General features: G+C 43.0%; 2 protein-coding genes across 4 annotated transcripts; one reads left to right on the top strand and one right to left on the bottom strand.

The window, feature by feature from the left end:
• The first annotated feature begins 58,405 nt into the window (after positions 1-58,405).
• cdc23 (CDC23 (cell division cycle 23, yeast, homolog)) lies at positions 58,406-90,499 on the top strand. 2 transcript variants are annotated; one of them, XM_078550678.1, is made up of 16 exons: positions 58,406-58,535; positions 62,019-62,091; positions 62,609-62,746; positions 64,278-64,320; positions 67,312-67,417; positions 69,082-69,214; positions 70,524-70,701; positions 72,776-72,873; positions 79,771-79,852; positions 80,919-81,072; positions 84,117-84,236; positions 84,335-84,410; positions 84,957-85,018; positions 86,731-86,809; positions 89,128-89,247; positions 90,168-90,499. In XM_078550678.1, exons 1-16 carry the CDS (start codon positions 58,432-58,434, stop codon positions 90,333-90,335), a joined length of 1,734 nt encoding a protein of 577 aa, XP_078406804.1. In that variant the 5' UTR covers positions 58,406-58,431; the 3' UTR covers positions 90,336-90,499. The 2 variants fall into 2 exon arrangements, with proteins under 2 accessions (XP_078406804.1, XP_078406805.1); XM_078550679.1 differs by lacking the exon at positions 58,406-58,535 and adding an exon at positions 58,785-58,892.
• A 609-nt stretch (positions 90,500-91,108) lies between these two features.
• Positions 91,109-143,970, bottom strand: kif20a (kinesin family member 20A). 2 transcript variants are annotated; one of them, XM_078550677.1, is made up of 19 exons: positions 143,860-143,954; positions 141,511-141,545; positions 135,848-136,138; positions 129,175-129,294; positions 121,990-122,128; positions 121,700-121,884; positions 117,690-117,807; positions 116,857-117,054; positions 111,782-111,893; positions 111,054-111,122; positions 107,242-107,385; positions 106,614-106,779; positions 106,024-106,194; positions 104,425-104,564; positions 101,581-101,734; positions 99,920-100,118; positions 97,336-97,427; positions 94,915-95,052; positions 91,109-92,859 (listed from the first exon to the last, which is right to left on the bottom strand). In XM_078550677.1, the coding sequence occupies exons 3-19, from the start codon at positions 136,112-136,114 to the stop codon at positions 92,539-92,541; spliced, it is 2,733 nt and encodes a 910-aa protein (XP_078406803.1). In that variant the 5' UTR covers positions 136,115-136,138; positions 141,511-141,545; positions 143,860-143,954; the 3' UTR covers positions 91,109-92,538. The 2 variants fall into 2 exon arrangements, with proteins under 2 accessions (XP_078406803.1, XP_078406802.1); XM_078550676.1 differs by lacking the exon at positions 141,511-141,545 and having other exon boundaries at positions 143,860-143,970.
• Between the last annotated feature and the right edge of the window lie 209 nt (positions 143,971-144,179).

The raw sequence follows: 144,179 nt of genomic DNA, 5'->3' as shown, positions 1-144,179 counted from the left end.
TCAAAATGTACTTTTCAATCAACTAAAACATACAATTTTACAGAAAATGCTGGAAAAAATTCAGCAGGTCAGGCAGCATCTGTGGAGAGAGAAACAGAGTTAACGTTTAGCGCTCTGAAGAAGAGGCATGCAGGCTCGAAACGTTAAGTCTGTGTAGTAACTGAAAGTATAGCCTCTCGTACTGCTTATCAGGGGTCACGTGATTGTTCTTGGAGGCTCCGACCAATGAACCCTAAGCGTGGGTAATCCAGGGGGCGGGGCTTCTTGTCGAGGACCTATTTCAAGCATGTAGCATAGGAAAAGCTCCCTGTAATAAAGTTATCTGTTTCTGGTTGAAACTTGTCCGGTGCGTCAAGTCATTATATTTGGCGATGAGAGTAAAATAGCTCCGACGCTGCACCTTGCCTTGTGAACGTGATTGCATCAAATCTTAAGAAAATAGAAAAGAATATCACCAGTTACACCACTCTTCAGCAAAATCGACCCTTATGATGTGACAATAAAGACTGGAGCCAGTATGTAGAGCATCTTGGTTTTTATTTTGTAGCAAATGAAATTACTGCGGAGGAGAAGCAGCAAGCAATCCTTTTGAGTGTGCGTGGCAATAAGACATACAATCTCATCTGCAGCCTGAGAGCTCCAAATGTGTTTAATTCTAAGTCCTTTAATGAATTAGTAGACCTCTTGAAAATACCTTTCCAGCCAAAGCCATTCATAAGGGTTCAAGTTTAATTTCAGAGAAAGGGCCCTGGGACTGTCCATCGCATTCTATACAACGAAGTTGATGCAGTTGACTGAGCACTGCGACTTCGGGGACACAATGATATGCTGCAGGACTGATTAGTTTGTGGAGTTCACGATGACGCCATTCAGCACCGTTTACTCACAGAAGTCAACATCTATTTGAAGCGCACCATGGAAATAGCACTAGCCATGGAAAGTGCTGTGAGAGACTCGCAGGCTTTACAACACGTACAACATGGTGCTGTTCTCCATGTGGGGCGGGAACCTACCGCTGGGCATGGTGCGAAAACCAGAGACACAGCAGCAAAGCAAGAGGCAATGTCCACTGTTAGAAAAATGAAAAGGCCTAGTGGAAACATTTCAGCAGCAACTCTGAGGTTAATCTTTTACAGATGTGGGGGTGACCACGTACTGGACACCTGCAGATTCAAGGAGGCAGAATGCCATTACTGCCATAAAAAAGGTCAAGTAATAAAGTAACGCAGGGAAAAATCAAAACAGCGCGTAAAGCAACAAGCCATTATGATTGAAGTGAATAATACAACAGAACCTGAAGCTCCCAATATCGACATCTCTTCCTAGTACAATGTTACTGCTGTAAAAACCGAATCTAGTACTGTCACAATCCAAGTTAATGGGAAGCCACTAATAATGGAGGTAGATACAGAAGCCTCAACCACAGTGGTGGAGAGCACATGGTACCCAGCCACTGAATCCAGAGCAAACAATGACTCAATTGAAGACATACACTGGAGAATCCATACAGGTAAAGGGCATCACCACAGTTCCTTTGTTCTATAGGCAACAGACAACTCAGCTTCAAGTGATCATAGTGAAAGGTGAAAGACCTAGTCGTCTGGGCCAAGACTGGTTACAAAAAATAAAGCTCAACTGGTCTGAAATATTTCACTTGAGAACAGGTTCCTGAACTGCCATGGAAATACGACAGTGTATCTCATGACAAATTAGGGAAATTAAAAGGCTTGCAAGCAAAAATATATGTAGATTTGGAGGTGACACCCCATTTCTTTGAGGCCAGACTTGTGCCTTATGCCCTAAAGGAGAAGGTGTATGCAGAATTATGCTGGTTAGAAAAACTAGGCATCATCCACCAGTCCAATTTTCAGAATGGGCAGCACCCATAGTCCCAGTGGTGAAACCTGACCAAATTATATGCATTTGTGGGGACTATAAATTGACCGTGAACAAGGCAGCTAAAATAAATAAATATCCTATCCCAAGGATAGACAACTTATATGCAAAGCTAGCTGGAGGCAATCCTATACAAAACTGGACATGAGCCATGGATAGCTCAACTACCGAACTGAACCAAGTTAAGATTTCAGCAGAGAGAAATTTGGCCGACTGTGAAATCAAAATGATGGATGAGACAAAACTCTGCAGCAAACAGAAGAGGAAAAGATAGAAATCAGATCAGAAAGGCCAATTGGTGATGTCTCCAGGACCCCCTCCACAGCCGAGAAAGGTTATTCCCAACTAGAAAAGTAAGGTGTATCGGTGATATTCGGAATTAAGAAAGTCCCCCAGTACTTGCATGGATAACATTTCACCATTGTGTCGGACCATAAATCATTGATGAGTTTATTCAGTGAGGATACAGCTGTTCTGCCAATAGCATTAGCAAGAATTCAATGTTGGGCTTTGATATTATCTGCGTATGAGTTTACCTTTAAGCACCGTCCTGGCTTGCATTTTGCAATTGTGGATGCACTCAGCTGTCTCCCATTATCAGGTAGCATTGTACATGCTCCAGTTCCACAAGAAGTTGTGTTTGTATTGAATTTCTTAGATTCTTTACCTGAGTGTGGAAAGCAAACTAGAAATTGGACAAACAGAGATCCAATTTTGCCAGAAGTCCAAGACCTTGTATTGCAAGAGTGGTCAAATTCACTAGTGTCTGAGGAGATGAGGCCATTCCATGCCCAAAAAATAGAGTTAAGTTGTCAAGATGGAATCTTGTTGTCGGGGTCAAGAGTTGTCATCCCTTCACAAGGAAGAGAACAACTCTGGACAGAGCTTCACAGTTCGCATACAGGCATATCGAAGATGAAAATGCTTGCGCGAAGCTATGTCTGGTGGCCAGGCATTGACAGTGACATTGAAAACATGGTCAAGCATTGTCTCCATTGTCAGCAACAACAGAAGTTGCCTGTTTCAGTTCCGCTGCATCCGGAGGAATGGCCTGGTCGACCCTGGGTTAGGCTACATATTGATTATATAGGACCATTCTTAAGTATCATGTTTTTATTGATCGTAGATGTGCATTCCAAATGGATGGATGTGCATGAAGTCAGATCACCAACATCGAGCACAACTATCGAAAAACTGCATCATTGTTTTAGTATACATGGCCTACTGGAAGTCATCATTTCAGATAATGGTACAGTTTTTACCAGTGCAGAGTTTCAGAGATTCATGGAGTTTAAATGAAATCAGATATATTAAAACAGCACCATATCATCCCTCATCAAATGGTTTAGCTGAGAGAGAGAAAACTTTCAAATCAGGAATGAAAAGGTTATCAGAAGGTACTTTAGAAACTTGACTTTCCTGCTTTCTTCTCAATTATTGTATGACACCTCATTCAATTATGGTTCAATGCCACCTGAATTATTGATGAAATGCCGCCTACCTGCAAGGTTAAGTCTGGTGTTTCCAAACTTAGAGGGGAAGGTAGAGGGGAATCAGAGTAATCAAAAATCGAATCACAATATTCATAGCAAAGCTCAAAGATTCACTGCAGGACACATAGTTCTTGTGCGGAATTTTGGAGGTGCTTCTTGTTGGTTTCCTGGAACCATTTCTCAGAAACTGGTCCCTTGTCCTTCCAGGTGGAAGTGGAGAACCAAATTTTTCGAAAGCATGTGGACCATCTTAGGAATAGAGAGGCATTCCAACAACCAGCTACTCCACCTATGATTAACGTCGAACCATTAATCCCTGAGGTAACAGATCAATCTAGAATAGACATGCCCGATGTCTCTGTAGAGTTGCCAAACCCTGAACTGCCACTTTCTAATGATGTTTCTGGTGCTGCAGTTCCTGATCATGTCGATCCAGTGGAAGAACTTAAAGTGGTAGAGTTATGCTGCTCTAACCGGATAAGAAAACCACCTCAGAACCATAATCTTTAATGACCTGAGTTGTATATATGTATATGTTATGGGATATACAAATGTTCCCTGGATATAGAAACTGTAAAAAAAGTAAAGGAGGAGGAAATGTAGTAACTGAAGGTATAGCCACTCCTACTGCCTATCAGGGGTCACATGATTGTTTTGGAGGCTCTGACCAATGACCCCTAAGCATGGGTAATCTGGGGTGGGGGGGGTGGGGGTGGCAGTTGTGGGGGACACTTCTTGTCAATGACCTGGTTCAAGCATGTGGCATCTGAAAAGCTCTCTGTAATAAATTTATCTGTTTCTGGTTGAAACCTGTCCAGTGCGTCAAGTCATTACACTCCATTTCTCTCTCCACAGATGCTGCCAGGCCTGCTGAGTTTTTCCAGCATTTTCTGTTTTTATTTCAGATTTCCAGCATCGATAGCATTTTGCTTTTATATACAATTTTACAGCTCTTGTTTGCATTTCCCACATGCCCATACTTCAAAATGTATCATGCAATATTGAAATGTTTGCCACGTCCGCACCTTCCAATTAAAGTCGTATTACATCAACTCATACTGAAGCACATTCACATAGTGAAGCTCAGGTTGGTACAGGTTAAATATAAGTCATTCACCATACATATGCTCCTTCAGTTTCCAACCTTTCAAGACTAGAAGGTTGGCATGTCAGAACACAATACCAAGCAGGCTGCAATCTACTGTGATGAAAACAAAAAACTACTGCGGATGCTGGAAATCCAAAACAAAAACAGAATTACCTGTAAAAACTCAGCAGGACTGGCAGCATCGGCGGAGAAGAAAAGAGTTGACGTTTCCAGTCCTCATGACCCTTCCGCAGAACTGAGTAAAGTTAGGAGAGGGGTGAAAATATAAGCTGGTTTAAAGTGGTGGGGTGGGGGAAGAGAAGTTGGGGGGGGAGGTTGTAGGGACAAGCAAGCAGTGATAGGAGCAGATAATCAAAAGATGTCACAGACAAAGGAACAAAGACGTGTTAAAGGTGGTGATATTATCTAAGAGAATGTGCTAATTAAGAATGGATGGCAGGACACTCAAAGTACAGCTCTAGTGGGGGTGGGGTGGAAAGCCTAACACGGCATTACAGTTATAGATTTAAAAATAATGGAAATAGGTGGGAAAAGAAAAATCTATATAAATTACTGGAAAAAACAAAAGGGAGGGGGAAGAAACGGAAAGTCTGAACTTGTTCTCACACTGAACAATTTCTCCTGTAACTCCTCTCACTTCCTCCAAATAAAAGGTGTGGCTATGGGTACCCACATGGGCCCCAGCTATTCCCGTCTCTTTATGGGGTATGTAGAACATTCCTTGTTCCAGTCCTACTCCGGCCCCTCCCACAACTCTTTCTCCGGTACATCGATGATTACTTCGGTGCTGCTTCATGCTCTCGTCGGGACCTGGAAAAATTTATTAATTTTGCTTCCAATCTCCACCCCTCCATCATTTTCACATGGTCCATCTCTGACACTTCCCTTCCCTTCCTTGACCTCTCTGTCTCAATTTCTAGTGATAGACTGTCCACCAATATCCATTACAAGCCTACCGACTCCCACAGCTACCTCGATTACAGCTCCTCACACCCCGCTTCCTGTAAGGACTCCATCCCATTCTCTCAGTTCCTTCGCCTCCGTCGCATCTGTTCTGATGATGCTACCTTCAAAAACAGTTCCTCTGACATGTCCTCCTTCTTCCTTAACCGAGGTTTTCCACCCACGGTCGTTGACAGGGCCCTCAACCGTGTCCGGCCCATCTCCCGCGCATCCGCCCTCACGCCTTCTCCTCCCTCCCAGAAACATGATAGGGTCCCCCTTGTCCTCACTTATCACCCCACCAGCCTCCGCATTCAAAGGATCATCCTCCGCCATTTCTGCCAACTCCAGCATGATGCCACCACCAAACACATCTTCCCTTCACCCCCCCTGGCGGCATTCCATAGGGATCGTTCCCTCTGGGACACCCTGGTCCACTCCTCCATCACCCGCTACTCCTCAACCCCCACCTATGGCTGCTCCCCATGCCCACGCAGAAGATGCAACACCTGCCCCTTCACTTCCTCTCTCCTCACCGTCCAAGGGCCCAAACACTCCTTTCAAGTGAAGCAGCATTTCACATGCATTTCCCCTAACTTAGTCTACTGCATTTGTTGCTCCCAATGTGGTCTCCTCTACATTGGAGAGACAAAACGTAAACTGGGCGACCGCTTTACAGAACACTTGCAGTCTGTCCACAAGAAAGACCCAAACCTCCCTGTTGCTTGCCATTTTAACACTCCACCCTGCTCTCCTCCCCACATGTCTGTCCTTGGCTTGCTGCATTGTTCCAGTGAAGCCCAACGCAAACTGGAGGAACAGCACCTCATCTTCTGACTAGGCACTTTACAGCCTTCCGGACTCAATATTGAATTCAACAACTTTAGATCTTGAACTCCCTCCTCCATCCCCACCCCCTTTCCGTTTCTTCCCCCTCCCTTTTGTTTTTTCCAATAATTTATATAGATTTTTCTTTTCCCACCTATTTCCATTATTTTTAAATCTATAACTGTAATGCCCTGTCAGTCTTTCCACCCCACCCTCGCTAGAGCTCTACCTTGAGTGTCCTGCCATCCATTCTTAATTAGCACATTCTTTTAGATAATATCACCACCTTTAACACGTCTTTGTTCCTTTGTCTGTGACATCTTTTGATTATCTGCTCCTATCACTGCTTGCTTGTCCCTACAACCACCCACCCCACCCCCGACTTCTATCCCCCCAACTCCCCACCTTAAACCAGCTTATATTTCACCCCTCTCCTAACTTTACTCAGTTCTGCCGAAGGGTCATGAGGACTCGAAACGTTAACTCTTTTCTTCTCCGCCGATGTTGCCAGACCTGCTGAGTTTTTCCAGTTAATTCTGTTTTTGTTTTGGATTTCCAGAATCCGCTGTAGTTTTTTGTTTATATCTCTGTGTTTAATTGACTGCCACTCCTCTTCAAGAAATGCCTACCTTGAAGAAGTACTGCTCTGCTCTCCGACAGGATTTTCGTATCTCTCTTCTGCCTTGTTCACCTTCATTGCTTTCCATTTCTCTCCTGGTGTTTGACAAGGTATTTACTAAAACTCACTTTCACAGCCATATTTCTTTCTTAGTGACTGTCTCCGTCTCCGACTTACCCCACGTGGATTTCAACTGAAATTCCATCCCTCTTGTTTTGAACCCATCCAGGATTACAGGTATCTCCGGGACATAAAACGTTTCTCAGACTGCTGTTCCCGTTGCATTCTGAGATCCACACTCAGTGCCATGCGCCGCCATATGAACACACTCGACCTCTCCCTCCAGCAGCACCGCCGCACCCTTTTTCAAAGCTGCGCGTGCCCCCAGTTTCATTTTATTCTTCGTCTCATCCGACACCTCAACAAGAAACTTTTCCTCTTTCTCTCAAGTGCTAAGGAACGCAAGCTCCAACATCTCATCGACACCAACACCTATCTAGGACCCTCCACCCCTGCCTGTCCCTCCGTCCCCACCCCATCTTCCAATCCCAGCCCCGGCCGCATATTCACTATACCCCCTGACCTTCCCCTCTCCGATGCTGAACGTTCAGTGCTCAGCAAAGGACTTAGTTTCATACCCTTATGCCCTCATCTCACTGAATTTCGGGCTTGGCACAATGCTGAACTCTTCTTCCGCCGTCTTCGTCTCCGTGCTCACGTCTTTGGGCAGGAGTCCTCTCCCCGTTCAATGGATCCTTTTACCCACCTCAAATATTCTCCCTCCACCTGGACCCCTCCCTCTGGATTCTTACCTTCTCTTGATCTTTTCATTGAGAACTGTCAGCGTGACATTAGTCGTCTCAATTTCTCTGCTCCTCTCACCCATTCTAATCTGTCTCTCTCTGAACTTCCTGCACTCCGTTCTCTCAGGTCCAACCCCAACATTGTCATCAAGCCCGCTGACAAGGGTGGTACTGTTGTTGTCTGGCGCACTGACCTCTACCTCGCGGAGGCTGAGCGTCAACTCGCAGACACTTCCTCCTACCTCTCCCTGGACCATGACCCCACCACTGAACATCAAGCCATTGTTTCCAGGACTGTCACTGACCTCATCTCCTCTGGAGATCTTCCTCCCACAGCTTCCAACCTGATAGCCGCCCAACCTCGGACGGCCCGCTTCTACCTCCTACCCAAAATCCACAAACAGAACTGTCCCGGCAGACCGATCGTGTCAGCCTGTTCCTGCCCCACGGAACACATTTCTCGTTATCTTGATTCCCTTCTCTCTCCCCTTGTCCAGTCCCTTCCCACCTACATCCGTGATTCCTCTGACACCTTACGTCACATCAACAATTTCCAGTTCCCTGGCCCCAACCGCTTCCTCCTCACCATGTACGTCCAATCCCTCTACACCTCCATCCCCCACCAGGATGGTCTGAGGGCCCTTAGCTTCTTCCTTGAACAGAGGCCCAAACAATCCCCATCCACCACTACTCTCCTCCGTCTGGCTGAACTTGTTCTCACACTGAACAATTTCTCCTTTAACTCCACTCACTTCCTCCAAATAAAAGGTGTGGCTATGGGTACCCACATGGGCCCCAGCTATGCCTGTCTCTTTATGGGGTATGTGGAACATTCCTTGTTCCAGTCCTACTCCGGCCCCCTCCCACAACTCTTTCTCCGGTACATCGATGATTACTTCGGTGCTGCTTCATGCTCTCGTCGGGACCTGGAAAAATTTATTAATTTTGCTTCCAATCTCCACCCCTCCATCATTTTCACATAGTCCATCTCTGACACTTCCCTTCCCTTCCCTTCCTTGACTTCTCTGTCTCAATTTCTAGTGATAGACTGTCCACCAATATCCATTACAAGCCTACCGACTCCCACAGCTACCTCGATTACAGCTCCTCACACCCCGCTTCCTGTAAGGACTCCATCCCATTCTCTCAGTTCCTTCGCCTCCGTCGCATCTGTTCTGATGATGCTACCTTCAAAAACAGTTCCTCTGACATGTCCTCCTTCTTCCTTAACCGAGGTTTTCCACCCACGGTCGTTGACAGGGCCCTCAACCGTGTCCGGCCCAACTCCCGCGCATCCGCCCTCACGCCTTCTCCTCCCTCCCAGAAACATGATAGGGTCCCCCTTGTCCTCACTTATCACCCCACCAGCCTCCGCATTCAAAGGATCATCCTCCGCCATTTCTGCCAACTCCAGCATGATGCCACCACCAAACACATCTTCCCTTCACCCCCCCTGGCGGCATTCCATAGGGATCGTTCCCTCTGGGACACCCTGGTCCACTCCTCCATCACCCCCTACTCCTCAACCCCCACCTATGGCACCTCCCCATGCCCACGCAGAAGATGCAACACCTGCCCCTTCACTTCCTCTCTCCTCACCATCCAAGGGCCCAAACACTCCTTTCAAGTGAAGCAGCATTTCACTTGCATTTCCCCTAACTTAGTCTACTGCATTTGTTGCTCCCAATGTGGTCTCCTCTACATTGGAGAGACCAAACGTAAACTGGGCGACCGCTTTGTAGAATACCTGCGGTCTGTCCACAAGAAAGACCCAAACCTCCCTGTCGCTTGCCATTTTAACACTCTACCCTGCTCTCTTCCCCACATGTCTGTCCTTGGCTTGCTGCATTGTTCCAGTGAAGCCCAACGCAAACTGGAGGAACAGTACCTCATCTTCCGACTAGGCACTTTACAGCCTTCCGGACTCAATATTGAATTCAACAACTTTAGATCTTGAACTCCCTCCTCCATCCCCACCCCCTTTCCGTTTCTTCCCCCTCCCTTTTGTTTTTTCCAATAATTTATATAGATTTTTCTTTTCCCACCTATTTCCATTATTTTTAAATCTATACCTGTAATGCCCTGTCAGTCTTTCCGCCCCACCCCCACTAGAGCTGTACCTTGAGTGTCCTGCCATCCATTCTTAATTAGCACATTCTCTTAGATAATATCACCACCTTTAACACGTCTTTGTTCCTTTGTCTGTGACATCTTTTGATTATCTGCTCCTATCACTGCTTGCTTGTCCCTACAACACCCCCCCCCACCCCCCCACTTCTCTCCACCTAACCCACCTCCCCCCCCCATCCTTAAACCAGCTTATATTTCACGCCTCTCCTAACTTTACTCAGTTCTGCTGAAGGGTCATGAGGACTGGAAACGTCAACTCTTTTCTTCTCCGCCGATGCTGCCGGACCTGCTGAGTTTTTCCAGGTAATTCTGTTTTTGTTTTGCATGCTACTGTTACATTTTAAGCTAAGACCCTGCTGCTGTGTTTTTTTTGCTTCAGCACACAGGAGCGAATTTCCACTCTGTTATTTCAGCATAAGCTTTAAAAGGTTTTATCATTATTTGGCAGCCTTTTGCGGAGGGCAGAGGCAGTGAAAAATAGGCAACCCAAAGTGGAAACACAAATCAGCTCCTGTGGGCAAATGACAGAATAGTGCAACATCAATCCCACTTTTTGATAGATGTCAAATGAGCATGAGGTGGTGTGGTCATCTGAGGTGTAATACACCTTTAAGAGAATGTGAGCAGATTGACCACGTGACTGTAAGACCTAATAGCTGTGTAGCACGGGCTACCATGTTAATGTTATTCTAGAGTAGGGTCTGGTTGGAGAAGCACATATCATGTTACTGCTCTGTTGTTTGTGTAGGTAACTAGCAGGTGCTTCATTTCATATTGGTCTCTGCATCTGCAGTATATTGTAATCGACTCACCTGCCGACAAATAAGCGTGCAGCTGGTTCACAAGCAAAGTAGAACATAACAACTGGTGACGAGGCAAAACACGACCAGCCGATGACATCAAGGAAAGCCACGAAAACCTAACGGTAGTTAATAAGCCATGCCTTGCAGGCTAATTGTGAGTACATTACAATTGTAAGCCCTCACCATAGTCGTCGAAGTCGTCTTCCTCCAGTATGCCACAATTTGGCTGCACCGAACTGTTTGATCAGACCACCGGTGACTGGCCAACGACATATTGAAGGAGAAGAGATGGGTGATCCTCTTATCGACATGTGGCAGCAAAACATATGGCCTAATTCTTAATCTCACGGCACCCTTCGCCCCAGATTCCAAGAGCCTTGATGAATTGGTGAATCTAGTGAAAAGCCACTTTCAGTCGAAACCCTCGGTAACAACGCAGCGTTTCAGATTCAATTCGAAGTGTCGCACACTGGAGAGACAGTCGCTTGCTATGTAGCAGCCTTAAAACAATTGACAGAGCGCTGTGAGTTCGGGGTGTCGATTGATGACATGTTAAGAGACCGATTAGTGTGTGGGATTAACAAAGATGCCATTCAAAAATTGTTGTTGTCAGAAACAAATTTAGACTTCAGCAAGGTGCTGGAGTTGGTGCTCACAATGGAGAGCGCAGTCAGGGACTCAGAAGAAATCAAGGGAGCACAAAATGGCGCCGTTCTTCACGTTGGGAGGGAGGCACCAGCTAGAAATGGTGCAGAAGCACAGGGCTCCACAGAAAGGAAGGAAACAGCTGCCATTAACAAACCAGCAAAAAGCAATGGTTTAATGGATAAAAACCACACTAATAATAGCAAAATTAAAACTAAACAGCCTACAAATGAACGACAATTTAAAAGAACCGAGTGTCTCTACTGCCATCGCAACGGGCACATTATGGGATATTGTAAAGAAAGATTGAGGCAAAATTTCAAACAAAAAGGCAGAAGTCGTGAAATTTATATAATGGAGGAACCAAAAGAAACAGAGTCAGGTATTTACTTGCTAAACAACTTACAAATGGGTAAAACAGAGCCAATCTACGTGACAGTAGAAGTCAACAGAAAACCTATTCAAATGGAGGTTGATACAAGCACATCCACGTCAGTCATAGGGGTACACACGTTTAAGTATCTGAATGGAGGAGGCCACTCACTAAAGCTGGAAAACTCAGATGCTAGATTAAAGACGTATACTGGCAAAAACATACGATTAAAAAGTATATGCAAGGTTCCAGTACAATATAGAAGCCAGTCTGCTAACCTATCCCTGATAGTGGTAGCAAGGGAGGGTCCAACTCTACGTGGTTGGAACTGGCTTAAGGAAATAAAGTTGGAGTGGACTGAGACTTTTCAACTCAGAATGAAAGATCTGCAAGAATTATTACAGAAATATGCCTCTGGGTTCAGGGAAGAGCTCGGGAAGATTCGGGGGCTGCAAGCTAAAATCCACGTGGATCCTGGAGCAACCCCCAGATATTTGAAGGCGAGGCCAGTCCCCTATGCATTACAAGAAAAAGTGGATATTGAATTGGACAGGCTGAAAAGGCTGGGAGTCTTACAACCTGTACAATTTTCAGAATGGGCAGCGGCCATAGTTCCAGTAGTAAAGCCTGACCAGAGTGTGCGAATATGGGGGGGCTACAAGTTGACTGTTAACAAAGTGGCCAGATTTGATAGGCACCCGATACCAAAAATTGATGAATTGTACTCCAAGCTGGCAGGGGGAGCCGTATATTCGAAACTCGACATGAGACACACTTACCAGCAAATCAAGCTAGAAAAGACCTCTCGGGATTTTGTGACTATCAAAACACATAGGGGGTTATACCAGTATACCAGGTTACCCTTCGGAGTCTCATCGGCTTGTGCCATTTTCCAACGGACTATGGAAAATTTGCTCCAAGGTCTATTCCATGTGGTGGTTTATCTCGCTGATGTCCTAGTAACATGACTAACTGATGAAAAACACCTGGCTAACTTGGAAGAGGTATTGAAGCGTTTCTCACGAGCCAGAGTACACTTGAAAAGGTAAAAATGTATCCTCCAAGCAAAAGAAGTGGTTTACCTGGGTCATAAGGTCAACTCGCAGGGCCTTCGCCCAGTAGAAGACAAGGTGAGAGCTATTTGTGAGGCACCAGGCCCGAAAATGCCACAGAACTCAAAGTCCTTCTTGGGAATCGTTAACCACTATGGTCGTTTTCTCCCAAATTTGTCAACAGTACGAGCTCCATTATACAGGTTAGTCAAGAAAAACCACAGGTGGACTTGGCAAGCCCCACAACAGGCTTTTATGAGAGTAAAGCAGTTACTACATTCAACGGCCCTGTTGGTACATTTCAACCCAAAGAGAGGATTAATTTTAATCTGCAATGCATTCCCTTATGGAGTAGAGGCAGTACTCTCCCACTGGATGGTGGACGGTTCCTAACGGCCCATTGGCTAGGTCTCAAGAACACTCAGTGAGGCAGAACAAAGATACTCACAAATAGAGAAAGAAGGTTTATCCATTGTATTTGGTGTTAAGAAATTCCACCAATACATCCATGGTCCCCACTTCACTATCGTATCCGATCACAAGCTACTACTAGGCTTGTTTGGAGAAGATAAGGCAATATCCCCCAATCGCCTCGGCACGCATCCAAAGGTGGGCACTGACTCTAGCTGCTTATGAATATACTTTTATTCACCCGCTGGGAAGCCAGTTTGCCAATGCCAGCATGCTGAGCTGATTACCTCTAAAGGACAGCAATGTGAATGTTCCCATCCCTCAAGAACTCGTCATACTATTAAACTTTCTGGATTCATCACCAGTGAATGCCAAAAAGATCAGAGAATGGGCAGACCGCGATCCAGTTTTGTCTCATGTCAAGGAACAAGTCTTGCAGGGTGGTCTAATGAGCCAAAGTTGGACAAAAAGAAGCCCTATTTTAACACGAGATACGAGCTCACCTCCCAGGATGGCATCTTACTGTGGGGAGCGAGAGTCATTGTGCCTCCCAGAGGAAGACAAACATTATTGATAGAATTGCATAGCACTCACCCTGGCATTTCCAGAATGTGATGTGTCAGGACACGTTTGAGCCTCATAAGGCCAAGTTTAGCGGGGAGGGTAGAGAGAAGTCAGGAGGCACAGAAAAATGAACACAATTACCACAATCGTGAAAGAAACTTCACTGTAGGAGAAGCAGTTTTTGCAAAGAACGTTGGAGATGGGCCCAAATGGCTCCAGATCAGGTGAAGTCAGTGCAGTGTCAGGACCCCTGTCCTACCACATATCGGTTGAAGGTCGGATAATCGGGATACATGTAGATCACTTAAGGAAAAGGGAAACAGGTCCACAAGAAATGGTGCGCCAAATATTCCCTTTGGAGTCTACAACGCATGTAGAAGGAACTCCTCTTGCTTTGGAAGAACCCGTAGAAACTGTTGAGCCTGAGAGAGTCAAAGAGGCAAACTTACAGGTTCCTTCTGGGGAGCCTAGTGGACAGTTAACTCCTGAGAGGGAGGCCTCAGATAAACCATCTGAAGTCATAGAACTATGACGGCCGACACGTTTGAAAAAGCCTCCTGAGAGACTGAATTTGTAAATAGTTTATTTTATGTAAATAGCTAATATATTGTAAAATGTACTTTCAAGTAAAGGGGGAGGGACGTGGTAATCTGAGGTGTAATACACCTTTAAGAGAATGTGAGTAGATTAACCACATGCTGTGAGACCCAATAGCTGTGTAGCATGGGCTACCATGCTAATGTTAACCTAGAGTAGGGTTTGATTGGAGAAGCACACATCAAGTTAGTGCCCTGTTGCCTGTACATATAAATAAATAGCATGTGCTTCATTTCATATTGATCTCTGCGTCCGCAATATATTGTAAACGACTCACCAGCCGACAGATAAGCGTGCAACTGGTTCACGAGCAAAGCAACCCCATAGTAGATCGTAACAGGCAAATGACAAGAGGATTGTGTATTAGGCATTTTTCATCACTACCTTCAGAGAATAGCAGTGCATCATTTGTGAGAGACTCACTGCCATCTATACGGCCTGTAAAATGACTAGTAAACTAATAGACACAAAAAACCAGGAACCCATTTCTTCTGGAAGTACAGGTACATAACGAGGAAGTCACATAGTTGGAACAAGTCACAAGGAAGACAACAGAGAGGGTCCACCCTCATTTGCACTTTTTTTTAAGTTCAAACAAAGGCACACACTTTCCAGCAACACAGACCTACCGCTTCCCCCGCAGAATGGATTGACAACCTTTCTGAATCTCCAAGCCCACAAAACTCATGATATGAAATATAAGTGCAAATAAGGTTCGAATCATTTGGACTTTGAGAGATGTATTGCCACATGTCAGAGATGCAAGCAGTTCACAGACTCTGAGGATACCCTGTACGTGTAAGTGAAATGCAAAGGGGTGTGCAGGCCCAGTCTAATGTGTCTTCACCCCTTTTCCTTCAGTTTCTCCCTCCCTGCAACACAAGAAATAAACATACCCTGGGTGCAAACCAGAGAAAAATGAACAGCAATATCTATTTGATTACTATTTTATTTCATCTAAGGCCTACTTTCTTGAATGCAGAGCATGTTAGTTACCCTATTTGTTTTTGTTGGTCTTGTTTTGAACTAATTGAACCATGTACATGTACAGTACTTCATTCCAAGCTGCAGAGATTTGATAGGTTGCATTCAATTTATTTTACACCAGCTTGCCACTCAACCAGCATATGGCTCTTCCTCAATCTTATGACAGTCCCCTGATTTTCCACTAGTCCTATGGGTTTTCTCTGTGGCCTCTTGGCACCCATGGGCTGAATCTTTGGCTTGGCGAGCGGGGGCAGGGCCCACTCGCCGAGGTGTAAAATGATGCGGGGTGACGTTGGGCATACGTCCCGATTTCACCGCACGTCATTTAGATTCAGTTCGGAGGGCGTGCAGCCGAGTCGGCTGCGCGACCGCCAAACAGTCAAAGGCCTGTTAAGGCCATTAATGAAATAATTAACCTATTGAGAAAGCTGCCTGTCCAACCTTAAGGTTGGCGGGCTGGCGAAGAGCCCAGGCGGCCTTCACATTTTCCTTAGAACCTCATCCACGGGTGGGATGAGGTTTCATGAAGGGTTTATAAATCAAATAAATTTTTCATTAAAGTTCACTGACATGTCCCAGCTCATGTGACACTGTCACATGAGGGGACATGTCTTAAATTTTTTTTTCTAAGTTAAAATTTTTGGAACTTAACTTAATCTCCCTGAGGCAGCTCCGTGCCTCAGGAAGATTTCTGCACTCTTTCGCGCGCATGTGACTCAGGGAACCCCCCCCTCCCCAACCCACACAGGGAGCGCTCAACGTTTCCGGGCACATGTCACCGAACTGAAGCTAAATGATGTGTGGTGCAATCGGGGCGTATGCCCGACGTCACCCCGCATCATTTTACACCTCGGCGAGTGGGCCCCGCCCCTGCTCGCCAAGCCAAAGATTCAGCCCATGGGTGCCAAGAGGCCACAGAGAAAACCCATAGGACTAGTTGGAAATCAGGGGACTGTTATAAGCATGTTAGTTACCCTATTTGTTTTTGTTGGTCTGTTGTTTTGAACTAATTGAACCATGTACATGTACAGTACTTCATTCGAAGCTGGAGAGATTTGATAGGTTGCATTAAATTTATTTTACACCAGCTTGCCACTCAACCAGCATATGGAACTTCCTCAAATTCAAAAAAAGCATTCCAGAAATTGCAAGTACTTCAAGTCTAATTAAACACAAATGCAACAGTCCAACAGGAGGTTACTTTCCTAACATTTGCGAAAAGCCTTAATTGGCCCACCCACGTAAAATGGCGGCACAGACCCAATCGGGGGCGCCGATCAGGTCTGCAACAACCCGCACCTGCCCCTGCACAACCCAACGGACGGGGGGAATATTCTACCCCATGTTTTTGTCATCTCCAAGTCTTAAGACATTTTCATATATAAGTGCTGTATTGCTTGATTTATAATGAATTATAAATCTGTTCCTGTCTGTATGAACTTAATCCAAGAAGGAAATCTATTGTTGGAGATGCACTGGCTTCATTAGGAAACAATATCAGCAGCAAATTTAATTTTCCAAAAGTTGGTACGTTACCTTCACATTTTGGGGTATTTCAATGAAACTGTTTGGCAAAGCCTGGAAGAAATAAAAATGGTGCAGATTTTTTTTGAAAACATGCATTGAAATACCTGCTAAATAGCTATTCACATCTTGCCAAATCCTCACATACCTAATTAGGATTCCAGTCATGTTAATCCAAATTAGTCTCAAATCTCCTGCATTTTAGTCACTGCAAATCAAAAAGCCCTGCTTGCATTTTATAGACAGTTTAGCACCACAAAATATGAGAATCTTAGAGCAATAGTTTGTAATGGTTACCTCAGAAATCAAGAGGAATTAACTATTTAAACATACAACTACAGATAGCTAAGTTTTAAATTATATTAGTCTTGTCATTTAAAGTCATTTCAACAAAAAAGCACAACATATTACCATATATGCCATGAAAGAACACTGCTGCAGTCACACAGAGAAGACAACAAGCATAAAGGAAATATGATATGAAGTAAAGTTAAGAAAGCTCAGAACGTTAAACTCTACAGTCTTAGAGTAAAGGTTCAACCAAGTGGAGGTAGGAGAGACCTCATGAAGGCATAAGACATCTTAAATGAGGTTAATAAAGTGAGCTTAGAGTATTATTTCAAGGTTCCATGTACTAGCAAAACTAGAGGAAGCACATTTAAATAATTTAAAAGTAAATTCACAATAGATCTTAGAAAATATAGGGCTGATTCTGCCATTCCCAGTGTAGAAAGATGAATACCTTCCACATCTGTAAACATACAAGGGCCAGGTTTTGAAATCTTCTGCTCAGCAGGCAAACATTGTCCTTTTGCGTGTCCAAAGTTTGTTATACTTGTTGAGTTCTGGGGCACCTGAATTTCCTACCCGGGTTTAGGTAAGTAACCACATTGCCTGCTTTTTCTGAGCACCAGCATTTACACAGCAATAGAAATGGAAGCCGATGTCGAAGTACTCCCTCTCCATAACTTAATTAGTATCATTCCACTTGAAAAGCATTGCCAGCTCCTCATTGCTGGAAATCCAGAGCCTGTTGTCATCCATGGATGGGTGCCCACTCCCTCAAAGAAAAAAAAATCACCTGCCCCCCCATCCCATTGCAGCACCAACACTCAAGCTCCAGGCCATTTGCATCTTTCTGGAGACCAGTTCACCTCATCTCACTAACTGAGGTAAATGGTTTCTACTTTTTAAAAGTAAATCTATTAATATCAAACCTCCTTCTTCTTAGGCAGGCCCTCAGGATCGAGGATGACTTGCTCCCACTCTGGTTCAATGGGTTCTGATGTGGCTGATAAGTCTAGTGCGTAACCTATAAGCTCAGCCACATGTGAGACAGGCAGCGCTTGGAGGGACATGTAGATGCGTTGTTGGGAGGTTTGTGCCCTCTCTCCAATGCCTCAATTTCACATTTGTGTATTCCCAACCAAGTTTCTAGATGTGTTCGGTGCCTCCCTGAATGAACCTTTTCCTCATTGTTCAGTCACAAGGCAGGGATGCCCATGAGTCAGTGGGGGGTGTTTTTCAAATAAACATTGGGTCTGAACTTCCACGGAGTGTCAATCAGAGTCAGATTACCATTCCACTCCTAGTTTCTTACTTCGAACTCCAGCCAATCCTTTCTCGCCTGGCCTTGCAACCATGCCGGGCAAGAACTGTGCAAAGCATTGCGATCCTAAGGCCTTCAGTCCAGGGCTGCAAAGTCAGAGGTAAGGAAGCCTAGCTCCCTTTTTTACAGCATTAACTGCCATAAAGCAGGTAAGTTTAAAGACTCAGCCACTTTCAGAAGCCATGGAGAAGGTTGGTTTGTTAGGTAAGTGAGTAAGTGTGTAAGATTCGGGGGTGGGGGTGGATTGGGTGGCTGGGGGGGCTGGCGGCGGGGAGTCATTCGGTCAGGATGGGGGTCGGGTTGTCAGTGGGGTGATGGGAGCCAGGTGGTCAGTGGCAGGAGGTCGGTCAGGAGTGGGTGTGTCGGGGAGGGTTGGTCGGGGGAGCCGTTTGCGGGGTGTTTGTCTGGGGGGTCAGCTGGTCAGTGGGGGTGATGGGTCGGGATGGGTAGTTTGGGGGGGTATCGGGTGATCAGTGGGGGTGTGAGTTGAGTGGGGTCATTCAAGGGTGTCAGGTGGTTGGGAGAGGGTCAGTCAGGAGGGTCGGTTGATCAATGGGGAGGGCTGTGTAGAGAGCATCAATCAGGGGAGTTAGATGGTTGGGGGTGGGGGTCAGGAGTCGGTTGGGAGGTTAGTTGGGAGGTCAATCAGGGGAGGTTGAGAGATCAGGAGGTGGGTCGGGTGGTTGGGAGGGTGGTGGGGAGGTCAGGTGCCCATGGGGGTGGTCAGTGTAGGGGAGGGGTGGTGTCTAATGTGGGGTTTTGGGCAGTATTGGGGGAGTCCTGTGGGAGATCGGTGGAGTGGGTGGGCGGTCAGTGCTAAACTTACCCAGGAGTTAGAGGTGGTTTTAATTCTTCTAACTTTTCCTGGGTAACTATTAATGTAAGATAGTTGGAAACAATTTTAGATAAAAGCAAAATATTGCGGATGCTGGAAATCTGAAACAAAAACAAAAATTGCTGGAAAAACTCAGCAGGTCTGACAGCATCCGTGGAGAGAAAGACAGAGTTAACGTTTCGAGCCCGTATGACTCTTCATCAGAACAATGAGTTATTTTCATGGAAAAACTCAGCAGGTCTGGCAGCATTGGAGGAGAAGAAAAGAGTTGACATTTCGAGTCCTCATGACCCTTCAACAGAACTGAGTAAAATTAGGAGAGGGGTGAAATATAAGCTGGTTTAAGGTGGTGGGGTGGGGGAAGAGAAGTTGGGGGGGGTGGTGTAGAGACAAGCAAGCAGTGACAGAAGCAGATAATCAAAAGATGTCACAGACAAAGGAACAAAGACGTGTTAAAGGTGGTGATATTATCTAAGAGAATGTGCTAATTAAGAATGGATGGCAGGACACTAAAGGTAGAGCTCTAGTGGGGGTGGGGTGGAAAGACTGACAGGGTATTAAGGTATAGATTTAAAAATAATGGAAATAGGTGGGAAAAGAAAAATCTATATAAATTATTGGAAAAAACAAAAGGGAGGGGGAAGAAACGGAAAGGGGGTGGGGATGGAGGAGGGAGTTCAAGATCTAAAGTTGTTGAATTCAATATTCAGTCCGGAAGGCTGTAAAGTGCCTAGTCGGAAGATGAGGTGCTGTTCCTCCAGTTTGCGTTGGGCTTCACTGGAACAATGCAGCAAGCCAAGGACAGACATGTGGGCAAGAGAGCAGGGTGGAGTGTTAAAATGGCAAGCGACAGGGAGGTTTGGGTCTTTCTTGCAGACAGACCGCAGGTGTTCTGTAAAGCGGTCGCCCAGTTTACGTTTGGACTCTCCAATGTAGAGGAGACCTCTATTTCACACCTCTCCTAATTTTACTCAGTTCTGTTGAAGGGCCATGAGGACTCGAAACGTCAACTCTTTTCTTCTCTGCCGATGCTGCCAGACCTGCTGAGTTTTTCCAGGTAATTCTGTTTTTGTTTTGGATTTCCAGACATCCGCAGTAGTTTTTTGTGAGTTATTTTCATTGTTCTGATGAAGAATCATACGGACTCAAAATGTTAGTTGGTCTTTCTCTCCACAGATGCTGTCAGAGCTGCTGAGTTTTTTCAGCAATTTTTGTTTTTGGAATAAATTTTTGTCTGCAATTTAAATCAGAGTATCGGATGGTTCCAATTAACGAGCAATTACCCAACAGACGTTTGAACTTCCTGGGCCATTGCCATGCAATCCTTACCTGGAAGCTTCGGGGGTGGGGGTGGGGGGGGGTGCGATCCCCCAGTAACACTGCCCTGGAGCTTAGAAGTTACTGGCCAACACTGAGGTACCAGAATAATGATCCCTTACTTCAGTCCAAGAGAAGCTTTTATTAAAACATAATATTTTTTGAATATAAAGTTGTATGAGTCATTTTGTAGCTGATCTCTCCTTTTATTGTTGTGATTGCTTTCAACCTCATCCTGCTTTGCAGTGAAATCAAGCCATACCCTCAGTTCTTCAAATGATAACAGTTTAAATTAATCAAAACATTCCCACTTCGAAAAAGTAGTGGAAATGGCTGGAAATAATAAATGCATGCTTTAGCAAAACCCTTCCAGATCTCTTGTATTCTTTGCAAACTCAACCCTATTTACCCGTAACCTAATCCTTTATGGTTGGCACCCAAAGGGATACAGCTGCTAATTAAATCAAGCAATTAACTAATCAGACACAATATGATCCTTATGGAAAAGTACTTCAAACCTTACCACCTAACATCGACAGTATATCAGTAATGACAGTTGGTAGCCTTACCTGTTGTATGTTGTCACAAGCACGAATTGCTTTAAGAATTTCTAATATGGCAATGTGAACACAAATACCAGAGGCACACCAACTGTGTAAAACTAAGTAGAGAGAAAACATGAAGGTTTTTAGAGTTATTTTCATTGTTCTTAAATGAAGTTCTTCTAGTTGCAATGAACACTGCTCCGGCTCGTTAGAGACTGGATGAACAACTGAGATGCACGGCGGGACCCTGTGGATGTCCTTTATAAACTGCATTCCACAAGAGTTTATGCAGAATGAATCGACCCATATCTCATATGCCTTATCTACATCAATCTTACAAGTCTTGTTTTGGTTATTTTGGCTCTATATCTGTTATGGAATTTTCTCCTTTAACTCTTTGGAGCTACAGCAAAGTTGTTGACTGCCTTCAAATTGTGCCTCTCTTCTTTTCCATAGAGCATCGCCAAAACTAATATCTTCAAATTCACAGCATTCCAAAATAAAACAAGTGAAGAGGACACTCGGGGAGGATATACCTCCATCATACTAACGTTAACTCAACATTATTACAATTACTCAGCTCTTCCTTGAAGCCTTCCCCTGCCTGGTTGATGCTTTTATTTTTATTATTAAGAGCTCCATCTCACTAAGGAGGCTTCAGGCCAAACCACATCTAACAAGCTGCTCTGAAAACTTTGCTCACATTTTGACAGCTGTGACCAATTCCACCACAACAGCTCAGAGAATCCATAACATTCCAAAACAATCAACAACATTCTAAATAAATCAACCCACAACATTCTAATAATGAAAGCCCTATCTCCCAATATGAAGGGATTGTTAAATAGTCCCAGGATCTGGGATCTGTATCATCGCCAAAAACTAATTCGTTCTTGGGCCATGTCCTACCTGTGTACCAGGTTTCATTGAAACCCGTCCATTATTTTCTGTTTGCAGACAAACAAACTAACAAACAGGGGCGAAAACATCGCCTCCACACACACTTTCAGTGACAGAGGTGTTGGGGGATTTCTCAATTACACTTCTTGGGGTCTATTAATTTGCTAGGGGCTTCCTGTGAAATTAGTGTGGCCTAGAGAAAACAAGAGAAAGCCACAAGACCCCGGCTGGAGGTGAAGACACAGTTGATTTTATTATTGTTGCAAGGAGAGATGTAGATGACGCCAGATTCACATTTAATGAATACAAGCATGTATCCAGTTTTTATAGTAAGACAGTTTCATTCATTGCTATGGCTAACAATACAGCAGAGATAGTAAACAATATGTGGAGATTGATTCCCATTTCATATTAACGATTGTACACAGTCAAGCTGATGTTACAATGCAGCCGGAGGTAAATTCTGATAAGTATTGATAACCTGTTAATGATCGGAGGTGAACTCCGATGAATATTAGGAATAAACGGGTCTTTTTCCGAAAGGCAGGCAGTAACTAGTGGGGTACAGCAGGGATCGGTGCTGGGACCCCAGTTATTCACAATATATATTAATGATTTAGATGAGGGAATTAAATGTAATATCTCCAAATTTGCAGATGACAAAAAGCTGGGTGGGAGGGTGAGCTATGAGGAGGATGCAGAGATGCTTCAATGTAATTTGGACAAGCTGAGTGAGTGTGCAAATGCATGGCAAATGCAGTATAATGTGGATAAATGTGAAGTTATCCATTTTGGTAGCAAAAACAGGAAGGCAGATTATTATCTGAATGGCTGTAAATTGAGAGAGGGAAATGTGCAACTAGACCTGGGTGTCCTTGTACACCAGTCGTGGAGGTTAGCATGCAGGTGCTGCACGCTGTAAATAAGGCAAATGGTATGTTGGCCTTCATAGCCAGAGGATTCGAGCAAAGGAACAGGGATGTCTTGCTGCAATTGTACAGGGCCTTGGTGAGACCACATCTGGAATATTGTGTGCAGTTTTGGTCTCCTTATCTGAAGAAGGATGTTCTTGCTATAGAGGGAGTGCAGCGAAGCTTTACCTGGCTGATTCCTGGGATGGTGGGACTGACAAATGAGGAGAGATTGAGTCGATTAGGATTATATTTGCTGGAGTTCAGAAGAATGAGGGGGGATCTCATAGAAACCTATAAAATTCTAACAGGACTAGACAGGGTAGATGCGGGAAGGATGTTCCCGATGGTGGGGGAGTCCAGAACCAGGGGTCACAGTCTGTGGATATGGGGTAGACCACATAGGACTGAGAAGAGGGGAAATTTCTTCACCCAGAGAGTGGTGAGCCTGTGGAATTCATTACCACAGAAAGTAGTTGAGACCAAAACATTGTATGTTTTCAAGAAGTAGTTAGATATAGCTCTTGGGGCGAAAGGGATCAAAGGGTATGGGGAGAAAGCGGGAGCAGGCTGTTGAGTTGGATCATCAGCCATGATCATAATGAATGGCGGAGCAGACTCGAAGGGCCGAATGGCCTACACCTGCTCCTAGTTTCTATGTCTAATATTGATAGATTACTATTGTCTACTTACAGACATCCATCTCTCTTTAACTGCCCTCCCATAACAAGATTATGGGTGTTCACAATGCTCAGATGATTCCAATTATTTTAAACACACAAAATACACATGCAACCCACGTCAACGTCTGTCCCTATCTTACACAGATTTATATTATTAACTAGCTCAGCCTATTACCTTTGTTCTCAACTGACCCAGGTTGGCTCACGAGCAGGAGGGGTCTGAGCACCGGCACCAAGGAGTTGTCCCTACATACATTTTCATCGAGCTAATGTCAGGGGGAACCACCACACAGCCAAAGAATCGTGTTCCCTGACTGAAAATTCCCCACTACAGAGGTAAAAAGTCAATTTGTGCTTTCTCTCAATGTTAATGGATCCTTCAAAAAATCCAGGACCTGGATCTGCATCTTCACCAAAAACTGATCAGTGTACCAAGTTTCACTGAAATCCATTCATTAGTTTTTGTGATATATTGGCCCAAATCTTTCAGGCTCTGGATCTTTAGAGAATGGACGTATGACTGAAATGCACAGGGGGACCCTGTGGATGTCCTTACACGTGACCTACGTAGGAATTTCCCAGGAAATTTCAACTCCTGATGGGAAATTTCCTGCTTCTCGGGGCCCTTGGGAAAGTCTCCGACTCTGAGCTAGAGTAGGAGACTTTGGACAGTTCTGATGTACTTAGCTGAATAGTTACCCAGGAAATTAGACAGAAAAATCCTAGTCTAGTTAGACAGAAAAATCCTAGTCTATCTCCTGGGTAACTACAGAACTGATCCCCCAGTCATCACCCCTGGACGCCCTACCCCGACTGCCATCCTGACCCACAACTACTCCAAACCTGACTCAACTTCCCCACCGACCACTTGACTACCCTGCCAACCACCCAACTAACCCCCAGACCTGAATAACGCCTCACAACCTGCCACCTCACTCACTTACCATCTCACCCACCTGCCACCTCACCCGCCTACCATCTCACCCACCTGCTACCTCACCCGCCTACCATCTCACCCACCTGCTACCTCACCCACCTGCCACCTCACCCACCTGCCATCTCACCCACCTGCCACCTCACCCGCCTACCATCTCACCCACCTGCTACCTCACCCGCCTACCATCTCACCCACCTGCTACCTCACCCACCTGCCACCTCACCCACCTGCCACCTCACCCAACCTGCCACCTCACCCACCTGCCACCTCACCCGTCTACAACCTCAACTACCTGCCACTTCACCCACCTACCACCTCATTCACTTACCCACTCACCTCAACTACCCTACCCACTTACTTTGCACGCCTACCCACCCTCCCTGCCCACTGCATTTCTAGAAAAGCTGGGCTTGGAGCATCCTAGAAGAAATATGGAACCGCAGTGAGTCAGGAGATTGTTCAAGTGGAGCAGCAAACCAATGATGATTGCCACTCCTGGGAAGATCCAGGCCATTATTTACACACAAATAGGATGCAAAGCTTACAACTGCCTGCCTTCAGTGGCAAAGGTAATTAGAGATTCTGGGCTGGGTTTTTGTGGAGTCAGGGACACTCCGCAGAACTTCAAAAATGGCAGACAGGACCCAGTTCCGGGATTCTCACCCCCATTCCTGGCACCCACAATTTCTACTTGGCCTGGAAGAAGGATGTGGGCAGCAAGCCTGAACCCTGCATTCCTGACCTGGCCAGCTTCATTGGAGTGGGGGGTGGAGGGGGGTGGGGAAGCACCTTCTAGCCCCGCGCTCAATTTTCCTGACATTGGGCTAACTTCTCAAGGACTCATGGTTCACAACCTCTCAGAGGAGCCACAGTCTGGATGCTCAAAACTTTGAAAGATAGCTTCATAAGGCTGTACCCATGCCCCTATACCAACCCATGCCCCTCCACCCACCCCGAATGGCCCCCATAACCTCCATGCCAACCTATGCCCCCACCCACCTCCAATGGACTCCCATACCCTCCATGCCAATCCATGCCCTTCCACCCACCCCAATGGCCCCTCACATCCTCCATGCCAATCTATGCCCCCATCCATCCCCAATGGAACCTCATACTCTCCATGTAAAACTATCCGCCCCACCCACACCCAATGGCGCCTTATATCCTCTATGCAAACTCATAGCACTTCCATGCTCATTTACCAGTATACACTCTGTACAGACCTAATGAACCTTGTAGCATCAAAGGCATGTCATGAAAATATAATAATTTTCATAATATTATTGTGCTTTATTGTAAAGTTGGTTAGCAGTGAGGTTTGGATTAGTTTCCTTGTGTGTATGTGTGTGTGAGGGGATTTAATTGAAGCGAAGACAGCTAGTTTGGAGCTTTTGAGTTATCAAAAGGGAATACATAAACATGGTTGAAGTTTTAGAATGTGAGGTGTGAGGAACATTTGTATTTTTAGATAAACCAAGATAGTTTAAATTTCAAAGCGATGATGAGATGTTACACCTAGTGTAAGGAACATAATCTTTTTACTTCTGTTGGACTGTTGTAAAGAACATATCTTTTTATTTTCTGTTGGACTGTGGATTAGGATTGCAATGGCTGCAGGTTGAAGGATATGCCCACTGGGGTAGGATGAGCGATATATACAGTGTGGCAGTCCTGGAACAGAGTGTGCCTTGAAAGACAGGATGGTGCCAGAAAGGAGTCCTGGGCCAAGGGAGCTGCCTTACAACAGTATTTTAATTGGCTCCTGACCAGGTGACCAGGTTATGTGTGAGGGCAGGGCAGCTGAATAGCTCCTAGCCTAAAAGAAGAAAGACCTAAAACCTCTTGTTCCTGTATATGGAAGATTCCAGTAATTCCATACACAAAGCTCCTGGCCTGGAAAGAGAAAACATCTCAAATCTTTTATCCTCATATTTCTGTAACCTACTCTCTCTCTCTGAGGAAACCCCTGTAAAAAGGAAAAGGGGAAAACCACTGTTAGAAACACTGAAAAGCAAGTTATCAACCAGTGAACTAAAAACTGAAAGTGCTGGAAGACCACCTCATGTCATCAACAAGAACTGAAAGGAATTTAGAAGACATCAATCAAAATCAACCCATCGAATCCTGTACTCCAGATTGGTGCTATTGAACTGTTTTATCCAACCCTTAAAATCCATGTTTTGTGTGTCTTATGTTTGTGTGTGTATAGGGATTTAAGAAGGGTGTAGAGTTTAAGTTATAGTGTTAGAAGTTAGCAGTTCATATTTCTTTCTTTTACCATGAGTTAAAGACAATTTGTTCAATAAACAGTTATTTACTTATTAAGTTTATAAACTTGGCGCTCGTATTCTGTTAATCTAAATTAAACAGTTAGGTAGAATTGGGGCAATCCGGTGGTCAACTTTTCACATTTGTCGTGGCTCGGGGAACAGTGGGGCTTGATATTACAGCGCACTACCCCCAGTGGGTTGTGACACTAGCCATAAGAAGCTAAGCCAAACAGTGTGTTTACTTTTCCTGAAGGTGACTGATAATATGAGTACTTTGAAAGATTTATATTATGAGAAAAGTAATGCTGCAAAGACATCTTGGAACAATGGAATTTACATTAAAAAGGGAGAAGCTTATATAAAAGAGATGAGGTTATGTGTAAGGGAGAAGCCATTCTAAGATCTAACACAAGTGTGAAAAGCCTCCAGCCAAGGTGCATCAAGTTGCTGTCTACAGGAACCAAAGCTCAGAGAATTCACTTTGAATATCACTACCCAGGGTATTGTGAGCTTTGCCTGGGTCTGTTTAATCCTATTTGATTTCATTGTTGCCTTAACAGAGGTGTAACTTGGAGTCAGATTAATTAAGGGAGCTAGAATTATCATAGTAGTAATTCGTCAATGTACGTATGTGCTTAAAATCTTTTCTTTTATTAATAAATGTTAAATTTAGTTTTGTTAAAAAAAACTTCTAAGTCTCAGTGGACTCATTACTATTGAATTCAAGGCATGCATCTCAAAATAAAATACAAATTGCAAAACAGTTGTGGCAGTCATTTCAAGCTTCCCTCTGGGATTTGAGCAGCTCGGCATTTACCATCTGCTGTGCCTTAACAGGCATGTGTGGAAATACTTAAAAATTAGCCATTCGTAACTTCCTTAAAAAAACTGCTATTATTACAACCCGATTAAAGTGTCAATTAACTTGGCCTTTAAAGTATCAATAACAGAAACGGCAAGCACTTGATTCCTCTTTTTCTTGTGCAAATGAACACAGAGCCAGTGGGAAAATAGATCACAGAGATAAAAGGTTGTAATCCTATTAACCAAGGAATGTTTTCCCTTTTATGCACCTGTTTCAACAAACTAATGGAAGTCTGGGCTCTCAGTCAAGCCTCATTATGCATGGCCCATTTAAAAACAGTGCAAATAAATTAACTGAAGACAGACCTAAGGAATGTGTCTTCAGTTCATGATGAAAGAGGGTACGGCTTTGCTGCAATTATGCTACACCACAAGGCCTCCTGACTCAGCTCACTGATGGATTCAAGCTGGAACCAGGACAGAAAGGTCCAACGGCTCCAGCTCAAAAAGGTAAGGATGCACTCCACCACTTGCTGGAAGATTTGGCCAGTATGTAATTCTATGTAATTAAAGGATTTCACTTTCATTCATTTTCCAACACAAGATTATACAAACCAATACTGACTTCCCAGGTAACTGTCAATTCACCAACCCCCATTTTACTTCACCCATAAATGCAAGAGGTAGGATGATCCTTGGGTAATTCTGCTACCGTTTATTGCCATAGCTCATGACACCTTTGCAACAAGGAAACCAGCTGAAAACAGTATATTTATGATTATGTTGCCACCAAAATAATCATTGAGCATTGCATTGGCATATTGAGATGATGCTTTAAATGCTTGGATAGGTCAATAGCATCCATCAATACTTCCCAGATAAAGGTATTAAAGTGTGTAAATGCAGAAAAATTTGACCCTGAAAGGTGGTAAGGACATGAATTTTCCTTAGTAAAACCACCTGTGTTTGACCTGTGCAGCAATGGTAATTGAAAAAAATTGGGTGGCAAAGCATTGCACTGAAATGCTGCCCAAAAAGAGCCCAATAAAATGTTCATTTGGTGGACCCCTCCAGTCAGTGAAACTGCTCACCTTGAGACCACCCTGCCATAAGTATATGGAAACAAGTGGGTGGAACTTATTAGACATCACTATTTTCCTTGGTTTCCACCCCACCCTGAACCCAGGAGACAACACCACCATAATAGTAAGGGCAAGTGCAATGTCCCAGACCATAGACGAGCTTTGGTCAATGTTTAAAATCTGTAGGTCTTTTCAAACTAAGAATGATAGTGATTTTTGATGTAATTTTACATGTTAAGTACTTAACAGCACAGAACTTTACAGCAAGTGCTATAATCCTTTCAAATATTTCAAAGAAATTAATGCATTTCCCTATGCACATTGGTTTGTTCTGGTGTCATGAGGAGAAGAATAATAAGGATATGGAGGAAAGGATGGAAGCAAGCAAAGTGAGGCCATACAGAAAATGCCAATATTTAACTCATAAATAGTAACTCTATGGGGTATTGATACCAGGGAGATCATAGCTTGACTTGTCATAGACATAATGTGTTGGGAGGATATGCTTCCCTCAAGTGGCTACTGGAGAATTATGCCAGCTGCTGACCACAAACCTTAACCTTCACCATGTGCTGATCACATCAAAACGGAGTAGAGTTTCTTTTGTGATTGATGAAGTGGCCACAGCTCTGAAACATTACACAACTGGATCTTACTAGGCAGCCTTGGGTGACCTCTGTCATATCAGTCAATCTATATGCAGCAGTATTCAAGCAGGCATCACAACTTACCAACTTCTCGGCGGACACTGCCAAGCAAAAGGAGTGACCACTCAATTTGATAGATTAACAAGATTCCACGAGGTCCAAATTGAATTCCCTTCCCAAACAATTGCACCCAGTTTTGGACTGGCACTCAGGTTGCCATTAATGGCCGGGTGGTTAACAGTGAGGTTGAGTGTCTTGGGCTACAGGACGACATAGACGGGATGGTCAAATGGGCAGATAAGTGGCAGATGGAATTTAACCCTGAAAAGTGTGAGGTGATACACTTTGGAAAGAGTAACTTGACAAGGAAGTATTCAATGAACGGCATGGCACTAGGAAGTTCTGAGGAACAAAGGGACCTTGGCGTGTGTGTCCATAGGTCTCTGAAGGGAGGTGCATGTTAGTGGGGTGGTGAAAAAGGTATATGGGACACTTGCCTTTATCAATTGAGGCATCGATTACAAAAGTAGGGAGGTCATGTTGGAGTTGTGTAGAATCTTGGTGAGGCCACAGCTGGAGTACTGTGTACAGTTCTGGTCACCACATTATAGGAAGGATGTGATTGCACTGGAGGGGATGCAGAGGAGATTCACCAGAATGTTGCCTGGGATGAAACATTTAAGTTATGAAGAGAGGTTGGATAGACTTGGGTTGTTTTCGTTGGAGCAGAGAAGACTGAGGGGCGACCTGATTGAGGTGTAGAAGATCATGAGGGGCATGGACAGGGTGGATAGGGAGCAGCTGTTCCCCTTAGTTGAAGGGTCAGTCACGAGGGGACACAAGTTCAAGGTGACAGGAGATTTAGGGGGGATGTGAAGAAAAACTTTTTTACCCAAAGGGTGGTGACAGTCTGGAATGCACTGCCTGGTTAGTGTGATGGAGGCGGGTTGCCTCACATCCTTTAAAAAGTACCTGGATGAGCACATGGCACGTCATAACATTCAAGGCTATGGATCAAGTGCTGGTAAATGGGATTAGGTAGGTAGGTCAGGTGTTTCTCACGTGTCGGTGCAGACTCGATGGACCGAAGGGCCTCTTCTGCTCTGTGATTCTGTGATTCTGTAATTGGCCACTTAATGGCTTTAATTGGCGCAAGGACAGGCAGGCCTTTCAAGGCCTCGCTTGCCACTTGCTAAATCACAGCCTGGTCAGGGATGGGGCATGTAAGTGGTGGAAAAATCACCCATGAAATTTTATGCCCCCCCCGCCCCCCCCCCCCCCACACCCACCCACAAGGGACCGTAAAAGTCTGCCCATGAAATTATATTTGCCATGATGAATGTACAGTGTTCCCCAGCTGTTAGCTTGTAGCCCACAATGAGCATGCTGACCAATCCCTGTACCATGTTGATATATTGCTTGGAGAATTACTTTGAGATGACAGCATACAAGGTATGAGTGAAGGAAAGTTTTCAGCAATGGCTGATAGTGCTAAGTGTACTCTGGAGCATAATTGCAGCCATAACATTGAAAATGCTTTAAACAATATGAAGGAGAAATATAATGCAATTTAATACACTGGATTAAAGAAAGCCAGTGGTGGATTCTCCTACTTTGTTCAATCTTTTTCTTTATTCTTTCATGGGGTATTGGCTAGGACACCATTTATTGCCCACCCCTAATTGCCCTTAAGAAGATGATGGTAAGCTACCTTCTTGAACCGCTGCAGGCCACGGAATGTAGGTACGCCTGTAGTGCTGTTAGGAGGGGAGTTCCAGGATTTTGACCCAGCAATAGAGAAGGAATGGCAATATAGTTCCAAGTTAGGACGATATGTGGCTTGGAGTGGAACTTGTAGGTGGTGATGTTCCTATGCATCTGCTGCCCTGGTCCTTCTAGGTGGTAGAGGCCGCAGATTTGGAAGCTGTTGTCGAAGGAGTTTTGCTGAGTTACTGCAGTGCATCTTGTAGATGGTATGCATGGTTTTATAGATGCTGCCACTGTACATTGGTGGTGGAGGGAGTGAATGTTTAAAGTGGTGAATGGGGTGCCAATCAAGTGGGCTGCTTTGTCCTAGATGGTGTCAAGCTTCTTGAGTATTGTTGAAGCTGCACTCATCCAGGCAACTGGAGAGTATTCCATCACACTCCTGACTCTTACCTTGTATAGGCGAACAGCTTTGGGGAGTCAGGAGGTGAGTTACTTGCCACAGAATTCCCAGTCTCTGACCTGCTTTTGCAGCCACAGTCTTTACATGGCTGGTCAAGTTCGGTTTCTGGTCAATGATAATCCCCAGGATGTTGAAAGGAGGTTACCATTGATCTGGTAAGCATTAACTTAGTTGTGGCACTGCTAGAATATAATGCAGGTGACTTACATGCCAGTAGCTACCTTCCACCCTTCCTTTTGTGCAGTTCACCTGTGAGTTATATGTTACCTCACCCTGAATGTAGTCTCTCCCTGTTCTTCAAATTTTTGCTGTAAATACACTATGGTCCCATCGAAATGCAGGATGTTCTCTGCACGGCTGAATTCTTTTTCCAGACTTTGTGAGTTATCAATGGAGGTGCTGTCTCGAAAGTGTACATTACAAGGGCTTTCCCCAAATCTAATAAATACTTCTAAATCTTGCAGTAATTGTAAATTTTCCAATCGATATTTGTCAAGTCCCCAGCCACAGGTGTTTTCCATGCTGGGACTTCACCTTCATTTTGTTAAAGATTCTGAACCCAGGTTTAAAATCAGAGTCAACCACTCAAGGTCAGATGGGTGCTTGACTTCCCATCAAGCTTGCACCTGATCAGAATATTTAGGTTAACTCGTAAAGTACCAAGCCATATTTTGCTGGAGCAGGGCCGGCCCATCAATTAGACTTTTTCGTGCATGTTTGCTTCAAAATATTTTGCCCACAAATTTCAAATTTGTTGGAAGTGTATGCTGATAATGACATAGTGAGGGCAACAGAACATCTGTGAACATAGTGAACAATGCATCCCCTTAAAAAAACAGATTAAAGAATTGAGAAATAAACAGCAGAATGATTAAGAAGGAGGATAAATCAGAGTGGCCAAATTGAATGTCAAACGCAGTACAGAAAGAGAAATACAGAGAAGGAAAGAGAGAGAAAAAAAGAGGCAGTGACAAAAAGATAAGAAAAATAATTAAAATTTGACATTTTTGAAATATGCAACACTATCTGAAGAAAAGAGACTCAACAATTCCAATTGTTTACTTTCTGTTCAAGAGAAGTTGGTTGGCAGTCATTAACAGTTATCAAGTTATTGAAAGGGTACTTACACTGATAATTACTATATGTAACTTTCTGTGATGAGTTTAATGGTGAATTAATGTGCAAATGCAGCAACTTCATAAAAATCATGGGGAGCTAAGGGCAAGATGCTATTTTATGAAGTTAATGGTGGAGCAGCATAAATTGAACAGTAACTTGTGAATATTCACAATTCAAGGGGTATCGCTTTCTCACGACAAGTTGCTGGTTGACTTGCACATTAAAACAGTTTGCATCGTTCACATGCATTTGTTCAGGTAAATCTAGCACATTGTGTTCAATGGACCTCAGAATGCTTTGGAATGTTCTTGCAAGCTTTTATCCTTCCATAACTTTATGTCAACTCTGCCCTCTCAAAGAACTTTCTTTGTGCTGTCTGTCAACAGTGAGTTGGCAGCAGTGATATTCTGCTCTGCCAACGTTCAACCTAATAGATGGCAAAACACACAAAAGAAACAAAACACAGAAGTGAGAAGCGATGTGTTTTGTGTCACATTCCAAGTTCACACCATCTGTGTTACTACAAAAACATTAACCTCCACTGGAGAATGAAGGATGTGAGGGTATATTTTCCATCTCATTTCATCAAATTTCAGGTACTCTAGAGCAAATTGATGAAAAATTCGACAGGGTACATTGGTCATTTTTCCTGACATGTCTACTGCCAGACAGTGGTGACAACCATAGAAATGTGGGGAGTATATTTAAATGAATCAGAAATGATGTGGTGATATCAAACATTCTGGTTCATATTTCCTGTCCCATTGTGGGGCCAAAGTGTGTTGGAAGGGTTATAAAAATGGTAGCCAGGGCCCAGATCTGGGATTCCCACCCCCATTTCTGACATTTGCAATTTGCATCAGGACAGGAAAAGGGGTGGGACCTTGACAGTGCCAGCATCATTGCAGAATTGAGCATTTTGGAACTTTTGCAATTCTGAAGGAGGCAGGCAAGTTTTGTAGGTGATGTAAATCATTCCAGCAGAAACGTTTTGTGAACCATGGTTTGGAGATGGGAACCATATGATAGGTCAGTAGAAAAGGTGTTGCCTCCTTCGCATGTCATTATGAAATGCTATAGCCTAAGCTGTATATGTTTTTATTAAAGGGCGTGATGACAGTGCTATGATTGAAAAATTTAAGTGATCATTAAACAACATAGTTGGAAGTTATTACTTCTGACAACAGGTCAGCTGTTAAAGGAAAGAACAGCATTGTCAAAGTGGAAAAGTCTACAGATGAATTAGAGTAGATTGTCAGCTGGATAAACTTCTGTTCTGCATTGTACAATATTGAAAGGCTAGCCCAGTTTGAAATCTTGATCTGATTGTGTGAAATGTCCACATTGCTTTCATGTTTTCCTTGAAGTTCAGCTCAGCCATCTGTTTGGCTGTTTAAACCCTTCAACAGGTGTCTGAGGTTTTGACTATCTTCAAAGGCTCTAATGAATTCTACTCAGCAAGATTTGCATACATAGTTGTTTGGAAGAAGTTCAGTTTAATGGCTTGGCTGCTCTCCAAAGTACGAAAGCAATCTGCCCTGCAGGGTTTGTTCACACAACTGTCCAGGGGGATGTGTGCTTATTTATTTTGACAGATCTAAGAGCCTCTGAAGAGGATAATGGTTCTTTAAAGTTGCTGTTAAAGTGATGTTTGTTTATGTCAACAGATTTATTCACTTTTCAAAGACTTCCATAGGACTTGTGATTTCTGTTCATAGTGGACATGGGTGAGTGTGTTGGGGGTTTGAGGGGGGTAAGGGGGAGATGGTGAGAGGTACGGGTGATGGAGGGATGAAATTCCTACCACGTGGCACTGCCTGGTGAGAGGAGAGGCTCTGTTTGGCTCTGTTTGGCTCTGTTTGGCTCTGCCAGTCACTGTTTGGCTTTGCCAGTCTCTGTTGGGCTCTGTTTGGCTCTGCCAGGCACTTCTTGGCTCTCTTTGGCTCTTTTTGGCTCTCCTTAGCTCTGCTTGGCTCTATTTGGCTCTGTTTGGCTCGGTTTGGCTCTGCCAGTCACTGTTTGGCTCCGCAGTCTCTGTTTGGCTCTGTTTGGCTCTGTTTCGCTCTGTCAGGCTCTGTTTAGCTCTGCCAGCATCTGTTTGGCTCTGTTTGGCTCAGTATGTCTATGCCAGGCTCTGTTTGGCACTGTTTGGCTCTGTTTGGCTATGTTTGGCTCTGTTTGACTCTGCCTGGATCTGCTTGGCTTTGCCAGTCTCCGTTTGGCTATGTTTGGCTCTGTTTGGCTCTGCCTGACTCTGCTTGGCCCTGTTTGGCTTTGTTTGGCTGTGCCAGGTTCTGTTTGGCACTGTTTGACTCTGTTTGGCTCTGCCTGGCTCTGCTTGGCTCTGCCTGGGTATGATTCGATCTGCCATGTTCTGCCAGGCTCTTTTTGGCTCTGCCAGGCTCTACCAGGCTCTGGCAGGCTCTGTTTGGCTCTCTTTGGCTCTGTTTGGCTGTCCTTGGCTCTGCTTGGCTCTATTTGGCTCTATTTGGCTCTGCTTGGCTCGGTTTGGCTCTGCCAGTCACTGTTTGGCTCTGCCAGTCTCTGTTGGGCTCTGTTTGGCTCTGCCAAGCTCTGTTTGGCTCTGTCAGGCTCTGTTTAGCTCTGCCAGCATCTGTTTGGCTCTGTTTGGCTCTGTATGTCTATGCCAGGCTCAGTTTGGCACTGCCAGGCTCTGTTTGGCTCTGTGTGGCTCTCTTTGGATGTGTCCGGCACTGCCAGGCTCTGGTTGGCTCTGTGTGGCTCTCTTTGGATGTGTCCGGCACTGCCAGGCTCTGTTTGGCACTGTTTGGCTCTGTTTGGCTATGTATGGCTCTGCAAGGCTCAGTTTTGCTCTGTTTGACACTGTTTGGCTCTGACAGGCTCTGCCAGGCTCTGTTTGGCTCTGTTTGACTCTGCCTGGATCTGCTTGGCTTTGCCAGTCTCCGTTTGGCTATGTTTGGCTCTGTTTGGCTCTGCCTGACTCTGCTTGGCCTGTTTGGCTTTGTTTGGCTGTGCCAGGTTCTGTTTGGCACTGTTTGACTCTGTTTGGCTCTGCCTGGCTCTGCTTGGCTCTGCCAGGGTATGATTCGATCTGCCATGTTCTGCCAGGCTCTTTTTAGCTCTGCCAGGCTCTACCTGGCTCTACCAGGCTCTGGCAGGTTCTGTTTGGCACTGTTCGACTCTGTTTGGCTCTGCCTGGTTCTGCTTGGCTCTGCCTGGGTATGATTCGATCTGCCATGTTCTGCCAGGCTCTTTTTGGCTCTGCCAGGCTCTGGCAGGCTCTGTTTGGCTCTCTTTGGCTCTGTTTGGCTGTCCTTGGCTCTGCTTGGCTCTATTTGGCTCTGTTTGGCTCTGTTTGGCTCTTCCAGTCACTGTTTGGCTCTGCCACGCTCTGTTTGGCTCTCCCAGGCTCTATTTGGCTCTGTTTGGCTATGTTTGTTTCTGTTTGTCTCTGCCAGGCTCAGTTGGGCTCTGCCAGGCTCTGTTTGGCTCTGTGTGTCTCTCTTTGGTCATGTTTGGCACTGCCAGGCTCTGTTTTACACTGTTTGGCTCTGTTTGATTCTGCCAGGCTCTGCCAGGGTCTGTTTGGCTCTGTTTTGTTCTGCCAGGCTCTGTTTGCCTCTGCCAGGCACTGTTTGGCACTGTTTAGCTCTGTTTGGCTCTGTTTGACTCTGTTTGGCTCTGTTTGGCTCTGCCTGGCTGTGTTTGGGTCTGCTTGGCGCTGTGAGCCTCTGTTTGGCTATGCCAGGCTCTGCTAGGATCAGTTTGGTTCTGCCAGTCTCTGCCAGGCTCTGTTTGCCTCTGTTTGGCTCAGTACGGCTCTATCAAGCTCTGTTTGGCTCAAAGGTCCTGTTTGGCTCTGTTTGGCTCTTCTTGTCTCTCTTTGGCCCTGTCTAGCGCACCCAGGCTCAGTTTGGCTCTGTTTAGCTCTGCCAGGCTCTGTTTGGCTCTGCTAGGCTCAGTTTGGCTCTGCCAGGTGCAGCTTGGCTCTGTTTGGATCTCTTTGGCTCTGTCATGCAATGTTTGGCTTTGTTTCATTCTGTTTGGCTCTGCCTTGCTCTGTTTGGCACTGTTTGGCCCTGTATGGACCTGGGAGGTTGTGTTTGGCTCTGTTTGGCTCTACCAGGTGCTGCTTGGCTCTGTTTGGATCTCTTTGGCTCTGTCATGCAATGTTTGGCTCTGTTTCATTCTGTTTAGCTCTGTTTGTCTCTATTTGGCTCTACCAGGCTCTGTTAGGCTCTACCAGGCTCTGTTTGGCTCTGCCATGCCCAGTTTGGATATGTTTGGCTCTGCCAGGCTCTTTTTGGGTATTTGGCTCTGTTAGGCTCTGCCAAGCTCTGTTCGGCTTTGTTTGGCTCTGCCAGGCTCTGTTTGGCTCTGTTTGGCTCAGCCAGGCTCTGCTTGACTCTGTTTGACACTGTTTGGCTCTGGCAGGCTCAGTTTGGCTCTGTTGGGCACTGTTTTACTCTGTTAGGCTCTGTTTCATACAGTTTGGCTCTTTTTGGCTCTGCCAGGCTCTGTTTCACTCTGTCAGCCTCAGTTTGGCTCTGGTTGACTGCCAGCCTCTGTTGGATCTGGTTGGCTCTGTTTGTCTCTGCCAGTCTCTTTATGGCTCTGTTTGGCTCTATAAGGCTCTATTTGGAACTTTTTGGCCCTTTTCCGCACTCTTTGGCCCTGCTAGGCTCTGTTTGGCTCTGCTTGGCTTTGTTTGACTCTGCTTGCCTCTGCCAGGCTCATTTTAGCTATGTTTGGCTCTGTTTGGCCCTGTCTATCTCTGTTAAGCTCTGTTTGGCTATGTTTGGCTCTGTTCACATCTGTTTTGCTCTGCCAGGCTCTTTTTGGTGCTGATTGGCTCTCTTTGGCTCTGCTTGGGTCAGATTGAATCTGTGTGGCTCTGGCTGTGCCTTGCTCTGTTTGGCTCTTCCAGCCTCTGTTTGGATCTGTTTGGTTCTGCCAGGCTCTGTTTGACTCTGCCAAGATCTGTTTGGCTCTGTTTGCCTCTGTATGGCTCTGTCAGGCACTGTTTGGTTCTGTCAGACTCTGTTTGGCTCTGCTTGGCTCTGTTTGACTCTGCCAGGCTCTGTTTGGCTCTGTTTGGTCTACCAGGCACTGTTTGGCTCTGTTTGGCTCAGTTTGGTTCTGTTTGGCTCGGTTTGGTTCTGTTTGGCTCAGTTTGGCTCTGTTTGGCTCTGTTTGGCGCTGTGTGGCCCTGCCTGGCTCTGTTTGGCTTTGGCAGGCTCTCTTATGCTCTATTTGGCTCTGTTTGGCCCTGCCAGGTTCTGTTTGGCTGTTTGGCTCTGCCTGGCTCTGCAAGGCTCTGTTGGGCTCTGTTTGGCTCTATTTGGCTCTGCCAGGTTCTGTTAGGCTCTGCCAGGCGCTGGTTGGCTGTGCCATACACAGTATGGATCTATTTGGCCCCGCCAGGCTCTGTTTGGTTCTGTTGGGCTCTGTTTGGCCTTGCTAGTATCTGCCAGGCTCTGTTTGGCTCTGCCGTGCCCAGTTTGGATATGTTTGGCTCTGCCAGGCTCTTTTTGGCTATTTGGCTCTGCTTGGCTCTTCCAGGCTCTGTTTGGCTCTGATAGGCTCTGCAAGCCTCTGTTTGGCTCTGTTTGGCCCTTTTTGGCTCTTTTTGGTTCTGCCAGGCTCTGCTTCACTCCGTTTGGCTCTGTTTGGCACGGGTATGCTCTGTTTGGCTCTGTTAGGCTCTGTTTGGCTCTGCCAGGCTCTGTTTGGCTCTGTTGGCTCTGGCTGGCTCTGTTTGGCTGTGCCAGGATCTTTTTGGCTATGTTTTGCGCTGTTTGGCTCTACGAGGCTCTGCTTGGCTCTGTTTGACTCTACTAGACTCTGCCAGGCTCGGATTGGCTCTGCCAGGCTCTGTTTGGATCTGTTTGGCTCTGTTTGGCCCAGTTTGGCTCTGTTAGGCACTCTTCAGCTCTGCCAGGCTCTGTTTGGCTAACTTTGGCTCTGTTTGGCTCTGCTTGGATCTGTTTGGCACTGTTTGGCTCTGTTTGGCTCTGCCAGCCTCTGTTTGCCTCTGACAGGCTCTGTTTGGCTCTATTTGGCTCCGCCAGGCTCTGGTTGGCTCAGTTTGGGTCTGATTGGCTCTCTTTGGCTCTGCCAGGCTCTGTTTGGCTACTTTCAGCTCTTTTTGGCTCTGCTTGGCTCTGTTTGGCACTGTTTGGCTCTGTTTGGCTTTGCCAGACCCTGTTTGGCTATCATAGGCTCTGCCAGGCACTGTCTGGCTCTGTCTGGTTCTATTTGGCTCTGCTAGGCTCTGCCAGGCTCTGTTTGGCTCTGAAAGGATCAGTTTGGTTGTGTTTGGCTCTGCCATGCTCTATTTGGATCTGTTTAGCTCTGTTTGCCTCTGCCAGGCTCTGTTCGGCTCTGTTTGGCTCTGATTGGCCGTTTTTGGTTCTTTTTGGACCTGTCAGGCTCTGCTTGGCTCCGTTTCGCTGTGTTTGGCACAGTTTTGCTCTGTTTGGCTCTGTTAGGCTCTCTTTGGCTCTGCCAGGCTCTGGTTGGCTCAGTTTGGGTCTGATTGGCTCTCTTTGGCTCTGCCAGGCTCTGTTTGGCTACTTTCAGCTCTTTTGGCTCTGCTTGGCTCTGTTTGGCACTGTTTGGCTCTGTTTGGCTTTGCCAGACCCTGTTTGGCTATCATAGGCTCTGCCAGGCACTGTTTGGCTCTGTCTGGCTCTATTTGGCTCTGCTAGGCTCTGCCAGGCTCTGTTTGGCTCTGAAAGGATCAGTTTGGTTGTGTTTGGCTCTGCCATGCTCTGTTTGGATCTGTTTAGCTCTGTTTGCCTCTGCCAGGCTCTGTTCGGCTCTGTTCGGCTCTGTTTTGGCTCTGTTTGGCCTTTTTTGGTTCTTTTTGGCCCTGACAGGCTCTGCTTGGCTCCATTTCGCTCTGTTTGGCTCAGTTTGGCTCTGATTGGCTCTCTTTGGCTCTGCCAGGCTCTGTTTGGCTACTTTCAGCTCTGTTTGGCTCTGTTTGGCACTGTTTAGCTCTGTTTGGCTTTGCCAGGCCCTGTTTGGCTATCATAGGCTCTGCCAGGCACTGTTTGGCTCTGTCTGGCTCTGTTTGGCTCTGATAGGCTCTGCCAGGCTCTGTTTGGCTCTGCAAGGCTCAGTTTGGCTGTGTTTGGCTCTGCCATGCTCTGTTTGGATCTGTTCGGCTCTGTTTGGCTCTGTTTGCCTCTGCCAGGCTCTGTTCAGCTCTGTTTGGCTCTGATTGGCCGTTTTTGGTTCTTTTTGGACCTGCTAGGCTCTGCTTGGCTCCGTTTCGCTGTGTTTGGCACAGTTTCGCTCTGTTTGGCTCTGTTAGGCTCTCTTTGGCTCTGCCAGGCTCTGTTTGGCTATCATAGGCGTGGCCAGGCTCTGTTTGGCTCTGCAAGGCACAGTTTGGCTGTGTTTGGCTCTGCCATGCTCTGTTTGAATCAGTTTGGCTCTGATTGGCCGTTTTTGGTTCTTTTTGGACCTGCCAGGCTCTGCTTGGCTCTATTTGGCTCTGCCAGGCTCTGTGTGGATCTGTTGAGCTCTGTCGGGCTCTATTTGGCTCTGTTTGGCTCTATCTGGCTCTTCCAGACTCTGATTGGCTCTGCCAGGCTCTGTTCTGCTCTGTTTGGCTCTGTCTGGCCGTTTTTGGTTCTTTTTAGCCCTGACAGGCTCTGCTTGGTTCCATTTCACTCGGTTTGGCTCAGTTTGGCTCTGTTAGGCACTCTTCGGCTCTGCCAGGCTCTGTTTGCCTACCTTCGGCTCTGTTTGGCTCTGCTTGGATCTGTCTGGCACTGTTTGGCTCTGCCAGCCTCTGTTTGTCTCTGACAGGCTCTGTTTGGCTCTATTTGGCTCCGCCAGGCTCTATGTGGATCTGTTGAGCTCTGCTGGGCTCTATTTGGCTCTGTTTGGCTCTATCTGACTCTTCCAGGCTCTGTTTGGCTCTGATTGGCTCTGCCAGGCTCTGTTCTGCTCTGTTTGGCTCTGTCTGGCCATTCTTGGTTCTTTTTAGCCCTGACAGGCTCTGCTTGGCTCCATTCACTCTGTTTGGCTCAGTCTGGCTCTGCTTGGCTCTGTTAGGCTCTCTTCGGCAATGCCAGGCTCTGTTTGGCTTCTTTCAGCTCTGTTTGGCTCTGCTTAGCTCTGTTTGGCACTGTTGGGCTCTGTTTGGCTCTGCCAGGCTCTGTTTGGCTATCATAGGTTCTGCCAGGTTCTGTTTGGCTCTGCAAGCCTCAGTTTGGCTGTGTTTGGCTCTACCATGCTCTGTTTGAATCGATTTGGCTCTGTTTGCCTCTGCCAGGCTCTGTTCGGCTCTGTTTGGCTCTGATTGGCCGTTTTTGGTTCTTTTTGGACCTGCCAGGCTCTGCTTGGCTCCGTTTCGCTGTGTTTGGCAGAGTTTCACTCTGTTAGGCTCTCTTCGGCTCTGCCAGGCTCTATTTGGCTCTGTTCGGCTCTGCTTGGCTCTGCTTGGCTCTGTTTGGCACTGTTTGGCTCTGGTTCGCTCTGCCAGGCTCTGTTTTGCTATCATAGGTTTTGCCAGGCTCTGTTTAGCTCTGTTTTCCTGGGCTAGTCTCTGCCAGGCTCTGTTTTGCTCTGCCAGGCTCTGTTTGGCTATCATAGGTTTTGCCAGGCGCTGTTTAGCTCTGTCTAGCTCTGTTTTCCTCTGCTAGTCTCTGCCAGGCTCTGTTTGGCTGTGTTTGGCTCTGCCAGGCTCTGTTTGGATCTGTTTGGCTCGGTTTGACTCTGCCAAGCTCTGTTTGGCTCTGATTGGCTCTATTTGGCTCCGCCAGGCTCTGTTTGGCTCTGTTGAGCTCTGTTGGGCTCTATTTGGCTCTGTTTGGCTCTTCCAGGCTCTGTTTGGCTCTGATTGGCTCTGCTAGGCTCTGTTTGGCTCTGTTGGGCTCTATTTGGCTCTCTTTGGCTCTGTTTGTCTCTGCCAGACTCTGTTCGGCACTGTTTGGCTCTGTTTGGCCATTTTTGGTTCTTCCTGGCCCTGCCAGGCTCTGCTTGGCTCCGTTTCACTGTTTGGCTCAGTTTGGCTCTGTTAGGCACTCTTCGGCTCTGCCAGCCTCCGTTTGTCTCTGACAGGCTCTGTTTGGCTCTATTTGGCTCCTCCAGGCTCTGTTTGGATCTGTTGAGCTCTGTCGGGCTCTATTTGGCTCTGTTTGGCTCTTCCAGGCTCTGTTTGGCTCTGATTGGCTCTGCCAGGCTCTGTTCTGCTCTGTCTGGCCGATTTTGGTTCTTTTAGCCCTGACAGGCTCTGCTTGGCTCCATTTCGTTCTGTTTGGCTCAGTTTGGCTCTGTTAGGCTGTCTTCGGCAATGCCAGGCTCTGTTTGGCTTCTTTCAGCTCTGTTTGGCTCTGCTTAGCTCTGTTTGGCACTGTTGGGCTCTGTTTGGCTCTGCCAGGCTCTGTTTGGCTATCATAGGCTCTGCCAGGCTCTGTTTGGCTCTGCCAGGCTCGGTTTTACTCTGATTGGCTCTGCCAGGCTCTGTTTGGATCTGTTTGGCTGTTTGGCCATTTTTGTTCTTTTTGCCCTGACAGGCTCTGCTTGGCTCCATTTTGCTTTGTTTGGCTCAGTTTGGCTCTATTTGGCTCTCTATGGCTCTGTTTGGCTCTGCCAGGCTCTGTTCGGCTCTGTTTGGCCATTTTTGGTTCTTCCTGGCCCTGCCAGGCTCTGCTGGGCTCCGTTTCACTCTGTTTGGCACAGTTGGGCTCTGTTTGGCTCTGTTAGGCTCTCTTCGGCTCTGCCAGGCTCTGTTTGGCTACCTTCGGCTCTGTTAGGCTCTGCCAGGCTCTGCCAGGTTCGGTTTGGCTTTCAAACGCTCTGCCAGGCACTGTTTGGCTCTGTCTGGCTCTGTGTGGCTATGCTAGGCTCTGTTTAGCTCTGCCAGGCTCAGTTTGGCTGTGTTTGGCTCTGCCAGGCTCTGTTTGGATCCGTTTGGCTCGATACTGACTCTGCCAAGCTCTGTTTAGCTCTGTTTGGCTCGTTTGGCTCTGCCAGGCTCTGTTTGGCTCTGATTGGCTCTGCCAGGCTCTGTTCGGCTCTGTTTGGCTCTGCCAGGCTCTGTTTGGCTCTGATTGGCTCTGCTAGGCTCTTTCGGCTCTGCCCGGCTCTGTTTGGCCGTTTTTGGTTCTTTCTGGCCCTGCCAGGCTCTGCTTGACTCCGTTTCGCTCTGTTTGGCTCAGTTTGGCTCTGTTTGACTCTGTTAGGCTCTCATCGGCTCTCTCAGCTTGTCTCTGACAGGCTCTGTTTGGCTCTCTTGGGCCTATTTGGCTCTGTTTGGCTCTGCCAGGATCTTTTTGGCTACGTTTGGCTCTCTTTGGCTCTGTTTGGCTCTGATTCGCTCTGCCGGGCTCATTTTGGTTTTGATAGGCGCTGTATGGGTCCGCCAGGCTCTGCTTCGCTCTGTTTTGCTCTGTTAGGCTCTGCCAAGCTTTGTTTGGCTCTTTTTGGCCCTGCCAGGCTCTGTTTGGCTCTTTTTGACTCTGCCAGGCTCTGTGTGGCTCTGTTTGTCTCTGCCAGGCTCTGTTTGGCTCTGTTTGGCTCTGCCAGGCCCTGATTGGCTATGCCAGGCTTAGTTTGGTTTTGTTTGGCTCAGCCAGGCTCTGCTTAGCTCTGTTTGACACAATTTGGCTCTGACAGGCTCTGTTTGGCTCTGTTGGGCTCTGTTTGGCTCTATTTGGCTCAGTTTGGCTCTGCCAGTGTCTGTTTGGCTGTGTTTGGCTCTCTTGGGCTCTGTTTGGCGCTGTTTGGCACACTTTGGCTCTGTTTGGCTCTCTGTGGTTCTGTTTGTCCCTGCCAGGCTCTGTTTGGCTTTGCCAGGCTCTGTTTGGCTCTGTTTAGCTCTGTTCAGCTCTGCCAGGCTCTGGTTGGCTCTGCCAGCCTCTGTTTGGATAATTTTGGCTCTGTTTGGCTCTGCCAATCACTGTTTGGCTCTGCCAATCACTGTTTGGCTCTATTAGGCTCTATGTGGCTCTATTTGGCTCTGCCAGGATCTGTTTGGCTCTGTTGAGTTCTGTTTGGTTCTGTTTGGCTCTGCCAGCCTCTGTTTGGCTCTGTTTAGCTCTGCCATGCTCTGTTTAGCTCTGATTGGCTCTGCCAGTCTCTGTTAGGCTCTGCTTGGCCTGTTTGGCTCTGCTCAGCTCTGTTTGACTATGTTTGGCTCTTTCCGGCTCTGTTTGGCTCTGTTTAGCTCTGACAGGCTCTGTTTTGAGCTGATTGGCTCTGCCAGTCTCTGTTTGGCTCTGCTTGGCCTCATTTGGCTCTGCTCCTCTCTGTTTGACTATGTTTGGCTCTGCTTGCTCTGCCAGGCGCTCTTTGGCTCTGTTTGGCTCTGCCAGGTTCTGTTTAGCTCTGTTTCATTCTGTTTGGCTCTGCTAGGCTCTCTTTGGCTCTGTTTGGCCCTTTTTGGCACTTTTTGGCCCTGCCAGGCTCTGTTTGGCTCTGTTCTGCCCTGTTTGGCTCTGTTTGGCTCTGATAGGCTTTGTTTGGCTCTGACCGTCTTGGTTTGGCTCTTCTTGGCTCTGCTTGGCTCCGTTTGGCATTGTTTGGCTCTTTTTGGCTCTGCCAGGCTCTGTTCGGCTCTGTTTGGCCCTTTTTGTCTTTTATTGGTATTGCCAGGCTCTGTTCAGCTCGGTTTCGCTCTGTCCGTCTCTGTTAGAGGAGAGTGCGAAAGGAGGGCTCTGGGACAGGCATTCAGCAGCACCTAGAGGAGAGAGTGAGAGGAGGGCCCTGGGACAGGCAGTCAGCAGCACCTAGAGGAGAGAGCGAGAGGAGAATTCTGGGACAGGCAATCAGCAGCATCTGGAGGAGAGAGCGAGAGGAGGATTCTGGGTCAGGCAGTCAGCAGCACCTAGAAGAGAGAGGGTGAGGAGGATTCTGGGACAGGCAGTCAGCAGCACCTAGAGGAGAGAGGGAGAAGAGGATTCTGGGAGAGGCAGTCAGCAGCACCTAGAGGACAGAGTGAGAGGAGGATTCTGGGACAGGCAGTCAGCAGCACCTAGAGGAGAGAGGGAGAGGAGGACTCTGGGACAGGCAGACAGCAGCACCTAGAGGAGAGAGGGAGAGGAGGACTCTGGGACAGGCAGACAGCAGCAGCTAGAGGAGAGTGCGAGAGGAGGACCCTGGGACAGGCAGTCAGCAGCACCTAGAGGAGAGAGGGAGAGGAGGACTCTGGGACAGGCAGTCAGCAGCAGCTAGAGGAGAGAGCGATAGGAGGACTCTGGGACAGGCAGTCAGCAGCAGCTAGAGGACAGAGGGAGAGGAGGACTCTGGGACAGGCAGACAGCAGCAGCTATAGGAGAGAGCAAGAGGAGGACTCTGGGACAGGCAGACAGCAGCGGCTATAGGAGAGAGCGAGAGGAGGACTCTGAGACAGGCAGTCAGCAGCAGCTAGAGGAGAGTGCGAGTGGAGGACTCTGGGACAGGCAGACAGCAGCAGCTATAGGAGAGAGCAAGAGGAGGACTCTGGGACAGGCAGACAGCAGCGGCTATAGGAGAGAGCGAGAGGAGGACTCTGAGACAGGCAGTCAGCAGCAGCTAGAGGAGAGAGTGAGAGGAGGACTCTGGGATAGGCAGTCAGCCACACCTAGAGGAGAGTGCGAGAGGAGGATTCTGGGACAGGCAGCCAGCAGCGCCTCGAGGTGAGTGCGATAGGAGGTCTCTGGGACAGGCAATCAGCAGCACCTAGAGGAGAATGCGAGAGGAGGATCCTGGGACAGGCAGTCAGCAGCAGCTAGAGGAGAGTGCGAGTGGAGGACTCTGGGACAGGCAGTCAGCAGCACCTAGAGGAGAGTGCAAGAGGAGGATTCTAGGACAGGTAGTCAGCCGCACCTAGAGGAGAGTGCGAGAGGAGGACTCTGGGACAGTCAGCAGCAGCTAGAGGACAGATTGAGCAGAGGACTCTGGGACAGGCAGTCAGCAGCAGCCAGAGGAGAGAGGGAGAGGAGGATTCTGGGACAGGCAATCAGCAGCACCTAGAGAAGAGAGTGAGAGGAGGACTCTGGGATAGGCAGTCAGCAGCAGCTAGAGGAGAGTGCGAGAGGAGGACCCTGGGACAGGCAGTCAGCAGCAGCTAGAGGAGAGTGCGAGAGGAGGACCCTGGGACAGGCAGTCAGCAGCAGCTAGAGGAGAGTGCGAGAGGAGGACCCTGGGACAGGCAGTCAGCAGCACCTAGAGGAGAGAGGGAGAGGAGGACTCTGGGACAGGCAATCAGCAGCACCTAGAGGAGAGTGCGAGAGGAGGATTCTGGGACAGGCAATCAGCAGCACCTAGAGCAGAGTTCGAGAGGAGAACTCTGGGACAGTCAGCAGCAGCTAGAGGACAGATTGTGCGGAGGACTCTGGGACATGCAGTCAGCAGCACCTAGAGGAGAGTGCGAGAGGAGGACCCTGGGACAGGCAATCAGCCGCACCTAGAGGAGAGTGCGAGAGGAGGACCCTGGGACAGGCAGTCAGCAGCAGCTAGAGGAGATAGCAATAGGAGGACTCTGGGACAGGCAGTCAGCAGCAGCTAGAGGAGAGTGTGCGAGGAGGATTCTAGGACAGGTAGTCAGCTGCACCTAGAGGAAAGAGTGAGAGGATGATCCTGGGACAGGCAGTCAGCAGCAGCTAGAGGAGAGAGGGAAAGGAGGATTCTGGGACAGGCAGTCAGCAGCACCTAGAGCAGAGTTCGAGAGGAGGACTCTGGGACAGGCAGTCAGCAGCACCTAGGGTTGAGTGCGAGAGGAGGACTCTGGGACAGGCAATCAGCAGCAGCTTGAGGAGAGTTCGAGAGGAGGACTCTGGGACAGGCAGTCAGCAGCACCTAGAGGAGAGAGCAAGAGGAGGACTCTGGGACAGGCAGTCAGCAGCACCGAGAGGAGAGAGCAAGAAGAGTGTCCTCTGCAGTCACCGTCGCCGATTGAAGAAATCATCACAGGAAAACCGTAAGTTCATTGGTTGGTAAGTAACTGCTAGTTTGAAGTACCTATTCTAAGTTGATTTCAGATTAAGGGTGACTATTGTGGCCCAGGTTTGGAGGCCTAACACTTCAGCTTCAACTCAGCAGAGAGAGCGAGTTAAAATTGATTTTAAAAAGTGCATTTTGAATCTCTATTCTAACTTGCTTTCATATTAAAGGTAAATAGGAGAAATATTTTACATATTGATAAACTAAAGACCAATAGGGAATTTAAAAACAAATTTAAAAACTAATTAAATAAAATAAAGATGCAGGGCTCTGGGCAGGCAGTCAGCAGCACCTAGAGGAGAGTGCGAGAGGAGTGTTCTTGGACAGGAAGTCAGCAGCACATAGATGAGAGGAGACAAATAGAGCCCAACAGAGCAAAACAGAGCCTGGCAGAGACAAACAGAGCCTAGCTGAGCATGGCAGAGCCAAACTGAGACTTGCAGTGCCAAACCGAGCCTGGCAGAGCCAAACAGACCCTGGCAGAGCCAAACAGAGCCTGACAGATTCAAACAGACCCTGGCAGAGCCAAACAGAGCCTGACAGAGTCAAACAGACCCTGGCAGAGCCAAACAGAGCCTGGTAGAGCCAAACAGAGCCAAACAGATCCAAACAGTGCCAAACAGAGCCACATAGAGCTAAACAGAGCCAAACTGATCCAAGCAGAGCCAAACTGAGCCTGGCAGAGCCAAACAGAGACTAACAGAGCCAAACAGAGCCTAACAGAATCATGTAGAGCCAAACAGAGCCTGGCAGGGCCAAACAGGGGCAAACAGAGCAAAACAGAACCTGGCATGTCCAACCAGAGACAAACGGAACCAAACAGAGCCAAACGGAGCCAATGAGCACCAAACAGAGCAAAACAGAGCCTGGCATGGCCAAACAGAGCCAAATGGGGCCAAACAGAGCCTGGCAGAGCCAAAAAGAGCAGTTTTGAGACCTGGGGCTGTGATGTGTCATGTGCTGTGAAGCCCAAGCAGCATCAGGCGGCCTGGCTGAGGGACTCAGCAACACTATTCTATGAATTCCAATGGCAGCTTGAGATGTGTTGACATTGTTGCGTCAAATTGGAGAGCAAACCTATATATATTGATAAGGTGGCTGTATAACTGCACCCTAAAAGGCTTTGTTCCTTGGGCTACTTTGAACAGGTTATGAAAATTTCAAAACTGCAGCTGACACTATCATATCTGCATTTTAGTTATTTCTTCACTGGTTCACTGGTTAATGAACATATTCTGCCACCCAGTGGTGGGACATGGTTTTGCACCCTTGATCTTCCACATCTGCTTCGGGTCCTGATTGTCAGGAGCATCACATGCAATTGCATTGAACCGAGAACACAGAAACAGGTTGAGAAATAATTGCCAGTGAACACTGAGGAACAGGGGTACATGAATCATAAAGTATCACATTTATATCATATTCAATACAGCAATAAGATAAATGGATCTTATGTAGGTTGACCCTGAATAGTGTGAGGAAAGTGGACAGATTATATGACGCCAATGTTGTGTACGAAATTAGAAGTTATAGCATTATCTATATCAGCTGGTTCCCTTTACACATACTAAGAAGCTTAGATGAAAGGCCAAGGCTCAAGACCCATAAGTGTAGACCACTACTAAGTATGAAAAGAGTAGAAGAGATGCAATATGGTAATTTTGGAATTATGTTACTGGACCAGTAAAATAGAGGTTTGTACTAACCATCCAGAGAAATGTAAGCTGAAATGCCACCACGGCAGTTTGAGAACTTGAGTTCAATTCTAAGGGCAGTAAAAAGTGATTATAAAACTGACCTGTTGCATTATCCAGTCTCGAGTCCCAAGTTAATCTGTTTAGAAACATAAAAACATAGAAAATAGCAGGAGTAGGTCATTCGGCCCTTCGAGCTTGCTCCACCATTCAATATGATCATGGCTGATCCTCTATCTCAACACCATATTCCCGCTCTCTCCCCATACCCCTTGACCCCTTTAGAGTCTAGAAATCTATTTCCTTCTTAAGTATATTCAGTGACTTGGCTTCCACAGACTTCTGTGGTAGAGAATTCCACAGGTTCACACCCTCTGAGTGAAGAAATTTCTCCTCATCTCAGTCCTGAATGGCTTCTTAATTTGACTCTTAATTTTCTCGATTGTATCAAGGAAAAAGCCTTCCATCACCTTCTCAGACAAGCTTGGGCTGGACACTAAATTGGCTGCTGATGGTGTTTAAAGTATTTTAATTCTAAAAGGCAGGGGAGGGATTCCATAGTTTTGAGGTGCTAGAAATAATAATTGCATCCACTAATGATTATCTGGATATAATCTGTCACTGTGCTGGTAGAGAATGGAACATTGGCCACGGCAGCAAAGGAGCTTTTCTTCAAATTGTGCTATAGGATCTTTTGCATGAGTGAAAGTGTAGGTGCTGAAGAAATAAACAGAAACTCCACTCATCGTTAGAAAAATAAATGTTCATCTTTGTGTAGCTTTTACTAAGAACGGTGTTTACCCAGAAAAATTCATGATTGAAATTTGCTCCTTGATAGAATGTCACATCATAGTCCCACGAATAATGTTCCACTTGGAGGGAATGCCAGTTTGAAAATTCATATTCTTCCACATTAGGTCTGTGATTACATTTGATGGGCTGTGCCAGTGTACCTACAAAAACCTGTAAGTTCCACTGAAGGGTCATCAACCTGAAAGGTTAACTATTTCTCTCTCCAAAAGGTGCTGCCAGACCAGCTGAGTATTTCCAGCATTTTTTATTTTTATTCCAGTAAATTTGAGCTTTGGTTCAATGTATCGCGTCAGTGAGGAGGCAAGAGAACTTCTAGGGCTAATCTGACATCTATAGCACAAATTATACAGCTCTATTAAATATCAAGAGAAAGCAACAGAAAATGGAACACAAACTGGTGCCTCGTAGTTGTAAAGCGAAAGAAAGAAAAGACATGAGAAGAAAGAGGAAAAAGAAGAATAGGGGAGAAAACACCATGTTCATATTGTGCTGAAGGATGGACTGTGGCTTCTGTTTGCACCAGGCCACATTTTCCAAACTGCCCTGCTCTGTTGTGAATCCCCAAGAGCAATTTTCAATGGTTGAAAATAGCGAACAAGTGAATCACAAGGACACAAGAAATAGGAGCAGCATTAGGCCAATCGGCCCATCAAGCTGGCTCCACCATTCAGTGCGATCATGGCTAATCTTGGGTTTCAACTTCATTGTTCCGCCTGCTCTTAATTCCCTGAGAGACCAAATATCTGTCCATCCCAGCCTTAAATATATTCAATGATGGAGCATTCACAACCCTCTGGGGTAGAGAATTCCAAAGATTCACAACCATTTGAGTGAAGAAATTTCTCCTCATTTCAGTCGTTTTTCTTTATTTATTCATGGGATGAGGGTGTCGCTGGCTAGGCCAGCATTTATTCCCCATCCTTAATTGCCCTTGAGAAATTGGTGGTCAGCTGTCTTCTTGAACCATGTGGAGTAGTCACACTCCCAGTGCCGTTAGGGAGAGAGCTCAGGGTTTTGACCCAGCGACAGCGAAGGAACGGCGATATATTTCCAAGTCAGGATGGTGAGTAGCTTGGGGGGAATTTCCAGATGCTGGTGTTCCCATCTATCTGCTGCCCTTGTCCTTCTAGATGGTATTGGTCGTGGGTTTGGAAGTTGCTGTCCAAGGAGCCTTGGTGAGTTCCTGCAGTGCATCTTGTAGGTGGTACACATTGCTGTCACTGTACGTCGGTGGTGGAGGGAGTGAATGTTTGTGGATGGGGTGCCAATCAAGCAGGCTGCTTTGTCTTGGGTGGCGTTCAGCTTCTTGAGCGTTGTTGGAGCTGCACTCATCCAGGCAAGTGGGGAGTATTCCATCACACTCCTGACTTGTGCCTTGTAGATGGTGGACAGGCTTTGGGGAGTCAGGAAGTGAGTTACTCGCCACAGAATTCCTAGCCTCTGACCTGCTTTTGTAGCCACAGTATTTATATGACTCGTCCAGTTCAGTTTCTGGTCAATGGTAACCCTCAGGATGTCCATGGTGACGGATTCAGTGATGGTAATGTCATTGAATGTCAAGGGACGATGGTTAGATTCTCTCTTGTTGGAGATGGTCATTGCCTGGCACTTGTGTGGCACGAATGTTACTTGCCACTTGTCAGCTCAAGCCTGGATATTGTCCAGGTGGTGCTGCATTTGGACGTGGACTGCTTCAGTATCTGAGGAGTCGTGAATGGTGCTGAACATTGTGCAATCATCAGCGAACATCCCCACTTCTGACCTTATGATGGAAGGAAGGTCATTGATGAAGCACTTGAAGATGATTGGGCCTCGGACACTACCCTGAGGAACTCATGCAGTGATGTTCTGGAAGTGAGATGATTGACCTGCAACAACCATAACCATTTTCCTTTGTGCTAGTGTTGACAATAACCAGTCAAGAGTTTTCCCCCTGATTCCCATTGACTCCAGTTTTGCTAGGGCTCCTTGATGCCACACTCGGTCAAATGCTGCCTTGATATCAAGGGCAGTCACTCTTACCTCATCTCTGGTGTTCAGCTCTTTTGTCCATGTTTGAACCAAGGCTGTAATGAGGTTAGGAGCCGAGTGACCCTGGCAGAACCCAAACTGGGCATCAGTGAGCAGGTTATTTCTAAGCAAGTGCCGCTTGATAGCATTGTTGATGACCCCTTCCATCACTTTACTGATATTTGAGTATAGACTAATGGGGCAGTAATTGGCCAGGTTGGGTTTGTCTTGCTTTTTGTGTACAGGACATACCTAGCCAATTTTCCACATAGCTGAGTAGATGCCTGTGTTGTAGCTGTACTGGAACAGTTTGGCTAGGGACACAGCAAGTTCTGGAGTGCAAATCTTCAGTACTATTGCCGGAATATTGTCAGAGCCCATAGCCTTTTGCAGTATCCAGTGCCTTCAGCCGTTCCTTGATATCACATGAAGTGAACTGAATTGGCCGAAGACTGGAATCTGTGATGCTGGGGCTTCTGGAGGAGGCTGAGATGGATCATCCACTCAGCACATCTGGCTGAAGATTGTTGCGAATGCTTCAGCCTTATCTTGTGCACTGATGTGCTGGGCTCCCCCATCATTGAGGATGGGGATATTTGTGGAGCCTCTTTCTCCAATGAGTTGTTTAATTGTCCACCACCATTCATAACTGGATGTGGCAGGACTGCAGAGCTTGGATCTGATTCGTATGTTGATGCCAGGTAGTCTGTCCGGTTTCATTCCTTATCCAATTTTCTGTAGCAAAATGCAACTGAGTGGCTTTCTAAGACATTTCACAGGGCACTTAGTCAACCACATTGCTGTGGATCTGCAGTCACATGTAGGCTAGACCAGCTAAGGAAGGCAGCTTCCCTTCTCTCAAGGACATCAGTGAACCAGATGGGACAATCAACAATGGTTTCGTGGTCATCGTTAGATTTTTAATTCCCAGATGTTTATTGAGTTTAAATTCCACCACACACACTCACATAGAGACACACGTATACACAAAGGATAAAACAAGTAGGGTCTCTGCTGAGGTTGGCTAATGAGCGAAAAACACCTTTTGGCCAATGGGAAAACCTTATGAAAAAGGCTAAAGTTCAAAGGGTTTTGACACTGTGGATCTGATGTTCCTGCATGCGAAGACAGATCGCTGGTCATGGTAAAAACAAAAAGCTAAAAGCTACTGCGGATGCTGGAAATCCAAAACAAAAACAGAATTACCTGGAAAAACTCAGCAGGTCTGGCAGCATCGGTGGAGAAGAAATCAGTTAACGTTTCGAGTCTTCACGACCCTTCGGCAGAACTGAAGCATAGTTAGGAGAAAGGTGAAATATAAGCTGGTTTAAGGTGGGGGGGCGGGGGGAGAGAGAAGTTGAGGGTGTGGTGATTGTGGAGATAAGCAAGCAGTGATAGGAGCAGATAATCAAAAGATGTCACAGACAAAAGGATCAAAGAGGTGTTGAAGGTGGTGATATTTGTCTAAGAAAAGTGCTAATTAAGAATGGAAGACAGGACACTCAAGGTACAGCTCTAGTGGGGGTGGGGTGGAAAGACTAACAAAGTTTTAGTTTTAGATTTAAAAATAATGGAAATAGGTGGGAAAAGAAGAATCTATATAAATTATTGAAAAAAAAGGGAGGGGGAGAAACGGGGTGGGGATGGGGGGAGGGGGAGTTTAAGATCTAAAGTTGTTGAATTCAATATTCAGCCCGGAAGGCTGTAAAGTGCCTAGTCGGAAGATGAGGTGCTGTTCCTCCAGTTTGCGTTGGGCTTCACTGGAACAATGCAGCAAGCCAAGGACAGACATGTGGGCAAGAGAACAGGGTGGAGTGTTAAAATGGCAAGCGACAGGGAGGTTTGGGTCTTTCTCGCGGACAGACCGCAGGTGTTCTGCAAAGCGGTCGCCCAGTTTGCGTTTGGTCTCTCCAATGTAGAGGAGACCGCATTGGGAGCAACGAATGCAGTAGACTAAGTTAGGGGAAATGCAAGTGAAATGCTGCTTCACTTGAAAGGAGTGTTTGGGCCCTTGGACGGTGAGGAGAGAGGAAGTGAAGGGGCAGGTGTTGCATCTTCTGCGTGGGCATGGGGAGGTGCCATAGGTGGGGGTTGAGGAGTAGGGGGTGATGGAGGAGTGGACCAGGGTGTCCCGGAGGGAACGATCCCTACGGAATGCCGTCAGGGGGGGTGAAGGGAAGATGTGTTTGGTGGTGGCATCATGCTGGAGTTGGCGGAAATGGCGGAGGATGATCCTTTGAATGCGGAGGCTGGTGGGGTGATAAGTGAGGACAAGGGGGACCCTATCATGTTTCTGGGAAGGAGGAGAAGGCGTGAGGGAGGATGCGCGGGATATGGGCCGGACACGGTTGAGGGCCCTGTCAACCACCAATATCCATTACAAGCCTACCGACTCCCACAGCTACCTCGACTACAGCTCCTCACACCCCGCTTCCTGTAAGGACTCCATCCCATTCTCTCAGTTCCTTCGCCTCCGTCGCATCTGTTCTGATGACGCTACCTTCAAAAACAGCTCCTCTGACATATCCTCCTTCTTCCTTAACCGAGGTTTTCCACCCACGGTCGTTGACAGGGCCCTCAACCGTGTCCGGCCCATATCCCGCGCATCCTCCCTCACGCCTTCTCCTCCTTCCCAGAATCATGATAGGGTCCCCCTTGTCCCCACTTATCACCCCACCAGCCTCCGCATTCAAAGGATCATCCTCCGCCATTTCCGCCAACTCCAGCATGATGCCACCACCAAACACATCTTCCCTTCACCCACCCTGACGGCATTCCGTAGGGATCGTTCCCTCCGGGACACCCTGGTCCACTCCTCCATCACCCCCTACTCCTCAACCCCCACCTATGGCACCTCCCCATGCCCACGCAGAAGATGCAACACCTGCCCCTTCACTTCCTCTCTCCTCACCGTCCAAGGGCCCAAACACTCCTTTCAAATGAAGCAGCATTTCACTTGCATTTCCCCTAACTTAGTCTACTGCATTCGTTGCTCCCAATGCGGTCTCCTCTACATTGGAGAGACCAAACGCAAACTGGGCGACCGCTTTGCAGAACACCTGCGGTCTGTCTGCAAGAAAGACCCAAACCTCCCTGTCGCTTGCCATTTTAACACTCCACCCTGTTCTCTTGCCCACATGTCTGTCCTTGGCTTGCTGCATTGTTCCAGTGAAGCCCAACGCAAACTGGAGGAACAGCACCTCATCTTCCGACTAGGCACTTTACAGCCTTCCGGGCTGAATATTAAATTCAACAACTTTAGATCTTAAACTCCCCCTCCCCCCATCCCCACCCCGTTTCTCCCCCTCCCTTTTTTTTCAATAATTTATATAGATTCTTCTTTTCCCACCTATTTCCATTATTTTTAAATCTAAAACTAAAACTTTGTTAGTCTTTCCACCCCACCCCCACTAGAGCTGTACCTTGAGTGTCCTGTCTTCCATTCTTAATTAGCACTTTTCTTAGACAAATATCCACCTTCAACCACCTCTTTGATCCTTTTGTCTGTGACATCTTTTGATTATCTGCTCCTATCACTGCTTGCTTATCTCCACAATCACCACACTCTCAACTTCTCTCTCCCCCCGCCCCCCCACCTTAAACCAGCTTATATTTCACCTTTCTCCTAACTATGCTTCAGTTCTGCCGAAGGGTCATGAAGACTCGAAACGTTAACTGATTTCTTCTCCACCGATGCTGCCAGACCTGCTGAGTTTTTCCAGGTAATTCTGTTTTTGTTCGCTGGTCATGGTAGTTGTCTGGAAGTTCTTTCCAAAGGAGCTTTGGTGTGGAAGAAAACAGAGCGGGATCAATACCCTTGGGATCTCTCTCTCATCTCAGCTTCTTAGGTTCCAAATACAGATGAGTTATACTGAGAGGAAGGTTTATAGCTCAATACTGATACTGATAACTACACTAAATTTCAAACAAGGCAGGGAGAGAGTGAGTTGGGCAACCTTCGCCTTTTCAGTTTATTCCCAAACTGAGTCCAAGAAACAAGTTCAAAAATAAACTCATCTCAGTCAGATTGTTTCCAGAAAATCACTAGGGTCTCACAGCCTCTGAAAGCTGTAGTTTTTATTTTCTCCAGCAATTAAGATTCAAAATAAACCAATAGTCTTATCTCCTCAGGTGCCTTGCTGGTCATTTAGCTGACATCATGTGACTCCTCAGAAAAAGGCAGTTTGCTGACAGTCCAAAGTGAACTTATAACCATTTTTTAAAAACCAGGTCAGTTCCCAAGAAAGTTTCCAAATAATTCAATGTCCTTCCAATTTTTAAAAACATATAGTTCTTGGAGATATGTATTCATAACAGTTGGCTCTGAAAAATGACAGAGAACAACCTAGATTAAGAATAATTAACTGAGGGAAAGCCAACTTCAATGGGGTAAGAACGGATCAGAGCTGAATAAACTGGAGACAAAGGTTGGCAGGAAAGCTGATGGCTAAACAATGAGCTACCGTCAAAATAAAGGCATTTTGGGCACAGTCAAGATATATTTCCTTGAAAGGGGAAGGTAGGACAAACAAAGCCAGATCTCCCTGGTTGACAAAAGAGATAGAGATTAAGATGAAGAAGAAAAAGTACACTTATGACAGATGTCAGGTGGATAATTCAATGGAGAAGCAAGCTGAATATAGAAGATTCAGAGGGGAATTGAAAAAGCAAATAAGAGAAGCAAAGAAAGAGTAAAAAAAACATAAACATAAACAGTGAAAGGATGTTAAAAGGAGTAGGGCCAATTAGGGAACCAAAAGGAGATTTACACATGGAGGCAGAGGGCACGGCTGAGGTATTAAATGAATTCTTTGCATCTGTCTTTACCAAGGAAGAAGATGCTACCCAGGCTATGGTGAAAGAGGAAGTAATTAATACACTAGAAAGATTTAAAATTGATAAGGAGGAGACATTGGATAGGCTGCCTATTCTTAAAGTTGATAACGCACCAGGACTGGAGGAGATGTATCCTAAAATGCTGAGGGAAGTGAGAGTGGAAGTTGTGGAGGCACTGCGGCCTAAGTCTTTCTTAGGCTCAAGGGTGGTGCCAAAGGGTTTTTTTAAAAGTTATTCTTTCATGGGTTGCCCATCCCTAATTGCCCTGGAACTAAATGGCTTATTAGGCCATTTCAGAGAGCAGCTAAGAGACAACCACATTGCTGTTGGTCTAGAGTCACATGTAGGCCAGACCAGATAAGGATGGCAGATTTCCTTCCCTGAAGGGCATTAGTGAACCAAATGAGTTTTTATGACAATCAGCAGTGGACAATGGTTTCATTGTCACCATTACTGAGGCATGTTTGTCAATTCCAGATTATTAATTGAATTTAAACTGCCAGATGCCCTGGTGGGGTTTAAACCTTTATCTACAGAACATTAGCCTGGGCATCTGGATTACTAGCCCAGTGGCATTACCACTACACTGCTGTCTCCCCCTGTTCTCCCACTGTTCCTAGGCTTTAGGGGCATAGAATACAAGAGCAAGGAGATTATGTTGACCATGTATCAGACATTAGTTTGGCCTCTGCTGGAGTATTGCACCCAGTTCTGGGCATCACACTTTAGGAAGGATGTGAAGGCATTGGAGAAAGTGCAGAAAAGATTCACAAGAATGGTTCCAGGGATGAGGAACTTCAGTTATGAAGATGGATTGGAGAAATTGGGACTTAGTTCATTAGAGAAAGTTGAGAGGAGATTTGATAGAGGTATTCAAAATGATGAGGGGTCTGGACAAGGTAGATAGGGAGAAACTGTTCCCACTTCAGAAAGGATCAAGAACGAGAGAGCACAGATTTAAAGTAATTGGCAAAAGAAGCTAAAGTGATATGAGGAAAAATGTATTCACATAGCGAGTGGTTAGGGCTAGGGATGCACTGCCTGAAAGTGTGGTGGAGGCAGGTTCAATTGACTCATTCCAAAGGGAATTATACTTTTACCTGACAAGTAAGAATGTGCAGGGTTATAGATTAAAGGTGGGAGAATGGCATTAAATGAATTGTTCATTCTGTCATGCTGGGCTGAATGGCCTCCTTCTGCACTGTAACAATTCTGTAATTCTGAGTGAAAGTCCCTTGTTCTTTCTCACAGTGAGGAGAACCCAGTTGCTGTAATAGCTGAAGAACCTCAGTGACTTGGAGCAGTCCTTTCAACAGTGATTCAACAGTGGACTTGGATTCAGGTAAAGGCAGGTGCACGGCAGGCACACCTAACATGCTTTCCTTTGTGAAACCCAACTCAAACTGGAGGAACAGCACCTCATCTTTACAGCCTTCCGGATTTAACACTGAGTTCAACAACTTCAGACCATGAACTCTCTCCTCCATCCTCACCCCTTTTTAAATCCCTTTTAAAAAATTTATTTTTATTTTTTATTTTCTTATTTTGATTTTTCGTCATTGTTTTACCATTTTTATCCCTTTTTCTATCCTTTTCCCCCTGCCACTGCTTCGTCTCGTCACCCCACCCCACCGCACCCCCAAAAGGGCCATCTGTCACTTGTTCAATGTTATTCTTTCAGAGTGCCGACCCTTGTTCTGCTATTAACACGTTCTGCTTTCTTACCTTTATGCCACTATTAGCACCTCCTTTAGCCCTTACCGCTGCCATTAACACTCCCTTTGTCTTGTGTCCATGACCTTTGTCAATCTCTCCTTAGTCCCCACCTATCACTCGCCTTCTATCCAGCTTCACCTGCTCCACCCCCTTAAACGGTATAAATTTCATCACATTTCTACTTCTCTTCAGCTCTGAAGAAGAGTCATGTGGACTCAAAACATTAACTCTGTTTCTCTCTCCGCGGATGCTGCCAGACCTGCTGAGCTTTTCCAGCATATTCTGTTTTTATTAAAGGCAGGTTCACGTTGCACAATCATTTAACCCTGATTTAGGCACCAGGCCACATTGGGTAACTAGGAGGTGAACAGTTTATTGTGTGATCCATTATATTCCTCAACCTTTAATATATAAATGTATTAATGCCATACTTGTATTATGAAGAATAACGAGACATTCCTTATTCATAACTTCCCACAATGAAACATCGTTGACATGATAGGCAGCCGTGTCCATGCACCCTGGCCAATCTGGTGAGCGGTTGTTGGCGGGTGACGAGTTGCTAAGCGGCTGTGAAGGACGCGGCACTATTATTGGCTGAAAATGTGATGGCGCTGTGATTGGCTATGAAGAAAGCTATGTTTTGGTTGGCTGTGAATGAAGAGGCTCTATGATTGGCTAGGAATGAAACAACGCGGTGATTGGCTAAGAATGAGGTGGCTCTGTAATTGGCTGAGAATGAGGCAGCGCAGTGACTGACTAGAAGTGAGGGCGGTGCTGCGATTGGCTAGAATTGAGGTGGCCTGTGATTGGCTGCAGGGTGAGCGGGAGCAAGATGGCGGCGCTGAGTGAGTTCCCGGAGCTGAAGGAGGTGAAGCGGGGTCTGATGGCGGTCAGCGGCCTGTGCCGGGAGCGTGGCCTGCTGCAGAGCGCCAAGTGGTGAGTGAGAGAGCCGACCGGAGGGGTCTGGACACTCGGTTCAGGACCAACAGCAACAGGAGGCCAGGCCGGGGAGCAGCCGCCGGTGTCGACACCGGCTGAAACACCATTGCAAATGCAACACAACGTATTTTAATGTATATTCGATCTTTCTCACACTTCAAAGATTATAAAGCTCACTCCCAAGCTCTTCACACGCTCTGTACTTTAGTCTGTTATTCCCTGTTGTTATCTACTCCCCAGTAATGATATAAGGTATAAAACACATCTGTACATCAGCCTTCAACTCAATCTGGATCTGTCAGAGCAGCTTACACAGCCCTCAACTTGGTGCTGATGTATACAAATGGGCTGCAGGTTGGTTAACCATGTAAGCGTATTCTAAACTGTTATGGTACAGCAGATGGCAAATGCTAAGCTGCTCAAATTCCAGAGGGAAACTTGAAGCAACTGCCACAACTATTTGCAATTTGTATTTAGTTTGAGATACGGGTTTTGAATTCAGTAAAAAGAAGGCTTCCGAGGCTTAGAGGGTTTTTTTTACAAAACTAAATTGAACATTTATTGATTTTTTAAAAATGTTAAGTACACACAGGTTCTACAAATTGCCACTATGGTAACTCTTAGCTCCTCTGATTAATCTAACTTTCAGTTGCATCTCAGTTAAGGCAACAGTAAAAACACATACATTTTAAAAGACCCAGACAAATTAACATGATACCCTGAACGGTCGAATTCAAAGTGAGGCTTCTTAACTCCAGTTCTTGCAGACAGCAGTTTGAGCACAGAGGCTAGAGGCTTTTCACACTTGTTAGATCTTAGAATGCCTTTCCTTGCACACAGCCTTCTCTCCTTTATACATATTTTCCCCTTTGAATGCAAATTTCCATTGTTTTGCTATGTCTTTGGACGTTACCTCTCTAATAATAAAAATCTATAAATCTATCACAGTACCAATTTTGCCAGCAGTCTTTGGGAAAAATAAACACACTGTTTCTTAACTGAAACATTTCACCCCCTCTTTTGAATTCAAGCTAGTCTGGTTTGTTTAAAAATGCAAATGTTCCCTTTACACCACACATTCTAAAACTTCACCCATGTTTACCTATTTAGCATTTCAAACCTAGCTTCTCATCTTGCATCAGAGCCTTCAGACCTGCTGTCTCTAAGTCAATTAAGTCCCACACACACAGACACACACACGTACATAGACATGGACCCCACTATTATTCTACTTAACAAAAAATTCCAAATAACATTATGAAAATTATTATATCTTCTTGACAAAGGTATAACTGATTAAATATGGAGGTCGAATTAGAAATATCACAGAATTGTTTGTGTGCAGAAAGAGGCTGTTCGGCCTATCGTGTCTGCACTGGCTCCATGAATTACCAATTCCCTTAGTGCCATTCTCCTGCCTTCTCCCTGTAACCCTGCACATTCTTCCTTTTCAGATAACAATCTAATTTGCTTTTGAATGGTTCGATTGAACCTGCCTCCACCACAATCTCAGGCAATGTATTCCAAACCTTGGCACTCACTGTATAAAAAAAGTTCTTTCTCATAGCACTTTTGGTTATTTTGCAAGTTACTTTAAATCTGTGCCCTTTTGTTCTTGATCCTTTCACAACTGGGAAGTGTTTCTCCCTTTCTACTCTGTCCAGACACCTCATGATTTTGAATACTTCTCCTCTCTGCCTTCTCTTCTCCAAAGAAAAGAGCCATAATTTCTCCAATCTATCCATGTAACTAAAATTCCTCATCCCTGGAGCCATCCTCAGGAATCTTTTCTGCACTCCTTCAATGCCTTCCTAAAGTGCGGTGACCAGAACTGGACATAATACACCAGCTGAGACTAACCTAGCATCTTATACAAGTTCAAAATAATCTCCTTACTCTTGTACTCTATTCCCCTATTAATAATGCCTAGGATACTGTATGCTTTTTTAACCACTCTCTCAATCTTTCCTGCTACCTTCAATGACTTATGACTTCTGCTTCTGTACCCCCTTTAGAGTTGTACCCTTTATATTGTGTCTCCATGTTCTTCCTTACAGAATGAATCACTTCACATTTCTATGCATTGAACTTCATCTGCCACCTTTCCCATTGAAGTTCTGCACTATCCTCCTCAGAGTTTACAATGTTTCGAAGTTTTGTATAATCTGCAAATTTTGATAGTGTCCTGTATGCCACGGTCTATGTCATTAACATATATCAGGAAAAGCAAAGGTCCCAAACTGACCCCTGGGGAACTCCAAACTTTCCTCCAGCCCATTAACCACTCCTGTCACTCAGCCAATTTCAAATCCATGTTGCTATTTTCCCTTTTATTTCATGAGCTATAACTTTGCTCACAAGTCTGTTGCGTGGCACTGTATCAAATGCCTTTTGGAAGTCCATGTACACCACGTCAACTGCATTGCCTTTATCATACCTCTTCAAAAAACTCCAAGTTAGTTAAACACTATTTTCCCTTAAGAGATCCATGCTAGCTTTTCTTAATTAACCCATGTTTGTCCATGTGACTATTAAGTTTGTCCCTAATTATGGTTTGTAGAAGTTTCCCTACTACTGCAGTTAAACTGACTGGCCTGTAGTTGCTGATGTTATGTAGTTTTAGTTACTTGTTTTTATTTACAGATGACTTTTTCAACTCTGGCTAACCTTATAAAGTAATCAATTTATAGAATTTATTGATTACCTTTATAAAGTTGCAGTGATAGTCTTAACCATTATTTCTTAAGTGAGCTGTGCATCACCGTTGTGTTGTGGATTATTTTATTATTTGCTGTCATTGGAAAAAATCTATCTTTGCAAATTTAGCAGAATCCTTTTCGTCAACAAAAGTAATTGCATAAAAATGATTTTGTAGCAGAAAAGTCCTGATTATCTTCTCTCCTATCACTCACGTTCATAGTTATTCAAGGATTCTGGTCAGGTCAAATTGAACCTTTTGTTTTTAATTCCTGGCTGTGACTTTTGGGTTGTGAATCTAGTCAGGTCTTTTATCTGCACTAAACTAAAACTTAATTATCTGGAGCACAGTCCGGTACAGTTAAGTGTTTATTCTTCTGCTATCCAAAGACTGAAAATGGCTGGTGTGAATTTCATGGGCTGATCATGATAATGACCAGGTAGGGCAGCATTACCAGCTATTGTGCCTACAAGGTCATACATTATAGGGAGTTCGGCTCGATGATGGAAGTGGACCTTAGATCTAGACAGGAGAGAACTATCTTTCTAAAATCATAAAATTTAACAAGTTTATGCAACCCTGGATGGTGACAAGGCACATATCTCAAAAGGAATGATGCTCCCTTGTCCTTTTGATTGTGTTGAGTAAACAATTATTCTGATGGGTTTGCCTGTGTTACATGGAATTTGGGCAGGGGTGGTGGAGGAGGGGGGTGGGGGGCGGGGGGACAAGTCTGGATTTCTCATGTCTTGATTAAGGTTGACAGTTTCTTTTATGCACAGGGCTTCAGAGTTGGCCTTCTCTCTGGACCCTCTTCCTAAAGACGAGCTGCCACCTGCCCCTACGCTAACAGAGGTACGACAGTTCTTTTTTTAAACAGTACACAGATTGCACTCATTTTAAACAAGCGATTGTAGAAGCAGCTCATTAATGGAGATGCCACAGTTTTGGAAAGTCTGAAACCATTGGAACTGAAGCTTTTTTCAGTCCTTGGCTAGGTTGAGATTAGAACATGTATTTAAAAGGAATTTTGCATTGTTCCTCTTCTCCATTGTTACTATTAGAAAGGAGACAAACAACTTTAATAGAGCAGGGCATGCCTGGGTAAACCAATAATACATTCCGATATAATTTATACTTGCCTATCCTAATACTTGCTTTGGGTGGAGGTGGGTGGGGAATGAGGCAAAGCATTGAAATCCCTTTTCGTTCTGTTCTATCCATTAAAAAACATCCTGGCAATTGTGTGGCAGAGAAATTCAACTGCATTGCAGTTCAGTATCCTGAATGGGGGCTGCAACTACGTTTCACAAGAGATTTCTTTTTGAGTAACTGATTGATTTATTTTTTGTAAAAACATGTTTCTATTTAGGAAGACCTGGTGGATTTGGATGCCTACACTTTGGCCAAGTCATATTTTGACCTGAAGGAATATGACCGAGCAGCGTATTTTCTCAAAGGCTGTCAGAGTCAGAAGGCTTATTTCCTGTATATGTACTCCAGATATCTGGTAAGGGAGCACTCATTAATGATGAGATTGCTGGTAAACCTGCAGTGACCCATCAGATGTCTTTCTGGGTGACTAGGTGGTGCCCTTTCATCCTGGAGTTTGTTTTAAATCTAGCCTAGGCTAATGGGATGAAATTCATATTCTGGCATCTTTGTTGAACAGAGTCATTCGATACACCATTTCCTAAGACCTAATGGAAACTTCATTATCTGTTGTGAGGAACCCTCCCCCCATCCTATGGGAAAAAAAGAAGTCGGCAATAATCAAGAATCCCCAAATTCCATCTGCCAATTTCACTATTCTGTGCCCTGGGCACTGAGGGAGCGCTGCGCTGTCTGAGGTGCTGTCTTTTGGATTAGCTGTTAAAACAAGGAGCCATCTGCCTGCCCGGGTGATGTAAAAGATCCCATGGCTCTATTTCGAAGAAGAGGAGTTAGCCCAGTGTCTTGGGCCAGTATTTATCCCTCAAACAACATTACAAAGGACAGATTATCTGATCATTATCACATTGCTGTTTGTGAGAACTTTCTTTGTGCAAACTGGCTGATGCGTTTCCTACATTACAACAGTGAATACACTTCAAAAGTACTTCATTGGTTGTAATGCACTTTGAGATGGTTGAGGTGGTTGTGAAAAGCGCTATATAAATGCAAGTCTCTCTTTTTGCTCAGTTTGAACAAATATTTTTAATTTCCTTACCCTGCTCTCAAATTTTAGTCTTCTCAAATTATACCTAAAACAACAGCAATGACTATACTTTACAAGCGTCTATTGGCTGTAATGCCAGTACTTCTGATAATGCAACACTCCCATGCACTTTGAGATAACCTGAGGATGTGAAAAGAATTTTATAAATGCAAGTTTGTTCTTTATATAAGTTGTTAACCAAGATGGCAAGCAGATGAAAATGACCCTTACAAGCATCCTGCAATGACTAGTCCTTTGTTTTTCTCTCCCTTTTTAGCACAGTTTAATGAGTCAGCTGTCTTTTCCTGCATGTCAACTTCACATGGCAGAACTCAGTAACTTTGAAGCATAAATTTGCATTCTGCCACAGAAGCACCATGGCACTGGAAGTAGTTATGTTACTGGCCTAGTAATTTAAAGGCCTGGACTAATAATCCAGAACATGTGAATTCATGTCCCACCATAGCAAATGAACAATGTTTTTTTTTAAATCTGAACCTAAAAAGTTCGGTACTCTAAAAGTATGAAGCTGAAGTTATAAAAACCCAAATGATGTTGTTCAGGACTGAAATCTGCCTGCCCTATATGTGACTCCAGTCCCACATCAAGGTGGCTAACTCTAAATTGCACTCTGGAGTGGCCTAGCATGTAACTCAGTGCATTAAGTCTCTTCCCAGGGGTGGGGGTGGGTGAGGATGGTTAAAAGATTAACAAGGAATATGTATAATGTAAAGATCATCCCAATTACTGACTCTGTTATGTTGTAGCTCTGAATCTATGTGGTAATGCTCTGATTGTAATTGATGAAGTTTTTAATGTTTAGTAACTGATTTTGGTATTCTAGTCTGGGGAGAAGAAGAAGGATGATGAAACAGTGGACAGTTTGGGTAAGTCAGTCTGCTGTTGATAACTGGCCCCTATAGCAATGAGCTGGGATTTTGTCCGTTGCATGAGACTTGATTATCATATTAAAAAGATTTAATATTTTTAAGCTTTTTTTTGCAATGTTTTTCATTCATTAACTGAGGTTTTGGTTCTTGTATGGTCATACGCCTACTGGTCATGCCCCGTTTCCTGCCCATTATTCTTGTATAATCCTGGGTTGTGAGAAACATGATATTTGACTGCTAGGGGAATCATGAATGTCGAGTGCAATCCTGTTCTCATCTTGCATCCACACTTTTGTACTCAGCAAAGTTGATGGGGGGGGAAGTCACTGGTCAACAATCAGACAGAACATACGACTCTGCTTCCACTGCCTTTTGAGGAAGGGAGTTCCAAGGACTCACTATCCTTTAAGAGAAAAAAATTCTTCTCATCTCTTCTTAAATGGGTGACCCCTTAGTTTTAAACGGTGACCCCTTGTTCCAGATTCTCCCACAAGAGGAAACATCTTTCCAAATAGACCCTGTCAAGACCCCTGAGGATCTTTTATGTTTCAATCAAGTTGCCTCTTACTCTTCTAACCTCCAGCGGATACAAGCCTAGCCTGTCCAATGTTTCCTGCCCATTCCTGGTATTAGTCTAGTAAACCTTCTCTGAACTTCTTCTAATGCATTTCTGTCCTTCCTTAAGTAAGGAGACCAATATTGCACACAGTATTCCAAATGTGATATCACCAGTGTCCTGTATAACTGAAGCATAACCTCCCTACTTTTGTATTCAATTCTTTTTTCAATAAACGATAACATTCTATTAGCTTTTCTAATTACTTGCTGTGCCTGCATACTAACCTTTTGCCATTCATGCAGTAGGTCACCCAGATCCCTCTGAATCTCTCGGCATTTGGATAATATGTCTCTTTTTTATTCTTCTTGCCAAAATGGACAATTTCACATTTGCCCACATTATACTCCATTTGCCAGATCTTTGCCCACTCACTTAACCTATCTGTGTCTCTTTATAGCATCCTTATGTCCTCTTCACAACTTACTTATTGTAACTTTGTGCCATCAGCAAATTTATCCACCATTCCTTCGGTCCCTTCTTCCAAGTCATTTATATAAATTGTAAAAAGCTGAGGCCCCAACACTGATCCCTGTGGCACACCACTGGTTACATCCCACCAACCATAAAAGACCCATGTATGCTTACTCTCTGTTTCCTGTTAGCTAGCCAATCTTCTATCCATGCCAATATGTTACCCCCTCCCCGACACCATGAGCTTTTATTTTCTACAATAACCTTATCAAATACCTTCTGGAAATCGAAGTATAGTACATCCACTGGTGTCCCTTTATCCACAGCACCTGTGACTCCTTCAAAGAAGCCCAATAAATTGGTTAGACGTGATTTCCTGGTCACAAAACCATGTTGACTCTGGCTGATTGCCTTGAAATTTTCTAAGTACCCTGCCATTACATCTTTAATAATAGCTTCTAATATTTTCCCTATGACAGATGTTAAGCTAACTGGCCTGTAGGTTCCTGTTTTCTGCCTCCCTCCCTTTTTGAATAAAGGAGTTACATTTGCTATTTTCCAATTTAATGGCACCTTCCCCGAATCCAGGGAATTTTGGAAAATTAAAACCAACATCAACTATCTCTCTAGCCACTTCCTATAGGACCCGGGGATTTGTCAGCCTGCAGTTCCAACAGAATCTGCACACTGCTGCAAACAGTAATACCCCACTGCCAACCTGATTGATACCTGCTAACTCTGTTTAGATCAGTGATCAAACCTAGGCATTTCTGATCTGTGTAGCTGAGGTCCTCATTGGGTCCCCATTGGGTTAATTGGCTAAATCACAAGGGGAGCTGCTGGAGAGATTAATCTGAGTTAAGTACAATGTTGTTGAATATATGGTGTGGTAATTGAAAATAGCCCCCTTTTAACACTGAAGAACCTTGACACCATCCAGGACAAAGCAGCCCGCTTAATTGGAACCTCATCCACAAACATTCACTCCCTCCACCATTGAAGCACAGTGGCAGCAGCGTGTATCATCTCCAAGATGCACTGCAGGAACTCACCAAGGCTCCTTCAACAGCACTTTCCAAACCCTCGACCACTACCATCTAAAAGGACAAGGGCAGCAGATAGATGGGAACACCACCACCTGGAAGTTCCCCTACAAGCCACTCACCATTGAGAAATATATCGCCGTTCCTTCACTGTCGCTGGATCAAAATCCTGGAACTCCCTCCCTAACAGCACTGTGTGTGTGCCTACACCACAAGGACTGCGGCAGTTCAAGAAGACAGATCACCACCGCCTTCTCAAGGGCAATTTGGGAGGAGCATTAAATGCTGGCCTAACTCGCGATGCCCACATCCCATGAATAAATAAAAGAAAAATTATACTGCATTTCTCTGCAACCCGCCTTTAGTATTTGATGCCCTCTTGTTGTTATAGAATACGGATTTAGTCTATTGGAAGGCCGCACAGATTTATCCATCATCTTTTAGTTCTTTTTATCTCTTTAAACCTAAACATATTAAAATAAATATGCATCATTTTATATTTAAAGTTTTAATTCCTTAATGTGCATTTGAAGTAAGAGTTGGTGACTACAATTTTCTTATTGACCTGCATTATTAATAGCATCCATGTTTTATTAACTGTGCTAGAATCTGTTATGGGAGACTAAACTAAACTCCATGGAGATGCTAAACTGTTGAGGAGGAGATACTTTAAGTCTAAATATATTTCATTTGGCTATTATTTAAGTTTATAAAGGCTTATAGCAGCATTTTCTTTCAATATTGAAAGACCATGGTTCTGCACAATTTTTATTGATGTAGCTATACAGGTCCTAGAAAAGGAACAAATAAAATGTTGCATTATTGGTGTGCTAAACTATGATCTGTGATTCCAAGCTACATCTGGGTTCCCCTAGGCTAGTATGTGTGAAGGTTTATTTTCTATCTGCTTGGCAGGACCCTTGGAGAAAGGACAAGTGAAGAATGAGTCTCTGAGGGAATTGCGAGTTGAACTGAGCAAAAAACACAAAGCCAGGGAATTGGATGGATTTGGATTATACTTGTATGTACCAGCTTATTTGATCATTTACCTATTTTCCCAACGTGTGCTGAATAACATAGATGACAATCCTGGAAAAGGTTACTGAATTTCCCCACAATGTATATGGGAAATGGTAGAGGTTGTGGGTGGAGTTGGGGGGCGGTGTGTGGGGTAGGTTGGGTTACCTGTGCAGTGCTCCATATTTCAGTTATTGTTTGTTGCCAGATGTTGTTCCCAGAATTGGTAAAAGGCAGCCTGGAAACCAGTCATTTGGATAGAAGCTGTTCCATTGTGAAGCTGTACTCAGTGACATTGTGACCAAAGATAATGAGTTGTCAGAATATTTCACATCTTTATTGTCTTTGGAATTTCCCAAAGCAATGAGGTGACTCTCTAAAGTGCAGAACTTAGTTTAAATGATAGATTGCTCGCCTGACATAGTGCTGTTTACAACCTGCAGTCCCTTGATCAGGCCACATCTGCAGGAACGTTCAGCAAGGCATGGCAGCATCTATGGAGAGAGAAAAACAGTTAATGTTTCAGGTAGATGAGCTTTCATCAGAACTGGTTCTCATGAACAGTTATCGACCTGAAACTTTAGCTGTGTCTCTCTCCACAGATGCTGATGGCACTGCTGAGTTTATTTCAGATTCTACACACCCACAATATTTTGCTTTAGTCCGTCAGTACTGCTCAGTTCTGCTCACCAAGGCATTCAGGACCTTGGGGGTGATGGACAGCGGAGTCACAAGACAGAAGTGCCAGAGGACTGAGTTAAGAGAAAAGACTGGGGGAACTTGTGATTTTCAGCTTTGAAAGGTGACCTTGTAAAGCTGTTCAAGATAGTAAATGGTATAGAAGAAGTAAATTCAAACACAACTTCAGACTAAATCATAAGGCCGGAGCAAAGGGTCTCAAATATAAAGTGATGAAAGGCAAGCTTAGGGCTGATATTAGGAAGTCCTTCTTCCTGGATCCCTGGGTAGGATGTTGAGTGGAAAGCCTGGAATTATCAAAGAAACAAGAGGAGAGCTGAAGGTCGTTTTTGGATATATGATCTGGTGAGCCAAATGACAATTCCCATTGGAATTGTGGTAATAGAATGAGTGAAAGACATCAAAATATCTCCCTTTGTAACAGTTAGAGGGTGTAACAGTTCAGTAAAATGTATTCTGACACTACCAATGTTATTTGGAAATGCATGTATTTGCTGTTAACATAATAAAATAGATATATTTTCCTTTTTAAGGACTGAATACAACAGATAGTATAGAGTGAGTAATGCCTACTCCATTGTGAGAGCATTAACAGGAAAGTTTTCAGTGATTGGATGGATGCTTGGGCTGGGCGCCAGATGGTTGAGAGTTTGTGTAACGGTACGTAAGCAAGGCAGCATCTTCAGCAAACATTGTTTGGGGGCGGGGGGGAGCGGGAAGTGGCACTTATTTATTTCTTTAAGAGATATCAAAGCTTGAAGTGAGAGCTCAGGAATTAAATGATTTAAACTGCTCACCATCTTCTCTCATGGCACAAGCTATCTCAACCTCAATTATATTTATTACCTTGTAACTAGCTGCCTACTTGTTTTTGTCTTACATTGCGAGTTTAACCCTGAATTATCGAAGTATAGGTCAGTGTAATATAAAACTATGTAAGCTGAAATTCAGTCATGGTTTGTATATTAGGTACGGAGTAGTCCTGCGGAAACTGGACCTGGTTAAAGAAGCTATTGATGTGTTTGTGGAAGCCACGCACAGTCTGCCTTTGCACTGGGGAGCTTGGCTCGAACTCTGCAACCTCATTACCGATAAGGAGATGGTAAGTGACCAATTTATTCCTTTCCTGGGGGATTTCTGTCAAGGCTGTTAACTTGGTGAGAGCATTTGTTTCTCTATAACTAAGTGGCAATTCAGAACAGAATTTTTAATTTCATTGTGAGGACATAATAAAAATCATGAAATGTTATTGGATGTCGGTAATTTAGGGTGCTGCTGATCCAAAAGTGAATGAAAGCTGAATAAAACCCTGACACTGGACACATTGATGGGTGAAATCATCCTCTAGTATAGTTCTGTAATAAGAAAAAAGGAAACCCAAAGGTTCAAATATCAATTTATCTTGAGGTAACTGATCTTCACCAAGGCAGAAGTCCCCCAACAGTTTAATGACCCTGAGCATGTTCACTGTTCTGGGAAAGGGTAGACAGAGAGAGAGATTTTAGTCTTCCATGGAACTGCTTGTTAAATCAGAGGTCCAGTTAACAGAGGTGACACCCAGAGGGCAGTCATAATTTATTGCTGAGGGAGTGCTACATTGCTAGAGGTGTCAACCTATTTGCCCATTCAGAAGGAAGTTAAAGATGAACTGGCAGTATTTGAAGAAGAGTAAGGAGTTCTTTGTGCCCTGGCCAACATTCGTCCACAAACAATAGATTAATTAATTATTGAATCTCATTACTGTTGGTGGGACCTTACTGAGCCACATTTGCCTGCTTTGCAGTGACTGCACTTCAAACCAATCACTGTATGAAGTACTGTGGAATCTTTGAGAGATACAATAAGACATTATAAATCCAAGTCCTTTCTTTTTCTAATTATGGAGCAAACTTTGTACCAAATAAAAACACTTTCTGGAACATTCCCAAAACTGAAGCAGGAGGTACAGTGGTTTAACCCGGACTCCCAACAGATCTCGATGGCTTTTGTTCACCTGCTCCATGATTGTTCAAGTGTAAAAGTTGGGTCTATTCCTGATTTTTAATTTGAGTCTGGTTTTTTGAGCCAGGCATTCGTTAATTCCTGGATCACTCACTTTGGAGCCCATTAACCTGGGTCATGTAAAGCCAGCTTGGAGGTCCTTCATGTAGGATATATTAATGGACCTCACGTTAGAAGAGATCATGATACTTACAGAAGAGGAAGCCCAGTTTAATCATTTATCCAGAATCATCCCATTCTCACTTGTTGCAACATTGAATTGTTTCATAAACGATTCCAGGGTCTCTGCACCCACTACTTTGCCTGGAAGTTCAAGAGTCTCCCCAGGCACTTGGACTCTGATCACAGTGACTTTAACCATGGCTTGTATATACTACTGATACTCGGTGTCCTTTGCTTTTCTCTTCCAGCTCAAGCCCATGGTGCTACCCAGTACATGGATGAAAGAGTTCTTCCTGGCTCACATCTATACAGAACTGCAGCTTATTGAGGAGGCACTGCAAAAATATCAGAACCTAATTGATGCTGGTTTCTCCAAAAGCACTTATATCATCTCTCAAATTGCTGTGGCTTATCACAATGTTCGAGGTCAGTGTTAGGGTCAGGATGAGGTCTCTTCATTTTAGTGTTTTAAAATAAAATTGGGTGGTCCCACATTTTGGGTTTTTTTTTGGAATTCAATTCCTTGGCCTTTGTTCCTGCCAGTCAACCTTTTTTGAAGTTTAGGAATGTTTACAGTAAAAGCCTGGTCTCGGCAGTGACTCCTGATCCTGATCCAACCCAGTTCCCACTAAATCCTTCACTTGTTTGCCTAATATTATTTTGTAGATGACAAAATCAGATGCAAGACTTGGCAATTGTATAGCTGGGGTTGACACCCTACAGTCCAGCACTTAACGCTAGGTATCTGGGTGTTTTCTAAAAATGTAAACGGGATACCAATGTATGTCTCTGTCACCACTTAAGATGGCATCATACCACCTAGTGGTCCTGGCACTGTCTAGGAGATAATGAGTACCTTCTGATCTGTTAACCTTCTACAATGGTGTGACATGTGGCAGCTTTTGGTTGCTGCATATCACTATATCCCCAAAGACCTCTCTGAAGAGAGACTATAGCTTGGAATTTTGCTAGGGATGAGGTCCAATGTGGGTTTCAGCTTGGACTTACCGTTTGCTTAAAAGAAGAGGGCAGAGTTTCAGCTTTGGGTGCAGGGGTATGGGGAAAAGGCAGGGCAATGGCACTAGCTCAAATGCTCATTTGGAGAGCTGGTGCAGACATGATGGGCCAAAAGGCCTCCTTCTGTGCCATTAAAATTCTGTGAATTGACGATTACGGTGCAAATTGACCTGTTTTGAAAAGTTCAAGTTTCTGCTCAAACTCGTGCATATCGCCAAATGTATAATCTGTCATAAACCAGCACAACTGACAAATATTTTTAAACAACTTTTTTTAAAAATGACTTCAGAAAATATTGCTTGATGTATTCACTTGTTGAAAATAACTTTTTAACAAAAATACGAAACTATTTTCTATTTAGATTGGGGTGCAAAAGCCAGTACCTTAGTAAATTGAAAGAATAAGTTACATCCAAAACCTTCCAAAATATACCTATTAATGTTTTTATGTCCAAAAGATCCGACTTAATTGTTAGAGCCTCCTTGAAGGCCTGCAAGCAAGTGCAATTAGCAGAATCTTCTAGTGGTGATCAGTTCACCTTTATGGGCAGCCAGTTTTGTGGGCGGGACCTGCTTCAAGTGCAACTTTTTAAAAACTGGCACAAAACATCATGGAAACTCGACTTGCGTTAAACTCAATTTGCATTAAAATGCTGCAATTTTTTTTTTGCCGGTTCTGCCAAGTTCAGGCGAATTACACTGGAAAATCTGGAGCAATCAAGTGGAAAATCCAGGTCAAAGCCTCCTGACCAATCCCCGTTTTAACAACTTTCTTAAAAAATAGAAAATCGGGCTAACTTTTCCAGGCATAAATGGACTTTGCCAGCCAAGTGTGCAACACTTGAAATGGGATCGATGGTGGTGTTTTTCTTGCTAAAATTTAAGTTCGACATGTTTCTTGATTGACACCGTTTCTGTTGCTGCAGGGCATTTGTTTAATTGCATCTTGGTGTCCCTGTTTTACACTGCAGTTCTTAAGTTTCTTTGAGTTTTTAAAAATTATGAATCTAAATTTGTTCAAATCATTTTGTTTGGTGATCCAAGAAAATTAGAGGAATTCCTATTGTACATTGAAAAATGATCTTGTCTGTGAGGAAAGCTGAGTGCAACATGGCCGCCTCATAAAATATCTTCAGGTTTTTCACTTTTTGTACAAATAAAACCACCTGATTAGGCAAGGAGTGCTTCTATATTAATTTTTGAATGAAAATCTTATTTTTTTATTTCAAACCCTTATTTCTGCAGCACAGTAATGTCTTTTAAAATTAAGATATTATAAATCTTTCCGTGTTTACTTTTATGAGTTGTGAGATTATCTTAAGCATTGAGTGTGTTGTTGCTGAATGATATGTGCTGAATGTGTTATCCCATGTCTAGTAAACAAAGGTTTCTTTTGATTTAATGTGTTTTTTTGTAGTTACCTGATATTGTCATGTATTCAAGAACTGTTGAACTACTTTTCTTTCTTTCTCCCTAATGTTTAGACATTGATAGAGCTTTAACTCTTTTCAATGAGTTACGAAATCAGGACCCATATAGGATAGAGAATATGGACACGTTATCCAATCTGCTGTATGTTCGGGTAAGGTTGGCTATTTTGACTTACGGGCTTGTGCAGGTATAAGGATGCACGGAGCTGATGTCTGTTCCAAATATTAATCTGGTTGTGCTTTCTGTTTTTGATTTGAACAAAACTCTTCAATAAAAATCTTCATTTATTCTATAGTATCTGAATAGTGACACTTTCTGATAGCAGTTTATTGAATAAAGCCAAAGCACCCTTAGTGGCAAGGGCTGAGACCTATTGTGTTTAGTTATTGACATCAGATATGTAAAATTGTACCCTCTAGCTCCCCTGTAATTCTATGGTAAAGACACTAGGTAGTATAGCACTGAGCTATTTAGAAAAGTGGGTCCTGGGTTATATTCCAGGTTTGTCCTGAGATAGTTGGGTTTCAGTCCTGGCAATAGTTGGACTGTATAATTTGTCTCAGTACCTCTGGATTACCTACATACTATTCAGTGGACCCTGCTGGAAAGTGCATATGTGAACGCTGGGCAAGTGGCAGAGTGTGATTGGCTTTGAATCCTTCGCATTAGCCTCTAACATACATTGTTTTGCCAGAAAATGGTATTCTGTACCCATACCGCACTCAGAGTTACTGCCTTCCTGAAAGGTTTAAAAAAACTCATACCTATCATATTTATTTTCATTCTAGAAATCTAGCAAACCCCTGTCATTTGCCAAAATGGTTTCAGGGATGAGGGATTTTAGCTACAAGGTTAGGTTGAAGAAGCTGGGGTTGTTCTCCTTGGGGAAAGGACATTGATGGGAAATCTGATAGAGCTGTGTAGGATTATTACAGGTTCAGATAGGTCGGTTCAAGAAAAGCTGCTCCCATTAGCTGAAGGTACAAGGACATGGGGACACAAATTTAAGGTTTTGAGAAAGCGATATGGGGGCGGGTGTGAGGAAAAGCCTTTTATGCAGTAAGGAGTAATGACCTGGAACTCGCTGCCTTTGAGGGTGGGGGAAGCGGAGATGATCAGGATTTCAAAAAGAAATTGGGTGGGCACTTGATGGAAATAACTTTGCAGGGTTATGAGTATAGAGTGTGGGAATAGAGCTGATTGGATTGCTCTACAAAGAGCCGGCATGGATGCAATGGGGCGAGTGGCCTCCTGTGCCAGAATGACACTATGGGTAGAATAGTCCCAGATTTGCCCTAAGTGCAGTAGCTTGTGGGTAAAATGAGATTTTACCCGCCGGCAACAATGGTGGCTTTTCATGCCGTATTGTCCCAAACCCGCCACATTAATTATGCATTCCTGGGAAACACACTGTTTTCATGGCGGGCAGACTCTCATTCGCCCGCCATGGAAACTGCCCTCAGCCAGACAGGAGTCAGACATTCTCAGAGGCTATGTGAAGATCTATGGAGTGCCCTCACTGCATGTGGTCATCATCCCCCTGCAGTTGAGCGACTATTAGGGCCTCCACTGTGTCTCCATGACAGGAGCATTATCTCACAGGGTATGTGCGCTGCCATAAGCCAGACTGGAGTCAAATGTTCATAGATGCAATGTGAGGATGTATGGTGTCTCCTCACTGCATGTCATCGTCATCCTCAACAAATCTAGCCGCTATGAGGGCCTCCTGAGCGCGCCTGTCTTGTCTGACCAGTGCGAGGACCTCCTCAGCCTCATCCCTGTCGACGCTCCCCTCATCGGAGGAGACCTCCAGCTCCCCCATCTCCTCCTCAGCCAGCTCCTCTCCCCGTTGCAGTGCCAGGGTGTACAGGGTGCATCAGGCGACGACGATGCGTGACACACTCTGCGGACTGTTGGTCCAGGCACAGGAACCTTATTTTCAGCATCCCGATGGTTTGCTCCACCAAGTTGTGAGTTGCAGCAAGAGCCTCATAATACCTTTGATCTGCTGCAGTCTGAGGCTGCCGCACTGGTGTCATCAGCCACGTCCTCTGTGGGAAGCCCTTGTCCCCGAGGAGCCACCCCCGCAGCCCCGTAGACCCTGGAAGATGTCAGGGATCTGTGATCAACTGAGAATGTAGGAGTCACGCACATTCCCTGGAAACTGTGCACAGACCTGCAGGATACGTTTGTGGCGGTCGCACACCAGCTGCACATTCAGTAAATGGAAGCCCTGGCCGTTGACATAGTTGACCGTGTGTTGCAATGGAGATTTGAGCGTCAGGTGAGTGCAGTCAATGGCATCCTGCACCTGTGGGAAACCGGAGGTCTGGGCAAATCCAATCGCTCTTGCATCCTGGCTCTCCTGGTCCCGGGCGAAATGCACAAAGTTGTATGCCCTTGCGAAGATGGCATCTATGACCTCATGGAGATATTTGTGGGTGGCGGATTGTGATATCCTACAGAGGTCACCTGTGGACATAGAAATTGAGTGCCGCTATCATTTTCACGGCCACTGGCAGTGGATGCCCTCCCCCATGTCCATGTGATGCCAAGTCCTGCAGTAGCTGGCAGATGTGTCTGACCAGTCTCCCAGACATGCACAGTCTTCAGCGACACTGGTTCTCAGTCATCTGCAAGAATGAGAGGCGGTGTCCGTCGACCCTGGGTTCAGCTAGTCACCAACGAGTGACGGTTCGCTGTGGCTCTTGGCGGCGTGTGCGGGAGCCCCAGCCGCCCCTTCTTCCTGAGGGTCCTGCTCCTCCGTCTGCGCAGCCAGGTGTCTCAGGCGCTCTCTTCTCCGTCGCCTCTGCTTTCTGTAAGCCATGAAGCATATAGCTAGTTCACCAAGCTCTGTGCTCCTAATGTACTCTCCCTGCAGGATGAGAAGAGGGATGCATGGGTTTGCATTGGTGTACTAAGAACCTCTCTTGGTTAAGTCTGAAGGCCCCTTAATGCATCCCGGAGAGTTGGATGGTCAGAGTTTATTGCGCTGCATGGCTGCCTAAAACCCCATCCACCTCTGCCCCACTCCACCTGACTGATTTTTTTTATTATTCATTCATGGGATGTGGGTGATGCTGGCTAGGCCAGCATTTATTGCCCATCCTTCACTGCCCTTGTTCAGAGGGCATTTAAGAGTCAACCACATTGCTGTGGGTCTGGAGTCACATGTAGGCCAGACCAGGTAGGGATGGCAGATTTCCTTCCCTAAAGGGCATTAGTGAACTAGGTGGATTTTTATGACAATCAGCAATGGTTTCATGGTCATCATCAGACTTCTAATTCCAGATTTTTATTGAATTCAAATTTCAAATTTTTAGGATTCAAACCTGGGTCTGCAGCGCATTACCCTGGGTCTCTGGAATACTAGTCAGTGACAATACCACTATGTCACCGCCTCCCCTGCTGGAGGCAGCTTTGCCCATTGGACTGCATAGCCTAACCTGCATAGCAAGGCTGCAATTCAGCTTGAACCATGGGAGAGATTGGTCCAAACTGGGATGATATTGCGAGGGGCTGTGAGCGCCTCCACCAGTAACTGCTCCACAGCCAGCTTTAGCAAGGAGATTGTACAACGTGCCCAGTCATCCAATTGTTCTGCAATCCTTTAAAACACTCATTAGTTTGCAGTCTGTGCCTGAGGGGTGAAAGGCTCTGGAGCACTTGGTTGGCACTTTGGTGCCTCTGCGTTGCTTGAGTGGGTGGATAAGCTAGAGGCCCAACTCCAATCATAATGTGGCTGCGTCTGAACTGTCTCAGCTGCAAAGGAATGGTCACTTTTTTTTACAAGGTATCTCTAATGCATGGCTGCCTCCTTACCCATTCCCCCCACCCCCCACCCACGTGTGCTTGCGCACTGCCTTCAACCGCAGGGCACCCTTTGTTCTCCCACCCCCCCCACCGTAAAGTCGCATCAACCGCAGGGCAGCGTTTGCCCCCAACCCCCCCACCCCTGCTCCAACCCGCCTCAACCTTCAAGTCCAACAAGCGAACCTTGCAAGTGCTCCACGTTACTGTATACTCGTCCCCGATTTCCCCTCAAAGTGCAGCCCACAAAATACACGTCTTATATGTGCTGTTGTGAAACACGTTGGTATACAATCACATGGGAGGACGATCCAGCAGGCGGGGGGCGTGGTGGGTGGGGTGCTGGCCTTATAATGATATGCTGATGTATTACAATGAGGTTCCCAATGTCCGATGGCAGGGAACACAGCCTGCCATCAACAGGCTGAACGGACAATCGCAAACTGGTTTCATGATGTTGTGAAACCAATTTTTGGCCTTTTCACCATATTGTCCACTCACGCAACCGAACACGCCCGACGCCAGCATGCACGGACGATTCCGCCCTATGAATCAATCACTACACAATTATTATATAAGGTATAATAAATCCTTTCAGAGAAATATTTTATTCGTCCATAGGATGTGGGTGGCTAGGCCAGCATTTATTGCCCATCCATAATTGCTCTTGAGAAGTGGGTGGTGAGCTGTCTTCTTGAAACGCTGCAGTCCATGTGGTATAGGTGCACCCACAGTGCTGTTAGTGTAATATTTTATTTTTGCATGTAATCCACATTTATCAATATGGTTTTCAGCATAACTCTTTCACTGGTTGTCATGTTGGTTATGTTCCACAACCCTTGAACACATTTGTAAAGCCACTGACTGGTCTCCTTGTGTGTATTTTGGTCAAATTGCTATTAAATGGCCTCCCACCAAAGCTATGTTCGTAGCTGTCTAGTTCCCTTTCAAATCTCTGAGCTGTCGTTGAAGATTAATCCATTAGAACTTTATTCATTAAGCAGGGGTTTATACCAGCGATGACTTCCTCATATCATTCAAAGCTATCTAACTTCTGCTGAGGATTGCACCCTCTGTTTGTCAACTTTGATATTTAATTGCAATATATATAGTCTCCAGTGATCTCCCATATTGATCTTCCCCATGTTTCAGTTCTTCATGGTGTTTCTTTTTCATTTAATCTATTGACATACTTGTCAATTGGAGCTCCCATATCTTCATCGGAAAGGCTCACTTAAGAGAGCTCAGTTTCTTTTCTCATGTCAAACACTTTTTGTCTTCCTCTTGGCCACCAGTCCGAACAAGACTGAATACTGCTTCTGAAGCAGTAAAAACACACCTGATACTTGGAATGTGGTGGAGGGGGGTTATCTTACGAAGAAAGGTTGGAGTTTAGAATGCGAAGAGATCTTATTGAAATATATTAGACCCTGAGGTGCCTTAACAGGGTGGATGCTGAAAGGATGTTTCCCCTTGTGGAAGAGACTAGGAGTAGGGGACACAGTTTAAAAATAAGGGTTCTCCCATTTAAGACGGAGATGAGAAGAAATGTTTTTCTCAGAGGGTTGTGAATCTTTGGACCTCTCTTTCCCGGAGACTAGTGGAGGCAGGATCATTGAATATTTTTAAGCAGAGGTAGATAGATTCTTGAGTAACAAAGGAGTTACAGGTTATCAGAGGTAGACAGAATGTGGAGTTGAGGCCACAATCAGATCAGCCATGATCGTAGTGAATAGCAGAGCTGGCTCGAGGGGCCGAATGGCCTTATACGAGTTCATATGTTCATAAAGCAGGAGAGGCTCTCTCAGCACATCTCTTACTTCTGGTCAAGATACTAGAAAAAGCTTGTCATCTGATAACACATCCTTTCTTCATCTCTAGCCTCCAATCTCCATTGCACCCTAACATGTCTTTCTCAAATTTTACAATAATTTATTCCTGGTTAGTTCACAAACACTTGCAAAGTTGAAGTGGTGGCTTTTTCTTTTACAGATGGGAAAAGTTAAAATTTGGTGAGTTAGGCACTGATTTCATGACTATTGTAGAAGTAGCGGTTTATTAATTAGACTACCTGTCAGCTGCACAGAAGGAACAGCCCTTATTACATTGCAGAAAGCATTCCTTCATCTGCTTGCAATGATTGATAATGAAAATGCTCAAGTTTCTGGCCTTGCTGTGCTACTGTAGCGGGGAGGTGCTCAACTTCTGTACAAAAGAGAGAAAATCTGTGAGTTGGTCATCTTTGACTCTGCTGGCTTGCCTAGTAATTGATGAGAGAGATGGAGTAAGTTATTCTTGTACAATGCATGGCACTTGGCATATTAGAAATGGCTAATGAAGAAAATAGAAAACTGGATTTAAGTAGTGAGTGGATCCAACAGCATATGGTACTGATGTCCACATTAAGGTATAGTTCATTGATTTTATTTTGCTTGGAACCTATCCAAGTTAGGAGAATGAAAGATACTGCAGTGATTTGAGGGAGAGATTTTTGGGCATGGGAGGTGAGAAGTTGACAATTCAGAGTTAACACAAGCAGTAAGGCCTTCAGCAAGAAAATCAAGATGTATCTCCTTAGGTTTGGAAGTTGGAGTAGAACTTGTCAGGGAAATTAAAAGAAGGCAGGAGGTTGAGGTAAATAGGATCAGGATCTGACGAGAGTTAATGTTGCACTGGTTAAATTAGAAGAAACTTGTTTGACAGTTGTATGGAGCCTGGACCTGTATGTGGCTCATTTATGAGTAATTTTCAAACTTATTATGTGGGAATCACTCTGAAAATATTAAGTCCTGTCCTAACTTCCAAAATAATGTCGAAGGATAAACCATTGCTAATGTTGCAGAAAGTTTGAGAAGGAAAGAGAAAGTGTTTCTCTCTATGCACTGCCTGGGCTTGATCTATATTTTCAACAGACAAAATTCACTTGAAGAATAAATTATGTGCTTTATCTAAATATTTTAGATATCTTTGGGTACATTCCTTTCACCCATAAAGGTATGAAAGTCAGGACAGTTTTTTCTAACCCTAGTGCATCAGATTGTCCTTTTAAATTCCCCTTGAAGTACAAGTACACCGCCTGCTCATGATGATTTCAATTTGATTTATCAGACTATTTTATTTAAGCAACTTTGAATTAAAAAGAGTATACCGTCATTCCAGTTGAGCAATTTTCTTTACGGTGGTTGTAGAAATTTGTGTTTTTGTTACAAATCCATTCCCATTTTTATTCTTCTGTCAGAACATGAAGCCTGAGCTAAGCTATCTGGCTCATAATCTGTGTGAAATTGACAAGTATCGAGTAGAAACCTGCTGCGTGATTGGTGAGTACAATTTGTCTTTAACAGGGGACTGCCTTTTCAGTTGATCAACTCAAAACTGAAGCACTCGTTCTGGTTTGCAGTCACTATCTGTTGAACCTATTTTTTATTGGTGCACCCAATGAGACTCGTGTGTTATATTTTTAGCTCCTGTTTTCTTCGATTTTCTCAATCATCTGCATTAGCTGTGTTTTCCGTTGCCTCTCTGAAACCAGGTTAATTCTTTGATGTTTAACTGCCTCCCCCTCTTCCCCTCTCTATGGAACGTGCCTGTACTTGATGTCTCCTATACTTGAGATTGAGAATTCTATGTAAAGGATCACAAGTCCACTGCATTGTCTGTCGTCCAGCGGCATAGCACATTAGAGTTCCATTGTGCTCCTTGGCATTCAGTTCTTTAGAAGGGTTTAATTGAAGTCAGTGGAAGGTCCACAATGGAACAGCTCCATTCATCCTCTATCTCCCACCCAAACGCCTCCTTCACTAGACAGCAGAGAAATCAAAGAGAAAAAAATTGCTCCATATAGCACCAAGGAGTTGAATGGAATTGAGATCTGTCACTGTCACAAGATCAACAGGAATCGGACATATCAAGGAGCTTGATGCATTAGGAGTTGCAAGTGCATAGATTCATTCTTCCACCTTGTAATGCTAGACGTTGATTCTCTAATGCATGACATAGCTGAATGGAGTATCGCAAAAGTGTAAACTACTGAGGTCAGTCATCTCTACTGGAGTTGAAAAATTTAATAGTGAGGTCTCCATATCCTATTTGCTTATATTTTATTCCCTCCTATTGTTCAGACATGGCTCCAGAGGTGCTAAAGCTTGACCCAACTGGGCATTTCTTGTGCTAATGAACTATGGAGGACATGCACTTTCTAGTGGAACATTTTTCTGCTTCCCTGGCTCATGATTCTCAAAATAATTGTGGCACCCCAACTACTGCCTTGTTCAGGACACGTGGCTAAGTGCAGATCAGAATTTAATCCTAGGACCTTCAGGCCTGTATGGTTTAGAGCTGTTGTACCCGAATTGTGAATCCAATATTCTTTCTCTTCTCATTAAGGCAATTACTATAGTTTAAGGTCTCAACACGAGAAAGCAGCCCTGTACTTCCAACGAGCATTGAAGTTAAATCCTCGCTACCTTGGTGCTTGGACACTAATGGGTCATGAGTATATGGAGATGAAGAACATATCAGCAGCTATTCAGGCCTACAGGTATACAATCCAATTGACTGTTCACATAGAAAATTTATTTAAACTGATACAGATCTGCACAGAATTTCAGTGCCCTGCAGGTCTTTTCTATTCATTCACAACAGAAAAACTCTCTGAATAATGCATCAGTGCCTGTCCTGTGGTCCTGATTTGGTCCTGAGAGAGAACCAAGCTAATGTAAGATCTAGTATCTGCCGTTGCTTGAAAGTTACCAATGTGTCACTGGCAGCATCTGTTTAGCTTTTCCATTGACCATGTCCTTGGCACCATAGAATCATAGAATGGTGACAGCACAGAATGAGGCCATCCAGCCTGTTGTGGCCCTCACCGGCGCTCTAAGATCAATTCAGTTAGTCCCACTTGCCTGTCTTTTCCCTGTAGCCCTGCAATTTGTTCTCTTTGATTAGTTATCCAATTCCCTTTTGAAAACCAGGTTTAGGTCATTAGTATGTCTCAAGAAAAGCAGTGGTCCTAATGCTGACTCCTGGGAAACCTCAGTACCTACCTTCCTTCCTTCAGTCCAAAAAAAACAAAAGTTCACTACTGCTCTGTTTCCTGTCACTTTGCTGACAAACCTGTTATGTGGCATTTTAACTAACACCTTTTGTCTATGTACAACACATTAACCAATTATTCGCATCAACCCTCTTTTACCTCAAAACATTCAATCAAATTAATTAAACACAATTTGCCTTCCACAAAAACATGCTGGTTTTCCTTAATTAATTTACATTTGTCCAAATGGCTTAATTTTGTCCCGGATTACCATTTCTAAAAGCTTTCCCACCACCAAAGTTAAACTGACTGGCCTGTAGTTGCTGGGTTTATCCCTGCACTCTTTTATTGAACAAGGGTGTAACATTTGCAGTTCTCCAGTCCTCTGCAAAACCCCTGTATCTGAGGAGGATTGGAAGTTTATGACCAGTGCCTCTGCTATTTCCACCCTTAATTCCCTCAGTATCCTCAGATGCATCTGATCTGGTGCTGGTGACTTATCGACTCTACAGTCACCCTATCTAATACCTCCTCTTTTTCCAAATTTTAGTTGGCCCAGTCACTCAACTAACTCCTCTTTCACTATGACTTGCCAGCATCTTTTTCTATGGTAAAGACAGAACCAAAGTACTTCTTTTTATAGCTGAACCATGCCCTCTGGTTCCACGCATAGATCTGCTTTTTGGTCCCGAATTGGCTGTACTCCTTTTATGACCCTTTTACTACTTATATGCCTATGGAGACTTCTGGATTCCCTTTTATGTTAGCTGCCAGTCTCATCTCATACTCCCTGTTTGCTGCTGTTATTTCTTTTCACTTCCCCTTCAAACTTTGCATATTCTGCTTGGTTCTCACTTGTATAATCGACCTGAAATCTGTCATGCGCACCTTTTTCTGCTTCGTCTTACTCTTTCGCTTTCGTCATCCAGGGAGCTCTGACTTTGGTTGCCCGACCTTTCCCTTTTGTGGGAATGTACCTTGACTGTACCCAAACCATATCCTCTTTAGAGACAGCCCATTGTTCAATTACAGTTTTGTCTGACAATCCTTGATTCCAGTTGACCTGGACCAGGTCCATTCTCATCCCACTGAAATTGGCCTTCCCCCAATTAATTATTTTTACTCTGGATTGCTCTTTGTCCTTTGCCATAGCCAACCTAAACCTTGTGACACTATGATCATTGTGCTCTAAATGTTCTCCTACTGACACCTGATCCACTTGACCCATCTCAGTCCCCAGAACTAGATTGAGTAAAATTTCCTTCCTTGTTGGACTGGGAATATACTGATGTAGAAATTCTCCTGAACATAGTTCATAAATCCTTCCCCTCTTTGCCTTTTACACTTTTACTATCCCAATCTATATTAGGATAATTAAAGTCCCTTATTGTAAGTACTTTATATGATTTGAATCATTGTAATTTCCTTGCAAATTTGTTTGTCTTTCTTGTTCCTTCCAGTTGGTGGCATATGGAATGCACCCTGTAATGTACGAAGGAACATAATAAGGCCTAAATTAGGTTCACTGTGCATTTATGTGAATGCATGGAGTGTGGTAAATAAGTAGTGAACTGCAAGCACAATAGCTATGTGAGAATTTGATGTGGCGATAATGGAGATATGGCTCAATAAAGGGCAGGATTGGGTGCTAAATATTCCTGAATGCAAGGTATTCAGGTAAAATAGGGAAGAAAAGAAAGGAGGATGGATGGCAGTATTGATTAAAGACAATGTTAATGCTGGAGACAGAGGATGTCTTAGAGGGGTCAAGGACATAATCTATTTAGTTAGAGCTAAGAAGCAATAGAGGTACTATTACACTGTAGATTGGAGGCAGTCTTATGATTATAAGGGTCATTATTATGCGGGCCCATCAGTTTAGCTGGTACATCAGGTGCTAACTATATGTTAAACTCATCAGAGTGCTGAAGTAAATACTGAATTCTTAAGACCATGGGAACAAGAGTGGCCATTCAGTCCCTTGAATCTGACCTAACGTTCATTTAAATCATGGCTAATTTGCACCTCAACTTATTTTATATCCCTTGATCCCCTAACTGATAATCTACCAATCTGAAGTCATGAAAATTTAAATTGACTCAGCATCCACAGCCTTTTGCGGAATGAATTCCACATTTCCACTGCCCTTTCTGGAAACAAAATGCTTCCTGATTTCACTCCTGAATAGGCTATATTTAATTTGAAGATTTTGTCACCTTATTCTGGACTCCACCACCAGAGAAAATAGTTTCTCTGTATCTACTCTATGAAACCCTTTCATCATTCTACTTAGATCAGTCCCATCAACCTAAACTCAATTGAGAACAAGCCAAGTTTATGCAACCCGTTGTCATAATTTAACCCTTTAGGCACTGGTATAATTCTGGTGAATCTGTACCTGCTCTGAGGCCGATGTACCCTTCCTGGGCTCAAAACTGACATTGTACTCCAGATGGAGTCTGACCTAGGTTCTGGAAAAAAATGTCTTTAATTTATTGTGTTGCTCACCAAGGAGTCGTGTGCGCTAATTATTCTTTGTGTTTCTGCAGACATGCCATTGAGGTGAACAAACGAGATTACAGGGCTTGGTATGGACTGGGACAGACCTACGAGATCCTCAAGATGCCATTTTACTGTTTGTATTATTACAGGCGAGCCCATCAGCTAAGGTAAGCCACTGAAGAGAACAAGGCTGCAGCTGAACTAAAACTTCTATTAGCATGTGCCATTTGAGAAGATTCGGAATCAGTGTAACTTTTCCCCACAGACCCAATGACTCTCGAATGCTCATTGCTTTGGGTGAATGTTATGAAAAGCTGAATCAGCTGTCTGAAGCTAAGAAGGTACTTTCCAGCCTTGTTTTTATTTAGAAGTTTGACTTTGTAAGTGACACTGCAAGCAATGGCACCACATTACAGCTTTACCAGAGAAATGTGAAAAGCAGTTTTAAAATCTGTTACATGATCAAAAGGATGAGATGAAGCCAGAATATAAGGCTCAGGCACTGCAAGTACAATTTTGTTTTCTGATAAAAGTCTCTCTGGTAAAAGTGAATGTTCTGTCATTTTATTTCCAATCACTCATTAGAAATGCCTGTATGATCCCTAACTATTATTTGTCAACATAATATCACTGGTTATTCCCAATTTATTGTAAGAAAGGTTGAAGCTGGGGTGAGCAGGTTTCATATTCCAGACATTTATTCAGTTTAAATCAGTAGACCAAATTGTGACAATCCCTGCGTGTGTTTAACCGCCTAAACACACTCTCACCAGTGTGTTTAAGAGGCCTCCTCCTGGAGTGTAATATGTAGTGCTCTCCAGCCAATTCACCAGAGGCTCCTGAAATTAAAATAATTGCTTGTCTTCCTTTCTGTTTTTCATTGGCAGTGTTACTGGAGAGCATTTTCTGTTGGTGATGTTGAGAAAATGGCTTTGGTGAAACTAGCAAAGTAAGTACTTTGGAGAGTTCTTGTCCCATTGAGAATAATTTGGTAAAATCCTATAAAACACATACATGTTTCAGCCAGACTGTTTTACAATTAAATGTTGTGAGGAAGTTTGTTCTTGTTGTTTTGTCAAAAGGATTGTGATGAGGAAGATATTAGAGCCGTGGAAAAGTTAGTGAACTAGAATGATCCCAGGAATGAGAGGTTATACTATGAAAGGCTTGAAATGTTAGAACTTTATGCAATAGAAGATTAATATGACTGAAGTTTTCAAAATGGAAAAGTTTTGAGAAATTGAATAATGAAAGTTCACCGTCAGTGGTTAGCAGTTGGTAACAAGGGGCATAGCCTCAGAATTTAGAATAATGGCTCACAAGAGGATTGACCACTTGGTAAGATAGATGAGGTGAACTGATCTCTGTAGAAATGTATCTCAGCAAGGAGTCAGCACAGTAGGAGAGGAAAAAATTGGTGTTAAAAATGGGAAGAAATGAAATTGAGTTTTTTTAAAACAAAGCCTCCGTGCACCATTTATGCCCCACTGACCTACCCTCAACTGCCAATTCCATTTTGAACCAGTTGCTGACGGATGGGCTAAAGTGATCAAAACTAATATTGGAACTTGGTGACATGAGAGAAATCTATGTGGCTCTGCACTGTATCAATACACTGCCTTCATGATAGGATCCAAATAGAGGATCAGACACTAAGGCAAGGATATTGAGGGCAGGGTGCAGGGCCCACTCACTGACGTGTAAGATGACGCAGGATGACGTTGGGCGGAACTCTTGATGTCACCCTGCGTCATTTCAATTTTCAGGTTGGCGGGGGCTCAGCCGAATCAGCTGTGCGCCCGCCGACCTGTCAATGGCCTAGTGAAGCCATTTAAAAAGTAAATGAGATACTTAATGGACCTGCCTGAGCAACCTTAAGGTTGACGGGCAGGTCGGAAGCCCTGGCGGGCATTGGAATAAGCATGAAACCTCATCCATGGGCGGGATGAGGTTTCATTAAGGTTTTTTTAAAAAATTTTAAAGTTTGAATAAAAGTGATGGACAAGGCCCAACTCATGTGACGGTGTCACATGAGGGGACGTCAGGGAAATTTTATGTTTGTGCGTTGCCCATTTTTGAATTTGGTGCCGATCTCCCTGAGGCAGCACTTAGCCTCAAGGAGATGAGTGCGCTCTTTCGTGCACATGCGCAAAAGAGCGCACTCCCACCTTAGGGAATCACCCCCGCCGCCTGCATAGGGAGTGCATAGCGCTTCCTGGCAGACGTCACGCTGGGCGGGCCCTCATTGGCCCGCCCATGTAAAATGGCAGCGTGCCCCCGATCGGCGCCGATCAGAGGCGCGCCTGCACGCACCCGCTCCTGCACTCTACCCCCCCCCCATCCGACGGGGGGGGGGAAATTTTTCCCCAAGAAACATTAAGCAACACTTTTGTCTCACCAAGTCTGAGATCCCAATGGTATCTTGATGTGCTGAAAGTTCTTTTACACAAGGTGTTTTAATCTGTTTGTAGCCAAACTGAAATTACACAAAGTTGTGGAATTGGCAGAGGGAGTGTAAACAAACAGCTTACTGTGAAGAACCTTCAGTCACTTTAAGTTTCACTTGGTGTAGCCTGTAATATAGTGCAGGACCCAGAGCTTTTTGCGTTGGTTGGTTGGTTCATACTGATTTAATGTCTGTTTCCTTCTATAATGTTGCAGAATTCACGAGCAGTTAGGTGAATCGGATCAAGCAGCACAGTGCTACATCAAATATGTCCAAGATATCTGTGACTGTGGGGTAAGTCTCTTCAGGGTTCATGTGAATCTGGCACAGGCAGACACAAACCAGCAGACCATATTGCTCCTGCTGCCATCGATCCACAAGAGTCTTTATACTTTTGGTATTTCATTTGCAACAAAGTTTAAAAGCAAAACTTCAGCCGTTACCCTCCAGTATTTACCTATGTACTATATCCCTCCATTCTTTTAAAACTTAACACAAGGCGGCATCGGCTTTGCCTTTGCAGCATTTTTAAGGCTCAAGAGTTGAAACTTTTGTTCACTGAACATAGGACAGGAGTAGATTGTTTATTTCCTTGAGCCTGTTCAGCCATTGAATGGGATCATGGCTAATCTATGACCTAACTCCATATGCCCACTTTGCCCCAAATGCCTGAATATCTTTGACTAATAAAAATCTGTCAGTCTCAGATTTAATATTAACAATTGATCCAATGTCAGTTGCTGCTTGCGCAAGAGTCGAAACATTACCACCCCTTTGCGTGTAGAAGCGTTCCTAACTTCACTCATGAAAAGTCTGTCTCTAATTTTTAGACTGTGCCCCATAGTCCTAGACTCCCCCACTGGCAAAAATAGTTTCTCTCTATGTTTACTTTCTTGAAAACTCTGATCAAATCATCCCTTAACTAAATTCCAGGGAATACAACCCTATTTTGTAGTAATTTATTTTGTAGCAAGCAATTCCTAGTAATTTAACACTTGGAGCCCAGGTATAATTCTAGTAAATCTACACTGTACTCCCTCCAAGGTCAATACAAATTGTGGTGCCCAGAACGACACTCAGAATTCCAGGTGTGGTCTAAACTGAAGCATGACTTCTACCCCCTTGTATTCTAGTCCTCTAGGTATAAAGGCAATATTCTTTTAGTCTTGTTGATTAAAATATCATGAACAGGTCAGAAAATAATAATTTTACATACCTGGACCACCAAGTCTCTTTGCACCTACACTGTACTAACCTTTTCAGGTCAATTCAGCTTACATTTGCCTGCGTTAAAATCCATTGATCACTTCTGTCCATTCAAATCCTAATTTATTAATATCTCTCTGTAATTTCACGATTCCATCTACACTAACAATGTCACTTATCCATATGTATTTAGAAACTTAGGTAGTTGGCTCTCTATCCTGTTATTTAAGTCATTAATGAATATGGTGAATAATTGATACCCCTACACAGATCCCTGTTGTACTCTTTTTCCCTTTTTGTTTTCAAACTATTATCTCTACTACATTTTCTACCTGATCAACCCCCCATCCCGCACTTACCACTTTAAAATCCTTGTGACCACCCTATTTATTATCTGCTGGAACCCTGGTCCCAGTCCAATTCCGGTGGACTCTGTCCCAATTGTACAGTTTCATATTGCCCTTGTATGGTACCAGTGTCCCATGAAATGGAATCCTTCTTTCCCACATCGCTCCTTAAGCCTGCCAAATCTGTTTATTCCTATGCAAATTTGCACATAGCTTGGATAATCATCCAGAGTGTTTTAGTTTAGGTTCTAGTTCCTGATGCTCTCCTACAGAACCTTTTGTTTACTCTTCCCTATGTTGTCGGTCTGAACATGGATCACGATGACTTGATCCTTCCGCTCTAATATCCTCTGAAGTCAGTTCATGATGTCCCTCACCCCAGATAGGCAGTATATCTGTGGGACTTTATCCTGCTTATAAGTCAGTCCCCCTAATTATTACATTAAATTTCTCCCCCTCTTCCTCCCACCCCTTTATTTTGGACAGTCTGCTCCAAGGTGCCCTGGTCTGCATTCTGGCTGACCTTCCAACAGTCTTTATCCTTATAGGTAGCAAGTATATCGTATTTGTTTAATCAGTTTCTGAAGATCCTGGTTTTCCATCTCATTTGCGTTCTCTGTACTCAGAATGGGGTAGATATGACCAATATCAAGCAGAATCTGAACTTCTACAAGGTGGTAACCAATGTCTGGAGTGAACTGTGTACAGATACTTCTCCCCCTCCTTTGTGTTGAACTGCCTCCAACTTGCACTCCTTCTTGATGACTCTGAGCCAGAGACATCTAGTGCGCAGGTGTTTGTTCCAGACAGTCTTGCTGTCCACAAACTCCCACAACTTTTTCATGTAAAGTTGTCCCTTGTCTGCTTGAATTTTTTGAAAGAAATAAAATGATTTTAGAAGCTGTAACTGTTGAAGTGAATATTTATAAGTAGATTAAATATGTTTTGTATTGTGTCTCCACATTTGAAGAGCTGCAGAGAAAGTTATTCTAAATACATACAAATGTGTAGGTTTCTCTTGGTCATTCCCTGGACCAATTTTTGTTGTTCAAATTTTAGGAGATTCTGGAGCATCATGAAACGAGCACTGCATTTCGAGCCCTGGCACAGTATTATTTTAAGTGTAAACGGTGGGATGAGGCATCAGTCTGCGCACAGAAGTGTTGTGATTACAATGATGTAAGTCTTAACCACATCTCTTTTTGATAGCCATTTCAGGATAATAGATTTCTGCCATGTGCAGGGTGGGCATGAAGGGAGAACTAGTTTTTCATTTTCAGATCCTTTGACTAAAGCAGTATAATCCAGCTGGTTTACTAGTTTTTAGCCTTGCTGCAGGAGTTATTAGAATACAAGGATAAGTCTCTATTCTGCTAGTGCTCAGGAATATTTTCCTTAAGAACTCATTTTGATAGACTTTATTTAGAAAGAGCCTGTGCACTCATCTGAAAGCTGATGGGTATTACTAATAAGGTTTGAACTTTTTTGGTTTACCATTCTAATTAAAGTTAATTTTAAGAAGCATTTCAAATCCAGATCCTAAATTCCATCAGTCTGCACTAGTCCTGACGAGTGAAATGCTACCTCGTTTCTTCAAGTTCAACCAGCCAGTCAGTCACTTAGTAGATTGCTTGAATATGCTTTCAGTAATCTGGCCTCTTTGGCTACCAAAACATCAAGCTGATACAAACTGTACATGGACAGGAGCAGGCCAAATTGTCAGTACTGTACTTCACTTATCTGCTCATGAGTGCAAGGGAGTGCAACCTTTCTACTCATCTGATTTCTGAACATAGGGTACTATTCAAAAAAAGAGCTCTTGCTATCAAGGTGAACATTTATCCCTGGTCATTAATTTTATTACTGTGTTACTTATATAACAAGGTATTTGAAAAATCTTATTCTTAAGTGCTACATTAGCTGTGAAGTGATTTGAAATGTCCTGAGGTAGAATAATATAAACATCGTAAGTTTGTTCTCAAAATTGGTTCTACAAATGAGTTGATCTTAGTACTAATCCAAGTTAACTTTCAATAAAACACTTACTTGCTTTGATTTGATTTTTTTGGACTTAAATATTCTGATGTTTTTTTTCCCAGACTAGAGAAGAAGGAAAAGCTTTGCTTAGACAGATTTCACAGCTTCGTAGCCAGGGTGACGTGACACCAACACCCATGGCTGCCGATGTATCACGGACATTTGTCCCTGGGGTCAACACTCCCTCTGCAAAACTGCCACCACTCAACTTATCTTCCATCACACCATGAAAATGCCAGTGCTGTTATCTGAAACCAACATAACACACTATTGGTTCTGTTCCCGTTACAACCTCAATAGCTGTTGGTAACTCAGTTGCTAATAGTTGGATTTTGTATTTCATGGGAAGCATAATATCTGCATGTGTAAATATTAAATATGTTTATAAAAAGTGCACTTCTGCCTTCTTGATAGTAAATAACCTTCAATGAAGATGTCATAATTCTTACAATTTTTTGTTGCATTACCTTTCCTCCTCTTGTAAATAGAAATCACTCAACCCAGCTAACCACCGCTCCTCCTTTCTCTCCATCACTCCCCAAATTTCTCTTTTGCCTAGGGATTGAGAGTTAACTGAACAGGTACATTGAGTCAATCCTGCAGAACTGGAATCACCTTTCAATCTCACTTGGCCAGTGGGACACCTAAAAGGGCCAGGCCATCAAACAATTGCACTAACTTGCTGTAATGCTAATGCAGTTAAATAAATAGATGAGGGCTTAAATATTAAAAGTAAAAATTCAACTAACTTGATTTTATAGCCATTATCCATCAGTATGTGGCACCACAAAGGTAAAATAGGCAGCTTTGAACATTGGACAACATGTAGAAAAGATATTGGCAACCAAAACTCAGCTATCCTTATTGGTTGAGGAAGGCTGTTTATTTCACAATCCTCAGGACTCTTATGCTGAGGATTGCTGACTGTGCCTAGTGTAGCAAGAACAAGATATGCCAATATGTACATCAGATAATGGACCTTTTTCATATAAACAATTACAAATTACTTTGTAGTATTTTAATTTCCCTCATTTCACAGGCATATAGCAAAATACAAAAGAATGTAAAAGAGTAAATATTTCAATAGAAAGATTCAATAGAAAGATTCGAATAGTTATACCAATACAATAATGTGCAAAGTACAAGAGTGATGATCTTTTACATTTTAAAAGGCACATTTAACCTTATGGAATAAGCCAAATAGCCTTAGTCAACTAAATCCTGCATACTATTGCTCTGCAGCAAGTGCCTTGTTAAATGAGGAAAAACAGTTTGCTTAAATGTTGAGTTTTACTTCATTTTTTGGTACATCAGGCACGATGACTCACGTAGCCCAAGGATTACATACACAGTAGGAATCCGTTTGAGAGGCTGCTTAAATCAAAACTCGGAAAAAATATTTGAACAAAATGATTATATACACAGCAAGCACTGTACTGTCTTGTAGTTGGACATTTCTAATCATTTTTAAAATAATGATCAAATGAGCTCTAACAAGAGCATCTTTACTGAATTTTCAAAGCTAGTTTTCTGGCACTCTACACCATTTCTGTAAAAGTTCAACTAGTTGCGTTAGTGTGAACACCACTCGTGTTTAACCATTAAACCATACACAGAGGAACAAAGCATTTTGCAATACATTCAGCAATACATAAGGCACTAACAGAACTGCTTAAACTTCCAGATGAAGAATGTGGAAGCTCAAAGAAAAGGGACACAGACTGAATTTACATTTTTTGGTGCAAAACTTTCCCCTCAAATATCTTTGGAATATACAGGAAGCACACCACACACAAATATGGCTTCTTGAAACTTGGTTAACAGCTTAACAAAAAGAGACAAAAGTGTTAATGGCTAAATAGCTTGACTATTTCCACATACAGCAGATGCAAAATAACAAGATCCAAAGCTATACCCAAATAAAACCTTCCCAAATCTTCGATATGAAACATATCAGGCTAACAAAGGAAATTCTAAATCCTAATACTTTTGTTTTCAACTTAATCTGTCAAGATATTGAAGATAATCTCTACCTATACTTACCCTTACACACTATTCCCTACAAAATATCTAATGCATTAATAAAGTCTCCTGTTTCTTAATTCTTTATTGGTTGACTCGTGGAGTAGAACTCCAAACCACAAATACTGGCCGGACACAAAAAAAAACAGGTTGAAGAGTGGATTCTTCAAGCAGCATAGTACACAAGATACTTACAAAGTAAACACTGATCATATAACTTCTGGCACAAATTTCCCAGCATACCATTCCCGATTCCATACAAATCTTTGCCAAAAATTGAATAATTGAAGGGTTATAAAAACAGAACACTATTATTGTGAAAGTCATTACTGTGTAAATATTTTTAGTTGGATCTAATTTCCAAATAAGAAGTAATGGTCTACAAACCCCACCCCCCCCCCCACAACTTCCCTAATAGTTTACTTGATATTGTGCCCTCGAGAGGTGCGATGCCTTATCCAGTTTGGCCCGAGATCGCAAAATACAACTGGAAGGAGTGTTACTGCCCTGCTTCTGGGCAAGCCTCAGTGGAGTCAGGAGACCAGTTAGGAATGGTCTTTTCCCTGGAGGTGGTTGATTTTCAATATTGCCAGCACAGCGACGCTTATTGCAGCCTGGATCTGCCCTAAGCTGGCGGACTGTATGATACTGCTCAGCAATGCAGGCATTTTTTTTCTTCAGATCCAATTTTATCACAATCATCAGTTTCTGCAGATCTTCCAAGGTTTGATCCTGTGAGAAAGAAAAGACTCTTCAATATAGAGTTCTGTGCAGTGAAAATAAAGGTCCTAAATATACTCTCACTAAATACAAGCACAATTGAATTTTAAATTTTTTTTTCTAAAATGGTCTTCTCTTGCTATACACACTCTCAGCCACAAACATGGAAAATCTATTCAGTCTCCTTCAGATACATTCTAAAATTGCAACATGCACCTTCAGCCCAGGGATAACTGCTGACTGCACAAGTGTTTGGTCTTCATTTAACAAATTCCCACTGCAACCTGGTTGGGATCAGAAACTCAAGTGGAAAGCCTAGTTGGCAAAAAGCATAGCTAGGTATAGTACTAAGCCTTACAGACAAACTGAGTCTAATTTTGATTTCTGGTCTGCTCTGACTTAATTCATTTTCAGCTCAGACAGCACTTGAGACACAGTTAGACTCAGCACCCTTGAAGAGAAAAGTCAGTTGCAAAACCCAACATTAACCAGTGACTCCTGCTTTAAAAAGGCACTTGTATGGATATGAAGCAACGGTTGGAAAGGCTTGCTTGTGATGCCCACTAATGATCAGATAACCTGCTGACAGGAAGAATGGACTTTTCAACAAAGTAACAGAGGGCTCAGAATTATACCAGTGAGCATCGGCACCTTTTGAAAGTATGTTACTATGGTCTAGATGTGAACCCAGATTCATCCGTAACATTGAAGCGAGTCACGCAAGACTGAATGCTGTCTAACCCTGCATAGGCCCCATTAAGCAGTTGAAATATTCTACAGAATTTCCACAACACCGTGTGGGTAGATAGGTTCCTTCAACACATTAGTTAGCTTTATTCTCAATCTCTCCAGCTGACCCACCTTAATTGGAGAATGCTGTCTACAGGGGTAGCCCTAGAAAGGGTGACTATAAATCAGCTGAAATCACACCAGAAGCAATTCCTGGTCCAGATTAAGTAGCAATGCAGAGGGACAGCACAGTGGGGGAAACTTAATGACAGTTTCACCAATTAAATTTGAAATATGATCTTATATTCAAATACAGGCAGCTAATACAAATGCATACAATATGGAAGTATTAAAGCTGCAATTTTGTAATAGCTGAGTGGTTTCAGCAGGATTCTTGCAGCTGATGGGATCAATTTGCATTTAATGTAACTGATCCATTACTATGTTGATTGACAGATCCTGGCTAAACACAAAGAAGGTGGTCTACGAGCACCATCTCAAACTTAAAGCTTCGAAAAACAAGTTAAGTAATTTTGAGTCATTGAACCCAGCAAAATCTGTTGCACCAAATGCAATGCCTGCAAAGAAGCAGATTTGCAAACGAGAGCTTTAAGTAGCAATTAATGAATGCATGCTTTTTCTTTTAACATAAAAAGTTAAGCAGCAGCTAAAATTAGCCTTTCCAGCTCTATAATGCCTACCCTCAAATTCTATCCTCCTCCTACTCACCAAAAGTACAATTTAGCCTGAAAATTTATGAGTTTGAAAGTCTCTCCGCTTCTCCATATTTTTAAAATCTGTGCCAGGATGTTGCCTGGGATGAAACATTTAAGTTATGAAGAGAGGTTGGATACACTTGGGTTGTTTTCGTTGGAGCAGAGAAGACAGAGGGGCGACCTGATCGAGGTGTAGAAGATTATGAGAGGCCTGGACAGGGTGGGTAGGGAGCAGCTGTTCCCTTTAGTTGAAGGGTCAGTCACGAGGGGACATAATTTCAAGGCGAGGGGCAGGAGGTTTAGAGGGGATGTGAGGAAAAACTTTTTTACCCAGAGGGTGGTGATGGTCTGGAATGCACTGCCTGGGAGGGTGGTGGAGGCAGATTGCCTCACATCCTTTGAAAAGTACCTGGATGACCACTTGGCACGTTATAACATTCAAGGCCAAGGGCCAAGAGCTGGTAAATGGGTTAAGTAGGTAGGTCAGGTGTTTCTCACGTGTCAGTGCAGACTCGACTGGCCGAAGGGCCTCTTCTGCACTGTGATTCTGATTCATTGAACCAAGATCAATGTGGCAGAGGACCGTCACTGACTTGTAGCTAAAGGACAATTGCTAACGTACCTGTTTTACTATGAGGTCTTCACATTTGGCTAGAGTACGTCGTAAGTTTTCTGCTCCAGTGTTATGGCAACATGCTCTTTCTGATGACTGAAGAGCCTGGCCTATTTTCTGTAGCTCGTTCTGCAAGGCCTTTGCATTCTGAAAATTAATGGAGATCATTACCAAAGAGAGAGAGAGAGGGGGGGGGTTAGGGGAGTTTCTGTTAAAGCACAAAGCTATTAGGATAGAGAATGTCCCAGCAGAAGCAGTAGTGCAAGAACCTACAACAGTTTTTAAAGGAGGAGTAGATAAATTAGAATTACACCATTTGACCCATTGTGCAGGCACGGAATCTGAAAGCAATAATTAGTCCCATACCCTGGCTCTATCCCCACGGTCTGAAAATTTTTAATTTAAGGAGATATCTGATCAGTTCAGAAGTTATTATTGCTTCCATCATTCTTTCAGGCAGTGTGTAAAAAAAATCTCATCTTCCAACTTTTTTTTTGCCCATTATCGTGTGTTCTCAAGTTATCGGCCCCTGAGTGGAAACAACTTCTCGTCTGCTCTATCAAAGTCCCTGGTGATTTTGAACATGTCTATTAAATCTCTTTTAATCTTCTTTGCTATAAAGAGAACAATCCCAGCTTCTCTCATCTCTCTGCATAACTGAATTTCCTCCTTCCTGGTACCATTCTGGTAAATCTCCTCTCACCCTTTCCAAGGCCTGGACTTCCTTCCTAAAAGCAAAGCACCCAGAATTGCACACAATACTCTAGCGAAATCCTAACCAGTGATTTATAAAGGCTTATCATAACTTAGTTGCTTTTGTACTCCATACCTTCATTTAGAAAGCCTCACCAATTTGTCTTACCACCCTCAAAGGAAATGAGGATGTAAACCCGCAGATGTCTCTGTTCCTACACCCTCTTCAAAAATTGTATGGTTTAGTCTGTACTCCAACTCCTCCATTTTGTGAGGAAACTGTGTTTAATTCCATAACAAAGCATGATTCTAAAGCAATGTATTCAAATTCTACAGCTTTAACACATATCTGTATAACCTCAACTACCATAGTTTAGATTCTAGGTGAACTTTATAACCTTCGCTTGCATATTTGCTTGTAATTACATGCAACTGTACTGAACTAGTCACAACCAGTGCATAACTGATAAGGATCTGGATGTGAGAGAATTCTCTCAATTATATGGTATGTTATAGATTAGGAGCTAACACCAGATGCAGGGACCAATTAAAGATCAATTACATGCTCTGGTAATTAGTCAATCAACTGAAATGGTTTATAAAGGAAGGGACTAATTAGCTGAATAGGGTATAAGAAAGGAGATCAAAACCATGTTTGTTGCAGTTGAGGGAAGAAAGATCCAAAGGGAAGGGATTACCCCTAAACCGGGATCAGGGAACTAAAGAAGTCTGAGCAGATTTCCAGAGTCTGAAGAAACTGCAGAAGTCTACAAAACAAATCCAGTCAGGGTTTTTGCATGCTCTGCTGCCTACAGCTGAAATGGGAAACATGATTTGTTAAGCTATGTTAATTACTGCCCAGTTTGTTCAATCATATTTTATGCTTGATAAACCTTTCCACTTTGCTACAATTTGACAGTCCTGTCTTCGACTTATCACAATCAAGGCCTACACCCTAGTGCAGCACAGAGGGAGTGCTGCACTGTCTGAGGTGCTCTCTTTTGGATGAGACACTAAATCAAGGCCTCATTAGATTGCTCAAGCGGATGTAAAAGATCCCCTGGCACTGTTTCAAAGAGGAACAGGGGAGTTATCATGGTCATCGTCAGATTATTGTCTGTCGGATTTTGCTGTGCGCAAATTGGCTGCCGCATTTCCTATATTGCAACAATGAATACACTTCAAAAATACTTCATTGGCTGTGAAGCACTGAGATATCTGCTGGTTGTAAAAGTGCTACATAAATGCAACTCTTTTTATATATATTTGAAGAAAAATCAGCAAAGATATGAGGAAAGAGCAAGGGTGGAACTAAGTAGTTAACCCAGAGAACTGGATGAACTGAATGGCCTCCTATGTTGTAACTTTAAATGATTCCCATTCTATTTGTTGTAGCTCCTTTACAAGTAGCACATACTAGTTCCTGTTTCAAGGTCACCAGGATACTGCAATCAAGATACAGATCAGGTATGCAAACTGTGTCAAACCATTGGGAGACAATCTCATCCATAAGTTTCTCATGGCAATCTTTAATTACTGCATAGCAACTTCACATATCAAAGGTCCAGAGTTTAGCTGGAATGCAAGAGTAATGCTTGGGATACATCACAGTGCCTAAGTGATGCCTTAAAGCAGCTGCATAGTAACTCCACTACTCCAAGCAACCTGTTGGCCACAAAATGTTAAAGGTAAATCCCACTATTTTAGATTAGACTAAGAGGAAAATACATGACTCACCTTCTGTCCTGTTTCTAGTTTCCGGTCTGCATCAACTGTGAGATGCTTCATTCCAGGTGGAAGTTCGACCAGGTCCCTGTATCGCTTCAATTCTGTAACATGGTAGAGAAACAATCCATGACAGAAACTGCTGATTCTGTGGAAATCCACACCCAACCATCTTTTAAAATCTGAACTACTGTAGGCAAATTTCATAGGTACACGTCCTTGGGGAATTTCCACTGAAAAATCCGCACAAGTCTTGATGCCAAGCATTCAAATTATTGGGATATTATTAGTAGGGGAAGTACACTTTAAAAGAAGTGACATTTAGTGGGTGGATAGGAGAATAGAAACTGCTTTTCAAGACCGTAGACAAACCAAACAACAAAAGCAGTTAATTGTAAACTTGCAGGTACAAAGGAACTAGTGCAGAAATTGGACCAGAACTTCAATCCTTGTTAAGTAAAGATTGCTTACACTGCCATAGGACTCAGACACCCCCTAGCACTCAGACAACTGAACTGTGGAATGGAGTTCACAGTAAACAGAATCTATTCCCATTAAAATTACTATGCATAGGAAAATAAAAGGAATTAAAACTGAGAATGTTCATTACATTTGAAGTCTGTGGTTAACCTCCATCAGTAGTTCAACAAGTTTTGTGTTATTGGCGTCAGGGAACAAGACATACTTCCAGGAGGGATAGATGTTTAAAAAAAAGTGACAAACTACAAGTTTAATAAATTAATTCTAGTTTCTCAAAATAAGCAGGAGAAAAACATTTTTTGTTAATTTCAAAGAAATTACAGCAAGTTTTCAATGTTGGTGCAATGAAAAAGTGAGCTTACAATTGAATGCAATTACAATGTCTTAGTCCTCTTCAAGCAATAAAAAGCTAGATAAACCACCACTGTCAATCCATCTGTGTATGGTGTGCAACTGTTGAAGGGAATTGAATTCCAGCTAAAGCAACCCCATAGGCAAGGCTCTTCAACTATTGAGAGTATAGGTGGTCAAATAGCACAACAGCCCAGATAGCATGTTTTGTAGATAATGTGACTTTTAACTCCAGGGTCATCATTTCAAATCCCACATTGGGTAATGCATTTTGGGGAAGATGGCAGTGTAGGGTTGATGTCACCAGGCCAATAATCCAGAGACGCAGGCTAATGCTTGGAGGACACATGTTCAAATTCCACCATAGTAACTGGTGGGATTTAAATTCAATTAAATAATTTTTCTTTTAAAAAAAATATCAGGAATTGAAAGCTGGCCTCAATAATAGTGACCAGGAAACTGTCACCGATTGTCGTAAAAACCCATCTGGTTCATTTAATGCCCTTTTGGGAAGGAAATCTGCCATTCTCATCAGGTCTGGCCTTCATGTGACTCTAGACCCACAGCAATGTGGTTGACTCTTAACTGTTCTCAGGGGCAATTAGAGATGGGCAACAAATGCTGGCCTTGCCAGCAAGGTCCACATCCCATGAACAAATATTTTTTTTTTAAAAAGGTATTTTTTTTTTGTGGCGAAAGGGAAAGGAGGGTTCTCCCTGAAAGCAAGAAGGGACTAAGGTCAGCAAGGCAGCCATAATGGAGGATTTCAAAACTGGAGAATGATTATAGTGCTACATTCATTCAGACGGGATGCCCCTACAACGGCACCCAAGAACAGGGCCAGACAGTTGGCATGCAGGTCAGTGGCAACTCTATGCCACCATACAGCTATGTATAAGTGACATAAAGCCACCACTTCTGAATGTAATGAGCCAAGGGACTCCAGTCGCAACTGTGGTACTGATGCAGATCTATCAAGTACGTAGATACAACACCAAACATGGCTTCAACTTCAATTTTAATTTTTCAAAAAATCTTGGTTGGCAGGGGGCGGGGGGGGTGGGGGCAGAGAAAACACATCACTGACTTTTAATTATGTTCAAAATAAAAACTAATTTAAACTGATTCTTTCAAATGCAGGGTGTGGGAATACATGGCTTCATGTTTCACTGGATAAAGCGACTGAATCTAGGAGGTGGTCCCTATGGGTGCCTGGATAGTCACTACAGGATAAAAAGTTTATGGCAGTGGTGAATTCCATTGTTTACTGCTCCTGCAGGTTGTCATGACACAGGTGATTAACCTCTTCTGTACAGCCTATCCAATCACCAAGTTTCTTCATCCACTACATTCAAGTGGCTGACACTGTTCAGCAGGACTGCTAGCCCAGGTGGTACCTGCAAGTTAACAGCTTTTGCTTCAATCAACAAACCCACCAATGACATTCTCTAGGGAAGATATGCTTATTCAGTTCTGTTGAGTTTGAAATCTTCTCATTTGTTAAGCTTCCTGAATATTTAGTTCCAATGGTGGGGCAGCCTTGAATGCTGCATAAGTTATTAACTGTCATTAACAAGGTCTTAACTAAAATACATCCACCCCACCTCATCACAATTTTTTTGAAAAAAACATTTTTGAACAGTAGAAATGCTAAGAATAGCAATAATCACAAATAAAACATATTCGTTTCTGTCACCCTTCATTTCTCCCAACCTATTGTTTGTTGAGATTAGCAATGCCAGTTCCAGCCCTGAGGAGCACTCACCTTCTGCACTGATTGCTGCTTCTGCTTTGCTTTGCTCCAGCTCAGTTTTTACATTCACCAATTCCAGTTTGAGGTTGTGCAGTTCATCACTGAGTTTCGTATTGGCCAAGCGAGCCGATTGCCTTGTCGGTTTGCCAGTGGACTTTCTCTCTGCCTTCAACTGCTGAATAGTCGCCTCTAGATCTCTGATTTTCTGTGACTTGGAGTAGGGGGGAAAAGAACAAAATCTTTCAAAATAAAAGGTCGAGCCAAGTAGCTAAGAGTGTTCTTCTAGGAGTATAAAAATAACAGGCAGCCCAACCAGAAGTGCAGAATTAATTAAGAGATCTCCTGTCTCCGAGGAAGAAACTTAATTGTTTTTGATATTAATTTCACAGCAGAATTTCTTGGTAATTTTTATAACGTTATAAAAAATGTTTATTTGCCAAGAATTATATTTCTACCCATTTTTATGCAAGCGTGAATTCGAGGGGGAAATATTGCTCATTAAGGCACAATTCCAAAATCTCAGGTGGCACTATGCGAGGTATGGTGACGACAGAGAAGAAGAGACAAGGGTATAAGGAAACTTAAGGGCAGCTTCTATTGGGCCTGTCCCATAGAAACAATGGAACAATGGAAGAGTAAAAATAGCTGTGGTGAACTTACCACCAGGTTGCCATAGTTATTGGGTCTTCTGCTGGGCAGCTCAGGAGTGTGACTGAAATCAGGTGGAAGCCTCAATACTGGATGCAAATCAAGGTCCTATGGATATACATAGGACCCTGATGCAATTTTGAGGAACATCTGGACACAGCATCCAGCTGAACTGGGCGATGACAAGTAAGAGAACCCAAAAAGATGACAAGAGAAATTACTTCTGTGGGATCTGAAGAGCAGGAGTGAATAAACATGGGACACTGCCCCACTACAGACCTACCTTCCTGCCAATGAGGTCATTTTCTGGGCCACCTGATATTCACTGGCCTAGATTCAGCAAGATATCCATTTGGGGCATGCGATTTGTTGGCAGCATGTTAATGAAGCCAGCCTCAAAATAGACCATATCTCCCATCAACCAGCCAGCCAAGGAGTTAAAATCTGTCCATTAGTTTCAGTTGATACATTGAGCAGAGTAGCAAATTAATTCAAACCTCTAGTTCCTTAAATGTTATCCATCCCCACAAGTGGAATACACCTTCCTACATTATCGTACAAAAGAAATATAGCTACATAAAGGATGCTCCAGTTCTCATACTTCCCAAAGGAACCCTCCCCATTAAAAAGTGCCAATATATTAGTGCCATCATATAACCGTCCATCAGTTGAAGATATTCTCTGATTGTAAGCAATCTTATCAATTGTCAGTTCTAAACATTTGTTGCTTTCCTTTGACTTATTCCTTATTGCTCCACAAACCAAAGTGGAATATTTTGTTTCAAGGTTATTCTAAACATCACAATATTAGCAATTAAACAGACTGTCAGTCGCCATCACTGGTGCATTCTCCATGGCAACATCTCTACCAGAGTCCACTTGCCAACCAATCAACACTCTCTTCACATGCAGTATTAATTGTTGTTTTCCCCTTATACTGTTATTCTTGCAAAGTGTCCTGATGAGTGCAAGATGAAAAGCTTAGACATGTCTCTTTTTTCAGCAATACTAAAGTTATTTCTTACCATTGCTTTACCATCATACATTTCATCACCAGAATCATCGGAATCCCCTTCTTCGGAAGATAGTTGATAATAGATTTTCACATACTCTTGATAGTTTTTCATCTTTGCTTCAAAGGCATCTTCTAGACGATCTTTTTGTTCCTCAAGTTGCTCTCTGAGAGGTAAACAAACAGTTGAATTTCACTCCATTTCCACAAGGAAACTGCCTTCCCTCCCAAGAAACTGGAACATAAACTGAAGGCTACAACATTTTTTTCCTCCACAATATTCATTTTGGTGGTCAGGGGCAAAAAGAGATTTTCATTGCGAAATACAAGTCAGCTGTTCAAGGGCTGCCTGAAAAAATAGAGATACTGGTGATTGGAGTGCTAAAACAAGGTTCAGAATCCATCTCAATAAAAGCTACTGAAAAAGGGTGAAAAAAAAACACAAAACACTTGCATAATAAGTGTCTAAAACAGTTAAGGAATGAATGACCAGTGCATGCTGGATCACAGTTAATTAGTATGTAAAATTTAAGGTTCAAGAATGCAATCTTTAGTATTTCAGGAATATTGCTGAAAAGAGAGGCATATTATTGAAGCTTTTCATCTTGCACTCAAGATAAATGCAAGATTGCTAAATTTCAAGCAATCACCACAATTTATGCTACAGGGAAAAGCTTACTGATTTGTTGGCAAGTCAACTCTGGCTACAGTGTTGCCATAGTGAAAGAAGCAGGGAACAATAGGCTTCCCAAGCTCCTGGGTAATTCAAAAAAGGCTCAAGGCTTGAACATATTCCTTGTGTTTGCAGAAAACAGGTCCCTGCGTATGACTGTACATCTCTTCTAGAAAGTGCAAATGAGCACATTACAAGCTCGATTGATTATCTTAAATTGTTTGTGTAGCTACTAACACACTGAGGATAGTTTGGCAAGTGCTGCCCAAATCACAGAATCACATCTAACAGTGAATGTCTTGCTTTGGGTTTTGCAAGCACAGGCTTGGTTGAGTACAGTCTGTACTTTGCCTATTACAAACTACTTAAGGAGCATGCTGCTTGATTCGAACAGCCTATCATTGTGACGTACAGCTACGTATGTGGTATCACACCGGCACTGAAATCCACATTTGTGTCGCTTTACTATATCACGGCAATATAGACATGCTGCCATTTTCTTTTCTGAGTATGCACTGAACTTGTTAACTTAGCAACTCACGTAGTTAAGTTCAGTTTTAATAACACCATGTCTGCACAAATAGATAGTGTAGCCAGGGGATCCTCTCTAGATACAGTGAAACACGTTTTGATGGAAGGTGCCCTAATCGCCCCCGTGCATCTGTAATATGTAGATATGTTTGCCATCTTTGAATCTGCAGCCGTGTGTAAGGATTTCCTTAGACCTAAATATACTCCAAACCGCGCTCCAATTCACTTGAGATGGAGCAATCTAATGCACTCCGTTTCCTCAACAGGTAGCTGAGAAACCCACTAATGGGTGCTCCATCTTTGTCTACCTTCACCGGTCAATATATATGTTGGGATTCGTTAGGCATCGAACGCTATAACATTGGCCTCATCAGAAATCTTGTAAATAGAACCCTAGCCATTTGCTCACCTTGCAAGCTTGACATAGAAATAGAGTGCATCAAAGCTATCCTGTGGGACAATGGCTATCCTGATCAGATCATTGTTCACTGTGTATCACGCAAACTCACAAAACAGGCCAAAGGCCTCCACTTTCGGACCTGAAAAGAGCCCAGTCTAGCTCAAATTAACCTGGAAAGGCAAAGTATCTCAAAAATTTGAACAGGTTAAGGAAGTTGTTTCATATTTCTCCAAATGCAGCGGCCATACAAGTGGTATCATCAGTCCAAAAAGGCTTTCTGCCTACCACACAATTAAACAACGTTGCCCACGAATTTCAGTCCCAGTGCGGTGCCAGGTACAGAGGCCGTACCTCATAACGATAGGCTGATCCAATTAAACAGCATATTCCTTTGGCTGTTTGTAATAGGCAGAGTAAAGACTGTACTCAACCACCCTACATTTGCAAAACCAAAACTAAATGTCCACTGTTGGATGTGATTCTGTGATTGGGCAGCACTTGCTAAACAATCCTAAGTGTGCTAATAGCTGCACTAACAACCAATTTAAGATAATCAGTCAAACTCGTAACATGGCTCATTTAAGCTCGCTAGAAGTGACACACATTCATATGCAGGGAACTGTTCTCTGCAAACAAAAAAGGAACGTGTTCAAGCCTTGCACCTTTTTGAATTTCCTGGGAACTTGAGGAGCCTATAGTTCCCCATGCTTTCTCCAGGGCGACACCTCGGTCAATCAGTGTTAACCTGCCAATCAGCACCCTTTTCTCCTGTAGTACAAATCGTTTGAAATTTGGCACTCTCGTGTTTATCCTGATGAATGCAAGATGAAAAGCTTCTGCAACATGTCTCTCTTTTCAGCAACATTCAAGTTCAAGAGGCCCCAAGCCATTTTCCCAAAGAACAGCAAGGAGCTTACTTAGTATCCTGGCCAACATTCATCTTCAACAATCACCACCAAAACAAATGAATTAGTCTTTCACTCTATTTCCATTTTGGGAACTTGCTACACTTGCATACAAAAGCAAATGTCTATACTTTTAAAAATTCACTGGTTGTGAAACACTGCGATGTCCTGAAGCTATGAAAAAATGCTACATAAACAATACTTTTTACACAGGTATGGTTCTCCAATTGGCAGTTTTGCCCAAATTTGGATGAGTCCAGTAAAACAAATCTTCATACTTTGACCAATCCTTGGTGATATTTTATAGTCTTAACAACAACGTCACACTCTATACCTAACAATATATACCTCCAGTGTCTCTCCATGGTGTTGTATTGTTCCAACATTTCACTGACAACATTTTGCCTGATCTCACTTTCCATCAAGAGTTTCTCCTGCTTCTCCTTAATCAGGTGTCGCTGCAGGCCCTCGACAATTTTCTGCAATGACTGAGGAATAAACTCAATCAGTTAAATAATAAAAGCACAAGACAGACAAAAAAATAAGTCCGAAATAGTCAGCTTTTTGCAGAACAAGTCACCCATCTATGTCTAGAGCAATAAAAACTTTATAAATCAATTAAATAGCAATAAGTAAATACTGCCTGAAGATAAGGTCATCAACTAACAAATCTGTGCAAGAATATTTCAGCCAGTGTTCTGACCAAAGGTCATTGACCTGAAATGTTAATTCTGTTTCTGTCACCATATATGCTTCCAGACCTGCTGAGTATTTCCAACATTTTCTGTTTTTATTGGAAACCACATTATAGGCATGTGGACTCCAACTTGTTACAAGTGTGTATTTTTTTTTAAAATGCAAGTTATCAGAAGAAATTGGGCTAGGTTCCCTGTCAAAATAACAGTGAGGTTCATGGCAATCACTGTAATATTTTTGTGCAAATGGTACAGCAACTTCAGGTGTCTGGCAGATGCATGGTCAAACAAGAATATCTAAAAATTAGTGAGTTATGTTGCTCCGCTGTTAGTTTTGCTAAAACAGCATCTTGCTGTCTACCTCACCATTGAAAACGATTGAATGGTATGAAGATGCTATATGTGCATGGTAGAACATGAACTAAACTCCTCACAGAAAGTTAAGTCTTGTCATTTAAGTAGCTTTTAAGTGACATGATAAATAATAATTATTGCTGGTCAATTTCTGTGGCACTGAAAATTAATTATTACAAGTGAGGAGTCTCATTCCTCCAGATAATCAACTGTTGTTGGAGATTTAAAAAGTAAAATTTTAAATATTTAAATTTTAAAAATCATTTCTGTATCTTTTTTTCTATCTTTATTCAACCTTTTTTTCCCTCTCCATTTCTCTTTCTGCATCCGATTTGATATTGAATTCACCCAATTTATTTTATAGTTCCTTTTCAGTCTTTGGACTATTTATTTTACAATTCTTCTATTTGATTGGCTGCTTGCCTTGTTCACTCAGGTGTCAGATTCTAAGTTTCTCTCACTGTAATGTTATCAGCTTGTACTTTCAGCAACTTATCATGCAAAAAAATCTAAACATACAGAGGAAAGTCTAACTAACAGCAACCCCTGTTAGATACTCTACAACAAAATGTGGGCATAATACATGTGTAACATTGTTGACCTAGCATTGAATGCTTTCCTTTCTTTGTTCCCCACTATGTAAACCAACGGCAGGATTTTCCGCACCCGCCTGCCGCCACGATCTTCTGGTCCCCCCGCAAGTCAATGGACTTCTGGCTGGGGCGCCACCTCACCCACGGCAGGTCCTACCTGCAACGGGGCCAGAAAATCCCAGCCCAGAGCTGTACAGCCAAGACTCTACAATCTTAGCACACATGGGAAAGACTCAAGAAGCACCAAAGGCCAAGGAGTAGATGATAGAAATTCACTGCTGTGTGCTAGTGTGCAATGAGCCCACCTCCTTATCCAGCATACTGATATCAGTCTCATCTTCACTATCATCCTCCTCATCATCCAATTCCTCCTGTTCTTCTAGAGGTTCTTGAGCATTGCAGTTGTTCCAGCCATCGTGCTCTCGGAGTAGTGACCGGAGAGTAGGAAACAGCTTCGATGAAGGTGCCTGTATCAGCTACAATGAATGTTACAGCAATCAGATATTTTCCATTAAACTAGGTTTCTGCGATATATAGTAAGAGCAGATTCAAGCACAAACTACATCAACTATTAACCTTGGCCCCCTGATAACAAGCAATGGGAACAATTCAGAGATTTTCATCATTGAGTGTATTAAGCAATATTCTAATAGTCACGGTTTGCCCTACTTTGTTGAAATGGTGGTACATGAGAGTCAGAACATATCCTATATAAAAAGAACTCAGTGTGAACAGTACAGTACAAGAGCCAAGAAAGATGCTTACACCACAATTGCAAGAACAAAACCAAGCCAAATATGCACAGATCCCAACCAATACTCTGATGGGTTCTCATAGCATCTTGCACCATTCACTAATTTCGAAATGGGCATTACAAAAGCTGTGGATTGCTTACCTGGCTGGCAATTGCAGAGAATTTCATGACCTGCAGTGTTTCATCATACATGGATGCACACTGATTAATGTTGACGATCATACAGGACTTCCCATGGTTAGAGAAAAACCCTTGGAACACACGAGTCAATTTGCTGTCCCTGAAGGGCACCATATTAGGCTTTGACCTGGAAACACAGCACAGAAACTTCAGGAATCTGGTCGCTCAGAACAAACTTGAATCATAAGGAGTGCCAGAAGGTGGCACTAGTTGCAAGGCACCCTGGTATTCAAATCACTAAGCTGGATCAGAGACAGAGACAATCATTACACAGCCAAGTGGTGCATTATTTAATAATAGAAAGGGAGTCAACCTTCTCGGGTAAGTATGAAAATCTCCTTTTTCTCATTCAGTCTCTATATTCTTCTGTTGTGGCTGTCCATTAAATAAATAAAAAATCTTTCACTGCGCATGCACAAGATTTGATGCTTTTATTCTAATTTCCCACTTGCTTTGGTTAGCCAACCCACCCCGTATCAATGCTGCTCCAGTGGCCATGTGACTTGTTTGAAAATCTTCAAGAGCTGGAGCAATGAAATGAAGTGGATGGAATGGGCTGGCAAAAAGAGTAAGATCATGGTGTACGTACTTGACCTGCTGATTCTGGCGCAGGGCACTGATGCACCTGCCTAGTGTGTGCAGGGAGGTGTTGATGTTAGTTGCCTCCTTCATCCTTTCACCACACTTTTGTTCTTTGCAGCGTTCCGAGCCCGCCAGGTCACACAAAGTTAGTCTGGAGTAAAGAAAAGGAATCAATTTTTGACTTTGCCCGGGTTACAGAAAATTCTGGATTACAAGGAAAAAAACATCTTAAAAATGGAAGAGTTTTCCCATCAACAGCACTTAGAAGATAATACCTCTTCCCCTCTACCCAGCCCTCTCAAATGGTGTCTTTTTTTTTTAAAAAAGTGCTCTTCCAAAACAGCAGGACAAACTGACAACACTGCAGAGCGGTACTATACCCAACAGCTGGAGTTACTGGGCAATAGAAAGCCCAATACAATTAATCTATGCTGTTTGGTGGTGCAACTTCTAAGTTACTGTCTGACTGCGGTGCTGTCAAAAACAATGCTGCAAACCAAAAGGTTTGCCGTCATAAAAAGCTTTTTTAAAAAACTTCTCTCTCATTGCTGGCAAGGTCAGCATGTTGCTCATCCCCAACTGCCCTTGAACTGACTGGCTTGCCAGGCTACTTCAGAGGGTAATTTATTGAGAGTCTGGAGTCACATGTAGGCCAGACCAGGTAAGGATAGATTTCCTCCCTAGAGGACATTAGTGAACCAGATGGGTTTTTGTGGCAATCGATGATGGTTTCATGGTTACCATTACTGAGACTAGCTATTAATTCCAGATTTTTTATTAATTAGCTGAATTTAAATTCCACAAGCTGCTATGGTGGGATTTGAACCTGTGTCCCCAGAGCATTAGCCTGGACTTCTGGATTCTTCATCCATTGACATTGTCACAATGCCACCGACTCCCCCAGTTAAACTTAAAAATTGTTCAAGGGGCTCTGGCGGAGACACTAGGAGTAAAAAAGTTCACAACTGAAACTTGCAATCCCAATAGCAGAGGGCCGTATCTTCAGTTACGCCCAGATCTGGAAGTTACAGTTCACCTGAGAGAGTTCCACTGTAGGCCATGCTGATGGTCCCACTGGGATTGGTCAGCATGTAAACTTGAGCCGATTGCCTGGTACTTACACTATTTACATTGATTTATTTAGGGCTGCTCCCAGCAGGTGTAGAGCATCACAACATCTGATGTGCAAGCTAATTTTTACAATGTAAAATTTGCATTCACTAAAAAAGAGATACATCAGGATATTTGAACATATCTTGCTGGTCAGAAAACAGGCTTGCAGGAGTCAGCTGTCCATTCTTACTGCCACCGACTCCGATGGAGAATAAAAATCAGATGGTGTAAAACAGGTAGGCAATCCAATCTGTTCAGCTCTCAACCAGTGGATTAGGTTAAAGTTACCTCCATAGTGCCTTTTTGCAAAAAATGTGGTGGGCAAATTAATGGAAAAAATTCTGAGGGATACTATTAATCATCATTTTGAAACACACCAATTATTCAAAGACAGTCAGCATGGATTTGTGAAAGGAAGGTCATTTCTGACTAACTTGAATGAATTTTTTGAGGAGGTAAAAGCAGGGTTGATGAGTGTAACACGTTTGAAGTAATCTGCATGGATTTTAGCAAGGCTTTTGACAAGGTCGCAAAGGCCAGGCTGGTCAGAGAAGTAAAAGTCCATAAGATCCAAGAGCAAGTGACAAGTTGAATCCAAATAGGCTCAGCAGCAGGAAGCAAAGGGCAGTAGTTGGCATGCATCTTCTGAGACTAGAAGGTTGTTTCCAGTGGGGGATCCGCAGGGCTCAGTACTGGATCCCTTGCTGTTCATGGTATATAAATGATTTATAAATTTTTTCAGGGGGAGATGGTGGCGTAGTGGTATTGTCACAGGACTCATTTTCCAGAGACTAAAGTTCAAATCCCACCACGGCAGATGGTGAAATTTGAATTCAATAAAAATCTGGAATTAAAAGTCTGATGACAAACATGAAACCATTGCCGATTGTCATAAAAACCCATTTGGTTCACTAATATTCTTTCGGGAAGGAAATCTGCCGTCCTTACCTGGTCTGGCCTACATGTGACTTCAGACTCAGTAATGTGATTGACTCTTAAATGCCCTCTGAACAAGGGCAATTAGGGATGGGCAATACATGCTGGCCTAGCCAGCAATGCCCACATCCCATGAACAAAAAAATAAATAAATGCAAGGAACATGATTAAGAAATTTGCAGATAATTCAAAAATTGACTGTGTGATTGACAGGAAAAAAGCTGTGGACTGCAGGAGGATATCAATGGACTGGTCAGATGAGCAGAAATGTTGCAAATGCAGTTTACCCTGGAAATGAGAGAGGTTATGGGCAGAATATGGCGCTTGTCGGGCGGGTGCGCCCTCACAATATTTTGGTCGACAGGTGCACGCAGGAGTTGGCAGTGCACCCGTCGTCAATTAACAGGCCCATTAAGGCCATTAAAGGTCTAATTAAATGAAATTTTTCACTGGACTGTCCAACCTTACAGTTGGCAGGCAGGCAAAAAGGCCAAGCGGCCTTTGGATTTTTTTACAAAATCTCATCCAAAGGCGGGATGAGGTTTCAATCATTGATTTTAAAAAAATAATAAAAATTTTGCAAACTGATTTGTAACATGTGCCTGCTCTTGTGACAAGAGTCACATGAGGGAGCATGTTATTAACATTTTTTAATATCCTTATTTTTTATTTTCAGAAAGCTGCAGCTCCCTGAGGCAGCTCTGTGCCTCAGGGACCTTTACTGCGCATACTCAAGAGGTTCCATGTTTGCCCTCCTTTCGCACCCACCCCCCCAGCCCCCCACAGGCAGCACTGTGCGCTGCAGTGCACAATTCACACTGGCTGGGTTATTTGGCCAGCCAGCGTGAAATAGCGGTCGCGGCCCGATCATGGACGGTGGTCCGATTCACGACCACTTCCACCCTGCCAGCCCACCCAATGACCGGAAAATCCTGGCCTATGCATTTGGGGAGGGCAAACAAGGCAAGAGAATACACAATAAATGGTGGGAAATTAAGTAGTATAACAGAACAGAGAAACCTGGAGTGTATATACACAGATCCCGGAAGGTGGTACGAGAGGTAGATAAGGTGGTTAAGAAGACATATGGGATGCTTTTCTTTAATGGCCAAGACATTGAACATAAGAGGAGGGAAGTTATGCTAGAGCTGCATAAAACACTAGTTAGACCACAACCAAAGTACTGTGTACAATTCTGGTTACCACATTACAGGAAGATGTGATCACACTAGAGAGGGTACAGAAGAAAGTTTACGAGGCTGTTGCCAGGAATGGAGAATTTTAATTGAGAGGAAAAATTGGGAAAGCTGGGATTGTTTTCTTTGGAACAGGAGGAGGCTGAGCTGAGATTTAATTGACATGACATTCTGAAGGGTCTAGATGGAGTGGATTAAAAGGATCTATTTCTGTTAGTAGAGAGATTGATAACCAGGGCATAAGTTTAAAGTGATTGGCAAAAGGATTAGGAGGGAAGTCAAGGAAAAAATTCTTCAGCAAGAGGTTGCAAGCAGACTGGAACTCACTGCCTTAAAGTGTGGCAAAAGCAGAAACCCTCATTGTATTAAAAAAAAACTTAGATATGCACTTAAAGTACCATAACCTACAAGGCTACAGACACCATGAGCTGGAAAGTGGGATTAGAGCACATAGCTCTTAATTGGCTGGCGCAACCACAATGACCTGAATGGCCATGAATTTTCTATGTTTCTGTCAAACGCTGCAAAGAATAGTCAGGGTAAAAGCAATATATTTACTTAGATCAATACTTACTCGCTTTTTTTAAGAACAGACTTCCAATCTTCAGACACATGCAGGATCCGAATAGAGAAAATACTGTGACTATAAACAAGAGGGGAAAGAGAGTCAGGAGTAGAAAAAGCAAAATACTGAACATTTAGTTTCTCCTGCACAATAAAATCACAGTGAATCAGAACATAATAGGAAACATTACAACCTAACTACATTTTTAAGTAGCTTGATCATACAGGAAGTGGGTACTTTCACCCTCAAACAAATTTCAGACATTTACTTCATTTAAAACACAATTAGTACTTTTTTAAAAAACAAAGGCTGGGGCTTAGACTAAAAATCTGATGAACATCTGGACTATGAACAGCTCTTGGAATTATAACAACTAAGATTAAGGGCACCATTTTAACTCATTCAAAACCCATACACTACACAGTTCAAATTAGGCTGAAATCTTCAGCGTTGTAATTTGTTACCATAAATATCCAGCTCTGTGCAAAATAAATCTGAGAGCAAGAATTAAAGGATTGGGCGGGGTGGGGTGTGGGCACATGGCTGGAGCGGAAAGAGGTGGCAAATCCAATGTTTTTGAACAAAATCAGGAATGAACGTTTCTATTATGGGAAAATCGTACTTCATGATCTTGGGTATGTTCTTCACCCTCCGGCCTTTTTCCCGACGAGCTGGAGTTCAATTATTATCTTTTAATGGGGGAAAAACGGGAAAAGTCCTGAATGAAAAGCAATTACCTCCTGCTGGAGTTTTGGTTTATGTGAGTGCTGGCCATGCTTTGGTTTTTACGGCCAATTTTGAGAATTTTCCAAGCTTCTTCTGCATCAAACACATTGATCCAGGTCAGATCTGAAATGGAGCAAATAAAACCAAATTTGGAATTAGTTAAAGAGTACCTTTAAGAAGCTTTGTTCCATAATTGATTACAGCATTCTGGTTATTAATGAAGCACAATATTTTTTTTAATTCTTTCACAGGATGTGGGTGTCGTTGGCATTCGTTGCCCACCCCCAATTACCCTCGAGGAGGTAGTGGTGATCCACTTTCTTGAACTGAAGTCCATATTGTAAAGGAAATATAATTTTTTTCCTAATATTTCTGTGGGATACTGAAGCAGGATTATGGAGAGTATATGTCTGCGTGCGTGTATGTGTGTCTCGTTCAATTAAACTGCAGACAGTCACACCGGAAGGTTTCAATCATCAAAAGGGGTTAGGTGTAAAACAAGCATTTAAAATGGAGATGGACAAGCTAGGATGAAGTCTCAGCAGATACAGTGTGAATGGAATTTGCATTTTTAGATAAGTTGAGGGGTTGTTTGATTTTCAAAGGGACATGATAGGATGTTTACAATTGGCAAGATAAATAAGGCAGGGTTAACTTTATTTTTCCCCGAAAGTGATGGCCATAATGACAACATGAAAGATTTTTATATTCTGGGAAAAGTAACTTCCAAAGAAAGGTTGAAACAAGTTGTATAAAATGTTAATTAGGCCACAGCTGGAATACTGTGTGCAGTTCCGGTCGCCACACTATAGGAAGGATGTGATTGCACTGGAGAGGGTGCAGAGGAGATTCACCAGGATGTTGCCTGGGCTGGAACATTTAAGCTATGAAGAGCGACTGGATAGGCTAAGGTTGTTTTCCTTAGAGCAGAGAAGGCTGAGGGGGTACCTGATAGAGATATCCAAAATTATGAGGAGCATAGATAGGGTAGATAGGAAGAAACTTTTCCCCTTAGCGGAGGTATCAATAACCAGGGGGCATCGATTTAAGATATCGGGCAGAAAGTTTAGAGGGGATTTGAAGAAAAAAATTTTTCACCCAGCAGGTTGGTTGGAATATGGAACACACTGCTTGAGGGGTTGGTAGCGGCAGGGACCCTCAACATTTAAAGATGTAATTAGATGAGCACTTGAAACACATACAGGGCTATGGGCCAAGTGCTGGGAAATGGGATTAGAATAGATAGGTGTTTGATGGCCGGCAGGGATAAGATGGGCCAAAGGGCCTGTTTCTGTGCTGTATAACTCTATGACTCTAATGGGATTTATAGAACAAAAAGGAGGAAATATATTTAAAAGAAAGATGGAAAGCTGTGTGGGGAGTGGCCGTGTGACATCTTGAAAGGTGCACCATGTGAAACAGACTTGTGGAAAAAGCCTCCTGTTACCTGGACGGGAAGTTTGCTGTTCTAGTAACCAAGATTTTGTTAAAAGCTTTGGAATTCCATTGTCAACTGAGAGGGAGAAAGAAGCTGTGAAATGCCTCCCTTAAAGCAACAGTGGGTGCTTGTAGTAATATTGCTGGATGTTTTATGGATTAAGAATCTATTTGGACTGTTGCCTGAACAGGGTGTGAAGTTGGGATTCTAGTTAGGTAGAAATCTTGAGAATTGTTACGAAACTAAATGTAACTGTTGTAACTTGTAGTCTTGTGTGTTAAGTTTTCTTTTTTGTTCATAAGTGTTTTAATTTAATCTTTAAAATCTCTGAAGGTGGTAGCGGACTCATTACTTCTGATTTCTGTGCACAAACCTTCTCATAATAAATACAAATTGCAAAATCGTTGTGATAGCATGGCCAAGTTTCCCTTTGGAATTTGGTCAGCCTGGCAAATACCACCTGCCACGTCATAACAATGTGGTATAGGAACACCCACAGGTGTGGATAGGAAGAAGAGAGTTCCAGGATTTTGACCCAGCAACAGCAAAGGAATGGCAATATATTTCCAAGTCAGGATGGTGTGTAGCTTGGAGGGGAACTTGCAGGTGGTGCTGTTCCCATGCGTCTGCAGTCCTTGTCCTTCTAGGTGGTAGAGATCACAGGTTTGGAAGATGCTGTCGAAGGAGCCTTGGTGAATTGCTACAGTGCATCTTGTAGATGGCACACTGTTGCCACTGTGCATCGGTGATGGATGGGATGCCAATCAAGCAGGCTGCTTTTTTCTGGATGGTATTGAACTTGAGTGTTGTTGCAGCTGCATTCATCTAGGCAAGTGGAGAGCATTCCACCACATTCCTGACTTGTGCTTGGTGGATGATGGACAGGCTTGGGGGAGTCAGGAGGCAAGTTATTTACTGCAGAATTCCCAGCCTCTAACCTGCACTTGTAGCCACAGTATTTATATGGCTGGTTGATTGTGGAGGATTCAGCAATGGTGATGTCATCGAATGTCATGGGGTAGATGGTTAGATTTTCTCTTGATAGAGATGGTCATTGCCTGGCACTTGTATGGAACGAATGTTACTTGCCACTTATCAGCTCCAGCCGGAATGTTGTCCAGGTCTTGCTGAATATGGACACAGACTGCTTCAATATCTGAAGAGTTGCGAATGGTACTGAACACTGGGGATATTCGCTGAAGATTGCACAGCGAACATCCCTACTTTTGACCTTATGATGGAGGGAAAGTCATTGATGAGGCAGCCAAAGAAGCAACCGAAGATGGTTGGGCCAAGGGCAAGGAACTCCAGCAGCAATGTCCTGGGACCGAGATGATTGACCACAACCACCTTCCTTTGTGCTAGATATGACTCCAACCAGTGGAGGCCTTTCCCCATGATTCCCATTAACTCCAGTTTTGCCAGGACTCCTTGATGCCACACTAAGTCAAATACTGTCTTAATGTCAAGGGTAGTCATTCTCACCTCATGTGTTCAGTGCATTTGTCCATGTTTGGACCAAGGCTGTTATGAGGTCAGGGGCTGAATGGCCCTGGCAGACCCAAACTGAGAATTAGTGTATAGGTTATTGTTGTGTAAGTGCCACTTGTTGGCGCTGTCAATAACAGCTTCAATCTCTTTTCTGATGATCGAGGGGGAACCGAATGGCCAGATTTGTCCAGCTTTTTATGGGCAGGACATACCTGGGCAATTTGGTAGATGCCAGTGTTGTAGCTGTACTGGAACAGCTCTGCTAGGGATATGGCCAGTTATGGAGCACAAGTCTTTAGTACTATTGCCAGAATGTTGTCATGACCCATAGCCTTTGCAGTATCCAGTGCCTTCCTCCATTTCTTGATATCATATGGACTGAATCAATTGACTGAAGCCTGGTATTGATGATGCTAGGGATCCTCAGGAGGAGATTGGAATGGATCATCCACTCGGTATTCTGGCTGAAGTTAGTTGCGAATGCTTCAGCCTTGGTATTTTGCATTGATGGGCTGGGCTCCCCCATCATTGAGGATGGGGATAGTTGTGGAGACTCCTCCTCCTCCTCCAGTTAGTTGTTTAATTGTCCACCACCCTTCACAGCTGGACGTGGCAAGACTGCAGAACTTTGATCAGATATGTTGGTTGTACGATTGCTTGTAGGCTGTGTTGTAGCTTCACCAAGTTGACACCTCAATGGTTAGATTTGCCTAGTGCCACTCCTGGCATGCTTTCCTGCATTCTTCTTTGAATCAAGGTTGGTCCCCCCAGCTTGATGGTAATGGCAAAGTGAGAGATATGTCAATCAATAAGGTCAAAAATTGTGGTTGAATACAATTTTTCTGTTGCTGATGGCCCACAATGCCCAATTGATGCCCAGTTTTGAATTTTAGATCTGTTCTAAATCTATCCCGTTTAGCATAGCGGGAGTGCCACACAACACAATGTAGATGTCCTCAATGCGAAAACAGGACTTTGTCTCCACAAGGACCATGCGGTGGTCACTCCTTCCAATACTGTCATGAACAGATGCATTTGTGGCAGGTGGACTGGTGAGGACGATGTCAAGTAAGCTTTTCTCTCTTGTTGGTCACCTCACCACCCGTTGCAGGCCCAATCTAGCAGCTCAGTAGACTTTGTACTCTGTGTGGGGGTTTCATTCTGTGCCCTTACCACCCTCAGTGCTACTTTCAATCGGTGTTCAAAGTGGAGGAATACTGAGTCATCAGCTGATGGAGGGCAGTAGGTTTCCCTGCCCACGTTTGACATGATGCCATGAGACTTTATGGGGTCCAGAATCAATGTTAAGGACTCCCAAGGGCAACTACCTCTTGACTGTATACCACTGTGCTGCCACCTCTCATGGGCCTGTCCTACAGGTGCAACAGGACAAACCCAGGGATGCTGATGGAGCAGTGTGGGGGCATTGGGTGCAAGATGTGATTTGGTGAGTATGGCTATGTCAGGCTGTTGCTCAACTAGTCTGAAGGATAGCTCTCCCAATTTTGGCACAAAGCCCTCGATGTTGATAAGGAAGACTTTTAAGGGTTGGGTTCATAATTTTAGTTCAAATTTGTCAAAATTGCGGTTCCTGCATCAATTCCAACCTTTGGGGCTTTTTGCGGAAGGAATCCAAAAGTCAAAATTACCAACACAGAATACGTCATATATGAGCATTAAAAAAAAACATAGAAATCATAACATAGGTTATAATCTGACCATGTTGCCAGGGTTCATATCATTTATATATCAGGTTAATTTTTGGAAATTCCTTAAACAAAATCTCTCAAATACAACACCCAACTTTGCACCAACTTTGTTTACAACAGCACATTCCCCCAGAATAAGCTGGATAATTGCATGTAGAACACTATTAGAAAACAGTGCAATTAAATTATTTTCTAGGAAAATCTGTCCTGTTTCAGTAAGCAAGTCAACCAAAAGCCAAGGGCAGAATCACACAGACCTGTGAGCTTGTCAGCACATGGCACTCTCATTCATTCCCTCATCTTACTACATCTTCAACTTTTACTAAAATCTATAGCATAATCTTCATTTTCATAATATGAAACACAAACATACCAGAATCAACATATTATTCTTCCAAAATTGTAAGCAAAAAAATTTAAAGAATCATATGCAGATTAGGACTAGTACCTTTTACATAGGTATTTCCATTCTTATCCTCACAGAGTTTTAATGTTTGTCGTTTGCGGTTTGCCGCAGGGGCAGTGTCCAACAAGTCATAGGCGAGTTCGTTGTAAATCTCAAAGAAGGAAACCCAAATGGAGTAATGCATGTTCTGTTCCTGGCGGAGAACAACTGTATCATGATCAGCCCAGCGGGACGCAGACTCTGAGAGGGCAAGAGAGAAAGAAAGATGGCAGAAACAAGTGAAAATCTTTCAGCAAACAGTAATGAAAGTTTCAATAAAGCATAGTGATGTGCAAATAATTTTTTGCATAGCACCACATACAAGTAATTTCAGGCATACAGACATTTTAAGCAATACCAAGATATTCTCCTACATTGTCTCAGTTTATCTACCTATAAAGACTTGGAAAGGATCTGTACTGAGAAATGAAAAATGTTTAAAAAGGGAAACAAACAATATGTTGGAATTGACCCAGACGTTGAATACACCAAGAGGCCCAGTTTGGTAACTGGGAAAGGTTCCCCAGAGTACCGGTCAATATTAATCCCTCTATCATCATTTATTTCATTGCTGTATATAGTTATAAGTTGGGTACCACAAAAAATTACACTTTGAAAATCAATTTCTTAGTTGTGAAGCATTTTGTAATGTTCCAAGGACATAAAAGGCACTGCATACTGCAAGTTCTTTCATTTATTTACAGACAGACTGCTCCCATGACCACTGTACAAAGACAAAAATAGGTGAAATTGCTCCAGATTTGAACACTTGTCACAAATCTCAATTTGAGCACAACATCCAAACCAGAGACATTTGAAAGGAATGACCATCTTACCTTCCAAATTACTGACAGAGGACATACCCCCAATGCCACTATCAGAATCACAGCTAAGACCTGCCCTCAGTGTAACCTCTGTGCTGATGTTCTTCTTCAGTGGAGTTTGCAGATCGTCCTAATTAAAGTCAATAATTAATGAATAAGATTAATACTACAAATAAAGTGCTCAGCTCAGTGCCAATGTTTAGGCCATTTCAGCTCTAGTACATTATGGAGGGAAAAAAGTGAGCAGAACTTTACCAGGTTAAAGGAAAGCTTGCACAGTACTTTGAATTCAGATTTATCACAACGATTGCAGGGGTTCAAGTTGGAGGCACACCAGCACCTTCCAGGACAGTTAGGAATGAGCAATAAATGCTAACCTTGGTAGCAACATCAACATCCCATATATGAACAAAAAAATTGCAATATAATACATGCAGAGCTGGGAAAGAGAAAGCAAAGCTACAACGCATTGTTAATCTGTATTCAAGTCTCGAATTTTTCCTTTTGGGAATCCCCAGTTGTGGGTGCAAACGGTTTGACTTATTATCACTCTAACCTGCCGCTAGAAGATGCAAAAGTAAAGAGTTATCCTTTCAGGACTGCACTCAGCTTTATCCCTGCTATCCCACACAACATTCAAAACTTTTCAGATGGGGAAATCTCAAGCACAAATTTCCATACTATTCCACACATGACTCGTCAGGGCCCAGACACCACAATGACTGATGTTGTTATGGACACGAGAGGAAATATAATCTGGAAACCCCCAATTCCCTTTCTGTCCGCAATCAGTGTGGTTGTGTGAGAAACTTGTTTTTGGAAAAATTGAAGGGCATTGAATTTTGGACATTCTCCCTCGAGTTATTTTTGAAAGTCTGCAAGATTAATTCGGGGCTGTGCATACGCTATACTTCAAGAAACCACAGGTCAACAAGGATGTCCAATGGGGACACCTGCAGGGGGAAGAGATACTTTGTATATCTAAGATAACAAAGAACTGCTGTTGTCAGGCTAAAGACTCTTGCTGATTGGTTAAAAACACCTGGCCTAAGAGAAGTATTCTTTGAACATCTTAGTCTTTAAAAACTCTCAGGCAAAGCCAGAGTGTGCGGGGGGGCCTTAGAAGCAAGCTACAAGGAAAACACACTCTCTTTCCCTCTTTCTACCCCACCTTTGTGTTAAACATTCCTCAGAAACATCTCATCAGGATGAGTCATCACAACTTTGCGAACTCTCAAAAAAAAAAATAAGCAAGAGTCATCAAAGGGCAATTTCACCAACAAATCCATCTGAAAGAACTTCCAGACCTATTGTGACCAGAATTCTGTTAGATCAACAGCGTCGCGATCTCTTCGAGTTTTATCCTTTTAAATGAAACATTCCCATCCTCCAGCCTCTGCAGGGAATTGTGTGTCTTTTGTCCTGTTTTGTGTATGGAGGTTCGAATATCTTTTATTTTAAACAAAAAAGGGGGAAATTCATTACATTTCTAAACTACAACTTGTATATTAACCATTTTATTAACTTGTTTTTTTAAAAAGTAGTTTGTTTTAGAATAATTTTTTTTTTTGGCATTTACTGAAAGAAGTCTGATTAGAGTTTTTTTACGCTGGGAATCAAAGGGTAACAATTGGCCAGTTTTGTGGGTGAATTAAACATTTAAACTATTTTATGATCTGTGGAGAAGTGAGACTAGAATTAACTGCACGCTCCTCCCATCTCAGTCCGTAACAGTTGTTTTGGAAAAGTAGGTGTATGTGTTTCTAAGCCCCCTTGTGTGTGGTCACTTTAAAGACCCAGCAGCAAATTTTTGTAGGATTAAAATTAAAAAGATAATTTATTTGCATTGTCACCTCAAAAAATCAAAATGCTGTATCATTCATATACCACACACTCAAAAAAAAATGCAGTTAAAGAGAATAGAGCACTTTTACAAGTTGTAAACAAAAGAATGGTTCATAGTTCACGTGTCTAGCTCATTAGAGAAAAACAGTCTTTTCAGTTCCGGTGAAGAAGGAAGTTTTTTCCACTCTTGAATTGTAGACAAGATAGACAAGTTCAAGTAGCTGGAGTCAGATATCAGGATTATTGTAGAATTCTCTCAAAGTAGCGAATGTTCAATAGGACATGAGGTTAGACACTAGTGGCTTTCGCATCAGCAAGTCCAATTTCTTTACAGGTGGGCATGGATTTAGGAATCAGGCTGGGCGGCTTAAAGACTTTGCAGCTTCCAGGTTCTTAAAAAGGCAAAGGTGACACTGCCTTTTCAGCTACCCAGATATTTTCTGGGTCTTTAGATCAAAACACGTTATCTCCAGCCAGTTTCAGTCACATGGCCAATACTGGCATCATCTAACGAGAATGGTTTGAACTCCTCGGAAGTCCCAATGCATTAACTATGCAGGAATTACTTGAAAAGTTTGGGCTTCCAATGGACAATTCCCCTCATCCGGAATCCTCCAACTCTGAGTTAGAGGCGAAGATTACGAATGGTCCTGACTTACTTATCTGGATAATTACTCAGAAAAAAAAAAGATCAATTCCAAATCCTTGTTAATTATACATAAATACTCTCACTGATCTCCCCGACAACCCCCTTGACTCTCTGGCCCCCCACCTACTCTCAATTGACCACCCAACATCCCCCTTGACTCCAGATTATGCCCCCAGCTGCCGACTAACTCCAACCCACCCTACATCTCACCCTCTTACCTTCTCTCCCTAGCTTCTCAAAGTGGCTTTGGAACTTTTAAACTCTGCATACTGGAATACAGCAGCTAGCATGACTTCTACTATTCTCTCCACTCCTCTTTGCAAGGATTGCTTACTGTGCAAGTTTGGGAGGATCCTCCATCAGACGACGGGTTCGGAAAATCGTAGGAAGGCAAGTAAAATTCCAACCCAGATCGGCCATTTGAGTCTAGAGGTCCATTGATTCTTGGTTTGGAGTAAACTTCGAACAATGGCAGGCATAAATTCCACAAAGGGTACACTCTAGGCATGTCCATTCAAGGGAAAAGTCCCTCACCCGGCAGGGAGGATTCAGTTAGAACCATCCAGAAGCTTAAGATAGTCTGCCTCGGGTAGGGAAAGGTCACCGGACTCTTGGCAGCCATCTTAGCCACCTTGAGTGTCCATTTTAAAAACATAAAAGACAGTTCCAGAAGCTTCCCCAGGAACACATTCCATGTTTGAAGTTGTGGAATAGGACAGGACTTCACTGGACATGACAGATGTGTGTTAAAGATTTAACAAACATCTTTAAAACACATTCTACTCGAAGTCAGCTAGCCTTTACAAAACATTTAAAAAGGAGAAAAGCTTCTCCACGATCAAACTTCATTGTTTAATAAATCTATGACTTGTTAAATAACAATTATTAAAAGGCCTCACATCTCTTCTCTGAGCAAAATTCATCATTTTCATTGTCCCACAGATCTCTCCGATTGAAATCATAGATCACATCAACATTTCAGAATAGGTTAGATAGGTGCTTGAAGAAAAAGGGGAACGGGATACGCAATCAGAGAAGGCACATGGGATTGGGGCTATTTCTCTTAAGAAGAATAGACACCAATGCAGATTGGCTGGGAAGAACCACTTACTTCACTCTTGTACTTTGTAATCCTATTTTAGAAGCTTCACAAATACAAAGGTCAGTCCAAACTACTTCATTAAACACACAAACAACAATAGAATACAAAGAGTTTTCCATTACTATTGTGTTTGGGTCAAGAGACCAATGTGGGTTACAAAGAAATGAATATACATTGAGCATTAACAAACCTAAAGCTTCAGATGTTTTGACAGCAGCATAACACCATGAAAAACTGAATGCAGTTTCTAGTACAAGATTTTTCTATACTCATGTAATCATGTTTTCAAGGAACATGATTGATACTAGTGAGTCAGCATATTGTGCTCAACATGGCATACCAAATGGCTCACCCAGAAGGCCCTATCAGCATATTCATATTTTAGGCACCGTAATCACATGTTTTCAGCAGAAATTCAGCACTGACCTCTCTGACAACACCCAGTAATGAGAGTTTCTTCAGCTCTTCTTGTCTCACCATTTTGTTATCCAGCTTAATTACATCGTCACAGAGGTTAGGTTTCAGGTCCATCCTGGGATATAGTTTTCCCTGGATGCTGCTGAATATCACTGCCAATGATCGAGGCAGAATTCCATTATCATGCCTGCTGCCTACAAACGAAAAAGGATCCAATTAATCATACTCTTTGTGTAGCGTCCCCAAGCACGTTAGTGTGAAAACCAAGTATATTAAAGCAGACACTAATTGTATTTGACCTTGAATGGTATGTGTTTTTCCAGAGTTTGATACGCCATAGGTATAAACCAAGCAATTCTGTCCCTCCAGTGCTTCCTTTACTAAGCTCTTCATGCCAACATCAAAGACCATTTTCTGGCTCGTCTCAGGACCAAATATCTGAAGGAACAAACAAAATAGATGTTATGTGGGATTATGTGACAGGATTAATTAATGACCTCAGAGTAAAGGCACCCCTAGGTAGCAGCGACAATATGATTGAATTTTACATCCAGTTTGAAAGGGAGAAGAGTGGGTCTAAGACTAGTATCTTAAACTTCAATAAGGGCAACTTTATGGGGATGAAAGCTGAGCTGGCTGAAGTGAACTGGGAAACTAGGCCAGAGGACAGATCAATAGAGAATCAGTGGCAGACATTTAAGGGGATATTTCAGAGTATTCAGGATGAGCACATTCCTACTATAAAGAAAAATTCTAAGGGGAGGACCCACCATCTGTGGTTAACTAGAGATGTTAAGGAAAGCATCAAACTTATGGAAAAAGCATACAACTCCGCAAAGATGAGTGGCAGGACAGAATATAAAGAACAGCAGAGAATGACTAAAAAGGTTAATAAGGAGAAAAATTAGAATGAGAGGAAGCTAGCTAGAAATGTAAAAAAGGATAGCAAGAGTTTCTACAGTTAAAAAAGGAAGAGAGTAAGTAAAGTGAGTTGGTCCTCTAGAGAGTGACAGTGGGGAATTAATAGTAGATAATAAGGAAATGGCGGAAGAAATGAACAAGTATTTTGCTTCTGTGTTCACTAAAGAGGATACAAAAAACATTCCAGTAATAGCTGCAAAATCGTAGGAAGGTAAGTAGGTAACCTTTTGTCTGATCGATGTTGGAAATAGGGATTCCAACCCAGATCAGAAGATTTGGGCCATTAGAGTCTAGGGGTCCATTGATTCTTGGTTTGGAGTAAACTTCAAACAATGGCAGGCATGAATTCCATAAAGGGGTACTGTCTAGGCATGTCCATCCAAGGGAAAAGTCACTCATCCGGCAGTGGGTGGCGTGGGCGGGGGGGGCGGAGGGAGAGACTTTAAATTGAAATCACTAGGGAAATGCTACTGAGCAAATTGTTGGAGCAACAAGCTGGCAAGTCTCCGGATCCCAATGGACTACTACATACTTAAAAGAGGTGGCTAATGAGGTTGTCGATATGCTGGTGTTAATTTTCCAAAATTTGCTAGATTCTGGAAAGATTCTATCAGATTGTAAAGTAGCAAATATAACCCCTCTATTCAAGAAGAGAGGGAGACAGAAATCAGGGAACTATAGGCCAGTTAGCTTGACATCTTGTCGTGGGGGAGTTGTTAGAATCAATCATTAAAGAGGTTATTTCTGGGCACTTAGAAGGGCTCAAGGCAATTGGGAAGAGTCAGCATCGTTTTGTGAAAGGAAAATCATGTTTAACCAATCTATTGGAGGTCTTTGAAGGAGTAACATGCGCAGTAGATAAAGGGGAACCTGTAGACGTACTGTAATTGGATTTCCAGAAGGCATTTGATAAGGTGCCACATCAAAGATTATTACGGAAAATAAAAGCGCATGGTGTAGTGGGTAACATATTAGCATGGACAGAAGATTAGCTGGCTGGCAGAAAGCAGAGAGTATGCATAAATGTGTCTTTTTCTAATTGGCAGCATGTGACGAGTGGCAACCCACAGGGGTCTGTACTGGAGCCTCAACTTTTTACGATTTACATCTGTGACTTAGATGGGGGGGGGCGGGAAAGAGTGAAGACATGGTAGCTACATTTGTAGATGACACAAAGATAGGTAGGAAAGTATGTTGTGAAGAGGACATGAGGAGGTTGCAGGTGGATATAGGTAGGTTGAGTGAGTGGGCAGAGATCTGGCAAATGGAGTTTAATGTGGGAAAATGTAAAATTGTTCACTTTGGCTGGAAGAACAAGAAATCAGAGTATTACTTAAATGGAGAACGGCTGCATAATTCCGTGCTGCAGAGGGATGAGTCTCAAAAAGTTAGTATGCAGATACAGCAAGTAATTAAAAAGGCAAATAGAATGCTATCCTTTATTATAAGAGAGATTGAGCATAAAAGTAAGGATGTCATGCTTCAGTTATACAGGGCATTGGTGGGGCTGCACCGTGAATAATGTATGCAGTTTTGGTCTCCTTATTTAAGGAAGGATGCATTGGAGGCGGTTCAAAGGAGGTGTACCAGATTGATACCTGGAATGAGTGGGTTGTCTTATGAGGAAAGGCTGGACAGTCTGGGCTTGTTTCCACTGGAGTTTAGAAGAGTGAGGGGTGATTTGTTTGGTGTATGCAAGAAACTGAATGGCCTTGGCAAGATGGATATTGAAAGGATGTTTCCTCTTGTGGAAGAGTCCAGAAATAGGCGGGCACTGGTTTAAAATTAGGGATCGCCCTTTTAGGACAGATAGGGGGAAATTTTTTCTCTGAGGGTTGTGCAACTTTGGAATTCTCTGCCTCAGAAGGTGGCGGAGGCAGGGTCATTGAATATTTTTAAGCCAGAGGTAGATTGATTCCCTTGCCTAACAAGAATTGAAGGTTACTGGGGTTAGGTGGGAATATAGAAATTGAAACAAGGTGATCAGCCATGAACTTATTGAATGGTGGGGCAGACTAGAGGGGCCAAATGGTCTACTCCTGTTCCTATTTCTTATGTTCTTACACGTTAATCAGAAAAACTCAAGATTTTATTTTTTAAATGATTCATGGTTATTAGTGGTTTTATTTTAATTCCATATTTTACATTGTTAAGGCATGCCTGTGAAAATAATAAAATGTACAGCTTCTGTTGATAGAGTGCCTTATCATATCAGGATTTCTTCAAGTAGTTTGCATTAGATTTCCTTCAAAGGACATTTTAAGATATAGTTTGAGACATGACACACAGTTAGTATAGCATGCTTGGAGGAATACAAGATTTTGAACCTATGATTTTCAATTTCCCACCTCACTATGGAAACAGGTAATTAGGGAAAAGGAATGCCAGTGAGCAGTGGGATTCTGCTCAGAGTAGCTGGAATTGATCCAGTGATTAGGTGCTAGAATGCACCCTTGTGAATCCAATGGGACACTGTCTCAGGAGAAGAGATTGAGCAACTGGGAGGTGAGTAGTCTGAGTTTGAGTGGCTTTTCAGGGAAATCAGAGGTTAGATCTTCAAAAGAGAAGAGCTGAAATCCCTTGTGAGGGAGACAAGAGTTTTAAAGAATTTTTGTAACTCATTGACACCTGGGTGGATTACAGTGAAATTTGTGGGATCTGTCTTAGTTAGTGTCGGCCATTTAAATGTGCAGTTTGTGGTGTGTTTGCAACAGTTTTCCTGTTAATTATGTTAACCATATGTTATTGTTGTTTACTTTGCTGACTTGTTTTTGTGTGCTATGCTGTAGTGTCTTTTTGATACCCAGATGGAAACACACGGACGCTCCCCTCCATCAAAAAGAAAGATAAGAAAAGAGGTTTGGAACCTTCCATCTTTGCCCTATCCACATGGTGTAGTGAAAATACATTCCCTTGAGGAATAAAAGCTTAACTGGAAAACCATGGCTAACTAGAGAAATTAAGGATAGTGTCAAATTAAAAAGAGACTTACAATGTTGCAAAAAGGAAGTACTAATCCTGAGCATCAGCAAAGGATGACCAAGAAATTGAGGGAAATACTAAAATAGAGGGTAAACTAACAAGAAACATAATATCAGATTGTAAGAAAAAGAGATTAATAAGTGTAAAGATGGCTTCTTAGAGGCAGGGGCAGGAGAATTATAATGGGGAAATAAGGAAATGGCAGATGTTAAACAAACGATTTGTATCCGTCTTCACAGAATATTCCAGAAATTGAGGAAATGCGGGTGGTGGGGGAAGATTTATTTGAGTAGCACATGTAGGTTTCTTCAATAATATCAGATGAGCAATGCCGCGCAGATTGAGGGTGCCAGTGCTGCTCGCCCCTTGGGGAAATTGACACCTGATCTCAGAAATGGCTTCATCTAGCCCTCTTTCCCCATGATGATGCAAAACACATTAACCTTGCACTCAGGAAGAAATACAATTTAAGTATCTTTCAACCCAATTCTTTCACCTGAGAAGTCAATAGACAGTTTACAGCACAACTGTTTACAACCTAGTACCTTCAACATTCTTCTGGGATGGGACACTTCCACTGATTCTAAATGGTCAGGCATCCACATCAAATTCAATACTTCTCATCCTTTCAATCCCTTCATACCTCTAATTTCCTCCAGTCCTACAACCCTCTGAAAAACCTGCTTTCCTCCAGTTCTGACCTCTTGAGCAGCCCCAATTTTATTTGTTCCACTACTGGCCACTGTGCCAACAGCTCTGGAATTTCCTTCCTAAACCTCTCTCTCCTCCTTTAAGACATGCCATAAAAACAACCTCTTTAACCAAGTCTTTTAGTCATCTGCTTGGATATCACCTTAAGTGGATTGGCATCAAACTTTGTTTTTGAACAATACCATGAAGTGCCTCGAGAGATTTTACTACATTAAAAGGCACATACAAGTACAGGTATTGTTGTCAGGCCAACCAGTTCACCATTTTCTCTCTTGAACAGCATTATAACATTTGTTACCTTCCAATTCAGGAGGACCATTCTAGAATTAATGGAATTCAGGAAGATCAAAAGCAAAGCATTCATCTTTTGAAATCTTAGGATACAAGTCCAGGAGGCTTGTCAGCTTTTAACCTATTAATTTCTCTACTACTTTTCCTTTAAAAATGAAAAAATTCAAGTTCTTTGGTCAGACACTCGTGAAAAATTTGTTTACATAACATTGCTTGCCACGCACACTTACGTCAATTCCCCCAGGGACAAGTAACACGGACACCCTCCACCTGCGCAGCATTACTGATCTGATACAATTGAAGAAACCTACACAGACTTCACTAGGTGCTATGCAAACAAATATTCCTCCGCCACCCCACCCCCGACAACTCCTCAATTTCTGGAATATTTTGTGAAGACAGATACAAATCATTTGTTTAACGTCTGCCATTTCCTTATTTCCCCATTATAATTTCTCCTGTCCCTGCCTCTAAGAAGCCACCTTTACACTTATTAATCTCTTTCTTACAATCTGATATATTTCTTATTAGAATAGAAGGTAAACTAGCATTTCCCTCAATTTCTTGGTCATCCTTTGCTGATGCTCAGGCTTACTACTCTTTTTTTGCAACATTGTAAGCCTCTTCTTCTAATTTGATATTATCCTTAATTTCTTAGTTAGCCTTAGTTTTCCAGTTAAGCTTTTATTCCTCAAGGGAATGTATTTTCACTACACCGTGTGGATAGGTCAAAGATGGAAGGTTCCAAACCTCTTTTCTTATCTTTCTTTTTGATGGAGGGGAGCATCCGTGTGTTTCCATCTGGTTATCAAAAAGACACTACAGCATAGCACACTGTAGGATCATTGTAGTCAGTAGGGTCATAGTCATAGCTGTCATATCCAAGATTGCAAATGAACACAGATTTTGAACCAGTGAGAAGAGAAAAAGGCTATCAACTTCTTCACAGGGAGAAGGATGACCATACTCAAAAGACCAAGACCACTGAAGGTCAATGGATCAACGATAAAATACCTAATGAAATGGCTGCGGTAGGCAACACCTCCAGGCCACTTTCCTCAACGATATAAAATCAAAATTCTTCCTTTAATATCCTAGTGAACTGAATTCTTCACAAATTAAACCCTGAAGCTTATTTTTAATTGAAGACTGAGTTTCAGGAAAGCAAGTTGAAAGTAACCACTCTCCTACATTTACTTCCCAGTTGTACTGGTAGTCTCCAATGTGAACCGGCTGTAAAAGTTGCCCCAATATGACATGTGCCCAATCTGCCAATGATATTTGAACACTGCTCTTGTTGCTGATGTTATCTCAGTGCAAGTGTGGACATAAGGATTTTTAAAATGCAAGGCATGTGTGTGTGGTGCGTGTGCGTCACTTTAAAACTGACTTTATAAACAGAGGGTTTGGGGAAACACACGACAGCCCATATCAAAAATTAAAACACTTATGCTTAAGGACAGATAGTGAGAAAAATAAAGGGGTTCAGTTTGCCTCTCTCCCCTGTCCGTAACATCTCCAACAGGGACACTTGTACACTGACAGCATGAGGCTACTATACAGAACACATCAGAGCAGTGAATTTAATGCAACTGGTTAAGCAAGGAGCAATAAAGAAAACCCAATAAAAATAACAAACAGATCTCTCAGGTTGCAAGTTAAAAGTCTAGTAGGGCTAGCTCACTTCTGCCAGCAATTTCTCAATCCCCATGTGCTGTGAGCTGGTGGGTCAGGAACAGTATAAAAACTGCTTTTTGAAGCCATGTAGTTCTTAATTATGATAAATCTAATTGAAGCATTGTGTATTGATACAGAATCCATCCAGAAGTACTTATGCAGATTGGTAAGATGCAACATTATAAAACCTGTTAATGATCACCCTAAAGGAGGCCAACAAATAATTAAAAACTATAGGTGATCATCAGGTAATTAAAGATGATGTCAATTTCAAAGCGACTCCGATTACAGCAACATGTGTATTAGTTAGCTGAGCTGTTCCGAAGATCCATTGGCATTCAAGCATTGGCGAGAAGCATGGAGTTGAGATGTTTTGAAACCAAAATATAGATGGAGCATTTGAACAAACTTAAAAATCAACCCTTTGCAATGTGATCTACTCTGATGGTGAGATTTACTGAAGGGACACTCAGAGCATGCACTCTTGCTTGGCCTTTGGGTTGGGGCGAATGAAGTTGTATTAGAGCAGCCTGCTCTTTGTTCCTCGACAAATGAAAAGACAGATGGAAAGGTACTACCAACTACATTTTGAGAGGGTTAATTTGCTGTGAAGATGTCAGCACACTGAATGAATGATACATCTGCATTAAGGGATGAATGTGTTTCACTGAACTCCCAAGTAGCCCAATAACTTTCACCACCACCTCCCCCTCCCGCCAACTGTTGTCATTTAAATGAGGTTCCCTTGTATCAAAAACGGAAAGACGTGGGGCAGTGGTGCAGAGCATGCAAGATAATCACACTTTGATTGCAACAACATACTGAAAGCATCCCACAAACTAGTTAGCTCACTTCTGATGACTTGCAACAGCTGATTAAAATATCTCATTTCTATTTCAAACCTGAGAGAAGGTGAATTTATGCACAGCCTGGCCAATCCCCCGTTCAGAACTCCGCATGGCAAATGAGTTCTTGGGAGCTCGCAGCAGAAGTGTTTCAGAATCCTCAATGCAAATACAACCCTGTGGGGAATTCAGAAATATTCACAATTAAAGCAACTGTTTCCAGAATTTAAAACACTCGGTATTAAAGATTCAATTAGATTGGGTTCACTCATGATAATGCTTCATGATCTCAAAACAACAGACATTCAGGACAAATCTGAAAGAGAAGGATGGAAAGAAGAACTGACTCAGTTCCAGTTGGTTTTGCTTTGGATAACAATGTCTCATTTATATAGCCTGGTGTTAAGGTAAGCATTGAACTTCATGATTCACATTTAATGGAATAATTTAGTAACTCCAGAAATCATGACACTCAAAGAAAAACTATGCACAAACAGAGCCTCATTAACAGTACAGTGGCTGCAATATACAATTTGAAATACAATACACAAAACTCTGTATAATGGGAATAATTAATTATGGGGAGGAAAGACAAAAAAAAAATGCCCACAAGCTTGTCAAAGTACAGTTAATTGCATGTTGCAAGGTCACTCGCTTGAGTACCTGGCTAGAAATAGCCCCAGACTCAATTTATATAAAATCCTCCTACTTAGTGGCAAATTCAGAGGCTAGTTATCGATGGCAATAAACCTGCAGGGCCCAGTTTACAAGTGACCAGTCCTGCAGAGCTCTGTTATGTGACCATTCCTGTTCAGAATCTTAATTAATTTTGAGGAAAACATTAACTGACACATCCAAGAACTTACAGATGGCAAAAATGTGCATGGGAGTTAGGATTTTAGATCAAACAGGTTCCAAGTTCATTTAGATAAATTGGGAGAATGAGCCTATACATGGCAGAGGTCCCATCAACACAGCTGTGCAGTGTTACAGACTGGTTTCTGGAAGATGTAATGCACACGTTCCTGCTAGGGAAATACAGAGCAGTGCAGCAACCTGAAGGCCAGAGCTGATTAAATAATTTGAGGTGCACAGTGAGTATGACAAATCTATCCAGAAGGCAAATAAAGTTTGGGGTTGTACTGCTAAGACAATACAACATGAAACTTAAAAGCACTATACTTACACTGCACAAGAACCTTGTACAGCTACACTTAGAATATTATAAAGAATTTTACAGCACAGAAACAGGCCATTCAACAACTGCTTTATGCTGATGTTCGTGTTCCACATTAGTTTCCTCCCACTTTACTTCAATTTATTCCAAATGTATCCTTCTATGTGTTTCTCATTATGCTAATTGCCTCAATCACTCCATGTGGTGGCATGTATTCGCCACTGAGTAAATAAAGTTCCATGCATGGAAGGGGATAACCTGGAGACCATTCAGAGGTGGGGAACTAAAAGTATATAGAGGTTTAAGGTTTTTAAATTTCACGATGTAGTAATCAAGTTAGGGATATTTTATTAGAAAAGTAAAGAATTAGAGGAAATAAGACATTTTTTAAATGCCAGAATTTGATATTATGGGAGAACCATGGAGTATACATATGAATTGTTAAATGCCCATGGCTATTTCTTTTCAGATAAGAGTAGCGAGATATTCATGGGTTTGGCAGTCTCCCAAAGCTAAACTGCCTTTGGGGTAAACATCAATGTTCTCTGTAAGCTACATGCATGACTGCACACCAACCCAGAGGTACCAAGCAGGCCACTCAAGTTGTCCCCTTCAAACTACAATGTTTGCATGGCTACGCAAAAATATTTAGTTATAGCAATTCAAATGAACAGACTGTGCGCAACTGAAAACATTTAGACAGCATATTGGTCAGAGAGGAATTTCCCAGCATTTCCCCCCCAAATTGGCCTCAGGTTATTTGCCTCTTGAAGGAGCTTCCAAGATTACAAGGTGGGTAGATGGTGTACATGGTTGCACTACATCTGGATGGTACAAGAGAAGTGGGATGGTTTGTATAATTCAATGCAGATTTTTTTTTTTTTAATTCTTTCATGGGATGTGAGTGTCGCTGACAAGGCCAGCATTTGTTGCCCATCCCTAATTATCCTTTAACTGAGCGGCTTGCTAGGCCATTTCAGAAGGCAGTTGAGAGTCAACCAGATTACTGTGGGTCTGTAGTCACATGTAGGTAAAGACAGCAAATTTCCTTCCCTGAAGGACATTAGTGAACCTGATGGGCTTTTATGACAATCGATGATAGTTTCATGGTCATCAATGCTGACACAGTAGCATTATATTCCAGATTTATTAATTGAATTTAAATTTCACCATTTGAACCCATATCTCCAGAGCATTAGTCTGAGCCTCTGGATTACTTGTCCAGTGATATTACCACTACGTCACCATCACCTCAAGGTGGTAGTGGTGAGCCACATTCTTGAACAGCTGCAGTCCAAGTGGTATAGGTACATCCACAGTACTGTTAGAAATGAAGCTCCAGGACTTTGACCCAATGACAGTGAAGGAACAGCGATATATTCCAAGTCAGGATGGCGTGTAGCTTGGAGGTGTTCCTATGCATCTGCTGCCCTTGTGCTTACAGGTAGTAGAGGTCGTGGGTTTGGAAGGTGCTGTCAAAGAAGGCTGAAGCAATAGGGGAACAAGGTAGGTAAAATATAATTGCAACTATTTTCTCGTGTGGAAGATGAATGCTGATGTCAATGTATCAGTAATTACATTAACAATATAATTGCTATGTAAAGATAATTGCTAGATAAAACAGTTGATGGGCATTGGTTCTCCATCAAAACAGTATAAATAGATACAGCTGGAACACTCCAGTGTGGGAGGTACTAGGAAGTCTGTTACACTGAAGAACTGTCTCAATAAAATAAACCAACTTGTGGAAAAAGACTAGCTTTGGACTTATTCTTCCACCACAAGCACTTATTGTGAGTAACATGGTAGCAGAGGATGCACTTTAAGCTTTATTGCTGTGTATGAAGGGTTTTTGTCTCAATCCTCTGAGGGAACAGAAGCATATTGCTACAGACAATTTAGGTTACAGAATGGTGGAAGGATGGTATAAAATCTCAAGCTTTGACTATCCACCAGTTAGAGTCTGAACCATATCGCCAATAGAAAAACAAGGTGGCAATGTGGACACAGGCTTCTTCTGGGGTAAAGAGGTAACAAGGTATGGCCTTGGCTTTATCATTACCAGCAAAAGAGTACAATTAGCAGTAAAGTATTTCCAGAAATGGAAGTGGATGATTTAGACAATGAAGAGGGATTGACCTTTCTATTACAATTTTTGTATAAGTTTTACAAAAAGGATAAATTATTGGAAGCATATGAAGCTTGGACAATCTTTGATAGATTTAGGAAAACAGATGATCAGTCCATGGAAGAATATATCATGGATTTTGATAAGTGGTACGAGAGACTACATAGATTTGAACTTGAAATTCCAGAGTTGGTATTGGCATTTAAGTTACTGGACTGTGCTCGCATTTCCCATGTTGACAGACTTTTAGTACTGATGGGGTTCAATTCCATGGGAAGGACTCTCCTAGATCAAATGGCTGCTGCCCTAAAAAGATTTCTGGGGAAACAGGTCATTCCCAGACACTTTCTTAGCAAGTACGAACAACTATGCGGTGAAACAAAGGATGGAAGATTCTATGGTAGCCAAATTTCGAGATTAACCAAATGTTAGACAAAGATTGCAATATAAAGATGGGGTTAATGACAGGAGGTCTAAAAATGGTTGTAACCTTAGCCAATTTGAGAGTCAGGACAAAAAGCGAGTCTGGGACAGTGACCTAGGTGTTTAAACCCAAAAAACGTGCAGGGAATGGTTAATCGGTATTTTTGGTGTGATTCTCAGTATCATTACGCGGTGAATTGTCCACACTGAAAAAATTGTGTTTTTGAAGTAACCCGGGAGACGGTCCGTGTCCAACTTCTTAGAGACAGTTTGATCATATAGTAGTAGCCCAGAAAGAGAGGAATGTGAGTAGAGGTCATAGCTTGACAAGAAAGAAGACTATAGAACAAGCTAGGAATGTCAAGAGAAGTAGAAGTCCTTATGACCGAGGGGTTTTAGTAGCTGCTAATAAATTGGAAAATAAGCTGATAAAGGAAGCCAAACAGAAAGAGTTGGAAGGAATTTGGCATATAAACGGAAATACCTGACGGGAGACAGCCAGCCTTATCTCACAGGTGGATCTGTGCAGTAAAGGTACTTCTAGAAAGCACGTACAAGGCTAAAGCGTGATTAGTAGTCCGAGGCTTTGAAGAAAGGCTTGGGGATCAGGATGGACTTGCCTACTGCAGGGAAAGTGAGTTTGAAATTTTTTTTTTAAGCATCATATTCCTTAGAGTGCAAATTGACTGATATAAAAGGTTACGTTTTTGCAGTGGGAGAAGCTTCAAAGGAAGTTTTTTTGAAACCGCCAATGTAGAAGGAAAGCTATGGAAATTGGACAAGTGTGTTTATGGATTAAACGATGCGTCAAGAAGATAACATTTTTCCATGAAGTTTGTCCTATTGAAAATAGGTTGTTTTCAGTTAAAGGCAGACCCTGTAAAGTTCCACTGGTATCATAAGGAGAAACTAGCAGGAATCTTTATCATGCATGTTGATTTCCTGTGGGGAGGCTCTGTAGAGTTTGAGCAATGACTAATTGAGACAATAAAGAAGGAATTCCAGGTTGGCAGTCAGGCTTCAGGGGCCTTTAAATACATAGGTTTAGACATTAAGCAAAGCAAATCAGGAGTGACATTGAATCAACAATCTTATCTAGAAAATGTTAACTGCATCCTATAAAGCAGGTTAGATCCTCACAAAGAGGATCCTGCTTCTAAGGAAGAAACAAATCAATTGAGAAGTTTAAAAGCAAAAAACTGCGGATGCTGGAAATCCAAAACAAAAATAAAAATACCTGGAAAAACTCAGCAGGTCTGGCAGCATCTGCGGAGAGGAACACAGTCAATGTTTCGAGTCAGTATGACTCTTCAACAGAACTGAGAAGTTTGATTGGGCAGTTGAACTGGTTGTGCACTCAGATTAAACCTGACGCTAGCTATGATGTGTTGGAGCTGAGCACTATGATAAAATGTGCTACGGTTGGGGGAAGATCTGAGAGCAAATAAAACATTAAAGAAATTAAATTCAGAAAGATACACACTCAAGTTCCCAGCCTTGAGTGGACCAGAAGATATGAGGTTCGTTATTTTTAACAATGTTTCACACGCTAACCTTCAAGATGGGTATTCTAGTGCAGCAGGGTTTATCATATTCTTGCTAGGAAAGAATGGTAAATTTTGCCCACTGGCTTGGGAGGCCAAGAAAATAAAAAAGGGTAGTGAAAAGCACCTTAGCCATTGAAATGCTGGCATTAGTAGAAGTGATAGTAATGGGGGTTTAACTTATATAATATTTGTGTCAGTATATTGGATAAGGGGCTATATGTGAGAAAAGTTTGCCCATAGAATGTTATGTTGTTAACTGGTCTATTTGGGATCATATTCATTGGACAAAAAGTGTCACTGAGAGAAGGCTAATAGACCTCGCCAGCATAAAAGAAATGTTAGAGAGAAGAGAGATCTCTAAGTTACGATGGGTTGACACAAGTCACCAACTATCAGACTGTTTTATGAAAAGAAATGCCTGCTCCAAGAAATGACTAAATGTAAGAGGGGCCAGTGAAGAGAGGCACCTTATGTTATGATGACAAAATGTAAAAACCTATATATATATTCTTTTTTGCTTTATAATTGTTTATTTGGTAAAGGAAATGTGGGATCTAGAAATGTGAAAATATATGACTTTACTTTCTTTTCGAAACAAACAGAAGGATGTTTTTTAATTTTTCAAAAGCTTTAATTTAAAAAGAGAGGGGAACCTGTCAATATATCAGTAATTACATTGCACTGCAATTACATTGTTAAAGACAATTGCTCATTAAAACATGTGATGGGCTTTGGTTCTCCCATCAAAACAGTATAGATACATCTGGAACACACTAGTGTGGAAGCTGCTAGGAAGTCTGTTACACTGAAAAGCTGTCTCAAGAATAAACCAACTTGTGGGAAAGAAAACTAGCTTTGGACTTATTCTTCCACCACAAGCACTTATTATAACAACTGATGCTGTCCGATTGGTCAAATGGCCTGTTTCTGTCTCGTGACTTCTATCTATTTCAATATTTCAAATTCAAGTGAAACAGAGCACTCTTCAGAGGCTTAAAGACAGATTGGAAGGAAATAGTTACCGTCTCTCTAATTTGAAAAAATATATAGGAAAGAATAATATAGGAAATTATAATAGGAAAGAACTTGCATTTATACAGCATCCTTCACAACCATAGGCCAACCAGCAATTAACTTTACGGCTAATGAAGCATTTGATGTGTTGTCACTGCTGTAATGTAGGAAATGCAGCAACCAATTTGCACACAGCAAGGTCCCTTGAAGATCAATGCGAATAACCAGATGATCAATTTTAGAAGTGTTGGCTGAGGGATAAATATTAGCCAGAACACTCCTGTTCCTCTTAAAGTACGGCTAAAGGATTTTTAATGTCTATCTGAGAAGGTAGATGGGGACTCAGTTTAATGTTTCATCTGATGAAATGAAAACAATGATCATTGAATGGAATTGAAAAGAATGTTATAAATTGGAACCTTTCTGCACTCTGCCACTGACCTGTGATTCTCCTTTCTCAAGCTCGGTTTCAGTGAATGGTCTAACCCGGAGGTAAACCTTCACCCTGTCTTCTGGAAAAGTCTGCACAAGGGTTTGCCCAGCATCATGGCAATTTGGCGTGTTAGTTCCTGGTGAGATGACAGAGAGTTCTGGCAACAATTGCTTGTTCACAACAGCACCGTTCACTGCATCGACAGCAGTTGATTCCCAAACTCCAACCTCCTCCTCATCAGAGAGTACATTTGGAGAAATTACTCCTGTGGCCATTTCTTTTACAGCTTTGTCCCTGTACTGAAATAAGGATCGTACAATTAAAATCGTGCCTCAACGTTTTATGTTTTTGTTATCGAGTCAGAGGATGCAGAAAATACAATGGCTTTGCGAAATTTAATTTTCATTCTTAAAGGATGGATTACCAAGTAGCTTTGTGCAATTTTTTATTCAAAGGATGTGGATGTCACTGGCAAAGCCAGCATTTATTACCCATCCTTGTGCAACTGAGCGACTTTCTAGACCATCTCAAAGTTAGTGAAATGTCAACAACATTGCTGTAGGTCTGGAGTCACATATGGGCCAAAGCAGCAAACACAGCAGTTTGTCTTCCCTAAAAGGACATTAATGAACCAGATGAGTTTTTACAGCAGCCCAGCAGTTTCACAGTCATCACCATTAGGTGATAAATCTAGAGTAAAAAAGCTAGTTATTTAATTCACTGCATGCAAATTCTTCAGCTGACACTGTGGTATTTGAACTCATTTCTGTAGACCATTAGTCCAGGCCTCTGAGTTATTAGCCCGGTAACATAACCAATTTGCTTCTTTTCCCCTAAAAATCCTGAGAAGGCAGAGGAAATGCCAGAGGTGCTTTGCAACAGCCTTCACAAAAGAGGATGAAGGTAATGTCACAGCAGGGAAGAGCTATTGGATAGGATAAAAACAGAAAGGGGATGCTGAATAGCTTGGCATTGCTCAAAGTTAACAAATCATCTGGTCCAGATGGGATGCATCCTAAATTGCTAAGAAGAGCAAGGAAGGTGATAGCAGAAGCTCTGACCATAATTTTTCAATCCTCATCATTGGATATGGGGGTGGTGCCAGAGGGCTGGAGGACTTGAAATGTTACAGCTCCATTAAAAAAACGTGGAGGGGGATAAACCTGGTAACTACAGGCCAGTCAACCTAATGTCAGGGGTGGGAAAACTACATGCACCCATTGTCAAGTCAAGACTGGTTCTCACTTGGAAGAGCATGGATTAATAAGGGGCAGCCAGGACAGATTTGTTAAAGACACATTGTGTCTGACTAACCTGATAAAGCACTACATGACAGATTCATTTGAAAATAAAAGCACTGAGGTAAATTGGGTATGTAATTGACTAAGAGACAGGAAGCAGAGAACAGATGTTTTTCCTGACCAACGAGAAGAATACATGACTGTCCCCCAGGGATTTACTAAGATTACTGCTATCTTATTATCTATAAACGACCTTGACTTGGGCTCATGGAGTACAACTTTGAAGTTTCAAGAAGGTATAAAAAGTGGCAATATAGTAAATATGAAGGAGGTTTGTAGCAGATCACAGGAAGACATAGTCTGGCGAAATGGGCAGACACGTAGCAGATGCAACTTAGAGTCATAGAGTTATACAGCACAGAAACAGGCCCTTCGGCCCATCGTGTCCATGTCAGCCACTAAGCACCTATCTATTCTAATCCCATTTTCTAGCACTTGCCCTGTAACTCTGTATGTTATAGTGTTTCAAGTGCTCATCTAAATGCTTAAATGTTGTGAGGGTTCCAGCCTCTACCATCCCCTCAGGCAGTGTGTTCCAGATTCCAACTATCCTCTGGGAGAAAAAGTTTTTCCTCAAATCCCCTATAAACCTCGTGCCCCTTACTTTAAATCTATGACCCCTAGCTATGGACACCTCCACTAAGGGAAAAAGTTTCTTCCTATCTAACCCCTTAAGTTTTGTATACTTCTACCCTCAGCCTTCTCTGCTCTAAGGAAAACAACTCTAGCCTATCCAGTCTCTCTTCATAGCTGAAATGCTCCAGCCCAGGCAACATCCTGGTGAATCTCCTCTGCACCCTCTCCAGTGCAATCACATCCTTCCTATAGTGTGACGATCAGAACTGCAAACAGTACTCCAGCTGATTCCTAACTAGCGTTTTATACAGCTCTAACATAACCTTCCTGCTCTTATATTCTATGCCTCGGCTAATAAAGGCAAGTATCTCATATGCCTTCTTAACCACCTTATCTACCTGTGCTGCTGCCTTCCTTAATGCAAATAGCAGTGATGTGATTCATAGCGAGGCAGTATAATCTAAACTGTACTATTTTGAGAGAGGTACAAGAGCAGAGAGACCTGTGGGTGCATATTCACAAATGTTTGAAGGTGGAAGGGAAAATTAATAAGGCGGTTAAGAAAGCGCAACAGATATTTGGGCTTTGTAAATGTGGGCATTGAGTACAAAAACAAGGAAGTCATGCTAAACCTTTACAAATCACTGACTGGGCCTCAGTTGGAGTATTGTGTATAACTGTAGAGAACACTTTAGGAAGAAGAAGGTATAGAGACAGTTTACAAAGATTTTACCAGGGTGAACAACTTCAGTTATGTGGCGAGATTAGAAAACCTAGGGCTTTTTCTTCTTAGAACAGAGAAGGCGAAGGGGAGATCTAACAGAAGTATTCAGGATTATGAGGGGTTTTGATGGAGCAAGTAGAGAGAGCCAGGGTCAGTACCCAGGGGTCATAAAGCAACCAGGGATTTAAAATAAATCAGCAAAAAAAAAACTAGAAGGGGAAATGGCATTTTTCACACAGACAGTTAAGATTTGGAACAAACTATTTGAAAGGGTGATGGAAGCAGATTTCATAGGAACTTTCAAAGGCAGGATTTTGAGGAAGAAAGCAGGGGTTTGGGATTAAGCTAGGCAGCTGGTTAGAGCTAACACAGGCACAACAGGCTGAACACTAAGATGCCATAATATTAATTATGTTGTAAACACAGGATGGAGTTTAGCTATGGTGGTGTTGATCATTCACTGTCTGATTCACACAAGAAAAATAATCAGTGAGTTGAGTACTGCTGGCATCTGTGGAATTGTAATCCCATAGATCAGCACCTACAGGGAGACAGGAAAAGTGCGAGGGGAAGGGAAAAAAAATTACCGCCATGCATTGTTAACAAAGAGCACTTCAAGAGTCTGGACAATACTAATGAATTGCAAGAGTTAAGCACATAATCAAGACCCGCTCAACCTCACTCCCTGCTTCACTCATCATTCCAAGCATACTGAACTCAATTTAAATAATGTCAATTATTGCAGAAAGTGGAGTTACATTAAAGTGCAAGAGGCTACTGAAGTCAGCAGAATAATTAGCAAATGATTTTCAGGTACGCATGTAGAAATTTTACGATTCTTAGCTGGAATGAGAAAAGGAAACAATGGGACTAATGTTAGCTGTTATGAACTGAATTTGCATTCTTCATAAACTCATCTAACTGATTCAACGGATTTAAGTGGGCTGGACCAGGCCTCCTATTCACCAATGATGTAAACAATTAAATTCAAAATTCCAGCCCACACAAGAATGCCCTCAGTTACTCCAGACACTAAATATAGTGACTACAGCCTAGAGTGAAACCAGATGTTGCTTGGTTTATGTTTAGATCAATCATCACACAACCCAAGCAATAAGGACCAAGCTCCAGGCAACAGCTAGCTGATGTACTGAACAGCGCTCCAGCAAGCAGCCCCTGTCACAAACTTTGTTTTATCCACACAATAAAAATGTTTCAAAGAGGAAGCAGTAATTTGATGTTATGCAAAGAGATCATTAGTAGAATTCTGTCACCAAGGCATCTAACACTGCCTGCTGTGATTACACAGAAATGAAAGCTTTGGATGTTTGATGCTTTACCCCTTATCCACAGTGCAGGATAGTCATTAACTTCCAGCTAATCACTTCTACAATGCAGTAAAGGGCTGCTCTTACTTAAAGAGCAAGCATCTACTTTGACACTGGTTTTAACCAATGCCAAAGCTATGGACAGAAATATGTTTCCTCAGGAAACAATGAACGAAATGATTGTGTGCTTTTTCAGATAAAACTGAAAATAAATGCAATTACATATGAGGTAAAAACAAAAATTACTAAAACATCCTTTAGGGCTTTCAAAACCCAGTTGAATCTCATTATCCAAATCACCGTTATCCCTACTCATCTACACGCGAGTTTAGCTCACATTTATCACACAATTAGTTTTTAATATTTTAACATTTTTTCATTATAGGCTTTATTTATATTTATACAAAAAGCTGTGTGAGCTTCCTCCTCTTCCTAAATGTCCCAATGCTTCAGAAACAATGTATTATTTTTCGTAGTACAACCACTATTGTTAAATAGCTAGTTATCACAGGCATTTCTTACACAGCAAGATCCTACAAACAGTAAATTAAATATAGAAAAATGCTGGAAACACTCAGTAGGTCAGGCAACATCTGTGGAGGAGAAAAATAGGGTAATGTTCCAGGTCAATGACCATTTGTCAAAATAATAAAATGAACTGAATGATCGGTTAATACATTTAGCATATTGCTTGAGGGAGGAATGGTGACAAAGACAGGAAAATTGCTGCTCATCGTTAAATGCAGCTATTCAAATGCAATATTTTACATTCAGCGGAGCTACCAAAACAGGTAGTTTCAGTTTAAAGTTTCAACTAATAGATGGTACCCCTGACAATGCAGTACTCCTTTAGCAATGCATATCAGTTTCAACCTAGATTATGAGCTACAGTTCTGGAACCCACAACCCGATTCAGGTAAACCAAACTGACAATGAAGGCATCGAAAGTAGTGGAAATCTGGAACGTTCTCCTCCAAAAATGGAGATTAATCGATTTTTGTTAAGGGAAATGGAACCAAGTCAGGCAAATGGAGTCAAAATACAGAAGTCACAATCTAATTGAATGATGGAAAGGTTTGAGGGACTGAATGGCCTACTCCTCTTTGCATCACCATGTAATCTTGTACAATTCCACATGCATTTCTGGTACCTGATCCAATGGTGGTTCATCATCCATGACAGACATCAAAATCCACAAAAGGTAGCAATCAGGAGAGGGAATCCTAGCTAGTTTACCCCCTGCCCTAACCTAGGAACACTGAAGCCAATTACAGGGCCTGTATGGTCACCCCAGCTGAGTTTAGCCAACTCAACAGACTTGGGATTTTCCTGGGCTGCATGCCTCTGCTGTATACTGGGTAAATTCAGAGCCAATTTAACGACCTTAATATTTAAAAATAGACCTACGCTAATAATAATAATCAATCAAATTAAACAATCCCAAATCAATGTGTCTCTTCAACTCCTGGAGAGAACAGGGAGCTAGTTCTCCTTTCTTCAAAAGCAAAATGTATCTTGGCAGATACAGAATACATTACCATCATTTGCAAATTGCATTTCAGTTGCCCTCTCTTTGTCAAAAATTGCATGCTCGATTGTACATCTCCACCAGACAGCATGAAAGACACAGCAGGAAAATACAAAATTTCACAAAGGACATCAGATTGCCAAGTCAGCTCTATTCTGAAGCTACATTTAGCTGCACACAAGCTGGATTTGCACACAAAAAAATAATTGCTTACAAAGTTCTTACTGGTAGACTGCGTTGGCTTGAGTTCTTGAAAATAAAACCATGTACATAAAGAATTTGTATGTGAACAATCTCCATTCAATAATAATTGCTGTACATCAAATATGACATCTGGTAAACTCTCCAGTTAAAATAGTTTGAAAAGATCCCATAGACTTAAACCAGCAATAGGTAACTTTAATCACAAATATGTGCTAGGAATAACACCAAGTAGAAGGGACCATACATTTTAATTCATCTCTAACAACCAAACACCAAAATATTGCATAATTTTATCACTTAAAACAGATTAATTCAAGCCAAAACAAACAGTACAATAGATTTTAGGAACTCTTGCACTTCATTTTCTTTTAAATGTCAGGAGATTGACTTCTATGTGTCGTTCTGTCCTTTTAAGACAGGCATCAGATGCTAGTCTCTGTCATGCTAATGAACCCAGTCACACAACAGAGACACACACAAGTGAGTAGAAATGCAGCAGCCCAACTTCATGTACTTTGCTGAAAGAGGGTCTTCATTTAACAGCATATTAGTAGATTCGCCCTGCAGGTCCTGTAAATCACTTGAACTCCTCTTCTGTAAGAGCATCTTTTGGATTTTTTTTAAAATTCATTTTATGGGATGTGGACGTCGCGAGCTGGGCCAGCATTTATTGCCCATCCCTAGTTGCCCTTGAGAAGGTGGTGGTGAGCTGCCTTCTTGAAACCGCTGCAATCCATGTGGTGTAGGTACACCCACAGTGCTGTTAGGGAGACAGTTCCAGGATTTTGACCCAGCGGCAGTGAAGGAACAGCAATAAATTTCCAAGTCAGGATAGTGAGTGGCTTCCAAAACTAAAGCTATTCTACCAGACCCAGAAAAGGAGCAGTTTTTCATTATGTAAGAGTCAACATTACAAGTACACACATTAGATGTATATAGAACAAAAATTGCAGGCATGCTGCCCATAATTTTCCACACAATTACAATTAATATGCTGAAAACCACAGGCAGCATGCCCAAGATTTGCAGATAGGGTACGCCAGCAGGCAAGGCTCTCTGTGAGGAACACACATCAGCAAACCAGCTCAAGTGCCTCTTTATATCTGACCTTGAATAAAAGCACTGCCCCAAGGCAGAATAGTTAAACTCAAGGGAATTCTATTATAGATTGCTTCCTTCCCTTTCTCTTGTGGTGCCCTCTTTCTGTCAAATTGTTTCCATATTGGCTGCTATGCAAGATCTTTTCCAATGGGGTTTAAGTTACTAACTCTGAAGGTTTTTAAACTAGAATCCCTAGAAATATCATCTCCAGCAATAAAATTTTTAAAAACCCAGAGAACACCACTCCAATGGATGAGCACCTCATCAGACCATACAGGTTTGGTACCAGTGTTTATATTACTGGACTAGTGAACTAGAGAACAAGCCCATTAATCAGTAGGATGCAGGATCATCCGGGTTGAGATTTAAATTCAGTTTTCAATCAGATTATCTGCTGGGTTGTGAATATCTTTTAGGAAACCTGCTGCTCTCACCTCGTCTGGTTTATAGGTGACTCCAGTCCCACAGCAACATGGTTGATTGTTAACTCCCCTCAGAAGGGTACTAGCTTGGCACCCAGTCAAATCAAAACACCTACCCAATGGTTCATTAAGAACCACCACCTCAGAAAATAGGCATGGGCATAAATGCCAGCCTTGCCCTTATTACATGTGAGGTGAAAAAAAACTTTTTCACACAGCGAGTAGTTAGGGTTTGGAATGCACTGCTTGGAAATGTGGTGGAGTCAGGTTCAATCGAGGCATTCAAGAGGGCACTGGATGATTATTTGAATAGAAACAATGTGCAGGGTTAGGGGGAAAGGATTGTCACTAAATTAAAATGCTCAGAGAACTGGTGCAGACACAATGAGCCGAATGGCCACCTTCTACATAACACATATTAAAAATGTCTCAGTCCTCATCCAAATGGCGAGTAAAGTATGACATCCAATCTCGAATGGGATGCCAGATAACCCAGGCTGGATGATCGGATAATTCAATCCCTTCTGAAAAATAAACAAATGCAGCCTGTTCTTCCTGTAGATGTTGACTGAGCTGCTCTTCTCCTGGAAGGTTGCAATAATTTACTTTTCTCCTCAGAAGAAGGAGAACCTCATTGTGAACCTGCAGCACATTGACTGTCAGCTCGATGGGGGGAGGAGGGAGGGTAAGTGCTACACCATGACTGGCCTGGCCGGGCCTGACCTCCTGCTTCACTGCTGAAACAGTAAATCGGGCTGTGCCAGTGATCAGATCAAGAGGAAGGGGAGGGGGTACTAGTCCGGTTAATGTTAATCAGCCCTGGAGCTGGCACTAACCTGAAAGCTGTGGCCTTTCCTTTCTTCAGCTGAGGATTACTCAGAAATGTCCTGTCTCCAAGTGTACCGACCCCGCTCGACAACGACTCTCCTTTTTCAAATAGCGCGCCGCTGACACCTTCCAATGGCCTTTCACGTTCCAGTGACCTCACTCCGCATGCGCGCCGCAGGGCTGTGACAATTTGAGAATGGGAGGGCCGCCATATTTCGTTAGGGCAAAAAGCGAAAGGGATGACTTCTGCTGCTGCGCGGTTTCAAGGCTGGGCGCCCAGAGGCTCCGGCCCCACAGCTGTGCGCATGCCCATAACGTCACGACTGGC

This window comes from Cetorhinus maximus, chromosome 10, assembly GCF_964194155.1.
Source record: "Cetorhinus maximus chromosome 10, sCetMax3.hap1.1, whole genome shotgun sequence".
Lineage (NCBI taxonomy): Eukaryota > Metazoa > Chordata > Chondrichthyes > Lamniformes > Cetorhinidae > Cetorhinus > Cetorhinus maximus.
Note: the sequence above shows the minus strand (reverse complement) of the source record. Positions and strands in the feature narration are given on the sequence as shown.

What these genes read in the sequence shown, in the direction of transcription:
- cdc23 (XM_078550678.1), top strand. Translation starts at nt 58,432, where the DNA reads ATGGCGGCGCTGAGTGAGTTCCCGGAGCTGAAGGAGGTGAAGCGGGGT. An exon ending in TCATTACCGATAAGGAGATG is followed by an intron (nt 69,215 to 70,523) that starts GTAAGTGACCAA and finishes TTTCTCTTCCAG; the next exon opens with CTCAAGCCCATGGTGCTACC. An exon ending in GCTTTGGTGAAACTAGCAAA is followed by an intron (nt 85,019 to 86,730) that starts GTAAGTACTTTG and finishes ATAATGTTGCAG; the next exon opens with AATTCACGAGCAGTTAGGTG.
- kif20a (XM_078550676.1), bottom strand. Translation starts at nt 136,114, where the DNA reads ATGGCCACAGGAGTAATTTCTCCAAATGTACTCTCTGATGAGGAGGAG. An exon ending in ATAAATTCACCTTCTCTCAG is followed by an intron (nt 122,129 to 129,174) that starts GTTTGAAATAGA and finishes TTGTTCCTTCAG; the next exon opens with ATATTTGGTCCTGAGACGAG. An exon ending in CGCCAGAATCAGCAGGTCAA is followed by an intron (nt 106,780 to 107,241) that starts GTACGTACACCA and finishes CTGTGTTTCCAG; the next exon opens with GTCAAAGCCTAATATGGTGC.